Genomic DNA, 144,179 nt, shown 5'->3' on the forward strand with positions numbered 1-144,179 from the left:
AGTCCAAATTATATATTTTACAATTTAAATTGATTTAATATGATTTTATACAAATAGCTCTCACCCATAGGCCTAATTATCTCTGTGCAAAAGTGCAAGCCGTTGCAGAATTCCATTCATGTATCCACCAACCTATAAGTCACCAAATCCATAAAGAACTGGACACATAAAGTCATACTCTCTTTGTTTTGAACACATTTATTTTTTTCATGCACTTAAATATACTAATTTAATTTTTAATATCTCTAATCATGTATAATAAAAATTATAAAATTTTAAAATTAATAATCTTTACAGAATAAATTAAAATCTCACTTAATTATATTTTAATTTATAAATTAAAAACCAATTATAAATTAAAAATAATAAATAAATATTGCTATTTAGTAGTCCAAATTAGAGAGAAATAGACAGAATATCATAAAGTATCTTTTCAGTCAATTTTCAGTGATTGGGCTCTTTGCCCAGATCTTATTGTATGTTTGCCTCAGAGAATAAGGGAGTATAAATATGACATCCCATCCTCTCTTGTGCCACCTCCACAATCCCACTGCAATTGCTACGACCATTGCTTGGTGGAGAAACAATTCAAGATCATAACTTTTTCTTTGGCTTAAGGTTTCCTTTTTACCCACATACTTCTTTTGTCTTTTTACAACCTAATTTTGTGGCTCTCAATTGATTTTTTTGCCAATATATTGATATTGATAATTAGTTTTAATTTTTAAATGGGTTATTTTTTTATTAAAGTTCCCACCTTTTTAATATCTTTTCTTGCATCTTAATGGGTTTTTGATTTGATTCTCAAATGGTATTTCTCCATGTCTTTTTTTACTAATCTGTTTTTGATGTAATTTTTTTATTCAATATTAATGTGTTTTATGTTTTTTCTTATTAGATTCTGTATTTTGATTGAGTAATTGATCGACTGGTTTTGCTGGGATTTCCAATTTATTTGCCAGTGATTTTGGTTGTTGGAGAAGTTTTATTGGTAAGATTCAGATCTTTAACCTTTCATTGTTTTTTTTATCTTTGTTTATTGAGAAGTATATTATACTTCTATTTCAGACTGAAAAGTTCAAAACTTTGGAAATTTTTTAGCTTTTATATGATCTTGATTGTTGCAATTAATGCAATATGATATACTTTTGTTCAAATGAGGATGTCCTTATTCCTGACGTTTGCCATTTTGTTTTTGACTTTGTCATCAACTGCATCTAATATTGTCATTTTTCGTTGTTGATTTTCTTAGGGTTTCAAGTTTGTTAATACTAATTTAGTTAGTGTAAAGAAGTAAGAATTTAGAATGCTAAATTTGATTCATTTGATGAATGACTTTTTCTGAGTTGTTGCTCTATGTTTCTAGCTAGCTAGCTTCCATGGTTGTTTTCTTAAGCATTTCTATTGTATAGAGATGTTTTGCTTGTTTCGAAATTGGGCTGTAGCTTCTTCTTAAAGATGAATGACAATGTTGGATTCCGAGAACTGAGAACAAATCTTACCTTGTATAAGTCAAAAATCAGGGCTTCGGATAACTTGTAAAATCCAAGAACAGATAAGAAATTTTTTGCGAGTTGCTTCAAATGTGCTTTTTTGGGAAAGGGCGATTTCTTCAATCAAGCTCTTCTTTTCATCATTGCAAATCTATAGCAACTAAATTTTGTGTCGATTTAGTTGCAGTTCAAGAGGAAAGTAGTTACCTCTATCTTTAGGCATTAGAAAGGTTCTGAACTTTTTTCGACGAACTACTAAAACAATGTTTGATGTATGCTTGATCGATAGATCTATTATCACGAAATATAGGACTAGAAATGGAGGAAGAGGGTAGGATAAAGTGGGAAGCTGTGTACCTTTACTTGGAACTTGAAAACATCATGAATTAAAGGTAATGTTAGAGAATGCTTGTTTTTTTTATCGGATACAGGTTTTGTTGAGTTTTGAAGGATGATAACAGTGACTGAGGTTAGATATATGGGCTAAATAGCCCAATTAATACAAATTAAAGAGAAAATAAAAATGTAGACTTTTGTTTTGAGGTCGTCTTTTTGAGAGACAGTTTCTCACAAGAGTAGCTTTTGATGTTTTTTGTTAGCCTTTATTTGACTAGCAAGTGAATTATGAGCAAGTTCATCTTGTTTCTTATGTCTTGATGATTTTTATTTTTCTCTCTAACACTATGGGAATTAAGCCATGCATACGACCGATGTGGAATAAGCCCATATCTTTCAATGACCTTAAATCCATCATATTTGACCTCTCATAAGGCCCAACTTTCTCGTTGGTCACGACTAGCTGAAGCAGGCAATCACTCCGATTTGACTTTGAACTCATTTTGATAGATCAAACATGAGAGCTCATCCCAAAAACTAGTTTTAGTAGGTGGAGAACCATATAATCCCACATCATATGCCCATACAACCGTCGAGGGACAAGTCTTATACCTCTTAATGACCTCAAATCCATTACGTCTTACTACAAGAACTTTAGAAAAGTGTGGAATCGTCCTACTACTAGAAGTGTCTTCTGTAAAATCGTGTCAGATTATGGGGTGTTTATATTTTGTACAGTATTAAAACTACTCTTTCCGGGATCCATTACATGCAACACGGACACATCATTTTTCCTCATAAAATGGTGGGTCTGCATTGCAAGTAAATCTGTCCGAAGGCAACTTGTTTCATCTTTTTTTCATGAAGAAATATCTGGTGGAAAATCAAGAATTGAGGTGTATGTTGCTTGGAAAGTGAGTTGCTTAAATTACTGATGTAGTCATGTAGGATAGGCAAGATGACTGGTCACTGGAGATGTCTTACATGACAGTCATGACATTACAGAAACAGCATATGAGGAATAATCTTAGAAACACATTTTTCAGAAAGACAGGAATATAGTGAAAACTCAAGATAAAAGATATTTGTTTGCATAGAAATACAAAATTCTTCGTGTAATCAATAAATCTAGAACACGAGAGGAAATTCAGGAAATTAGTCATTAATTTGTGTTTAGTAAATGATTGGTGGTCATTCAAAGATGAGTCTTTTATCTACGTTCTGTGAGATGATCATTTATCGTTCTGATACATACTAATTTTCAATCGTTCTTTAGAAATGGGAGACGTAGCAAAGGACTTAACCGCAGGTACTGTTGGAGGGGCTGCTCAACTGATAGTTGGTCATCCATTTGACACCATCAAGGTGAAGCTCCAAAGCCAGCCGACTCCTTCTCCTGGCCAAGCTCCGAAATATACAGGCGCTATGGATGCTGTGAAGCAAACAATAGCTGCAGAAGGTCCTAGAGGTTTGTACAAAGGTATGGGGGCCCCACTTGCTACTGTTGCCGCTTTCAACGCCGTACTCTTCACAGTTAGAGGCCAAATGGAAGCCTTGTTGAAATCTGAACCTGGTGTACCCCTCTCGATTGGCCAACAAGTTGCTTGTGGTGCTGGGGCTGGACTTGCCGTCTCGTTTTTAGCTTGCCCCACAGAATTGATCAAGTGCAGGTATCACTAAAGTTCAATTTGCTTCTTTAACTTTTTCTCCTCTTTATATTCACACAACGCGTTGATTTAGCATCGCGTTTAAGTGGGTTGTGCTTGCTGAAGCCTTTTAATTGTATGAAAAATTCTAGAAAATAATCCTACGTTTTACTCATTTGCTGCGAATAATTCCACCTTTGAATTTTTATCTAATAATCCAACCTTTGTCATTTATATACTTCCAGCATACCTAGTGATCTGAACCACCACAACCCCACCTCCTAATTCCCCACAACCCCAACCCTTCCCTCCCACTCCAGGTAAGCTAGGAGAAAATACATATTGAGATTATTATAAAATAATCAATATGTGAGATTATTTATAGCTGATTTCACTGGAAAAATAGATATTGTCTAAGCACACCCTCCACTACAACAGTGATCAAAACAACTCTTGAGAAAATATTCTCATTTTTCTATCTACATTTTGCAACGGAAAAAAGGAATGACTGTTGGAAAAATAACCCACGTATGATCCAACATCGATGAATTAGAGAGAGGTTGACTAACATATAAGCTTGATGAGTTACTCCTCCTACCAATTGGTTTTGTGATGGAACCTCATCTGATTTATGTACAGTCAACTCTCCTCTTATACCAGTCTTGTTGTATACAAGCCTGTAAACAAATTTATCACTGTTTTCACTGTTCTAGAGTTCGTTCATATTGAACAAATAGCTGAATAATCATTCCTGGCAAGCAGGCTACAGGCCCAAAGTTCCCTAGCTGGAGCCGGGACAGCTGCAGTGGCCGTGAAGTATGGGGGACCAATTGATGTAGCAAAGCACGTTCTATCAGAAGCGGGTGCACGAGGTCTTTTTAAAGGCTTGGTTCCTACTTTAGCCCGTGAAGTCCCAGGTAACGCTGCAATGTTTGGTGTATATGAAGCTGTCAAACAATTCATAGCCGGTGGACACGATACTTCCAGCTTAGGGAGAGGCTCGTTAATATTAGCCGGAGGTATAGCCGGAGCTTCCTTTTGGTGTTTTGTGTACCCTACTGATGTGGTAAAAAGCGTAATCCAAATCGATGATCATAAAGCACCCAAATATTCTGGCTCAATCAACGCGTTCAAAAAGATACTATCTACCGAGGGTGTGAAAGGATTGTACAAGGGATTCGGTCCTGCGATGGCTCGAAGTGTACCAGCAAATGCCGCTTGTTTCTTGGCATATGAGGTTACTAGGTCTAGTCTAGGGTGATATTAATGTGTACGATAAATTTATAATTGGGCTTGTACATTACAAGACCCGCACAAGAGGAAAATTGATTGCACACAAGTCAGATGAGGTTCCATCCTAAAACTAATTGGTAATAAGATGAGAGTGATATTAATTCTTCGATATGGGATCACATGTGGGTTATTTTTCTAATAATATGCTGTCATTTTCGTATATTTTTTACTAATTTGCTCACTTGCTATGTTGATCATTCTTTCAAACATTTTCAGATCTCATTTTGATCCCTTTGATTGAAATTGTGGAAGGAAAAGTGATGGTTTACATGATTTCCAGAGACGTTGGAATTTATTGCATTGTAAACTCTAATTATCCTGTAAATATCTTGTTACCATATATAGGTTGGCTATTTATTTGTATTCCTACGCTTTTCTTATAATTTTTTTTTTATCGTAGTAAATGGTGAAAATGAAAATAATTTGTGCGAGTATTTATATATACATCAACTGGGTTCTCATTCTCGTCTAAATTTATTTATGGTCCGTTTGATTGATAGTACTTTATGGCGGAAATGAGAATGACTTAAGTTTAAGCTTTAATAAAATGTACCATATCAATCCTATGGTAATGAAACTTTAATCATGAAAATGAAATGGTCTTACAAAAACATTATTGATTTTTATTAGGCTGGTTCAATGTACACTTACACAATTTAGAAGTGACCACTTATATTCTTAATGTTATCACTTACAGTTTTAAATTTTTAATTATAATCTTAAAATGATCACTTATAATTTTATATTAATAAATTCTTATAGTCTTAAAATATTTTCTTATAACCTATAAGTGATCATTTAAGTGATTAATTATAACATTACAAGGTCACATACAGTTCTAAAGTGATCAATTTTTTTAGTAAAAAATTCCTAAATCTAAATAATATAGTCTATTATACTTATTTTGTAATACTTTTTAATTTTTACTATGTCTTATTATTCAGTTATATTTCCTAATCTATAATCTATAACTATTACTAAAATAAAACACTGCTAACATCATCACTACTTAAAATTGCTTACGTGTCACAATCTCAACAAAAATTTTCCCTCCAACACTTAATGATGATGTCATTATTTTTATGACTATTTTATTTTATCTTTGACTTTATTACTCACATCATTTAATGTATTATAATACCATATATATTATTTCTTTTTTTAATTATTTTTAAAAAAGCTTTTAATTTTATTTATTAAATGAGCATTATTTAGTGTATTGGATATTTTGAGATGGTTAAAATATAATATACTTTTATTAGGATTTTTTATTATTTATACAATTGGTTTCTTAAATGCAATGCTTAATTCTAATATGATTCAGGTTGTAACTATTTTTATGTAAGTCAATTATATTTTTCAAGACAAAAACTATTTTTTTCATTTAAACTTTTATAAAATAATTTTACATAATTTTGTGTTAAATTAGATTTTGAAATGTGTTATTAATAGTTGTAATACTTTATATAAATTAATGTAATTTATATCAAAAAATTTAATAAAATCGTGCATCGCACGGTCACTATCTAGTTAATAACTTTAATACTATTTACTAATCTTATTTATAAACTTACTTTATGGCTTCCTCATATGTACTGTCTAGTAAATATATATATATATATATATATATATATATATATATGTATATATATATATATATATGTATATATATATATATATATGTATATATATATATATATATGTATATATATATATATATATGTATATATATATATATATATGTATATATATATATATATATGTATATATATATATATATATGTATATATATATATATATGTATATATATATATATATATATATATATATATATATATATTTATATATATATATATATATATATATATATATATATATATATGAAGAGAATAATTTGCGAATTACTGTTTTAAAGTTTAGTATTTTTGCAAATTACAACCTTAATATTTTTTTTTGCGAATTACAGTCATTAAAGTATCAAAGTTTACAGATTCATACTAAAAACATAGAACTCCGATCATTTTGGCCTACACTTAATGGTCGGAATTCGGTGTTTTGGCTTATACTTGTAAATTTTGATACTTTGATGGTTGTAATTCGCAGAATAAACATTAAAGCTATTATTCGCAAAAGTGTTAAATTTTAAAATTATAATTTCCCAATCATAGAATTATTATAGGGTATGGTGTAAATTAATTGAACCACACCTAATAATTAGCAGCCACATATATTGGCAATATTGTGTAGCAGACTACTCCATAACACATGCCAGTTTGCCACCATTTTTTTAAGTCAACACTTAAATTACGCACATTATTCTGCTACTCTTGTGACTTATCTTACGAACTTACACATTCATGAGCTTTAAATAGTTTAATAAATTATTGTTTTTAGCCAAATAAATAAATTAACATTTTGTATATATTTCATTCATTTAGTGATTGAGCTACAAGAAAAAAAATGGATGGAAAACTCGAAAAATCTCTCCGTTCAAGCTCCATGCCTTTGATTTCTAGGCTTGATCACTTGGATTCTATGGTAATTAACTTTTTTCATGCTATAAGTACACTCGTTATTAAGTTTGTGTAATATATAATTTATTATTTTTTTAAATATTTATATACTGTACTGTTTTTTTTTTAAGAGATGACCTTTGATTCTGTCAGATTATAATATTTTATTTTAAAAGTTCTCATACGAAAAAGAAATATACTAATTAATTAAACAAATAGTACTTTATTGCAAGATTATAAAATAAAATAAATCCAAAAAAAGAATGGAGTGTGTAATTTTTATTCATTTATGAGTTGTTTGTATAATTTGTATGATAAAAAGGTGAATTTTGAATTTGTATTTCTAATTTTTTTAATGAAGATGTATGGTTTGGAGGGTAAGAAGTATTCATCAGCTAGATGGGGTTGTGAAGGTAGTGCACCAGTTTTTGGGGTTTGGACAAGATCAGAAAGTGTTCCATTGGACTTTGCTGTCAAAGAGGCCCAATCCAAAGGTTCAATTTTGGATCGAATTACGTCTCTTGAGGAACGATTAATCCAGGTATATTATTATCTTTTAACACTAATTTTTGTGAGAGACTATCTTTTTAAAAGATCATCTCTAATTAGGTAGGTCTATAAAGAAAAATATATAAGTTTCTCGGTAGGCGCGCATTAATAAGAATATTGTAAGTATGCATTTGGAATATTGTAAGTACTTAAGTACTTACTTGGTGGGCATTAAGTATATCGCAAATAAGCATTAAAGATATTGTAAGTAGACATTTTAAATACTTTATCGGTGGGGATTAAGTATACAGTAAGTAGGCGTTAAGGATAATGTAAGTAGGCATTAAAGATACAATAAGTAGCCATTAAGGTTTAATGGGTTAGGTCTAAAAGACGTCTCTCAAAGAAACGGTCTCTTAGGAGACCGACTGTAGGAGAAAAAATATTATGGTGATAGATTGCTTTAAGTAGTAAAGTAGTTATATACATGTATTTCAGCTACAAATATACTTGGAATCTAAGGTACAATCCCAATCAAAAAGCAATCAATTGGAGCAAAGTGAAACTTCTCCTAGTATATCAAGAAGGGGATTCTCCACCTCATTTTCAAGATTTAGGACATTACATCATAATTCTAGCCAAAAACAACCAATATCACAAATTTGCATAAACAGACTACTCGGTAAAAACAAATGACTTTTTAGCCGGTTTTGTAGCTAACTTTAAAATTTTGATTTCTTAGTTACTCAAAAAGTTAAAAAAAATGTTCGACAATGGTTTTTAGCCATCTATTTGTTTGATTTTTGGCTATTAACTTGTTAATTAGTCAAACAGTAAAAAAAAATATTTTAAAAAGATTTTTTAACTTGCTAAAAACTGGCTTGTAAAGCGAAAACTAAAAATTTGCTCTAAGTATATATTTTCATCGGCTTTTGGTTTTTAAGCCCTTTTATTTTTTAATAAAAAATCAATAATCAACAATTTTATTTACTAATCATCTTCTCTAACAAATAACACACACAGTTTACTTAACAACTAACAAATTAATCAATACTAGTAGCTAATCAAACAAACTAATTAAATCATCTAACAACTAATTCAATAATTAATTAATAAACACCCTATGGACATGATCACATATAAAATCAAATTATAATATTGATAAACACTCTTATCTCTTTAAGTTTGCAATAGTCATCTAGAAATTCTCACATAATTTCTGTTTTATACAGGTAATACAAGAGATCGAGCAAAATTCTATTCGTAAGACAGAACTAGAAGTTAGCGGCGAATTAGCTTCTCAAGAGAAGAAAATTAGTAGGAAGACTACTAATAAGTTTGAAAAAGGTTCTCCAAAACATAAGAAAATGTTCCCTACTAGATTGTTTCATTTAAGATCATTGTTAGGCTGCTAAAGTTGCATATCACGTTTGCTATTAAGATCAATCGAAAATAATTTTTTTTGTTCGTTTTATATTAATAAAAGTTATATTGAATACATCCCATCTTCCATTGTTACAATGGGTAGCATAGGTTACCCATGTTTTTTTTAAAAATAATTTTCTTTTTTGAAACCATGTAATTCCTCTGTTCTATTATATTGGCTACATTTGACTTTTTATGCAATATAATATGTTATTTTAATTATTTATATATATAAATATGCACATCTAAAAATTATAAAAAGCTAATTTTATGAAAGTATGCGACTAGACAATTCAAACAAGATCTCACTTGTCTATATTTTTTCTTACATATTAGCCGTAATATATAAAATAATCCTGAACGATGAATAATGTCAATAATCATAATGTAACGAGAATTTCAGAATGGAGGAAGTATTTCACTATGTCAAACTTTGATCTCGTTGTAACTTGTAACTTGTAACTTTGTACGATGCAGTGCAAATGACATTTATCGCCCCATTTTTAGTGGCAGTGAGATGATATTATTATTGCAATATTTTACTTATACAGGTCAATTTGATGTAATGAAATTTTTTGGGTTGTTCATTTTATAAACAAAACTCTGTCGTTTTTTTTATTAATTTATTTTATCACGTTGGTGTTACCCTTAGTTTTGAGTTCTAGATCCGCCATTGTTTCCAAATGTTTTAATAGGTGGGCGTCAATTAATGACTTTACGACCCGTTTGCTTAGTGGTATTAAATGGTGGTAATGAGAATGATTTATAGTATAAAATTTAATTTAAAGTTCCATATCATTCCCATGGTAATCAAAATTTGATCATAAAAAAATTTTTTTGTTTATAAATTTTCATTACCAATTAGGCAATTAATATCATCCCTCCCAATGATAATGCATTGGAATGAGTTTTATGAAGAAAATGAGATGATTGAACTTAGAAAAACATGACCATCAAGGTAGCCAAAAGTTTTTTCAATCAAAATTACACTAATTTTTCATTCTCATTACCGTCGTTTATTAGCACCTACCAAACGTGCCGTTAAGGTAATAAAATATTGTTGTTGTTAGGCCGCTAACCTTCGGTATATATTTTTTATTTTATTTTCTTTCTTAGTATGTATTAGCTTTCTCCTTAAATGATAAAATCCTCATGTTCCTTTGACAAATTTTCTTTTATTGGGTAAGCTATCATTTTTCGTATAAAAAAAGAAATTTTGAGAGTTATTTGTGTGTTGGGATGGAAGGCTTTTTTTTTTTTTTTAATTCTAATAAAGAATTTAAAAGAATTATTCTCTTATTTTCTATTTTTTTTACTTGGTTTGAAGGGAAGGCTTTTTAAATTTTGAAAAAGAATTTAAAATAAAAATTAGAATAGAAAAAAGCTTTAAATGATATAATTCTGACAATTTAGGGTCAGAGTCAACAACCTGGGTGTCTAAAAAGGATAGCAGGCAAATCATACTCGAGTGTACATGATCATTTCTTGGAGGAGGTAAGGAGAAATGCACGCATTTAATTATCTTTAAAAAAATAGATTTATGTAAAGAGAAAGGTGAATGACACAATACATCTGAAAAAACACCTACAATTTTACAACATAAATTAAAACTAAAACTATGTTATAAAATGGCAAAAGTGAAAAAAAAAAGGTAAAAAAAATTACATATATAATTAAAACTGTTATATAATGGTGTCTAAAAATGTAATTTTTTATAGTTTCTTCTAATTTTCGGATCAAGAACCACCCGGAATAGCTATAGATCGCTCCTTCCTTACGAAATACTCTTTTGAACGTGTTTTTTTTTTTTGATACGTATCCTAAAGACATACGTCATACAGGCATAATATACGGTCCAATAAGAAACAGACTTTGGATCAAAGTCTGTCTAACAATAATTATACCTGAGAGGCTGAGACAACTGGTTGTAAAGCATTTTTCATGAAATACAGAGATACAGATAACATTTTATATTCTTTATATACATCTACTATTACAATAACTATAATAATTGATTTGATACAATACGGTCAATAGCCATGACTACTCAGAAAAGATAATGGACGAATGAAGCACAGATTTTGTGAAATCATACTTAGGCCGTATTGGATGATGATAATTACTATCCCTTTATTATAGGTGCTCTATATATATATATATATATATATATATATATATATATTAAATTATGCATGATTAAAATTAATAAAAAATTTAATATTATTTATAAAAGAATGTGATTAACGATTCAAACAAGATTTAATTTGATTATATTTTTTCTGACATAATAACCATAATATGTATAAAATACTTGAAAAATAAACAGTACCCTAAAGCTAATGTAATAAGTATTTCAGAACGAATAATATATATTTGAGATTTTTTGTTATACCAAATGGCCAATAGTAATTTTTCTATTTTACAAATTTATATTTATGCGCAATAAAAGAAGTATTTATTGGCCATTATTGATTGTTTAGCAGATTTTTTTATTATACGGTAGGGAAAAGAGGTCTTAAATTGAGTTTAGCTTAATTTTAATATCAGAATATAATTGAAAAAAATACTAAATGTGCTTACTTTATAAGCTAAAAAGATGCCAATTTAATATTATATGATAATAGAATAAAAAATCCAATTTATAAAATATGTATACTATTTTTTATTTATAAATATAAGACAAATTATCTCAACAGACAAACTTGATAAAAATTAAACTCATTGTTAGAAAGGTCTGAAATCCCGGTCATGCGGCTTCTTAACATGCAAAAGTTCGGAAGGATAATAAATAAATGAAGATGACATAAAAAGTTAAAATTGAGGTGCTCACGCAAGTATTTTAAATTTTTAATGCTTTGAAAATGAATCAATATTCAGTTCAAATACAGAAGGTATTTATGTACTGAATGGACTACATCTACATTTATACAATTATTTATGTTTTTTTCTAATTATTTTGTTAAACTTTCCTATGAATTATTTTTTTTGTCTATCTTATTTTTGGAAAGTGATGATGTCAATGCTTACCATACATACTAGTCTCTTTGCCCTTTGGCTTATCTTTATCAATCTATGTATCTATTTATTATTCCTCCCTTTTCATCTGTTTTACTTATTTATTTTTGGCACCAAAAGGCTAAAAAGTTGTGTATAATGAGTTAAAGTAATAAGGTATTTAAAGATAACTAAATAAGTATGAGAATATAAACAATAAAAATAATCAAGTCATATTAAAAATAGAAATGAGATAAATTCATTGGAACAGACAAAAATAGAAAATTAAGCAAATAGAATGAGACAGAGGAATAGACGAGGCAATTCATGTTTTGAGGAGACTGATGGAGAAATATAGGGAGCGAAATAAAGATCTGCGTATGGTGTTCATTGACTTGGAGAAAACGTATGATAGCATGCCACAACGTGTCATCTGGGATAGCCTTAAGGTTAGAGGTAGTTCTTCGGTGTACATTGAGGCTATACGGGATATGTATGACAGTGTTTCGACTAACATTCTAAGCTCTTTCATTTTTACTGTCATTATGGAAGAGATTTCTAAATCTATTTGGGATACGGTACCGTGGTGCATGCTATTCGCTGACGACATAGTGCTGGTAGCAAAAATTAGAGAGGAGGTTAGAAATAAATCGAATGAGTGGAGGGAAGCTTTAGAAGGTAAAGGGTTGCGCATTAGTCGTACAAAGACCGAGCATTTGCACTGTGACTTTAGTGGGACAACACCGGTAGGTAAACCAAAGGTGTCCATTGATGAAGCAGTTGTTAAAAGTACGACCAAATACAAGTATTTGGGATCGATCATTCAAAGGGATGGAGTGATTGACAGAGATGTAAATCATCGTATACAAGCGGGTTGGCTCAAGTGGCGAGCAGCAACCACGGTGCTATGTGATAGAAAATTCCCAAGAAAGTTAAAAGGAAAATTCTACTGGGCGATAATCAGACCTGCTCTGATATATTGGACCGAATGTTGGCTTGTAAAGAAGATTTTTGAACATAAGATGAAAGTTACAGAAATGCGTATGCTGAGGTGGATGTGTGGGCACACAATGATGGATTGAATTATGAACCAAGAGTTTAGGGACAAACTAGAGGTAGCCCCTATTTTTGGAAAAATGCAAGAAAATAGATTGAGGTGGTTTGGACATGTGCAGAGAAAGACTTTCGCCGCCACTATGAGGAGGGTAGAAAGCATTATACTATAGGGTAAGAGGAGTCGAGGAAGACCCAAGATAACTTGGGATAAGCAAATAAAAATTGACTTAAATGAATTAAACCTCTTTGAGGGCCTGACTAGAGATAGGGGTAGTTGGAGGCGCTATATTCATGTTTTAGACTATTGATGTCCTCTTATATTACCTTTTGGTGTTCTTGTCATCTTGTTTCTCTCGTTCCTTTTATTATTTGTTTTTTGTTTTCTTTTGTAGTTGGTTCTACTTATTTATTTTATTTATATGCATTTAATTTATGAGCAATATAGATGATAAGAAGAAAAAAAAAAAGGGAAATTCCACGTGGTAACTCTGAGTTTTTGGGTTCTCTACGTGATAACAAAAATTTTAAAAAAATCCACACGGTAAACACGGTAACCCTGTTGTTTATCAAATTGTTCCACCGTGACCTTTTTGCACATAAAACATTAGTAAACATTAATTTCGAAACTTTAATGCTGTTGTACGCCTATTTATGCTGTTCACCATTTCAGATGTCATCAGTTTCAACTTTTTTTACACAAAACATAATCCTTACTCTACCATCTTTGAATTTGATGGAAGAATATGATTTGGATGAAAGATGGTAGAGTTAGGGTTTATGTTTTGGGAGAAAAGGTTGAAACTGATGGCATTTGAAATGGTGAGTCTCATAAACAGACGTATAGCAGCCTTAAAATTTCGAAATTAACGTTTGCTAACGTTTTATGTGCAAAAAGGTCACGGTGGAACAATTTGGTAAACCTCAGGATTACCACATGAATTTTTTAAAAGTTTTGGTTACCTAGTAACACCCCGAGATTTTAATAAATTTCTTTCATATATGAATTTAAATATTAACTTATATATATATATATATATATATATATATATATATATATATATATATATATATATATATATGTACATATATATATATATATATATATATATATATATATATATATATATATATATATATATATGTACATATATATATATATATATATATATATATATATATATATATGTACATATATATATATATATATATATATATATGTACATATATATATATATATATATATATATATATATATATATATATATATATATATATATATATATATATATATATATATATATATATATATATGTACATATATATATATATATGTACATATATATATATATATGTACATATATATATATATATATATATATATATATATATATATATATATATATATATATATATATATATATATATATATATATATATATATATATATTAAAAATTTAGTTACGATTTTCAAAATAAAGAGGTTCGAATCAAAATGATTATTTTATTGAAATGTGGGTGTAACGGTCCGGTTTATGTGACCCGGAAATCCAATGAAAATACAAATTCCGGTTCACTATTTGGACTCTAGAGAAAATTTTTCTCTAGGATCGTCAACGTTTTTTCGATGAAGAAATATAGCTAAAACAGAAAACAGTACGAGCATGAAAGAAAATAAGTCAGCGGAAGCTCTTACGTACAACTCGAGAGCCTAAAGGCCTCTAGACAAACTAATTGAATTAAGTGGAAGCGAAAAGAAAAATACATTATCTCCTGTTACATAAGTACAGAGTTTCTTTCTACTCATAATCCAATACAAAAAGGTAAAAGCATAGTCTTGATGATTACAGGTTCTAAGTCGAGACCTCACTCCAGACCTCACCTGCAATCAACCTACTAGTCGTCGTATGACAACACACAGTAGGTTCCAAAGAAACAAACCAATACACGTCAGAGACTTCATAAAAATATCAATCAGGTTGAATACAAGCAATATGTTTACCCTAGCATGCATAGGCTCTAATACATTCATTATTAGTTAATCCCAACTTGTAACGTTGCTCGTCCTGTTCGGGTCGTTCAAGTATAAATCATTCATTATTAGATAATTCGAACTTGTAACGTTGCCCGTCCTGTTCGGGTCGTTCAAGTATAAATCCAATCCTTTTGGAGGAATACACTTGGGAGAGCTAATCCCAAGGCAACCACCGACCTAAGACGTTGCCCGTCCTGTTCGGGTCGTCAAAGGCTAAAGTATGCATACCACTATGGTGACCGTAATGATCCAAAACTGTCATGGGAACAATAATTGTATAATCTAAACCAATATGTTAATCCCTTTGGGTAACATAATGTAACCAAACGTCAACCCCTTTGGGTGACAATACATAAATTCTCAATTTCCAATTAATTCCTTTCAAATTATTGAGGTGTCTAATCCTTATGTGATTTACAAAGCCTCAATTAAAAAAGAAACAACAGTACTTGCACAACCACATAAACAGTATGGTCTAAGCGTGTACCTTTAAGCGTTGCAACCAAACAATATTTAATCACGATAGAAATTTCGCCCTCTTATGAATCGAGGTCATAAATATCACACACACACAAAACAATCACGTATTAGAACGTGTGTACACATTTAATCCACTCCATACTACTAAGACATCACTATGATTTTATAATTTTAAATGTTTTCATCAAATTCCTAATAGTTCCAAATTGTAAACTTAAACCAGAAACTTAAATGATCGATTTGGACAATTTAGAAAATTCAAATGAAAAATCCGATTTCGTCGTTGCGTTAGGAACGCGTCAATTACCTTGGGTACCAAATTTCATAATTTCTAACATCCAACTACTATTTTTAATTAGTTTAAGCGTTTAACGAGTTTTTAACGCGTCGATACATAAAACAACGGAACACGACTAACGTTTCTGGATCAACACTATTACCGAGACAAGACTGCTGCTGCCCGGAATATATATATATATATATATATATATATATATATATATATATATATATATATATATATATATATATATATATATATATTATTATTATTTTACATATATTCATTATTTAAATTACTAACCCTTTTTATCTCATCACCAAAATAACTCTAGCAAGGTCACATTCACAAAATCCTTTAAAAGACTTACAATTTCATAAATTATGATAACTAAATTAAATACTTAATTCTCTTAACAAATTAAATCTTGTAGAGAATTACAAAACCAATTCACCCTTTTAAATCAAGACATATATATATATATATATATATATATATATATATATATATATATATATATATATATATATATATATATATATATATATATGTATATATATATATATATGTATATATGTATATATATATATATATGTATATATATATATATATATATATATATATATATATATATATATATATATATATATGTATATGTATATATATATATATATATATGTATATATATATATATATATATATATATATATATATATATATATATATATATATATATATATGTATATATATATATATATATATATATATATATATATATATATATATATATATATATGTATATATATATATATATATATATGTATATATATATATATATATATGTATATATATATATATATATATATGTATATATATATATATATGTATATATATATATATATATGTATATATATATATATATGTATATATATATATATATGTATATATATATATATATATATATATATATATATATATATATATATATATATATATATAAACACAATCCTTCAAACAAATTAAATTTTGCTAAAGGATTTATAAATTCTTGGATGACTACATTACTTGATCCTCACCATTTAAATTTCATCTAACAAATTGAAATTTTATTAGAGAAAAGTAAACCATAAGAAGTTTATTTAAATATCAATATAACTTTAAATTCTTAGTTCTTATAACAAATTTAAATTTTGTTAAAGAATATTGATCAATAAATTCTTTTCTTAATCCTTTTAACAAATTAAAGTTTATTAAAGGATTATTAGAGAAAATTTTCATATATAAAAGAAAAATATTCAATCCTCTTATAAGTCATAGGATATCATCATACATAAAATATAATTTATTTTAGAATTCTTTGTATATAAAATCTATAATTAACAATTCAATTAAACTTAACCTTTGATCAAAAGATTGGATTGAACAACAAGAATAATTTTTTTTTCTTTTGAATGTGCCGAAATCAAGGAGCAAAGGAAAATGATTTTTCAGAATTTTTGTGGCTCTTGAGACAATTGGAATGGTTATGAAAATCCAAGGAGACTTATGAATTAATAGGCAATTTAAAACAAAGATCATAATTGTGCTATAATACACAATTATGAGAGGAGTTACAAGACTCCTCCCATGCACACAACCGGCCATCCCTTTATTTTCCCCTATTTATTTTTTTTAATTAATTAATTAAGTAATTATTATATTATTGTTAAAATAAAAAAGAAACATCACGCGATAACATCGTACACGATAAAACTCGTTACCGTTAAAATTTAACTCACTTTATTTCTTGTAATTATCTATGTAAAATAATATAATTTAATAATACATATTTATTTTATTTTATTATATTATCTTCTTAAACCCGATAAATTATGGGGTGTTACAGTGGGAGCCCACGAAGGTGAGTCTCTTAGTTGGGTCTCGCAAGAAAATGAATCGAGATAAAAATAAATAAATAAATAAACATACTAATAATAATAATAATAATAATAATAATAATAATAATAATAATAATAATAACAACAAGAAGGATAAAACCCATGAAAAGGTCAGCCCTCCTTTACCTAGCAGCATGCAGCCGCCAACAATCCTCCTCGCGGCCAGCAGCAGCGGCCAGTTTCCTCCCTCCTGGCAGCAGCCACAGCTGCCTTTTTGTTCCCCAACAGCAGCGGGCTGCTGTAATGCCACACCACGCAGCTTTCCTCCACCATTTTGTGCTCCACACCACCACAACAACCACCTAATTTTCACTCCTTTTTTAAATTACCTCATTGTAAGCCTCTCAAGTTTACTCTAAGTAATCTTCCTAGTATCTAATTAGAATTTTACTAAGTTTATGAGTTTGGTGTTAATTTTGTACGATTGTCATTGAATCTTGTTATGGGTAAGAATTTGATTGATGATTTGAATGTACTTATAATGATTTGAATGTACTTATGAGTTGGGTTTTTGAAATATGAATGAAAAATGTTGAACCTTGTATTATTTTCATTGAACCTTTTTGTGGGTAAGAGTATGTTTGATGAATTTAACATATTTATGGCCTAGAGTTTGAAGTATGAATGAAAATAATGGTTGTGTAGTATTTTGATGGTGTCTTAGTACATGAGGAACTTTATTTGTGTTGAATGTGGGAGTTTTGTTAGGCATGGTAGTTTTAATTGACCTTGTTGAAGTAAAAGAAATTATTAATGTTGATTACAAGTACTCTTGTTAGGTTATCGAAGTTATAATTAAATGATATTAGTAAGGCTATGAACATAGTGTCAACTGTTGAGAATTATTAAAGTTGTTATGATGTCTTGACTTTAGTTCTTTCTAACCTTCGCGAATATAATAAATGATATTGCGATGTGATAACCTTAAGATTCGTCCTTGTCGTCATATTAGCACTACATCAATGTTAAGTGTGAATCGCCGTTTTATATTAAGATGATGTGAATCTTTATGACTCAAAGTTAGTTGATGTAAGGAAATAGTTGTCATAATCTTTTTATTCTTTGTTGATGGAAAGACTTGTATTATTGTTGAATTGACGATTATGTTTGGTGTTGAATGGGATGCGTATGTGCTAGAAGTAATTGAAAACTTGTCGTGAATGGATGATACTAGTTACTTTGGCTTTTAGCTGGTATGACAAAATAGTTAAGGGAACTTATTAGTTCTATTCATAACTTATATAGGTGCCCACTTCATAAGAGGAAAGTAGAACCTTAGTCGGGTAGTTTTTGTAACTTGTGGTCGTGCAGTGACGCTAGCTTGCAGGTACGTACACGCAGTAATTAATTATCATATTCATTGTTTCAAAGTATTATCCATATTTCTGATTATATGCATCATATTAGAATTATAGAATGCCAGCAAGTAAACCATACTAGTGAATAGTCATAATTGTGATATAGGAAAGTAGAATAAAAGCATTAGGAGACTATGAGAACAGATTTCTAAATAGTAGAGAACGCACCATGGTTGTGTGTGGTATCGAAGTGAGGTCCCCTAGGTTGATTTAGTAGTCCCCTAGGTGAGGTCCGACGGACCACCGTAAGGGGGGTATGAGCATGCTTGGGTCATTGGGCGCCGGGTGACCGATACCGCCCCTTAACTGAGGTGTTACCATGCGGGCCTTGCAAACCCCAATATGGTGGCCTCTTCATTGGTTTAGTACCCCAGTGTGTTACTTTTTCCCGAAGGTAGGACCTGAGAGGGTCAGCTGGAGGGGCCATGAGCTCATACTTTGCCATGGGCGCCGGGTGGCCGATAACGCCCTTGGTCGTGTCACTATGCCATGAATAGAGAAAAGATCCACTACCTTTGAATATATTTCGAGAGATTAGTAGTTTGAAAGAGAAATTATGAGTAAATAGAGGTGTTTGGACAAATGAGTAGACTCGTTATTGCATACTATATCATTATCTATAGTTTTGTTCAATGACTGTAATTGTTATAAGTTCATTAATTACTGACGTGTATGTGTTTGTTGTTTGTTCATGACTCTTTATGATGTTCCTGCTACGACACATCTGACTATGGTCATTATGTTGAGCAGCAGCAGGATCATAGCTTAACATGACAGGTATAGGAGCTTCTTTTGCTTTGCATTGGGGAAAAGAGCGGAGTAATTGGGGGAAAGAGCGGAGTCCGGTCGTAACATTTGTGTACAAGTTGCCTAATGCTTGTAGCTTCTATAGTACTTGTAAAGTTTTCTTTTGGGTTTGTATAATTTCTTTCGTATGGAGCCATGTGACTTCTTGTATGATTCATTGTTCCGCTGCGTAGTTTTTGGATGTATTGTAGTGAGAATACTCCTTTGGTGTCTGTCAAATCGATGCGTTAACACTGGAACCACGATCCTTGTTAGAGTTGATAATTTGAGAAGCCGACGATGATTCATTCCGTCGTGACGTATTTTGAAAGGTATTAAAAGCCTTAGATTAGTTTAGTTATGTTAATCATTTATATATCCTTGTCACACCCTCAGTTTTAACCACGATGTTGCCAAAATTTTCACTTACCCACCTTTTTAATTAATCTTTAGCGTTTATTTTAATTACCTTCCCTTTTCTTTTTATGTAACACCCAAACTTCCTCCCTTCCTTCACGATTTCTGGTTTCGTTTAAGGGGTTGAAAATTCAAAGGTGTTGCATTACTACGTGAAAAACTCAAAACTTTAGAATTGCCACATGAATTTAAAAAAAAAATTTTATGAATGCGATCAGGATAAAGGACGTGAAAAAGGAACCATAATAAATGATGAATTGATTTAGTGAGGATGAACGAAAACTAGAACTATAGGCCACTTAAAGGTAGAGTGGTAAAAATTTTACTTATTAGGTGATACCAATTTATCTTAATTTATATTGAACTAAACTAATTTAAACTGTTTTTATAATTTTGTGCACCAATTTTTATTTAAGTGAGCATATTTAATTTTTTTATAGCAAACATAGACTAATATTATTAAGGGTAAATATCCGAAAAACACTATTCATAATTTAATAAGGTCTTAAATCACATCGTACATTATCACAAAAATAAACTAGATGTTGTCCACGTCCACTTTACAGTCCAAACGCACCTTATTACATTCTCTATAACAAAAAGAGAAAGAAACATTCGAAATTTGTTAAGAGCTTAAATAATAAAAATCGGACACCATCCGACTTCCACTGCTATGTGTGTCCATCTTCGAGCTAATGCTTACTGAATTGCCCAATTTATGATTTTAACTTATTTTTTCATCTCATTTATATAATTCTCTTATTTTCCATAAAATGTTAGTTGATTTATACTCCTATATTTTAATTTTCTTATTGTTCCGATTTTTATGGAACATATTATAATTAATTTTCACACTTTATTGCTCTAATGTGAACAAAAAGGGTCATCTTGTTATTGGCCTAACCACTTATCTTAAGATTTTGTCATTTTCTTAAAGTTAACTAAGAATTAGTACTATTAGTTAGGATTCTTTTGTGATATTCCGTGTTATAATTTCCCCTTTTATTTTATATGATAGTTAAAGTGTTCTTTAGTTCACGAGAATTTATAAAATAAATTAATACTCCATATACTAAATTTCATAGTTATGGTAGCTTATTATTCATGGAAAAGGTAGTACTGTGTAATTTGTAGGATTTTGTGACACTTCAAGGTTATAGGTTTATTTAGATGTATGAAATAGTGATGATAAAATGAATTTTAGTGTTAATTTTAATATAAGCCATATGAAACTTTCACCTTTAAATTTGTGCTTAAATTTTAATTATCAGTTAATATGATTTTCTCAAGTGGTAAGAGATGAGAAATTAAAAAGAAAAAAATTTCTAGAAACAAATTAATTAGAGTTGGACATACATAATCATAAATCTATTACGTTCTCCCTCAATCTTCATATATTCTTTCCATTCACTTTTTACGTAATGCAAACTTAAAAGTCAAAAAACTTTAATTGTGAATTTTTAAAAAATTCTAATAAGTCGATATTTAGAAAATATATATTGAGACGAATCTATCAAGATCCCACATAGATTGATGAGAAATCATAACGAAAGTTTGACACTAAAAGTCGTAAATTCTATTTGAGAGAACATGTAAAAACAGAGAGAGTAATTTCTAGCTAAATTATACAATATTTTCATTGCCACCAACAACTAATCAACTCTTATATAATACTTTACCTTTCTTTTTCTCTCAAAGTCTTATCTAGAATGTTAGGCCGTAATAATTTGTCACATAATTATCTTGTGGGACACACCCACAAGATATCTGTCGGCTTTGGCCCACAAACTCACAAGTAATAAGTATTGACTTACATATATACTTGATGAGAATCATTCTTTTTTCAAAACATATTAAAAAAATTATCCACTATTATATGCAAATTCACAATCCAATATAGTAATGTAAAATTTTCGCCATAACTAATTCCTCTTTGTCTTGTTGATTTTGCTAGAGTTTTCACCTTAGCTTTGACTAAATTTGCTATAGTTTTTGTTTAAATTAGAAGATGTTATCACACTCTCAAATATTATCTTCTGCACATTTAATAACCTCACCTAAAATTATATTCCATCCGTACATTTCAAATGTTGTCTTAATTTCTCCATAATCAAACAAAAAATTTGAAAATAAATATCTTGTTATAAATTTTGTGAAAACGAGAAGTATATATAATAGTAAGTCAATTTACTTTCACTTAACTCTTTTAAAGATAAATCACGAATGTAGATGCAAAGTTATTTGAAATTCATCTCTAATATTTGTATATTTGCTAAATATAGTAAATTTCAGCAAACATATTTAAGTTTATAATGGAGAATCCAATTTTTATCCAAATTAAAGAGTAAATTATTACTTTTCAAAAAATGTCCTAAATTTGATTTTCATATAGCCATGCCCTTTCCTCAGCCTACGTAACCATGTAATCCAATGTTTTTATCAAATAATTTTTATAATTTTTTAATGCTTATTTAAAGACATTGAAAATAAAAAATTATTTTAAAAAGCATATAATATAAAATATCAATTATACCAATATATATATAGCCCTTGAAACTACATATTATTCCCTCGTTTTCCTATGAGGCTATGGATTCGCTCACTTTTTTATAGTGTAAAAATTAATTTATAGTTGAAGATGAGAGTTAAAAAAATAAATGATTAAAATAAAAAAAGAGAAAATTTTTGAATAAGATTAAAAAAAAAATAAGCAAAAAATTATAATTAAAAAAAATGTAAATTAAGAATTATAGTAAATTGAAGATGACTTAATAATTAAAGACTTCATGTTATACTACATCAACTGCCGATGCGATATAATTTCATTTTCGTATCGCCTACATTCTCCTCGCCTCTTCTTTTCTTCCTATAGATGTTATCATAAAAAATTAGAGAAAGTGATTTATAATTGAAAGTTGCTCAAAATAAGTTGGTTACTCTTTAAGTGTCTTGAATTGCCCCATTTTTTTTATTTGAATTGCTCTAAATTATTTTGTATTATTTTTATTTAAATTTATATCTTGTAATATTTTTTAATTCGATCAACATATTTTAATTCTTTTTTACTATTATCAACACAATTTATGGCAAATTGTCAACTTTTCGTTAAAAAAGTGTCATTATAAATCATAGTGTATAAATAACGCCGTATCAGAATGAATGTGTAGTAAATGTTTTTAAAATAAACGAATCGATATTTCCCGCGATGTAAAGGTGTAAAACAACCGCAACTTAAACCATATCAAGGAATATCTTATTGTTTCAACCAATATTTAAAACAATACCGCACCCCTATTACGTTTCATTATTACAGTCGTTATTGCATTTTTACAATATATTACAATTAAATGGACTAAGCAGTACATCTACCAAAGACCGTTCCATAGAAATCTCAAACCTCATAAACGCCCACAAATAACCCCAACAAATCCTTATCATCCCCCACCCTTTCTCTCTCCTTAACACCTCCTTCCTCTCCCTACTTTCTCTCTCCTCTCAGACCAACAAAAATGGCGGAAATACCAGACTCATCTTCCTCCTCTTCTTCAATGGCTGACACTCCTCATCAAGACACTATCCCTCAATCTCAATCTCAAAATGATGACGTACAATCATCCCAAGAAGACCCCGAAATAACCACTACTTCCCACCATCTTTTCCCTCCACCTGGGTTGACTCATGACGAGTTCACCTACCTAATACCTTCCATTAACGAGTTTCACACTTACCGACTCAAAAAAGGCCGGCAATGCTCATCCTTACTTGCTCAAAAAATTCACGCGCCACGCGCTGCTGTCTGGTCCGTCGTTCGACGCTTTGATAAACCACAAACCTACAAACACTTCATCAAAAGCTGCTCTGTACGTGACGGATTCACCTTAGCCGTTGGATGCACGCGTGATGTTAACGTTATCTCTGGATTACCTGCCGCTACAAGTACCGAGCGATTAGACATCTTAGATGAAAATCGCTGTGTTACAGGATTCACTATAATCGGCGGCGAACATCGGCTGAGAAATTATCGATCAGTTACTTCCCTACACGCGCCTCCAGGTGATACGGATGAACCAACAACGATCGTATTGGAATCGTATATTGTGGATGTTCCGGAAGGGAATACTGAGGAAGACACGCGCCTCTTCGCCGATACTGTGGTCAAATTAAATCTTCAGAAATTAGCTTCGGTTGCCGCGGGTGGGACGGCGCGTGAAGGTACTGCGAGTGGGGGTAATTCAGCTGTTGAAAACAGGTGATTATGCGTGGGGTCTACTTTTTTATTTTTGCAAATTGAGTGAAAAAGCGGGGGAATCTGAATCTGAGACGTAAAGAACATTTTTCCTTTTTTGTTTTTTGTTTTGATTTTATTTTCAATTTTCTTGTTTTTTTTTTCTTCATTTTTCCCTTCAAATTGTTTTTACTCAATTTGTAAATTTATATTTTTGCTGTAAGTTTGGAATTTCACCCCACTCAAAAATTAAGAAAAGGGGGAATATTGGAATTTGGTCAAAAGAACGCAAGTTGTTTATAGAATTTGATCATTTTTATGTTGACATGATGATGTTGATGGATTATTTTTAACAATTAAGGACAAAGAAAACAATATTTCTCACATCCAAATTTGTTTTTGAGTCATTTTTCATGGTCGATTGATTGTATTTGTTTGCATTGTCGTTTGCCCATATATAAACGTTGAAATAGGGTTCTATTTTAAGGTAGGACGAACGAGATGGTTTTTTAATGTATGCTTATGTATTTGTAAATATGACAATATTATGGAGAATTTAGTCTTATTTCAATTGGGAAGTAAATATTTATTTTAAAAAATTAGAAAATATAAATGTTTGATTCTAGTCATGTTCTTTCCTTTGAACCTTAATTATATTTTAAAAAAATGTAGAAATAAATATTTTAGTAAATTTTAAAATAAAACAAAATTTAATTAATAATCATCACACTTTCACATACTTTTAAAATTTTGAATATTACAATCTATTTTTATTAGGAGTATTTGTTATTAAGTGACATAAAATGTTAAATTTGCTCTAAAATCTGGTTTCTCATCAATGGTTTTATTATGATTAAATCAAGAATATTTTCAGAAAATAAAGCACAATTTATAGAATATTTAGAAATGTGTACATAATTTTATTTTATTTTATTGTTTTTTTGCTTTTAACTCATGTTTAAATAAATAGACTTGTTTCAATTATGCATTATTTTTGTGTGGCCACCTATACAGCTACATCATAGCTATTTTATGCAAATTTAGACATAGTTACATTTACACATTTTTACCATTCTTTTTAGACTGTTAATAAAAATAATACGTAGTGCAAGAAAAAAAGCCATAACTTTGTAAAAATAAATTTAATTTTGTGAAAATAAGTTTACTTGATTAAAAACAAATAGGAGAACTGGGTTTTTAATAATTTGTTGATGTTAGTTAGCTCAATTAGCAAAGTTATTCAACAATGGCTTTTTTTCAGCATTATTCAACAATGAATTTTAATAGATACTCACTTCTTACTTTTGATTTTGCCCTAAATAATAATTTAATTCCATTTCACTACTATTTTTAGACATGATGCCTAATAATATGCTCCTAAAACATAATTTTTCTTAAATTAAAATCTATAATTATCACATTGACGCTCATGGCTTTACCTAAAATACCTACATTTTTATTTCTTTAATCTGTGTCATCGCTGAGGCGTACATAGGAAATAAAAATGTATAATTCAAAACAAAGTCAAATGAAATATCATTTCAAGTATTAATGTATATGTAACACCCCATGACCGAAATTTGTATTTTCATATGGATTTTCGGGTCACTTAAACCGGACTGTTACAGTATAATTAAAGAAATTTAATTTATGATTGAATTGGTGCACTTGATAGAAAAAAAAAATTCTATTGATGCAAGTCCAAAGTCACCTCCTTGGTCCAAAATCACCCATACAAGGAGGTGACTTTAATCACTTAATCGCTTAATCCGCTTGAATTAATAAGGAAGATGATGAGGGTGGAAGGGAATGATAAGCATATGATGGCACAAAGAACCAAAGAGGAGGGCTAAGGGGCTGCTCAAACGAGTAAATAGTGCGTTCATTTAAACAACATATAATAGAGGTTGCAATATTTTTAGAAGCCTTTATTCGAACAAAAAGAATAGCGCTCGTTCGAGCAAGATGATTTAGACTTCAGAGTCTTTATTGCGATGCAAGTAAACTTGTTTCGTTTTGATGTTGAGTAGACTTATTGTATGATTTGCTTTGTCTATAAAAAGAGCTTTATTTTGTAAATAAGAACAAGATAGTTGAGAGTAGTATACAAGCAAGCTTAGGACTTGTTAAACTATAAAGGGAGAGACCCTTGTATTTTTTTTCTATAGTTGAGTCTTCTAAGATCGAGTGAGGGGCTACATTTGTAAGTGATTAATTTCTTATAATTTGTAGCATTATAGATCAATTAATAAATAATTTCACGTACATAATAGAATTAAGCATTACTTAAGGCTAAATTCATTCTTTATGATGGCTTAAATCTCTGAAAATAGTCAATGAGTATTAGTAAGTATTACTTTCTAATCTACATCTGAAAAAAGAATTATTTTCAAGCCACTAAAAACAATGTATGGATTCAAGAAATTGTTAGTCCTTTTCATACCTCATTTGACATTAATTAGTTTAACAATTCATAAAAAAGTTGCTTAGCTTGTTGACTTCCTTATGGAATATGGATAAGTTTTGATAATTCTTCCACATTATAATACCTTATAACTTTTTAAAAAAGAATTTATAATCTAATGATTATATACATAAAGCTAAAATTAAACTATTAAAATTAATAATATTAATTAAAGTATAATTTTGTTTTATGTTATTATTTATTATTACTCCCTCTATTTCTAAGATTCTAATATATTTTACTTTTTTACAATGCACTAATATAATCAGTAATATTTTTAATTATATATAATAAAAATATAAATTAAAAATTAATATTAATAAAATAAGGGTTAGAGTTTAAACACTAGACTATTAAGAACATTGGGTACTATTTATTAATGACTAATGAATGGAATGCAATCTATATAATAAAAACTTATGGTCTATAATTGAGGGTGGTGGGAAATTAATTATGAATTGTTGAAATACAAATATAATAATACAATATTCAATGTCGGCAAAAATGTCAACAGGGAGGTGAAGTTTAATTAAGGCGTAAGAAAATTAGATAGAAAGATGTTGGAGAAGAGTGTGAGTCTGTGATATATTTCAAATGAAAGTCTATATATAAAGCTAATGTTGACAAACGCTAAATGGATAAGAACCTTATAAATTAAAGTTATTAAAAATCTAGAAAAATTATATTTAACAAAAATAAAATATATATAGAAGTGCATATTATAAAGAGAGTTAACAAGTTTATAGATGAAATTAAGCGAGAAAATATAAATACAAAATCAAATTTAAAAGCATATTATTCATTCATAAGTTTGAGTCTTTGAGTGATTAAGTTATAATATTTCTATTTGTTTGAGCTTTTAATTATTTTGTTCATTTAATTTATAGATGTTAATTATTAGTAATCGATAAATAATTTTAAAATATATTTAAGATTAAAAATTGTCTCATTTACACTCTTGAGTGAAGCCACATGCACCTAATGAAGGGCTGATAAAAGTTTAACTCTTGTCATTTATAAAAATTTATCTCTGATCTATAGATCTTTTAATTATATAATAATAATATATTTATAATTTATATTTTTTATGCGTATTTTATATATTTTCCAATGGCCTCTAATTTTAATTTCTAGCTTTGTCTCTATGTACACTACTTTGTTGGTGACTCTTTAAATTAAAAAGATGTAGTTGGTTAACTTTAAAAAGTAGCTACGGCTAATACACAAGAAAGGAACAACCGAGAGAAACATACGATAAGTCCAGCAAGACAGATAATGTTCACGGATTTTATGTTTTCTATTCGTCACAAGACAAGTTGGCTTTCATGCTATTTACTAGTATCAATCAATTTCTACATACTCATCACTTTTTAGTTTTTATTAAAGGTAAGAAATTAAAATTAGAATCCTCTTATTTTTATCTTTATTTACAAAATTATTTAACTTGAAAGTATATCCATATAAATAAATATCTAATCTAAATTGTAAAATTACATTTTGCAAAAATTCTTAATCGGGATATCTTATAGGAGTATGTCAAATGTGTTGAAGACTTAAGAGTATGTAACAATTGAGTTGGTTGGTTGACAAATTTTGAGAATGACTTTTGTTTTGGCTAAAGAAGAATTTATTGACCGTCAAATTTAAGTTTTGAAAAATCGATTGGGGAAGGGATCGTGAAATGAGGGATACAGTTCAGTTTAAAGTCAATCAAGATTTTATAGTATAAACTAGACTGAGGAAAGGAGAGAGCTAGAGAGAAAAGCAGCGAGAATTAAACTCAAAAACTTACGTAAACAGTATTACATACTTTAACTGAAACAGCAAAATATAATTTTCAAGGTCAATATAGAAGTTCTAAAAGTCCGTTTGTTGAAGGAGAAAAAATGATTATAGATTATGGAGTGTTAAAAGTGAAATTTCAGATGATAGAATTATTTTTCTTCTTTATCTTTCAGTATCTTTAAAATTGCTATAATAAATATACAAAGTTCTCGCTTTTTCTATTGGACAAAATACTCTCATTTTAATTATTTATGTTTAGTAAATTCAAAGATACGGTGGGGAATAACTCCATAATTAAACAGTGAAAGAGACAATTGGGTTGGTGGTGAAATGAGTAATAATTTTTACTTGCATTCATAACGAAACACATTGACTTGAATTAGCAATCTGAAACTTCTTTTTGGAAATATGGAAAACCAATTGGTATGTCTGTTGGTGATTGGTAAAGAATATGACTTCAGTTGATTGCTCAACAACAATTGTAGATAAAATTTAAGAAATGGGTCTGATCAATTCAAACATAAAGTAGACGAGGTAATTCACTTAATTATATACAGTTTACAAGATGCTATCGATATGTTTTATTTGATTTGGGGATAACTCATAAGTAGAGCATTAATCCTTATTGTAGGTGGTTTTCATAAAGATGAAAGGAAAAACTTTCAAATATTAGGCCAACTTATGATTCTCATAAATGTCTAAGATAATAGATTAAAATTAGGTAGGTACAACTATTAATTAATCATTTCCATTTCCTAACATATCAAAATCCTATCAGGTTTGTGGTCTGCCCTACACACAACCCTATTTATAAGGTTTGGGTTTCAATTTTAAGACATCATAAGTTAGATTGATTTGGGTCTAGAGATCCAAAAAATGACATATATGTATCTTAACAAGGAACCGATTCAACCAAAAGTTTGAGTTGGTTCCTTAACATGATATCAGAGTTAATGTGATAAGAGGTCATATGATATATATTTTAACAAATCAGATCAAATGTTTTTAGGATTAAACTTTGTTTCATATTATCAGATATAAAAATTGTAAAATTAATGCGAAGTTTGTTTTATACTTTAAACCCAATCCGTCGACAATGAATATTATAATAAGTAAGTTTATTCAAAATGATTTAAGTTAAATTTAAATTAGGCTGAATTCAACCCATAATGCATGATCCTTAGACTCTTAACCTATAATAGTGTAGGCTACATGTTTGCCATACCTTAAAATAGAGAAAACATCCCACGTATAAACAGTCAAGTCTGTCTTTCAAATAAATTCCTAATGAGTCCTTTAAGCTGAAAAAAGGCAATAAAGGGAAAAGGCTTGTTTTGTAAAACTTTTACTGTCTATTTGGTAGGTGGTAATAAACGGTGGCAATGAGAATGAATAATTAGTGTAATTTTGATTGAAAAATCTCTTGGTTACCTTGATGGTCATGTTTGTCCAACTTCAATCATCTCATTTTTCTCATGAAATTCATTTCAATGTATTACCTTTAAAAGAGGTGGTATTAGGTGGTAATGGAAATTTGTAAACAAAAATATTTTTTGTGATCAAAATTTCATTACCATGGAATAATATGAAAGTTTTAATGAAATTTTACACTATAAATCAATCTTATCACCACTATTTAATACCACTAACCAAACGTGCCATTAGAGTTTTAAAGAAAAGTAAAATTGAGTGAACTTAATGAGAACTGTTGGTTGAAGTTCCATCACTATCCAACAATTCTGTTGGTTTGTATTTGCAACTTGGTGTCCCACTTTCCCTATTTGTTTGTATCAATCTTAAAAAAATTGATTTGCGCCAATGCATGATACATGATTGATCACATAATCATACTCATTTACATGATTATCATCATCCCACTCTTGTACACTCATATCTTTCTTTACCGAGTCTATTCAGGCGAACCTGATCTAAAATACAATATATTTGAACATATATATATTGAAAAATTGTGATCAGTTCTCTCGATAATTTTGAATTTGACATACTTCTTTTGAAAATTTAATTTTTAAATGAATATATTACTTCCTCCGTTTCAAAATAATTGCAACACTTGCTCTTCACACAGTTCAATTGCATTAATTCAATCCCTAATATTTATAATTATATACTTCCTCCGTTTCATAATATTCGCTACATTTTCTATTTTTGACAATTTCATATTACTTGCTACATTTTTAGTAATAAAACAATCATTTAAAGTTCTACCTACCCCTATTTTTATCCTACTCTATACTCTATACTCTATAATAAAATACTATACTATACTCTATAAAGTAACCTAACAATCTATTTTTCCTTTTTCTTTTTCAATTAACAATAATAAAATACTATACTCTATAAAATAAACAATTAACTACAGTGTAGGTCAATCTCTTTTCTTAATTCCCGTGCCCATGCAAATGTAGCGACTAAAACGAAACGGAGGAAGTATAATAAAAAATTATAAAAATTTAATATTAATAACCTTTGTATTGAGACGAATCAAATAAATCTCACTTGATTATATTTTAACTTATAAATTACAAATTAAACACAAATTAAAAAAGATAAATAAATAGTATAAATATTCAATATTGCAACTAAAAATTTGTCCAATCAATTGGCTTGGTTTTCCGTCTCTAGTATCTGTCATACTGAGTTTATAACCCACTCACCGAATTTGATTGATTGGGTTATTTAGAGTGGATATAAAAGTTGGTGTATTGAAACTTTATAAAAATTCTAACTAAGAACACTCCAGAAAATTTGATCTCATCGTATATAATAAATTATAAAAAAAATATATGACTCATGACTCAGCATGACTCATCATATTAGTGGAGAGGAAAGGGGGAATAGAATATTATAATATCATAGCCAATTGTATAAGCATGCTACTAGAGTGAAACTTTCATTTTTGTTTGTATTCTTTTTGATAAAAACAATATTTTGGGTATAATATACTTTTATTTAATAACAAAAAATATAATATTAAATATGATATAGTTATAATATTATATTGCAAGTTGTATGACCTATAAAACATAAATCCAAAGGTACAAATCTAAACTAGTCACTACCGAATTAGGAATAAAGTATTGATTCAAAATAATGCCATTATTAAGTAGTAAATTATTGTGATAAATATATATATATATATATATATATATATATATATATATATATATATATATATATATATATATATATATATATATTCGTCAACAAGCCACGTATTCTTAACCTTATTATAAGAAATTTAGAATTTTTTATTATTATCAAGGGAGGAGAGAATATACTTTGTAGTTATGACTTTTTATTAATATTTTTATAATAATGGATATATCTAATTTTAATTACATAGTTGTTGCTTGACTTTATTTTGTCAAAAGTTGGGTATATGTTTATGCTAATGTTCTTTTTAAATAAGGATTCGCTTTTTCTTTGTCAAGTATAGTATAAGTATTTATCTTGGAACAAGTCGAGAAGCAATAAATTTGCACGGATTTTACAGTGACACACCCTTTATATATAATTTAAATAGTTCAATTAATATAGATTATGAGAAATTTTTTTGAATTTGAGAATATAAATTATTTTTGTGTGTATTAACCTAATAATAGCAAGTAAATTTGATAATTATACTTGTCAAATAAAAATACTTAGGATTTTAATATTTTTTTAAGGTTAATACACACTCAGATAGTATGGACAAAGTTCATACAAGATTTTCTCTACTATCAAATGTCTTCAATTTTGTACTTATTTACCTATTTTTTAGTTTAAATTAATGACTTTGTTAGATATTTTTATGTTTGAATATAACTCATAATTTCTCGGCACATTTAATTTACAATTTAATATTTTTTATTTTATTGTCATTGTTTTTACTATTTTTTACTCTCAACAAGACTTAATAGTGTTTGGGTATATGAAATCAAGTTAATTACTTCCTTTGTTCCATTATATTTGCTACATTTGACTTTTTACGCAATTCGATGTGTTATTTGATCTTTTATATATTTAACTATACAGTTCTAAAAATTATAAAAACTTAATATTATAAATGTATGTAATTAGACGATATATTCACACAAGATTCCACTTAACTATATTTTTTCTTACACATTAACTACACTATATAAAATAAGTTTGAACGATCAATAGTATTAAAAATATTATCTAACAAGTATTTTAAAACGGAGGAAGTAACAAGTATTTCAAAACGAAGGAAGTAACAAGTATTTGAGAAAGTAAAAGGCATGACAATTGACAAATTACTAGAAGATATTATCGAAGACAGCTAGCCCAAGTTCAAGTTGCATTTTATTGTACTAATAAAATTATATGTCTTGGACAAAAAATGGCAACACAAATAATAATCTCCGATGATGAGACATGCAAGTTGACGATGAATGATGGTTGAAAGATCACCATCTTTTCAATTCTTTTTGAAATTCGGTGGTGAAAGTTATATACTCTATTTTTTTTTATAGTTGTAAAGAAAAAGCAAGTTATTTTAAAGAAAAAAGTAGATATTAAATAATAAATTAATAGAGAGAATTAATTGTGTTGATAAAATTAAAAGAGAGTTAGAATGTACAAATGATTATAAGAAAGTGGTGTATTATTATCCAAAAAAGATCAAAACATAAGTGACAATCTAAAATGAAAAATAATGCTAAATAAGAGGAACGAAAAGAATAGTACTCTATAGTTATTCCCTTTATTCCATTAAAAATACGACATTTACTTTTAAAAGTTCTCATATAAATTTACATAATATTACAATTTTAATGAGACTAAGAGTATAGTACCAACATTTTAATCACACTATATTACAGCACTAATTCTATTGGTTAGAATTTAGAAGTGGCCGGTATGTTTTATGTTCCTAGGTGGATTCCTAGCTAGCTTACTAGGGCATAGAATATAATCTTGTACGACATGTCTCCTCTTTTAAATGGAAGGTCAAGATTTTACAAAAAGTCTATTTATTATAAAGATGGGTTCCCTTTCATTAATTTTATACTACAATTTAGTTCAAAATGCATATTTCTTTTAGTTATTTATTTCCTTGTCTTGGTTATAGTATACTTTCTTTGTATTTTAATAGTTACTATAGTTTTTTAAAATATAATCAACTATTATTTATCAACTGATTTTATTCGGCATATATTTTCCTTTATATAATGTAAAACATAGTCAAGCGTAATCTTGTTTAATTCATCTTGATGCATATTTTCATAATATATTAACTTTTTAAAATTAAAATTAAAGATATTAAATATTAAAATTGTTCATTGGATAGAGTGAAAAATAGAAAATGTAACAACTATTAAAAACCGAAGGAAGTATGCTGGAACATTTGTTTTCATCTGTGTATGTCATTCAAAGCCACTGCAATGGTCTTAACTACTGTTTGCAATCTTTTTATCTTTTTTGATAAGAATATAGTTGATTTGCAGTCATTTAACTCTTTAGATATAATCTGGTGATATATATTTGTAACACCCCGAGATTTTAATAATGAAATTATTATTATTTTAATAGCTTTTAAAGATTTTTCAGTTATATAAAATTATTCCTTAATTAGTTTTAATAAATTTCTTTCATATACGGATTTAAATGTTAACTTATATATATATATATTAAAAATATAGTTACGATATCTTAAATAAAGAGGTTCGAATCAAAATGATTATTTCACTAAAATGTGTGAGCCCACAAAGGCTCTTAGTTGGATCTCGCAAGAAAAATAAACCGAGATAAAATAATAATAATAATAATAATAATAATAAATAAACAAATAAACCTAATAATAATAATAATAATTTAAAAAAAAAAAGGAACGGTATATAAAAACCCACGAAACCCTAAACGCTCACAAGACCTAGCCGTCACTTCTCCTCCTTTTTCTTTCTCTTCCTTCCCCCCTCACTCCCGCACCCTTCCCTTCCTGCACAGCAGCCCAGCCGCCCACGAAAACACCACCAAGCAGCACCGGAGCCTCGCCTCACTCCCACGGCAGCCCAGCAGCAGGCGGCTGCAAGCACGCCCAGTAGCAGGCGGCTGAAACACGCCCCAGTAGGCGGCTGCTCCTCTCTGGATCCGTGCAGCCTTCCCCCTCCACCACCGTGTCTTGAGCCACGCCATCACAACAAGAACCACCAACCTCTTGACCCATTTCCCAGTCTCACCCATTGTAAGCCTCTCAAGCTCACTCTAAGTAATTTTCCTAGTATATAATTAGAATTTTACTAAGTTTATGAGTTGGGTGTTAATTTGTATGATTGTCATTGAATCTTGTTGTGGGTGAGAATTTGATTGATGATTTGAATGTACTTATGAATTGGGTTTTTGAAATGTGGATGAAAAGTGTTGAATTTTGTGTTATTTTTCATTGAATTCTTTTGTGGTTAAGAGTTTAATTGATGAATTGAACATATTCATAATTTAAGGTTTGAAGTGTGATAGAAATTATGGGATTTGTGTTGATTGAATATTAGTTTGGTTTAATCCTATCATAGGTAATAGAAATAGTGTTATCTTTGAACATGAAATAATTAGAGTTTGATTTAGAAATGAGATTTCTAGTAGTGTGTGTGGTGTATGCTACTTTGGTGGTGTGGTGATTAATCGAATAGCCTTATAAATTATTTTAAGACTTGGTTGATTATCGTTGTGGTAATTAGTAATGATTTTGATTATAGTTGACTATAAAAATGGTCTTGGTTGTTAATTGAGAGTAGTAGTTGCTAATTATTAGTGACTTAATTGTTAGAATTACTAATACCTCATTGGGTTGTTCTTGGAATCATAAACACATAATTGTAATGAGCCATGAACATAGCGTCAACTATTAAGAATTATTGAAGTTACTTGTATGATGTCTTGATTTTAGCTCAACCTTGGAGAATATAATAAATGATATTGCTATGCGATAACCTTAAAAAGATTCGTTCTTGTCGTCATATTAGCACTACACTAACATTGTGAGACTTAATTCTGAATCGTCGTTTTATTTCAAGATAATGTGAATCGTTATAACTCAAAGTTAGCTGGTGTAATGAAACACTTGACATAATCCTTTTATTCTTTGTCGATGGAAAAACTTGTTATTGTCGAATTGACGATTATGCTTGGTGTTGAATGAGATGCGTACGTGTTAGAAGTAATTGAGATCTTGTCGTGAATGGATGATTGTGGTTACTTTGGCTTTTAGCTGGTATGACAAAGTAGTTAAGGGAACTTATTAGTTCTACTCATAACTTATATAGGTGCCCATTTCGTAAGAGGAAAGTAGAGCCTTAGTTGGGTGATTTTGTGACTTTTGATCGTGCAGTAACGCTACAGGTACGTATACGCAGTAACTAACCCTTATATGCAAATTGCTTTAAGATATTATTGTTTATTGTGATAATATACATCGCATTGAAACTATGAGATACTAGTGAGTACTCTTTACATAAAGAGCTATCGACTATGAAATCCTTGCGCTTAGAATAGTTTAGAGGATGAGAGTTAATAGAGAATGAGAATTATCCCTTATTTATTTAAGAATTAGATCATGCCTAATTGGAGTTAGAATGACTCCTTTATAGGTGAATTTCATATTCTATTGAGTGGCTCAGTGGGTTTTGGCGCGCTGCTATCCCAGGGCGCTCATTAATAGTTAAGAGTGGAAGTTATTCCCATCTGATAAGGTACTATATTATGATTAGCTGGCGTGACTTAACTGGATTATGTCCGGTTGTTTTATTAGTCCCCTAGGTGAGGTTCGACGGGACCACCGTAAGGGGGGTATGAGCATGCTTGGGTCACTGGGCGCCGGATGGCCGTTACCGCCCCTTAACCGAGGTGATACAATGCGGGCCTTGCAAACCCCAATATGGTGGCCTCTTCACTGGTTTAGTACCCCAGTGTGTTAGGTTTTTCCCGAAGGTAGGACCCGAGAGGGTCAGCTGGAGGGGGCATGAGCTCATACTTTGCCAATGGGCGCCGGATGGCCGATAACGCCCTTGGCCGTGTCACTATGCCAGGAAGTAGAGAAAAATCCACTGATAGAAAACTATTCAGTGATAGAAAGTTTATTCACTGATCGAAAGTTATTTAATGATAGAAGGTTCATTCTTTGGTAGAAAGCTTACGCATTGATAGAACGTTTACTTTTTGATAGAATATTTACTCTTTGATAGGATATCTACTTATCGATGGAATAGTTATGCTATTGAGAAATGTGCCTAAGTTAAGTCACCTCAAGGGTATTACGGTCTATGATCACACTTACCTTAAGATAGACAAGCTCTATAAGGTTATGTGTTAGGTATTCTGTTAATGCCTTGATCGAGTTGAACTATGCGTGTTTTGCAAGAGTTTATGTTTGAAACGAGGAGCGTGAAGACCTACATTCTACCCAAGAGGTTCGGGTTGGAAAGCACGTAATGAAATTAAGAAGTATAAGTGGCCGATAAACGGTTACTATCCGTGCTTGCGTTTTATGAAATCATCTTATTTTGTTTTATGATATAATGTTATCTAGTAGTTGGCCTTATTCTATTTGATGTTAGTTACTGACGTGTACGTGTTTGTGTTTATGTTTGATTGTTGATGACTTTCTACGATTGTCCTGCTATGACACATTGGCCTTTGGTCTAATGTCGAGCAGCAGGAGGATCATAGACAGGCGTAGCAGGTACTGGAGCTTCTTATGCATTGCATTGCATTTGGGGAAAGTGATGAGGGCGAAGCATAACTTGTGTCATTACCCCTATCTTTCGATTTTGTATCTCTTGTTATCTTTTGTAAATTTTGGTTGTATATGTTTTGTTATGAGGCCTTGTGTCCTCCCACGTGTATTTGTATTTCCGCTGCGTAGTCTATAACTCTGTATGGTTTTAAGGAGTTAAGTCTTTTGAAAACGCAAACGTCGACACTGGAACCACGATTCATGCTTGGCATGTTGATTTGAGAAGCCGGCGACGAATCATTCCGCCGTGACATAGTTTTGATAGGCCGTTGGTGCCTTTACTTTATTAGCTTCTAAATAACTTTTGTTTTTCTATAAAGACACACAGTTTTAAGGCAGATGCTGCCGAAATTTTCACTCACCTTTTTAAAATTAATATTTAACATTTATATAAATTCTTTTCCTTTTTCTTTTATGTAACACTCGAATTTCCAGTCGTCCCTTACGGTTTTGGTTTCGTTAAGGGGTCGGAAATTCAGGGGTGTTACAATATTATTTTATTTTAATAATCTTGTATTTCAATTTAATGTAATTTCTTTAATTTGAATCACTCTAGTTATGCAATTTTCAATCTCAAAAATGGCCGAGCTTTAACAAACTAGAGGAGATTAAGAGAGAAATAGAATATTAAAATAAATGTAGGAGGAAAAATCACCCCTATATGCTCAAAAAAATCAACTTTGTATTGACCAATCCACTCTAGCTCGTATAAATGTATACCCGTCAAAAATTCTTTTAATTATAGAATAGAATACATATCGCAAGTTAAAGAATTTTTGTTATTTAATTAATCAACTAATTTTATATGACATTGTCTCACCATGAAACAAGTCTATATAATAGCATATTTTTTCAATGGATTACTTTAAGATCATAAGTAATCGTTTTAAAGTTATGGGTAATCACTCTAAGATTATAATTCTAAGACTATAAAAAGTGATAATATTAAAATTATAAATAATTACTTTAACGTTATAAGTGATCATTTTAAGACAAAAAACTGTATATTGGGCCAATACAATAGAGATGGTCTCACCTAAGACCGTCTCATTTAAGAATTAGTGTTAATTAAACATGTTTGAATATTTAAAAACTCATACATATAATTAAAAAAAACTACAAAACAAATGATTATGTTTTACAAACCCTAATATTGAAAAGTTAGGATTCTCAACCACTTAATTTTACTTTGATTATTTTTTTTGAAAATAATTAACAAAAATGATTGATGATCACATTTTGGCGTCTGAGCGTTGAGGAAGTAGGACAGAGTTAATGTAACATCTATGGGTCACTTACACTAAAGTGGGCCAAGGCATTAGATCCTTCATTATGTAGAAAATCATAATAAGAAAATAACATTGATTTGGATTTTGAATATTTGATTTATATTAATAGTAATGAAAGGTACCACCTCTATTTATATAAGTAATAAGGATTAAAATAAGAAAACAAAATATTACGAAATATTAAATTTAGGGAAACTGAATCACAATAATATAAAATATAAAATATAAAATACAATATTATACTAATATTCCACTTTCCTACACTCCCCCTCAAGTTTGGTCTTGGGATCATCGAGATCGAACTTGCCAAAAAAATTCTTCAACGCTTTAGAGCCAATTGCTTTGAATAGAAAATCCACTAGTCGATCTTTTGATTTTACAAATGAAATTTTGATAATCTTTTCTGCGAATTTTTCATATTTGATTTTCAAGTTTTCGGATTGAGATAAAAGGTTCTAAAATAAAACGGGTTGGTTTATTTTATTATTTGGGTCAAAGACTTAGACTTTGGGTTTGTGGGTTTTGTAAGAAGGGATATTTAGTAAGATTTGGGAGGGAGATTTGAGGCATGGGTCATGAATGAGTAATTTGAGTAGTTTTCTTTTTGAATTTTTTGCTTTTGTCTGTTGTGTGTACAAAAGCAAGTATATGAAATGTTTTTTGTTGCCCTAAATACATCACATTCTTTCTCAATTACCACTTTTCTTACTTTCCCTGAGATTTGAAATTTGCTTTCCCAAATTAATTCTCTACTATTAATGGCTCTCCGAATTCGCTGTTTGAATTTCGGCCACTACTGTCTGAACTCCGGTGGTGGCTACTATTTTTGCCCGGTATTTTTTGCCCCTCATTTTTCTTGTTTCTTTCTCTGTTTCTCTCATTAGAATTAAGTCCCTGCTTCTCATTGTTTTTGACCTTCAGCTCAGCATGAATTGTGGTGGTAGTAGAATTAGTGACACCTAGCAAATTACATGTACCTTTGTTGAGAATTTTTGAGTTTTCTTTTAAATCTTGTTTTGGTTTGTTTTTTCTAGTTTTTTATTTTCTGAGAGATTAAATCCCGATGATGTCTTTTCTACCATACTTCTCCCCCTCGCGACCTCACGCTGAATGGTCTCATCAACGGGAGGTAGAACTTGTCCGAGAATGAAGTTGATTTTTGTCCATAAATCTCGAGCAAAGGTAGTGTAGTCAAGAAAATATTCTACAAGGTCTCGGTCAATTTGTTGATGATCCATGAGATCACCATACAATCATTCTGGACCCATTGTGGATTTGTGGTGGATAGTGAAATGACAGTGATATGGTTGAGCCTCCCCCGATCACCGATTTCTGTTTTCATTTGTGTACACCACGTGGTGCAATTTTGGTACTTTAGTTTTTCAATTTGAATTGGTTGTTCAAGGTTTTGGGTCATTTTTTGAAAAAGTTGGAACATTTGTTCCATTAGTACCATGGAAATCATGGTCCTGGTTTGGTTTTGTTTTTGATTTGGTTTGGTTTGATTTGATTGGTTTGTTTTGATTTGCTTTTTGTTTGGATCAATTTTGGTCGATTATGATCAATGATAAAATACCAATAGAGTTTTCCGTCCGGGAAAACCTTACGGCGCTGATACCATTTAGAAAATCATAATGCGGAAATAAGACTGATTTGGGTTTTGAATCCATGGTTTTTATTGAATAATAATGACAGGTACTACCTCTATTTATACAAGTAATAAGGACTAAAATAAGGAAACAAAATATTACGAAAATTTAAACTTAAGGAAACTAAATCACAATAATATAAAATATAAAATATAAAATATAAAATATAAAATATAATATTATACTAATATTCCACTTTCCTACACATCATACATTCTACTAAAACAATAAAAGAATATGACACATGTCACTTTTATACATCATTTTTTCCCTCCTAAATTTTAAGTAATTAAACATAGAAATTTTGAGCTTTAATTAAACTTTATTTCTTAATAAATAATAATAGTAAGAAGAAAGTCAATTCTAGAACCTTTAATTTTTTAAATACACTTTTTTAAGAAAAAAAATATTCTGGGTAACTTTGATTAATGACTAAACTATTAATTATACCTTATTTACGATACAAAAATAATTTGAATATAAAATAGTTGTTAACTATAAATAACCTTATAATTAAAAACTCTTAAATTATGTAACGTTAAAAAATATGTCAACTTAATTATTCAACTAACTTCAATACTTACAAAATAATAACTAAAATCTTATTTAGAATAATTTTACAATGATAATTATGACAAAGAAAATTGTAGAAACGTATATTTTGAGTATGCCATCAGTAAAGTGTTTGTGTATGAGTATACCGTAAATCATTTCATAGAAGGAAGTTTGATATATTGTTTGCACAATAATTTATCCTCCGTTTAGCAAATCTTAAATTTAATATATACTCAGATTAATCGATCCATTTAGGAAAGAAAAATTATCATAAGTAAAAATTATTTTTCATTAGTAAATATTATTTTAATCAGTGTAATAGAATTATTTTATTTATAATCGTTTTAGTTAGTAATATATAGTTATGATCAATATAATGATTTATTTTGAATATAAACAATTATATTCAATAAATTTTTTACATAACTTAATAAACTAACATATTCATGGATTGCACGAAACATATACTACTTATTTATTATCCAACTTGTCAAAAAGCCTCCTTTTATTATTTAAAAAATACTTCATTCTAAGATACTGCTCACTTTTTATTTCCGGATGAGTGCCCTATTTTTATTTAATCACAATAACTAATGTCTTCACACTATCACAGATCGTAATAAACACAAGTTTGTATAGATTTAGTATACACTATTTTAAAGTATACCAATTTAATAATAACAAATATTTTTTAATGATTATACTTAATTGTACTTGTCAAGTAAAAATACATACTGTTTTGATATCTTTTAAAATTTATACACATTAAAATAGTTTGAACCACGTCTATAAAAAACTTTTTCCATTAGATGCCCAACCAGCTATTGTATTGGCCATCATCTTACTATCTTTAAACACATAAAAAAGGAAATAGAACAAAAAAAATCAGATACAACAATGGCGTTAATATGTTATCAATCTCAAAGAAGTTAAGAGTCTGTAAATTTATTTGAAGTATTTTTTATTTTTTATTTTTTAGTAATAACTAATATATTAATTGTGTATATTGTAATAAAAAATATAATAGGACTAACCTTTTATGCTCTGGATGACACTTGAAAAAACTCTAAAGGGAAAATTATTATTTAGTAAGAATTAAAATTTTATTATAAGGTTGAAATCAAAAACATTCAAGCACTAAGTTTTCCAAATATATAATACTTACCCATTTTAAATAATTTTTTCTTAAAATCCATAAATTACCTTGCATCTATTATGTTCATAACTTGTTATCAAAAACTTTTAAGTTTAAAGACCATATATGAAATCCCATGTTGAAATAGTGGTGATCATATAGTATGTATCCTTTCTGTGTATATACTAAACTTTACAATAAAGTTTTTCAAGCTTTATTGTAAGCTTTATTTTTTATCTTATTAAAATTAATAGTGTATGTTTCTTATTTTTTTTATTTTAAAGATATTTCTTATCATATCTCACCTCTCTTTATATATACTTTTTCCATCCTATTGAATTTGTATCATTTTCTATTTTAGTCTGTTCTATATAATTTGTATTATTTTTATTTTTGGGCAATGATCCACCACTTTTTTTTAATTTCATCTACGAGAAAAATTAATGGTTAGCCTAAAATAGCTCGTGAAAGGCCCTAATATTTGGCAGACAAGTCGAAGGTAACAGCACCTAACTTTCTATATATGAAATCCTTAAATAAAGTTGATATATATGGTATATTAAGTTATGATGATCAAACCATGTTGTGGATTGGTTCCAACAAGTCTTGCAAGTTGCCAACTTGCTTTTATTTTTTGTTCTTTTTTCTGGCATTCCGATAACGAGAAAAGGAATACGTGAGACTCTTAATTTGAGAGGGACTAAAGCAAGAAAGACTAGTACATTCAAATTCATTCCTTTTTTGCCACACACTACCTACAAATTCTTGCTTTTGTCTGATGCTTGCATGCGCCGGTTTTAACTGTATTTTGACATTTTTCAATCACTTATTGGTTACCATAAGCTCAACATGCAAGGTGAACGATGAATTAATCATTTTTGCAGATAGTAAGAATCAACTTTAAATTATAATGAGGGAGAAAAAGTCATCAACTACAGACGAATCTATGATTCTTATCTTTTTAAGTTATTTGTTATCTATGATCATAGGGATCTGAGTTAGGGAGTATATTGATTATTTGTATGTTACTTCACCTTGCTTGTTCAGGTCGTTGTCTATGTATATACTTCCTCTGTATTTTAATACACTACAACAAATTTAAATTTTTGCGACATTGGATTTAGTGGCAATAAAAAAAGCCACTGATTTATATTTTTGACGTATTAATTATTGATTTTTATTTTAAGTTTCAATATAAAGTGATTTAGCGACTTTATTTGGTCTTTAGTGACATATGCAATTAATACTATAGTCTATAGTGACATTTATGAGAAATGTCACTAGATCCCACGTCGCAAAAAGTGCTTTAGTGTTATTTTTTATTATGTTGCTAAAGGGTCTAATAAATGTCACTAAACTCTCCATATATACTATTAGAAATTTGAAGTAGTGACATCTAAATTAAATGTCGCTAAATATATCCCACTAAAAGTAAATTATGTTGTAGTGATAGTTGCTATAATTCCTATAGCAATTATTGTTCATTAACTGATCTTATTTGGTATATATTTCCCCATGTATAATGTAAAACATAGTCAAGTAGAATCTTATTTGATTCAACTTAATGCATATTTTCATAATATTAACTTTTTAGAAACTTTTATCATATCAAATTAAAAGATTAAAATTATGCATTGAATAGTGTGAAGTACAGAACTATAGCAACTATTAAAAACCAGATGAATTAAAAATTAACTTAAGAAAACAATTTATGCTAAGTTTTATCATTAAGTCAATAACATAAAATTACCGAACTTTGAATAACTAGTTAAATTATTTACGATTTTGTTGTTTTCTTTTTAATATTGTTCAAATTTCTACCATCTCTAATCATAATGGTCATATGACTCTCACTAATTAAGTTGTTTTTCTAATTTTTTTATTTATGCTTAGACCGTTTTGGATAATTATTTTTAAAAAAATAATTTGTGAGTTTATTTGTTAATAGATTATTAATAAATTATATGTTCTTAGTATAAAATACTATTGGTTGAAAGAAATGAGTAATTATGATAAAAAGAGAAAATATATCTGTGATTGAGATAAATGAAAAAGATAAAACTAATAAAAAAACACGGTGCAAAATAATTGAGATGCACTAAACTAAAAAAGAAAATAATGTATTTTTATACAGATACAAATACTATAAGTTAAGGTTTGTCGTTCATATCCATAGATTCTTTACCTTAATATACTATATGATGTATATATATACTAGTACATGTGACTTGTGAGTTGTGAGTTGTGACTTGTGACTTGTGACTTGTTACTATGTAAGCTAAAATAAACAGTCACCAACATAAAAAAATGGTAAAAATATCATTAGGTCAATAATGTTTAACAATATCTTAATTTTCAAAAAAAATAAAAGTTAAATATGCGTACAAATATCCTAGTTGTATGATGCTCTCATTTATTCCTGTGTTTTAAAAATTTAACTTTTAACTAATGAAGTTGAAGGCGAAATGGAATTGATATTGTCTCAATTAGAGCAAGTATCATTTTTCAGTAAGATTCTGAAAAACTTCATCGAGCTCTTTTATCCCTTCAACCTACTGTGTATTCCAAAAAAAATTATACTTTCTCCATTCTTTGATATAAAAATTCTCACTGTTTTAATTAACGTGTAATCAACAAATTGAAATAGAGTAATAATAAAAATTAAACTTACTACAAGGTCTACAAGTATGCTACTAAAAACACTGAGAAATACTTCTTTTGTTTTTTAATAGTTGCTACACTTCTATTTTTCATGCTATCCAATGTACGACTTAGATCTTTAATATCTTTAATTTCATATGATAAAAAATTCTAAAAAGTTAATATTATGAAAATATGAATTAAGACGAATCAAATAAGATCTCTCTCGACTATGTTTTACATTATATATGGAGAAATATATACCAAATAAGATCAGTTGATGAACAGTAATTGCTAAAGAAACTGTAGCAACTATTAAAAATCGATGGAATTAAGTAATATTATACCCTAATGGGGAAGCTAAGAAAAGACATGGTTGATGGTTAGTTATTAATAGAAGAATGATTGCCACAAAGTAGGATCTTTCTTTCCATAATTGTTTTAATTACTCCTAAAATCCTAATTAATGTTTCTTTTTCAATAACTGAGTTAGTGGCATAGCTGGAAATACCGAAATATATCACATTGCATGACATGAGCAAGTGAGTTTAAAATAAAGATGATCCGCACTTCACAACTTTGTTAGTTGTATTTAGAGTGGGTCGTTTATGGGCCAAACTATTAAATATTTTCTAGTTGACCCAATGGGCCTTATACTCTTCAATATCCTTGATTGCAGTAGATCTGTCTTGCTTATTAATTTATTTAAATTTTTTACAAACTAAATTTAAGTCTTTAAACACCTATTTGAAGCCTTAAAATGCTAATTTTAAAGCTTAAAACTCTTACTTTAAGCTTTAATTTTTTAATTATTTTAACCTTTAAAATTTATGTTAATGCTTAAATTTCTTACACCAAAACTTAAAGTCCTTACTCAGTGTCATCACCTTTCTTTATTAAAGGTTAAATGACCACTTTAAGAGTTAAAATGTCTATTCAAAGGATTTTAAGTTGTCAGTTTTAAAACTTAAAATGTCATTAAAAGATCTAAAATGCTCATTTCCAGCTTTAAAATGGTAACTAATTTTATTAAAAAAAACAAGTTAAAATAAATTGCAAATTTATTTTGAAAAATGGGCTAGAAATTTTACATAATTGCAGTCGTCGCATTCAAGAATTGGTTCCTTGAGTTTATAATCACTTATTCTAATGGTTAAATTATTGGCTTAGAAAGTGAGGCTTTAATGGAGTTAAGAGCAATTAGTGAAGAATATAATTGAGGAGTGATAGACAATAAAAATATTTAAATTCATTTGTTTACCTACCAAACTAGAAATATCTAAAATCTTACCTACTACAATCCATCAACCCTAGTTTAAGTATTTAATTAATATTATAATTTTTAAATATGAACTTAGTTATTATACTCCAATATTTTATTCTAATGACACAACAATTTCTTATATAAACTTTATCTACGCTATTTTAAGATGAACCAACTGTAAAAAACATCAAAATATTTCTAGTAAATATTTTTATTTGACAAATGCAATTATCAGAAAATACTTGTTTTTATTAGGTCGGTCCACACACAAAAAAAATTATAAACCAAGTATATACAAGACTTTTACTTAATCTTAACTTTCCTCCCGACCTTATGATCCAAAAAATAATCAAAAATGATACTAGAATGTTATAACCATTTGAGATGAATAGAGAAAAATTGAATTTTATTTTAGTTAGAGCCTGTATTATTATTATTTTTTTCGCTTCCTCCTCCCTAGCCTTCCCTTTTCCCCACCTACCTTTTACTCAAAAAAAAAAGAAATAAATAGTAAAAGTTGTTTAATTTATAGACTTCATCCACACTAAAATAGTGCACTTTTCTATTTAAAAAGTATAATCAAGTAATTTATTAGAAAATATGAAAATATCAATGTTAAGGCATATACTACTTTAACTTTAGTACGGACTAAAATCATACTAAGACTTACTCATTCAAGTTATGGTTACTTTTTTACTTTTATTACTAATGTTGTTCAGGGGATGAAATTGCATAAATATTATTAAGCAATATATATATATATATATATTTATGAATATTAGAATATAAAAATGTAATTAAATTAAAATAAAATTAATATAAAAAAATTAAACCATACTACTCTGTTGAGGCACTCTATAAACGGTCTCGCTATTGTCAAAATTATACTTCGTGAGATAAATTTGTACGCTATCCACTATCAAGTCAAACAAGTGCGTACAAGCTGCCATTTAGAAAACAATACTACACGCAAAATTTCCCACCTGAAGAAAACTACGTGTGCTATTTGGAAATATTTATATGTAGTACATCTTAACATTTACTATCTTTAACTACACCCAAATCGTTTTGGATTCTAAATGATAATATTGAGGTTTTTGAACTTTTTTTTTTAAAAAATTCATATGGTAACTATGAAGTTTATCAATTAAAAAATTTCGTAATTTTTTCTTGACAAAAAATGTCTATCACCTGTTAATTGAGAATATTATGGATTTTCAGAAATTGTGAGAAAAGGATATGATTGACATTTTATAATAAATGGGCGATAAACATTTTGTTCAAATGGGTCATAGAGATTTTAATTAATAAACTTTTTGGTTATCACAAGAATTTAGAAAAAGTTTATTCTACCACATGAAATATTTATATAAGTTTTAATAATGATTTCTCATGAATATTTATATAAGCTATAATGTATACATTTGGAATATCTTCATAAATTGGTCTCGATATATAAAACTTTAATATATATTTTAAAAAAAAATTATATGAAAAATAAAATATTTCAAAATATCTCTTATTTTAAGTAATAAAGAGGATTCTAACCTGTATTGAACAAGACTACCTATACTCTAGGGAATATGTTGTGGTTGTGGATGGTTTGAATGATATGTATTAATGACATCGAACATAAACTTCAATGAGGTTCTTTAATAGTTTTGTAGTTAACACTACCCATAAAATGGTCAATAGATAAGTTAGATTCTTCTATTATGATATGGATTGAAGAAAATATTAAGTAAAGGGGATAAGATTTGTGACTCAATGAGTACCTAACTTGCATTCAGTGTTACTTTTTTTTCTTAATCCAAAACAACTGTCAACGATAATCAACTTCAACTGATAACTACCACTCAATGCATTTTTTTTCCCTATATGCTCTCTAAACCACATATTTCCTCATACCCTTTAAATTTAAATCATATGATAAATATCATTTGTAATTTTACATAAATAAGAAGAATATTTGATTTAAGAGAGAACTATTTTGCACCAAAAGAAGTTGAATCGAACTCCTTGAACAAGATAACATATGATGTCATTATTCATTGTTAGATACCTTTTGTTATGAAGTTTGGCGAGGTTGAATATACAGCGAATGTTGGATGACCGGATCACACCAAGACCCTAGTTAGACAACTCGCATGTTTGTTTGCTTGTAGCCTTGTAGTAATGCATGTATGTCTTGGTGCATAGTTTTCCTCGTTTTTGAGCTTCTTGTACACATAGGGTTGCCTTGCTTAAGATCCTAGCCTAGGGGGTTCGAGCACCAACACAAAGAATTCTAAATCGTCCGTGACACTAAGCTTTGAAAAGATGATCTCACAATGTCGGTGATACTATCTATCTATGGTCTATCTATCCTTGAAAGTTAAAAACACATACTCTAAACATGTCATGACATACACAAACATAACAAATCAGTACATGGATCAACTCTTGTGAAAATAAACTCCATCCTTATCTAGCTAGCAAGTAGCAACCATAGATGGCTTAGATGCATCTTTACTTCACATAAAACCGGGCTAGAATGGAAACTTTTCTTATCAGTCATCACGGATCCTTCTATAAAATCAATAGCCATAAAAGTTAACTTTGAATAGGACGGTATTCAATGGCATGAGCACAACTCACTTGTACTAACTGAAATATATGGAGCACCGATTACGCACGAATATAAAGAACATCATGTGATCTACCAAATTAAAACCGAAGAAGCAATCAAGGAATAGAATTCGGTTATATCCAATTTTAAACATATTGATCCCCCAAAAAAACAAACACAAAAGCATTCATAGAATCATAATAGATTCTATAAAGCCATAGAATAGCTTGACAAAAGCAGAGACACCATTATGCCTATGCAACAAGTAAAAAAAAGAGATTCATTTATTATTTTCTACATGACCTAAAAGAAACGAAACAACATTGAAGGTATGCTAACTGTTGACTAAATTGCTTACATAATATAATCATGAGTGGCTGAAATGTCTGCTTGTTTTGGTGCTAATCTTTGATCTTGCACTTCATATTAGAACTCTGCCAATATTTGCTGATATTTTTTGGTTATATCAGAGCGTCAAATCCAGCCAAAAAACACCAACTTGCAGTTGATAACAATCCTCTCATGTTCATAATAATCAGTGTGGAAAAAGAGCAATGAAAAAACTATAATTTTCCCGGAACAACTAAGATCAGATTGTACAGAACATCTCAACGTAAAATATACAAACGAATCCTAAAATGAAGGATATGTACTACATCCTAGAGATTCATGCTGCAACCAACTAACCAGTCACTCACAATATCTAAAAGCTAGGATCCCTCCATCTTGGGCTTGAAATGGGGAAAAGGCCAGAAGGTGATAAAGGAAATGCAGATCCTGGAGACAGTGGTGACTGATGATTAGGACCCAAGATCCCAGATTGACCAAAAGGTGAAAATGCAAAATTTGGACTCAATGGTGGTGGAAACTGACTTCCCAGTGACAGAAGAGGATACGGAGACCTGGATATTGGAGACAACATGTTAAAGAAACCAGTTGGCGAAGGTAAAAAGAACTGAGAAGTTGGAGATGGCAAAGGAGCAGGACCATTTGTTCTAGGTGAGGGTAATGGTGGCATATTTGGGTTGGGAAGCAAGCCCAAATATGGTGGTTGCGGATGTGTCTGAGGTTGAGGTTGTGTGTGGGCTTGTTCAGGCCCTAGTGGGTACATAGGAGGTTGACCTTGAGCTTGAATATGAACAGGAGGTTGAGAATGAGGCTGTGGTTGCATCTGAGGTTGACCTTGCATATGCCTTGGACCTTGTGAGTGCATCTGAGGTTGAGCTTGAAACTGTTCAGGCATACGTGGTTGCTGTAAAAACTGACTAGGTCTAGGACTCCCATCACCGAGACAATTTTGCAGTTGCTGCACATAGGCGGATAAAGGAGACAAAGCAGGAACTGTCCAACCCCCATCTCCAAGAGAAAAAGGTTGCATCCCTCGAGGGGAAAGCTGGTTAAAAGGAGGTTGAGGTCTATGATTGAAACCAACCTGCGGTGGCCCCATAGCCGAGCCACCTTGTAGTGGAGGCTGCATTGGCATAGGAACCGAAGCAGCCACCACTGGAGGAATAGGACCTCGATTAATAGGATTTAACGGGGGTGGTCTAATGCGTTGAAGACGCATACTAGGGTGCTTAGGGGGATTATTAGGTGGTCTTGGCAAAGGATCTTGCCTCGAAGGCGAACCTGTTAACTGCTGAACAATGCTCCTGAAATCACTCTTGCTAATATTATACACCTGAGGTTGTGGTTGTTGCCTTGCAGGATTATTGTTATTAACATTACCATTAACACTAACATTACTATTAACAAAATTAGGTTGGAGCAATGGACTTTTCCTTATATTTTTCCCAATTTTATTCACACCCAAATAATCATTCTGCCTATTTTTTGAATTATCCATCTAAAACTATAATACTTCAATCCAGATTTCTCAAATACAATACAAACCACAACTTTTCTCTTTCACACTGTCTGTTCACATACAGTCAATTGTTCCAAAATTTCCTAAAATGGGTATTCAATTCTCAAAATCTCACATACAACTCTAAACAGGTAAACAATACAAATAAGGTAAAATTAAGGTTTGAAGAGCCGAAATCATACCCTTTTTCTATAATAACATGAAATTGCAGCACCAGATCTCTTCTGACGCAAATTCCTGAAATGGGTGATTGTGAAAGAACACTAATAGTACAAAAGTAACGAACTTTGGCCCAGTAAGAAGGATAAAATAAACCCGGAAACTGAATATTGGAAGTTAAGGGCTATTTGCATAAGAGGAGAATAAGAAAGACTAAAATATTGATCTTTTGTCCTCTTTATTGAAAATACCTAGAAATTTATTTTGTTTTCTTGTTCTTCGTCAAAAATCAAAATGATTGCTTTCACACGAGATGTAGGAATCTCTTGGAGAATGGAAATAATTGAATGGCTTGAATACTGACAAAAACCCTAAAAAAAAGAATATTTTAGGCAAGAAGAGGAAAGTTAAATAAATAATAGGGAAATTTGCAAATAAACACCTTTTAAAACCATTTTTTTTAAAGAAACACCTTTTATAATTTTTTTTGTAAAAAAACACCTTTTAAGAGACTTTTTTTTAAAGAAACACCTTAAATCAGTTTCCGGTGACTTTTGTCAACTTTCCGGCGTTGACTATGCCAGTCAACGCCGGAACGTTGACCAAAGTCACCGGAAACTGATTTAAGGTGTTTTTTTTAAAAAAAAGTCTCTTAAAAGGATTTTTTTTACAAAAAAAATTATAAAAGGTGTTTCTTTAGAAAAAAGGGTTTTAAAAGATGTTTCTTTGCAAATTTCCCTAATTATTATTATTATTAATTTTTTAAAAATTTTTTTTTTTAATTTTTTTTTATATAATAATAAAAATAAATTTTTTTTAAAAAAAATAATATTAATAATAAAAATAAAAATAAAAATAAAAACAAAAATTTTAAAAAAAGTTAAAAAAAATTTTAAAAAATTAATAATAATAATAATAATAATAAATATTATTATTCTTATTTTTTTTAAAAAAATATTTTTTTAATTTAATTTTTATTTTTAATTTTATTATTATTATTATATTTTTTAATTATTATTATTGTTATTTTATATTTTTTTATACTTTTTATTTTTTTTATTATTATTAAATTTTTTAAATTTTTTTAACTTTTTTTTAAATTTTTGTTTTTATTTTTATTTTTATTTTTATTATTAATATTATTTTCTTAAAAAAAATTTATTTTTATTATTATATAAAAAAAATAAAAAAAATTTAAAAAAAATTAATAATAATAATAATAAGGGAAATTTGCAAAGAAACACCTTTTAAAACCCTTTTTTGTAAAGAAACACCTTTTATAATTTTTTTGTAAAAAAACACCTTTTAATAGACTTTTTTTAACAAAAAAACACCGTAAATCAGTTTCCGGTGACTTTTGTCAACTTTCCGGCGTTGACTGGCATAGTCAACGCCGGAAAGTTGACAAAAGTCACCGAAAACTGATTTAAGGTGTCTTTTTTTAAAAAAAGTCTCTTAAAAGGTGTTTTTTTTACAAAAAAAAATTATAAAAGGTGTTTCTTTGCAAAAAAGGGGTTTTAAAAGGTGTTTTTTTGCAAATTTCCCTAAATAAGAGGGTTGTACGAAGTGGGTTAATCATAAGGAAATGAAAATGATTGGATTTTTCTATTATTATTATTATTATTATTTATTATTATTGTTTTCCTTGTGTTTCTTTCGAGTGTATTATTTATTTTTGGTTACTATTTATCAATTATTTTCATTTTATATTTTATTTTTAATTTATGCTTTAAAACATAGTCAAAGGAAATGATGTGTGATTTGTCTTTAATATAAAGTTTATTAATATCTAATTTTTATAATTTTTAATTATATATAATTATAATTATTAAGTACTGATTAGTGCATTGACAAAGCAAAAAGCAAAAAGCAAAAGAGACATTTAAAATAAAACATAAGGAGTATTTAGTAGTAAGTAGTAAGTGGTCAATTGGCAACAAGGGGGTGTTTGGTTCGTGGTTTTATGCCTATATTTTTTTTTTTTTTTTGACTTTTAGCTTTTGACCTGTTGGTTGGACAAACAACCAAAAAAATGTTTGATAAATGACGTTTAAAGCAGCTGAAAAGCTGAGTTTTAAACTAAAATGAAAAAGTTATTTCAGTTAATTTTTTTTTGTTGGCTTTTGGCTTGTTGGCCAACTTTTTTATAATAAACATCCAATGACATTCCAATTTGCCAAACATATTTACAAACAACTGACCTTTTCAACTAGCTTAAAAGCCAATAAAAATAACTAATATTTTTAACTGGTCAAACAAGCCAACTAAAAATGTCTACAGCCAACGGCCAATTGCCACATACCCAAGAAGTCAAAAATAACTTTAATTTTTTGGTTTTTAGGTGAAATTAGAACTTCTGTCATGCAAAAAAATGACCGGGAGATTTTTATATACCAACAAAAAAAATTGATACTAGAAGATAAACTAATAAAAAAATATTTTAATCAATAAATGATATAAAGGTGAGATTTTATATATCAATAAATAAACTGAATTCATTGTTATGAAATTGCCGCAGAGGTCTTTATTCGGATTATCAGATCTGTTTTCGAATTAAGTATTTTGAGTCAGTTTAAAATCGAGTTTTGTGTTCATATTGATTTCTATATTATTTTAAATTCATTTTGAAATCGGATAAAATCGATCCAATTTCAAGATCAGACTAATATCGACTCAGAACACCTCTAGAATGCTTTAAAATTGGGGTTTTAATCTAATCCATTTACACTTTTTTTTTTGGTTTATTAAGGTAGTACAAGTTAATAAACCCTACACAAATTAATAATGATTCCACGAAACATTCACCAAAGTTTCATCTTTCATCTTTCATTGCGTAATTGTGGTGGTCGGAGTTCAGAACTACCCAAAAATCTGCGACTGGTGAGTGTAATCTCTGTTTGTTATCCTTAAAGCTATGTTTTTTGTTTTTTTTTTTACTAGTTTCCTTTGCTATAATCCATTCCTGTTTTTATGATAATTTTTCCATTACTATTTAATAGTACACTTTTGCTTCCTTCCATTTCTGCTCAACCAGAACCAATTGATTCTAGGATACCCAAGTTTATTTCCAAATTAGTTCGTCATTTCATGATATGATTTATGTTTCAAGTGATCTTCCAATTCCCCCATATCAGATTCTCACTTGTAGATTTTGTATTTGAAAATCGGAGGCATTTTAAATGAATAAAGAATTAAAAAGATTAAAAAAAAAAAAAGCAAATTCAAGATCTTTGTAGTGTTCTGCAATATGGGTATTGTTGATTAGGTTAAAACTTTTGGGGTTCTTTTATTAGATGTTGATTTATCAAACTTGAGTCGTCGACTTGTGATAATTGGTTTTGAGTGTGGACATGATTGGTATTCAAAGAAAAATCATTAGATTGTTTGAGATATCCAATTCAATGTAACAATTTTTGGATATTTAATAAGAATTAGATTGTTTGAGGTAATTGGGTATGAAATTAAATATAACAGATTTTGGGTTATTTTGACAAGTTACCAAAAGTATGGATGCTTAAGAAGAATGGAGCACAAGTTTGTGGATTCAGCCACTTGTGATTGTTTGAATTGATGATGGTTTTATTTCAATTGGTGTTGTGGTGTGACATTTTTTTGATGCAAGGTTAACTTATAGAAGTACTTTTCTACTTGTAAATCAATCTTTTATCCTATTATCATTCCCAAAAATTTGATTAAAAGGATGATGTCATGCTTGGCTTTTGTTTAAAATTGCTAGGAAGTGATTGGAGGTTTCAGTGAAACATAATTCGCTACTTAGTTCGCCTTTTGAATTCGCGATTTGCCAAAAATAGTTCAAAAATAACCTAGAACTGACCATAATTCGCTTTTTTGATTTTCGATTCGCGAGGTAATTAGTGAATCATGTAACACTTGGAGGTTTTAATATTTGTCCTGAAATTCTCTGAGCTTACTTAGAATATGCTACAGGATAGTGTATATGTGGAACTGGAACAAAGCTTTAGCTTTGATACCTGTTACAAGAAATTCCATATCTATTATTTCCCCATTCTAGTTTTTCTAATTAAATTTGTTCTAGATTAGTATGTTACCTTTGTTGACAAAAGCTATTTCTTGGTTTTTGATGTTTTGTATTGTGTGTGGCTGTTTGCTTGAAGATTAAACTGTTTGTTCTTCAATAAGTTGGACTGATGACTCGTATAAAGAGATCTTTATTTTTTTCATTTGATCTTCCCTATCAATTTTCTATTTTGCACCATTTTTGCATCTACATATTTTCTCTTAGATCTTCATAACAAAGAGACTAAAGGGGTACATTAGTATATTATGATCTAAGAAAAATTAAGGTAGATTCAGAACTAGTCCCACTACGAGTCCTTTCCCTCCACCTTGTTTTCTTCTTTTTTGGTGTTGGTGTTCATTGGTTTGAGTGAACTGAGAATGTATTGGATACTCAAGATCCAAAATATTTACAAGAGGCCTGTTAATCACCTTTTTGAGAGCTCACTTTTGGCTATCGTCACCTATCATACTCTCTTTAGCCTTGAACTACACTTGAGTACCATTAGTACACCTTCATTAGTTTTATCTAGGCCTGGATTTACAAGGTGGCAGGAGTTGGTTTCGTAGGAGAAATTACATGAAACATAATAATTAAGAAATGGGGATGGGGCTAAAGGGAATTTCATCCTAAAAAAAGATACTGCTATAAATAATAATAATGCTCTCTTTGCATTCTCATCTGTTTTTCTTCTTTTTCTTTCTTTTCCTCTTTCCTTTTCTTGCTGTTCTTTTCTATAACTTCATTCTGTTACATCTGGTATCATATAAGTTCATTCCAAATCTGATAGCACCTAACATTTCTCAATGCATTGAAGCTATTGAATATGAGGTAGTGATAATGATAGTCAATAGACCCAAGGGCACAAAGTAACTAAGGCAAGTGAGGAACAGAAGGTTTAACAGAGGGCAGAAAAACTCTAAGCGAGGAAGCTGTGGAAATATCATTAAACTCAATGATTGGTATAAGTATTCACAAGATTATGAAGATGGTGGGGAAGATACTAACCTAGGTAGCGAGGTAGTGATAATGATAGTCGATGGACCCAAGGGCTACACATTTTCATTTCCATTACCACAGTGGAGAAATTTGGAACTCCTTTATTTCCATATAAAAAACTTTGGGGTGACTTTAGGAACTGGACTAGAGGTTCATGGAAGGGGAAATGTAGGGGAATAATGTTGAGTGTTCCAGGCTTGGAAATCTGAGCGGATATTCTTCCGTTAGGTTTGGATGGTTTTTCTTTTTTAATGGCTCAAAACATTGGGGGTGACAGCTACCAATTGGAATGAACACTCGACAAAGTTCTAATTGGAAAGGATGAGTTGGCAAGGGGTTCATGCTCTAGGATGCTTCTTAGTATCACTTAAGTCCACGATTAAAACAATCTAGATGGAGAAGCAAGGCCTTCTGTTAGAATTGATGCCAGAGGTATGATCAAGGGGTGGAGTCTGATTCCCAGAAGTTAGACAAGGCTCTTGAATGTTTTTGTGGAGTACTTACTACTTAATTAGAATGATGTAGTGATCAGAATGCCAAGATAGTTACCAGGACAGTGTAATTGAAAGGACACTCAGTGACCTTATAAGAAAAGTAGCAACTGTTGACTGTTCGTCCCTATAGATATACACTCTTGAAAAAGATGATATAGTGTTTGATCAAATACATTCTCCCAGCTGGAATCATCGACTATTCCAACAGTGCCTTTTCTTTTCCAATATGGTTGGTCAAGAAAAAGGATGGCTCATGGCATTTTAGTGTCGATTATTGAGCACTCAACAAGGAAACCATCCCCGGCAAAAAATTATATTTCAGTTATGGACTATTTACTTGATGAGCTTATGAGGTGAAGGATTTTTCTAAACAGATTGACCATCAGAGCACTATGAGTTTCTGGTGCTTCCTTTTAAGCTCATCAAGGCTCCGGAAATATTTACTCTTCAAGCCTTTCTTTCCAAATTTGGGCTCGATTTCTGTAGTGATAGTTTAATATACATTAAAACTGAGGTAGGCAATTTCTTGTTGTTGCGAGTTTGGGAGGCGAGTATGGCAATAACTTCATAGTGAACCAAACAACTCATCATATAAAGGCACAGTAAGGGCAAAAATGAAATATTAGAATTATGTTGGAAGACGTTACAGGCAGCAACAGTAGGTTTTGGTGCATTCAACATTATTTTGGCTGATCTATGGTTCATGTACCCAACTCAAGTCTTTTGGTATTAAGGTTTTGGCATTGTGGTGTTAAGAGTCTTTAGATGTATTCAGTGTAGACTGAATTTGTTATTGTAATTCAGAGTGTAAAAAGAAAAGATTAGGGCTTTATAAGCAGGATGTCTCTCCGTGCTTTCTTTGGTGGCTGTGGATGTCGTTGGAAATTCGGAATAAGATTGGTGCATGTTGGTCCTTCTTCGTAGCTTATAATCTGGTGTTAATGATATTTCTCTAATTAGGGTACACTGAACCTCTAATTTTCATTATTGCCTTTCTTTGTGAATGTCTTCAATTTTAGATGACCAGCTTCGGCAGTTTATTGTGAATGTTTCCTAGCGAAACCACAATTTTTCTTGTCTAAAATACTTCAATTATCTCTGGCTCTCTGCTTTTGAACAGTTACCTGTGTGCATTCTGCAGATTTGATGCTTTCTTAGCATTGGGAATGATTACAGGATGATCGCATTATGCAGAGTTTATGGTTGAGAAAGCAAGGAAGCCTAAATGTGTAACCGAAAATTGTTGATAAATGAAAGAGATCAGTGGATTCTGATGTTGTCACTGAATGATTAATCTCGAAATCAGTCTCTACAAGTGTCATATACTGGGAAAGAAGAAGTTACAGGCAGGCAAACCTTATGGAAATTAAGACAGTAGTGACACGAATGGAGTTTGATCATTAGTTAACTTGTTATCAGCCTCTTCAAATTTCACATTTAGGGATACCGAGCTGGGACGTGGACAACAGCGCCTTGTTATACACAAATAGTCTCCTAGTGGGTTCACAATGGAACTTTCTGATCTAAGTAATGGTAGCAAAATTCTAGATGATGTCCTGCATCGTCGGCTGAAAAACAGAGAACGACAACGTAGATACAGGGAACGTAAACGTTTAAAAGTTGATTCTACCCATGCTCATGTAACTAACCAGGAATCCAATATGCAACTTATACCACTGCTAACAAATGTGACCGTGGAACAAGTTGTAACACGAATCCATTGCAGACGAGATTGGAAAAAGGATGCAAGGAGGGCACATGCTACCAATGAACCCATATGCAATGTGCAACCTTCTAGTGGTCAGTCGTTGGCCAGTGAAGATCACACGCCCCATGTTCCTTCAGGAACTCAGGAAGCTGAACAGACTTGGAAAAGTGAAGCTTCGTTTGTAAGTAACGTTTACCTAAATGAAGGCGAGAAGGTTAGAATTAAACGCGGGAGAAGAGACTGGAAGGCAGAGGCTAGAAACAAGAAATAGGTAGCTCACTTGCAAATTGTGACTTTACTTTTTGCTTGTTACCTTCGTATCCCTTTTACCGTTTTTCTTCACACATTTGATGTTATATGCAGATTTATTTCTGCAGTGAGTCTATTTTTCCACCTGCTTGGTAATGTCTACTTGGAATTGGAGCTGTGCAAATCAGGTTAGCATTGGTTAATTGGAAATACTTGTTGAAATTGAACTGGAAAAGTTTACATCGATGAAAGACAAGATCTCTTTTTTATATGTAGGAGACACGTATAAACATTTTACCAGAATTAGTTTAATGACATGTGGTTTTGTACCGGTGTTTATATGTATTGTAGACTAAATTCATTTTCTGAGGATTTTAACCTGAGGTCACTTTGACATTTATACGTATGATGAATATGTAAAAGTTCATTGATGCCTTGGAGGGAATATTGTGTTCGTGTCTGAATTTTTGGAGGTTGATGGTGAAGAAGAGTGGTAAAGAACTTTTATTCTGGTGTGGAAATATGAAACCCTAGAAGATTTCTGAAAGAGCTGTAAAGTTACCTATATTCTAGGAGGAGTGCTGAAAGAATAGAAATTTTGATTATTAGAATATATGGAATAGAATATATTCTAGGAGGTTGATAGTGAATTTTTGTTCAAGAATGAAATCTTAGCGGAATTGTCCATATCCGATTCATCCTTCGGAACTATATCACATTCCGGATTTGATGAAGTAGGATGAATTGAGACGGTACTTTGTAAATATTACTAGTCAACAATTTGAACTACATATAGCAAGCTCCCATGGCTGCTCTAGCTTGAAGTGGGAGATGCACAACTCTTACCAAAGAGAATACATTAGTCTTATTGATCATCAAGTGATGTTCTTTAGCATGCCCTTTTACCTCTCAAGTTTGAATTTGATGATTTCCTCGCTTCCTATCTCTATAAACAACCTATGGTATAAAAAGTTTAGAGACTGATGTCATTTTGAGTGGCCCGCATGAACGACTTGTACTCGTCATCTGGCAAACTCGAAAGATTGAAGATCTTATTAGCAGCTCACTTTACAACATCCTTGCAGAGTAATGTATGCATAATTGCTGGCTCGGTAAGAGTGTGAGACACTACCATCATTTTCTCTCATCTTGAAACCAACCCGAACCAACTTTTTCAAATATGTCGAGCTATTGCTCCCAGCGGAGAGTCTTGTAAATCCGATGGTTGTGCCTTGGTGCTAGCATGATCTTATATCTGTCACCTTCGACCTGCTTCTCATATTTTATGTTATGGCCTGTTGTAGTTTTAGTGCTTACGATAAGAAACCATGAAAGATGGGGGTGTTTGTTAAACTGCTTTTGGGTTGGTTTTTTTTGGTGGGATTTTGGCCTTTTGCTTTTGGGTTGGTCAAAAAACTATGCTTGGTAATTGATTTTTCAATTAGTTAAAAAACTCACTTTCATACCAAAATGTAAAAACTAACAAAGTTAGCTTTTTTCAATAGTTTTTGGCTTCTTGGCTCACTTTTCTCTAATAAAATAACAACCAATATTTAATTTTACCAAATATCTCTTTAATCAATTGGCTTCTTCAACTAGCTTAAATATTAATATTTTCAGTCAACACTCTCTGTTAGTCAAACAAGTCAACTATAAAAGCCAATAGCTAATTCAGCCAACACTCTCATTTGCCAAACACCCAAAAAGTTCACACTAATTCTTAAATGAGACGGTTTCACGGTAAGACCATTTCTATTGGGCTGGTCCAATATATACCTTTTGTCTTAAAGTGATCACTTATAATGTTAAAATGATCACTTACAATCAAAATATTCACTTTTTATAGTCTTTGAGTGGTCATTTATAACCTTAAAACGACCACTTACGATCTTAAAATAATCAATTAAAGAAATAGGCTAATTATATGGGCCCGTCTCATGATGAGATGGTCTCATATAAGACGAACTGAAAAGTTCATTATGCAATACTTGGCAATACGAGAAAGAAAATGCCAAGAGATTGCAATCACCACATAATAGTTTTCATAAATTGGTATCACTATGAGACGCCCTTTATGGGTTAAGCCCAACTAATACCAATTCTGAGAATATAAGGAAAATTTGAAATCCGTAGGCTAAAAAAAATTAATTAAATAAACTAAGACTCAAACTATTTCCAAAAGTAAGCGTGAAAATCTCAAATCTATGGTTTGGAGCTGTTTGCAGTTACTAACTGCGAACAGCCATAAAAGACAAAATAGTTGTTCGCAGTTACTAACTGTGAACAGCTGTTTTGTCTTTTATGGCTATTCGCAGTTACTAATTGCGAACAGCTAATTAATATATTTTTTTTCCTTTATTTTTGAGTTGTTTGTTGTATTTGCACTAGAGACATTAGAATAGGTAATTACAAGTCGATGTATCTTTAAGGCGGCATGATTCATCGCCATAAGTCAAAGCTTGGAGGCTATGATAAAGTAATTAAACATATATATACAACAAAATATATACAAATGTTTGAAATATACAACTCAATTAAAATATATGTATATATGTACATAGTCGATCCAAATACACAAAAGTTAAACGTTAACGCTCACGACCCTCATCTACCCTATCCAACTGAGTTGGTCTCCTTCGCCTCCTATGATAAGCATTAGATGGTTGCCACTCCAGCTTTTCCATGGTTGCTAAAATACCAGTGTGTCTATCAGAAATAACGCATAAACCCATCCTCTGTGTGACATGCTTACGAATACAAGGCATGAACCAGGACCATGCACTTATATTCTCCTTCTCTACTAGAGCAAAGGCCAATGGAAAGATTCCCTTATCACCATCTTGGGCAATGGCAGTCAATAAAGTATGACGATATTTACCATACAAGTGTGTGCTGTCAATGGCGATAAGAGGTTTACAATAATTGAATCCTTCAATGCAAGGTTTAAAGGCCCAAAAGACACGTTGGAAGGTCCTAATATTAGGTCTCACGTATACACCCGTGTCATTGTCCTCCTTAAAATACCACTCAAGTACTAACCCCGGGTTGGAAATTTGCAAAGCTTCTAAAAAGCGTGGAAGGAGTGAGTAAGAACCTTCTCAGGTCTCGTAAATGGACAACAACGCTTGTTGCTTTGCACACCACGCTCTCTTATAATTGGCACATCCACACCAAAACGATCTTTAACCATCTGCCGTACGACAGATACCTTAATGGATGGGTCTTTAGTAACACAATTTCCAATAACATTGTTAATGACAGAAGATGTCAGGTGAATGTGTCCAGCCGTAACAGTGTCACTACCCAATACACAAGAACCATGCTTACCCTTATAGGAAACAATACGCCATGAAGACAAATAAGAATCAAACGTAGCCCTAAGTTTCCACGTACAACCCCGCTTGCACTTCAAGGTAAGGAAAGTTTGGTTCGAGGTCTCCGTTCTGTACTCCACATTTCTGCGAATATGATACACTCTGATAGCTTCCAACAATGATTCATTGCTATCAAACATCATACCCTTCTCAAACTCTCCCTCTTCGGTGTATGTGGTATCACAACCCCAAGTCCTCCAGGAGTTGTCCTCCTCATACTGGTCTAAAGGTGGACAGAGGACATAAGGTGTAGGAAGAATGATTGTAGGAATGTTGCCTAGGGTCAGGTCATTTGCTAGCGCTTCTTCATCGACATCCACATCGTCCTCAGAATGATCGTTAATGAGCTCATTACTCTCATTTTCATCATCCCAAGGTCCTGTCTCAGCAATTTCTCCTAAGTTAACCATTGAATCAATTGGAACTTGATTCGTAGGGAGTTGAGAAAAAACACAAGATGCGGAAGAAATGGCGGGATTTTTAGATTTCTGAGTTAATATAAGCATAGGGGTAGGAGTAGGATTAGAAGCAACTACATTCCCTAATGGTACTTCTTCTACGTATAACTCCAAATATGGAATTTGGGTGAACTTTGAATGCTCCCACATCGTATCTATAGCCTCATCATCCTCAACAGGAAAGGCAAACACTTCTCTACTCATGGCATATTTAAAGCTTATATTACGGTACTTCTAGTAGGGTACAATCCAATCTTAGAACATATAAAACGTCTAAAGTGGTTCAAATCCATGTTCGAATTGCAAGCAACAACTTACGTCTTCCCCCAACATAATGAACTTTGCCACTATTTTTTCGAATACTACCATTCCAAAAACATACTATAATCACGCGAAATGATGCCATTTTCTACATTAATACAAAGAAAATCAACATCAACATCAACTCATGCCCATACAAGTACATTATATTCATTTGATTATAATCTTTTTTGGTGTAAAAATTATTCAAATTCTTAATGTAACTAAGTTTATACATATATAATACACATAAAATCCAAATAATAAACCAATTCATAAGTTCATAAATAATATTTCTAATACCAACATCAACATCAACATTGCTAATAATATTATCAACATTGAATTCAACTAATTCAACAACATTACTTCAAAATCCAACATAAAGCTATAAAAACAATTAAAAATTACCTTCAATGCTTATGAATGATTCAGAATAGTCTTGATTTAACAAGTAGAAACCTACATTTGAAAAAATAAACAAATTTGGTTAAAACCCTAAAAAACTACATATACACCTAAAAAACACAAAAAAAATTATCTTTGAGCAAGCTAGAGTATTCCACACTAATTTTGAAGTGCCAAATTGAAAGAGGAATGCAAGAATTGATGGAATGAATCAATGCTTTTAGAGGGAGAATGTCGAATGAAGTTAGGGTTTTGAGAAAATGGATAAAAATGCGAAAAAATGAAACTGACCTGTGTTTTTATAGAACAGGTCTGTTCGCAGTTAGTAATTGCGAACAGCAAATAAGACAAAATAGCTGTTCGCAGTTACTAACTGCGAACAACTATTTTGTCTTATTTGTTGTTCGCAGTTACTAACTGCGAACAGCTTCAAACCATAGGTTTGGGATTTTCACGCTCGTTTTTGGAAATTTTTTAAAACTTAGTTTATTTAATTAATTTTTTTTAAGCTTAGGTATTTCAAAAATTCCAATATAAGTAGCTTGTTTTTAGATCGTTTCTTGGGCATCTCATTGTCCATATTTAAGTGCATGGCCCAACATGAGCCCATTACATCGAGCTTGATAGATGTGAATGAGGCTACACCTTTTCTGAATTTATTGTAACCTACTTTTCTTATGTTTATCAATGCATAGCTTGGATGATTAATATTCTAAATTATTTATCAATAATTACTATAGACAATTGTTTCAAAAAAATAAATTAAGACAATTGATCTATTAAAAATATATAGTGAAACATACAAAGATAATAGTATATGTAATAGTATACTCCTTCCATCCATTTGATTTGTACCTAATTTTTATTTAGGGTTAACACATTACTTTACACCCTTTCTTGTTAATGATTCTTACAATTTTCTTTCAATATTATTATAAGTTCATGCTCTTCTCTAATTGCATCCAATTATTTATTCATCCCATTGTTATTTGTCTCATTCGCCAACTATAAATTACTCCCTTATATTCATTATTATTATCTCATTTACTTTTTTATATTATTTACTAATCACTCTTAATTTGCATTTAATTTTAATTACTAGTTAGAATATAGTCAAAATTGATCTTATTTGATCGTCTCAAAGTAAATTCTATTAATATTAACTTTTTATAATTTTTAGGATTTAATATTTGCATTGACAAATATGTGATAACTAATTAAAACATTATCAGCAAATGAGAGAGAGAATATATTTTCGTAATTTTATAGGAGTATAAAGTATATTAGTAGATGTTATAAAAGCTCTGAATTATACTTGATAACTAAACATAAATACAAATGTTATTCAATAAATCATATGAAAGTGATAACTCAAATTAAAAATTACAATTTATCTATTTTTTTACTTTTTATCGCAAATAAATTCCTCTCCATTTAACTTTGAAATAAACGTATATAAAAAATTTAAAGTCGAGTAGTGTTTGAGCGAGATTGAAATATTTTGTGTATTTTTGTCACCACCTTACATCATTTATCTTTAGTTAAATAATTTGAATGAATATTCATCTGTCATACATAATTTTTTTTTATTTTAATTTATTTTAATAAATTTATATCATTTCTATTTATTTAGAGGATTGAATCTTGTGGGATGTGACAATTGTAGCTCTAAATCATGAAAGCATCACAATTCACACCTAATTACTGGCTAGTGGTTACACATAGAGAAACCAAGTGAGAGGTGAAATGGGTATCCAATGGGTTTCCTGAATGACCATTAAAACTCAAAAGTTGTTTATCTGCAGGCTGCATTTGCAACACTACATTACATACACATTCAATAATGAAATTTCACCATCCAATCATTAACGTTTCATGCTCCATGGACCACCATGTATGTATGATTGTACAGCTGGTCTTGGACAAGACGACCTTATAATGAGACCATCAATTTGGGCCGACATAATTTGCACATGTAACAATCTGGGTTTTTTTTTTTTGCATTTTTCAATTTTGATGTTAAAGGTATCAATTTTGACCTTCAAAAATATCAATTTTCAAAATTATACCTTTAAGGTCAAATTGATAAATGCCCGGAAAATTGAAATATTGCACGCACAAATTGGGCAACCCCAAATTGACGGTCTCATGATGAGACCGTCTCGTCCAAGTCTTTGTGATGATTTTAACAGACACGTTCTTGTTATTTACTTTATCTTTTTCCTTTCTCCCTTTTTTACTTAATACATCTACGTGAGAATCAAGTTTTGTTTTGATTGAACTATATATTTTTTGCATATAAAATTTTGGTTCTATTTTACTAGTCCCTTTTCTTCCTTTAATTTATCCTATACTCAAAAAAAAAACTCCCTTCATTTCAAAAATAACTCATGACTATTATTTCATTATTATTTTGAGACAATTCAATAACGAGTTCTCTTTTTCATTAAGTATTTTTTTATCATTCGAGTCAATTCACCACGCAGGAGGCTTACTATTTATGTGATCGATTGCGACACTTTCCTCCTAAGTCCTAACTAACTCTGTCAAAACCCAAGAGGGTTACTATTCATGTAATCTGCTCACTTTCCTTAAAAAACATGCAAAATCAAAAATTTATTATTAAGATCGTCTTATCGTGGGATAATTTGATATATGCTGACCCAATTCTAATTTATTAAAAAATAGTTTAGATTTAGTTAATTTTTTTAATATATATAATTTAAGTTGTTTGTATAAACCTATCTCACTATGAGATGGTCTCAAACAAGACTTATACAGTGGCAGACCTAAGATTTAAGAAATGAAGTTGCGAGCTTAATAAAAGCGTCTTGATTTTCATTAATAAGTAAATAAAATTGAAATCATAATTTAAACAAATTAAAATTCTAATTCATAAACAATTAAAACAAATATTACCTAAATCATACACAAAAAAAATGATTTTATCATTATTGAAAGCAATATAAAATTGAAACCAAATCAAAAATACTCATAAATTGCAATTTACACATATAAAATTGATAGTATCTTAAAATTATACCCAAAGCAGATAATTGACGTGTAGATGTAATGGACTGGCGGTTCATGGACGTTCATCTCGACAGGCGGCAGCAGCGGTCAGCGAGTGTGGCGCGGGGAGGCAATGGGAAATAGAGAGGAGGTCGGGGGAGGAAGAATCGAAGAAGCAAGATCGAAATATCAAATATTATAGGGAAACTAAATAGTCAATAATTTTCTTCCTTGAATAGTGATTAATTGTAATTGCTCTCATAAAGTATTAGTAGTAATAAGGTTAAAATAAAAAATTTCTAAATATAAGTGATGTAGCCCAGTGATACTAAAATATCCATATTTACCAACGGGTCTTAGGTTTGAGACCTAAGTATTACTTGGTGATGAAATGAAGTGAGCAATAAGGTCCAATTAAAATTCATTTTCGATCCGCTTCATTTATAGTTTTATACAAATAAACGGCCTTATCAGAGCCTAAGTCAGCCCATTTATAGCCTAATTCGGCCCATTTTAGACCTTTCAAGATGCCAATTGCCGAGGGAGGACCATCATACACTTTGTTACAATATTGGAGTAGAATGGCTATATGAATTTGTACACTTTCTCAAATCTACAGATATTAATGAACTGAAATTAGTCTAATTAATGGAAATTACTGATGTATTGAGTCCAATATTAAATTGAATAGTTGAATCAAACTTTACGATATCTTTTTTCGAAAGAAAAAAAGATATCTTTTATACATAAAAGCATCCAAATTAAGTTATATTAAGGTTTGAAATTTGAATTTATGTCGAGTCAAATACAAAATAATTAAGTTATATCAATTACTAACAAGTAATAAGCCAAATTTAACGGTTTATTCAATCCAAGTTACATATAAAAACAAACCTAAAAATAAATCTTACCCAATTTAATATTTAATCAATACGTACAAACTTTAACTATAAGCGACTACCAATCAATCAATGTTATTTTGTTTTCCGGCTTGTATAAAAAAAGCATTAGTCTAATCCACCAAAAGTGCAATCATGATTTTCTACTATTAGAGTATAGAAGGCGTCTAAATTCATTCAAGGAAAAAAGGAAAAGACGGAAAAGTTCCTAAAATTTTCAACCACTCCTCACTACTTTGTTGAATCATGGACAATGACGAGAAACAAAGCCGACTTGACGGCCGAGCCATTGAATCTCGACACATGATCCGCCCGAATTTGTACCATTCAAGTTACAACCATTAGGTGCGTTCCTACTTATTTGATTATCCATTGCATACAGATTAAAAAATAGTACACAAATTATTATATGAAATGGGTCTTATTGATGTACCTTATATATAGGTTAGATAGTCCATTTAATATTTATTATGCGAATATAGGCTCATTGTTTGATGTCATCTCATCGAGGTGGTCTCTTTTAAGAGTAACTCTATTAATTGAGAATTAAAATATATGGACGAGAATAAAAAAAAGTAGGGCGGACATTTCTATCAAAGAAAATTGTAACAAAGTAAAAGGGACGAAATTAAAAGGAAAGTGATCTCTTGAAAACATGAGAGTTGTATATTTTGGAGCTTTCAAACAAGTTAATGCAGTTCCTTTAAATAATAATCAGGCAAAAACAGTGTAACATAATTTATTAATTGATAATTAACTTATAAGTTCTTGATTAGCTAATATAGGCAAACAATCTTTTCAATCTGACTGAAATTTAATTTTTTATTTATAATCCATCTTAAGGCTGCTAGCAAATAATATAAAGTTGTGACACTTAAAAAAGTTATCTAGAGTTGTCTTTTGTTGTAGACTTGTAGCATACTACACATTCACTATAAAACAATTTGTAGCAAGATGGGGATTGAAACAACCAAAATCACGTTGGATTCGTTGAATCCTCTACGATCGCGTTTTTTATTAGAATGAGATGAATAAAATTGTGCTATTTGATTACAAAAATGGGTGAAGATTGTTTTAGTTAAAAAAACAAGTTGGAGTCGATATGAGCTGGTTATATTTTGTGTATGTATGAATATAATTAGGTGGAATTGTTTGGAATGTTGATATTGATTATGTTTGAAATCTTATACGATAATTAAAAATAAAAGTTATAATGAAATGTTTAATTTATGTTTTCTACTGGAATTAGTATAGAATTACGTATAATGTAAAATATGATTATTTCTAACTATTTCAAAGTGAATACATATGATTGAATAGATTTTTTTACAAGAATAAAATTTTGTAATTGAATAAGTATAGAAAATTGAATGTGCTAATATAGAATAAAAGCATAATTACTTATTGAAAATAGGTTAAATGATATTTTATTTCAGTATGAAGAGTCAATTATTCAAAATCATTTTGGAAATAGTTTTTAAATAAAATAATTAATTTGAAAATAATAAATACCACATGAAAGAATGACAATATGATGCACTACTGATTATATGAAGAAAAAAAAAAGCAATTTTCCCTGTTACATATATTATGATTACTTTTTTTTATATAAAGTTTTTCAACTAGGGTAATAATTACTTTTTAAGGCGATTATAATACAATTTTGTATTTATGTAATCAATCATTTTCATAAACTTTACATAAATTTCAAATAAGATCTTTAATAAAAGTAATAAGGTTTTTTTAATTGTGCAGATTATAAAATGTCTTATGTAAAAGAGAATACCACACAACCATCTCAGAGCCTGTAATATTGCGTCACTTGGTAAAGCATTGTAAAAATGAAATTTGTTATGTAACAAATCATTTATTATATTGTATTATTTTGTATTATTGTATGATATGATATAATGATTAGAAATTAGATATTGATTTTGATATGTGGTTTATTAATTTTGATCTTGTTTGAGTAAGTAACAATTAACTAAGGGACTATTAACATTCTTATTGTCCTTCATTTAACTTATAAATTAATTAACCAATGAAATTTTTTTATTCATTACCTCAACAAAATTAAAAAAAAAATCCATAAAAGAAAAGATTTCAAATGTAACCAAAAAAAAAAACTCAAAGGAATAATACCATGAAGTAAAAGTTTTGTATAGACTTAATCTACATTATTTTAGTGTTCCTCAAGCATTGGTGGAATGAGCATTTTAGACTTTAAATTGGGCGTGAATTGACCACTTAAAACTTTTGGAATCATTTTAACCATTGGTAGTGGAAAAAGGCTTGTAGTCGGGACTTTAGACCTTGAAGTAGAGATTCAAGTCTTATAATGGGCATTTTAACGATTAAAGTAGGTGGAGAAGGGAAACTAAGACTTAGATTAGTGGTTTTAAGAGTTGAAAATAGCAATAAATTTGAAAATAAGTGTTTAGATGGTTGGAATAAATAGTTAACATATAAATTTAAGCCTCTTGAGAAGGTAGATTAAAACTTAAAGTGAAATTTTAAATTTAAATTTGAAACCTTATAATAGATAAGAATGTGACCGTGTATAAGATTTTATGTTATTTTTTTCTGTTTGTTTTTGGTTGAGGGACACTCTCTAGTCAAGGTGTAGGTCTTGTGGGTCATATTTATTCAAGTCCTGCGTCATCACATTCAACAAGAATATACTCCATGAATGTGCTTCATATAAGATGTCAAAAATATGGTTTGATCACTTAGCTTTCTAAAATTAAGTGGAAAATTTTGCCTTTTGAATTGTTACACTAATTACACTTTGTGTTTGATTAAAAGGGTTGTGTGAAATTACTAAATAATTAAACTATTATTTTGTAGACATCATTTAACTAGAAATTACTAAATAATCATAATTTTATTTTGTTGATCCATTTAAATTAATAATATCTTAATACACATAATGACAAATAATAATTAGAGAAACTGTAATTTTGAATTTTCTAAAAGAAAAAAATTTTGTAGACACATAGCATTATAGATATAATATATATTTTTTGGAGACAATAAAATTAGGGTTAATTTCTAAAATAAAAAAATATTATAAGTGTAAAAGTGGTAACTTTCTAATAAATTAAAAGATTCTTAGGCTTACTCAATAATTAAAGGTTATTGAAATGATACTACATAACATTATTTATAATAGACTTTAGTACATCAACTTATGTCATCATTTTAAATAAGACGTTTTTAAGACAAATATATTCATAGAAAAACAGAATTCAAGATAGGGATTGAGATGACAAAATTCACGTTGAATCCTCTACGATCGCAAACTCCTTATTAAAATGAGATGAGTAAACTTAAAAATTGTGCTCTTCAATTCTCCAACGCAAATGTGGGTAAAGATGATATGTTTGTAATTATGGAAAATGATAATTGACAAAACACACTGTATACACTGTATACAGCAATTAAATGAGAAATTACTTAATATTTATCCGATCTTGTTAAAGAATTCGATTGTAACACAATTTTAAAATCAATTTAAACTATGCAAAAATCAATATGTATATAAAAATTCGATTTAAAACCGACTCAAACCGCTTCATTAAAACGAGCACCTTTAGTTTCACCTTCTTCTTGGGAACCTAATTAATGATATGCCTCAGAGGAGAATATATTATGGGATCATTATACAGTATGCAGCTGTTTTTTTGGTACCATTATTGCTTTTTCTAGAGAGGAATTTCTTTTCTTAATTTAGTAGGTTTAGAAAACTTCAACAAAATACAAAAATGTTCAAAGCGAATTTGTAATAAAAAAAATTATCTTAATTCGTCTGAAATATTTACTACAAAACAATTTTGTTACTGTTTATAATTCAAGCTAACTTTATATACTGCCGATAACGTATAAGAAAAATATAATCTAATACAATTTTATATTCACATATTAGTATCATCATCATCATACTCAGTGTATTCCGCTCACAGAAAAACTATGGACAGCGTCTGGAGAGGTAAGGCCAGCGGCAACTCATACCCATAAAGGAGAGCGCGACTAAAGAAGTCCCCAGCTCGAGAAAGATAATAAGACGTAGCTACACGGAAAGGATAAAAGGAATGCATATAAATAAAATAAATAAGTAGAACCAACTACAGAAGAAAACAAATGAAAACAAAACTAATAATAGAAAAAACGAGGGAAGCAAGATGGCAAAAAACCCCAAAGGTAACCTAAGAGGACATCAGTAGTCTAAAACATGAATATGGCGCCTCCAATTACCCCTATCCCTAGTCAGGCTCTCAGAGAGGTTTAACTCATGTAAGTCAACTCTTATTTGCTTATCCCAAGTTCTCTTGGATCTTCCTCGACGCCTCTTACCCTCTACTATGTCTATAATGCTTTCTACCCTCCTCACCAGGGCGGCGAAAGTCATTCTCTGCACATGTCCAAACCACCTCAATCTATTAGTATATTACTGAAATTTATAAATTTTTAGTTATTGAATTGCACAGAGATGTGAAATGTTAACAAGTATTAATTATAGAATGGAGAAAGGACAAAATATTTGAAGATAATTTCATCAAAATGCAAAAAAAAAAAAAAAAAAAAAAAAAAAAAAAAACTTCTTTTTCGTTGAGATAATTTCTGTCATTTCTTTTGTTTTAATAAAATAAAGATAATAATGTTTCATATGTTTTTTCTTAATGCTTTTTAAAAAGCAATGGACTATTTTTTAAAATTATACTCCCTCTATTTTTTTTTGGATTTTCTTATTTTTTTTTTTTAATTATTGATTACTCTTAGTTTGTATTTTATATTTGCTATGTAAATTAAAACATATATAGACAAGTGGATTAAGCTTAGTCTCAATATTATAAGATACTAATCAACTTTTTATATTTTTAGTTTCGTAAAAGTAGAGTAATTAACAATTGATTTAGTAAATTCAATAGTTTGTAGAAATAAATAAGACACTCAAAAAGAAATACAGTGATTTTTGACACGTAAAAAATTAATAGCTACAAATCATATTTTTGGAGGTAAAATATAATATTTTTAGAAAAACAAAAAGAAACGTGTGGTGATTCATAATAAAATAAGTAGTGGTAAGTTTTCAATACAACAAAAAGATTTTTTTTTCGAACCCTTGGTTAAAGGTTGTTGTAGAGATTTTATATAGACTTTAATACCTCAGTTTTTGTGGTTGTATAATATGAGACGTTTTTTACTGACATATCTATTGAATAAAGTAGTTTATCTTTTGCTACAGTATAATACATACAACTAGTTATCTCAAACTCACTTCATTAAAGATTAATATCTACTTACCGTACTCTTAATGCACACTTACATTATCTTTAATGCTTAATTACTGTATCTTTAATGCCTACTTTCAATATCTTAGCTTAAATGTTCACTTACATCATTGTAATGCCTATTTACAATATTTTAAAAAATATATAATGGGTCGGTCCAACTAAAAGTAGTCTTTCAAAAAGACTGTCTCTCACGAAAATTTGCTTAATACATATTGTGAGGGGCCATAAAATGACCCTTTTGTACTATCTAACTAGCAACACAATAAGAAATTGTTGCTTGATGGTGATATAAACAACCAAATTCATGTTGAAAATGTTAACATCCCAGAGAGGGAAATAATGAAGTACATGCTTGTATCTAGAGCTAATATATAATATAACAAAATCATGAATCTTACTTATCAAAGCTGATATCTAAGGGTTCTCACATAATAAATTGATCAAAATTAAATAAGACAAAAAAAGATATTGTATCATTTGATATTTATGAAAATGTAGTTTATACATTTTACAAATTCTTGTATGAGACAGTTTCACCGTTGAAACATACATCATAGTCGGATTAAATAACCCAATAATAAAAACTTTTAGCTTATGTGCTTGTTGTTTTGAGGTCGTCTCACCGTGATCTCACCGTGAGACATTCTCATACAAGACGGACTGTCTCCCTTTAGGATTTATTTATATAAAATCTAAAAAGGGAAATTATGTAGTATATATTGAAATAAAATTAAGGATAATAAGCATACATAATCCTTAGGACTATATATAAGAAGCTACTTGTAAAAATATTTGGTGAAAAATAAATATTAACATTTTTGTTATTAGAGTAATTTGTCTTCAAATCATAATATAATTTTATTTTATGAAATAAATTGAATGCTTATTAAAACATTAAAAACTCATGATTAACATTAAATTTGTTAAAAAAAATGTTAAAACGCCAAGAATAAAGAGAAATATAGGACCCTAATAATACTAATCATTTATATGATTACATGCTTGTTTATAACCCTGATTTTAATACTCAATGATTGGAAAAAGAAATATAATCACCAGAGCTTTTTTAAGGATTATAGAGTTGATTAGGAAAATAAAAGATTAGCTGGAAATCGAATTTCAAAACTTATCTGAAAAAATGGTGTTTATGCTCCAATTGAGTCAACCTCCATTCTCAATAATCACCAAAGGTATATAAAAAATTTTATTTATAACACTAAATATACAACTCATTTATTCATTTATTTTATAAAAAGAGTAATTTGTGGCCCATGTGGCCATGTCTCATATACTCTCTTTGTCCATCGTGTTTTTTACAAGTTCTAAAATAAGTGAAATTTGGTAAAATATGAATTAGGTTGAAGAAATAGAGAATAAACAAATAGATAATGGGAAAAGAGCAAATTAAAAGAAACATAATGAGTAATTAACACGATATATTGTTATTATTAATTAAAAAATAAAGGTTGCATAATACATCTATTGTATATCAAGGATTAGACCATGAACATTGTAGAGGATTTACCTTCCTCTTAATATTCTCTTTTCTCCTTTAAGCTATCCTCTTGAATGTGTAGACGAAATAACAATCCTCTTGGTCAAGAGGATTGGTCTTGATCCTCTTCATGAAGAGGATGGAGATGGGAGGAAGAGGATTGAGTAGTACACATGTCACAATCTCATTGGTTGTATTTAACTTTTATTTTTGTACAACAGTATTATTTAAAACGGTTATTAAAAAAGGGTAAAGTAAAATTTCGAAATAATTTCACCAACGGCTTTATTTTTTTCTCTATAAAATGAACCTAACTTTGCCTATATTTCACATACTTCAATTTTTTGTGTGGGCTGAATTTTTACGACTAGTAATTCGCTAATTAATTAATTATGCAAATTAGTTGGCTAAACAATATTTATTTTTCAATAACTAAACAAATTACAATTATTGATTTTGGTGATAGGAAAAAGAACATGTAGTGGGTTATATGTGAGTAAGAGAGAAAAAGTGAAAATAGAATGAAAGAGTATCCCTTTGGATGTTGGACAAATTAAAGGAATAGAATGAGGAAGATAATGTAAATAGTGAAAAATAAAGTGGAGGAAAGAGAAAATGATGTGTCAAACAGAGAAAAAAAGATAGAATTGTGAAGAGGATATATTTGTCTTCTACATTGTTCATGCTCTTAAACTGCATGATTTCGATTAATTAAAGCAAATCCACTAATCAGTTTGAGTTTAATTTAAGTTTGAAAAACTTTAAAGTCTAACCTACGTCGTTTAACTGTAGACTGTAGTATTAAATTATTGGTAGCAAATACAAAAATCGTACTTTTATAATCTTGTAGATGGACTTTTAAGCTACGATTATACTTTCTCTGTTTTATTACACTTGTTATATTTTCTTTTTATATAATTAAATTTGTTAGTTTGATCATTTATATATTGAATTATGCTTAACTATATATTATAAAAAGTGAATATCATGAAATCATGCGATTAAACGATTCAAACAAAATTCTATTTAACTATATTTTTTCTTACACATTAACTGTAACATATAAAATAATTTTAAACAATAAATAGTATGTACCAATAACCGTAATGTAATAAGTATTTCATCACGGCGAAAGTATTTGTTAAAGTGTTTCGATTGTGCTAAAACATATAAAGGTCCAACACAAGAGCGCCATGGCACGTGGGCATGGGTGTGCATTGGCGTTTCTTTAGCGCCTACTTCTCTTCTATTGGTAGCTTATGTCCATAAATTATTGGGTATCAGAATAGCTCTTTAAGCCATCGCAGAACTCGTATAGGGAGAAGGTGGGGTGGTACGACTCTAGTTCCTCCTCCAACTGTATACCTAGATGCTCTCTTTCCTGTTCCTTCAATTTCTCTCTCTCTCGTCTTAAGCTTGTTCGTTGTGTCCCTGTATTACTGTGAGTACCGAACAATGAACATACCAAATCTCGTAGATATCCTTGTCAATTCAAAAATCCCACTTGTAACATTTCTATAAGTAAATTAAACAATAATAACTAGTTATCATAATTAATATCAAATAAATAAACTAAAATTTAACTAAAAAATATACATTAAACTTGTCCCAATAAAATAAATAAAGAATTGTATTTACATATATATATATATATGAAAACGATCGCCAAATACTTACGATGTTAAGAACAAACAACAATGAGCAAAATTAAGTTTGACAAAGTAACAAACAAGGACACAAAGATTTAAGGAGGTTCACCCAATGATGGCTACGTCCTCCGTGGTGTGTAGTTTATGTTTATATTATATCAAATGAATACAAACAACACTTCAATATGAAGAATTACAATTGAGATAGAGATAACAACAATAGGCTCTGTGTTTGGCTTAAGGGTTGTGTTTGATGTGTTTTGCATGCTTGAAGTGTGGATATGAGAGCCCTATTTATAGTGCTAGGTACTTGAAGATGAATGGCTCACATAAATACATAGTTAATTTAGGGTAATGAGTACTATGAAATAACTCTAAGAACTTGAAAAGGCATTATCTCAAGAGTCACACACATGAGACTCTTCACCTTAATCTTCATTAACACCAATAATTCCCATGAATACTCTTCACCTTATTACACCCTTTTGGATTCCACAACTCAAGAGTCACACATATGAATTCAACCCTTTAATGTGCACTCAAGTCACACATTAGTATAGTATCATTTATAATCACATTAGTATACTACCATTCATAACAATATATATGAAGAAGTTCAAGTGAGAACCATTCTTATATAAAAATTGTGAAAATCAATCTACGTGACAAAAAAATATAACTTCTATTAAAAAGATATTACTTTCTTTAGAGGTGCACATGACAAATGATAATTGAGTAACAATCCATTTGTAGCACTAGAGTTTAACTCAAATTGTCTAAGAGTTATATTTTACTAATGACTAATTAAAAGAAGTCAATATAATTTTACTAATGTATAATATAGTATGTTTAGATAACTTATAAATATATATTTATTCAACCTTATCACTAGTCAGAGAAAAATATAAAATTGTGGTAGAAATAAGGTATAAGTCTGTACAGCCTTATCACTAATAAATAATATAGTTGTAACTATACAATAAATGAGGTGGACGTAGATGCAACCACAAATGAATAGTAAGTCCATGCAAACCTTATCATTTGTAAGTGAACGCAATCAAATTAAATTAAAAATGTAAGGTGTAAGCTTGTACAATCTGAATAAAGAAGCGCAAATAACATTATAGATGTATATGAGAGATGTATATGAGGGCAAACTTGTGCCTAATCATCACTAATAAGTGAAGAGACTAAAGTCGTATCTAACACTAAAAATGAGATGTCAATTCGTACAACCCTATCATTTATGATTTAAACAAATGAAAACCACCACTTTTACTCCATCATAGTAGCTTTGTGAGCACTTATGCACTCCAAGAAGGATTGCAATTCAATGCTTTAAACAAAAAGATTTTACATACATAGAAGTACACAAAGATCAAAGACCAAATTTAAACAACTGAATAAGATCAAAACTTGAAAGATTGGAGCTAAGTTCTTATTCCCATTTACATAAATTAGGGCACATGATTATTCATGATAAATTACAAAACCCAGCTCTTATTTCCCTCTAAATTACATAAATAGAATCTTAAAACTAAATTCACATCATACTAAACTATGATTACTTCGTACAATACCAGTCATCATCATATTCGGTGTATTCCGCTGATAAAAGCTATGATCAAGGTCTGGATGGAGAGAAAAGGAAAACGGCAACACATACCTGTAAACGAGGATGCACTAATATGGACAAAATTAAACTTGAGCTTAAGATAATTTAGAAGCTAAAGTAATTCTTAACTGATCTTGACTGTAATACCTATTACCCATTTTCACAGTAGCTTGTTGGATCATCAATTCATTAACAACTGAAACACTAGCATGAGAAACATCCAAATCTAAATCCTTTAAAGCAGCCATTAATCTTGCAGCAGGATGGTTTTTCTTGTTACAATTAACTCTAATCATGGCTTCCCATCCAATTATCTTCACATCAACCTCTAAATCAATTAGCGGTTTTCCGGTTAATACATTCTGTCCCTTCTCAATGTTTGGTGGCGATGGCGGAAGTGTCACTAATTCCTTCTTTAACGTTTCCATTTGCGTCACTAACTCTTCTTTCTCCGACTCGAAGTTTTGAAGCTTTGATTTGAGTTCATTAATGTAGGAAATAGCGTCGCCTAAAAGCGACGCTTTATCCATTTTTGAAACATTAGGAACGACAGCTCGTAAAGCGTAGAATCTCTGGTTTAGCTTCTCACGACGTTGTCTTTCCGCTTCAACATGATTTAATGGCTCTTCTCTTCCATTAGCTGGTTTTCGACCTCGTTTTCTAGGACGTTTTTCGGGTTCAGGAATTACTCTACAACTGTCAACTTCTTTTATTGACGCTTCTAAATCTGAATGTTCTGAATCAATTCCGCCATTGTTGCTTGATTTTACTGCTGATGATGCTAATATAACCCCAGATGTAAATGACATCATTCCTTCTTCATTACTTCCTCTGGAATTCGGGGATCGTTTCTTCTTGTCGGTGGTATCCTCCATAACAAATTTCGATTCGGGTTTTACACTTCCATTACCACCAAAACTTAAAATCTCACCGGATTTTGGTTTTACACCGTTGGGTTTAGACCCATTTCCAGTAAACCCAGCATACTCTGAAAAATTCAACTCTTTGGAAAAAAACCCAGATTTCTGCTGGGTATTTTGAATCTCACCCGGGTTGTCATTCTTAATTGGAGTATCCAAATTAATCAGTTTGGGTTGCGGTAGCGGAGGGGGCGGCGGCGTTGGAGTTTTCCTTATTTCCTTCACAACTTCCGGAGGATTCGGGTCATTGATCCACATCGCGGTCGGGTCACTTTCCGAAGATGGAACCGGCGTCTGAATAGGAACCGGTATGGGTACAGACCAAGCACTCGGGTCACCAGCTCCGGACCCAGACCCGAAACAGAATAAAATCCGAACTTTATTCATCAATTCAGGGGTCTGAAAAATCACCTCTGTAGACCCCAATTCAAGAACACCATTCAACACGGGTATGGACACCATAGTTTGAAGCCCGAAACACGACCCTTGTTTGGCCCGATTACAAGGAGAAGAAGAAAGCCGCTCCATACCCGCAGCCCAGATAGGGGTAGAACTAAAATGGGCTTGACCCGGAAGATCCTCACCACTAGCAAAAGTATTAGTCATAGAAATGAGGAAGAACCATTCAGTATCAGTAACTTCTTCCTCAACTGCCGAATCTTCCGGTGCCGGAGCTCCGGAGATGAGTGAATTCAACTCACGGAGAACACGTTTTCTATGTTCTTGCTCTGCCAAATCATGGGAAATTCGATTACTAGCAGGTTTATTACTATCTTTCCGGCTTTTATTCTCCTCCCCTCTGTAATACCCATCGCCCCACCCGAGTAAAGCTTGACCCGAATAATCAAAACTGTACTGCCAAAAAATGGCGTAAGTCCAGGTTTCACCCCGGAAGGTAACCGGGTTATCGATCAAAGCTTGAAGACGGGTATGAAGTGTGTCTTGTGCAGAATTAGAAGAAGGTGGGAAAGAATCCATAAGTAAAGGAGAAGAAGATGATGATAATGATCCATTAATATCATTTGAACACCAAAAATTCATCATTTTGAAAATAAATTAATACTATTCAGGTGGGTATTGAGAAAGAAATGAAACACGTGAAGTGAGAGTGGCGGCTGGGAGGAATTAATGAGTAAACAGCGTGAAATGCGTGGGAAGATAAAATGAGAGGAAAGAGAAAAGGAGGAAATGGATTGGAAAGAAAAAAGAGGGGATGAGAGGAAGTGTGTGGGAAACTAGGAATGGTTTTGACGGTAGAAATATGAGAGTGAGGAGGGCGTGGGATTATTATATACTCCTAAATATGTAGGCTTATTACATTGTGGACCCACTTTTGATTGTTTGAAGTAGAGACTTTTGCTCTACTTTAGCTTCCTCTCTATTCCCCTAATCCAAATCCCTTTCTTCTTCTTCATCATTTGGTACTGATTCCACCTGTTAATTCAATCTGAATTTAACATGCAATAAATGAATTTGATTTAGATTTTTTGATCCTGTTAATTAATAAGTCGAACCCAATTAATCATCTTATTATTTGGCTACGTTTAGGTCAAAATTTAAAATCTTAAACAAACTTATATAACATATTTAACTAATCGAGTTAATTCAGAGTTAAATCAATAAGTATAATCTAAACTTATTTAATTTAATATTTTTCTATTTTTCATACTAAATGCAAAATAAACAACACATAATTCATAAACAAAAAACCTTAAAATTAAAGCCTAAAAAATTAGATGTAGTGAATGTTAAAATCCTAAAATAAAAACAAAAACTCTAAACGGATTAAGTGGGTTGAAATCAAATCGACCTGATTTTTTACAGGTCAAGTCAAGGTTGTGTTTTTGACCCAATTAGTTACACGGGCTAGGTTTGGATCAAGAGGTTTATGACTTGTTTATATATGACCCGAGCCGAACCCAACCCAATCTAATTTGTTTAATAGGTCTATTTGCTACAAATGTTTTATCCCCATTTTTTTTATTTGGGTAAGATCACATAATTTCGAAGGTGAAAATTAAACACATGTATTAAAGGGGAAAGAAAAATTATTCAACTAGCAAGTAGTTTACAAATGATGATTCTCAATAATTCATCTCCTTTTATTATCTAGGAGTACTATTCACTGCCATACTAATTCTATTCATTATTTAATGATTTAAGTTTTAACTGACTTTTTGATCTACCTTGCGATTAGTTTTTTATTTTTGGTTTGTTAATCGGTTAAATTGCAAAAAGTTTATTGATAAATCAAATCATTTTTAGCCAAAATGAGATAATCAAATCTTGTTTATTTCTGTGGATTGTACTCCTATATCACTTTTTTCAGGTATGATTTGATCTCTTTTAACTTTTTATTTCCTCATCGTACTATGTTCCAAAAAAGCCAAATTGAAAAATCACTATTTTTGTTGGTATTTATTTGTTGATTTACTTTTTTTTAATATTATATATTAAATAGTTAACAGTTTATATTTAATTTTACCAAATATCTTTTTAAACAACTAGATATTTTAATTAGCTTAAAAGACAATAAAACAATCATTCTTATGACTAATCAAACAAGTTACGTGAAACAATAATTAATATCATACAGTCATTATTTATTTTTATTTGTACTACATCTGCTTTTTATTAAACACGATTTATTAAATTTTTCATATAATAGACATAAAAAGATATTAAACACGATTTATTATGGATATAAAGAAATTAAAATACACTTCTATCAAGTAGGATCATATCAAATTCGTCCACTTCTATATAATTTTTGTTAAAAATACTTTCATTTTAAAAAAAGAGTATATTTTTTATGTTTATAGTAGGAAATAAAAATCAAACTTATATTTTCTCTGAGAATGTGATGCTCCCTCTATTCTTTTTTGTTCTTTCTTTGTTTACTTTTTGCTTAATTTTCAAAGTAAATTTTAAGCTTTAATATGATATCTAAATACGCATCATAAAAAATTATAAGAAATATATAATTAAAAAGTTTATATTAAAACGAATCTAATAAGATCTCACATGGATATATTTTGTCATCTATATATGTCTTAAAAATTTTAATCAAATTTCTCTTTTCAAAATCAAATATTCTAAACGAGAAAACATTAAGAAATGGAAGAAGTATGTGATAATATCCAATTTTCCAAATTAACTTTTCAAATCAAAATTTTTTTTGGCCCTCAATTAACCCTTCAAATTATGCTGCTAGAAGGATGAGTGGCAGATAACTTGTGGAGTTTGTTGTACTATAGAATAATACTTTGTTCTTTTAATTTGCTATAAAAATAATATCCTACACTTTTTTTGTTTTCTTTTATTTGTCCATTTTAAATTAATTTAAGATTAACTAAACTAATAAATAAAATAAAAAATATACAATTTACAGTTTGGCATAGATTGAAATTAAGATTTAAAAATCCCAAATTATAAAACCATTTAGCTTTAAAAAAAATAAATCAATGCATAATTTAGAACATGAATTTGAACCAAATAGATTATTATAAAAACTACAATTTCACCCGTTTGATTTATCGTTTAGGGTATATTTATTCCTAATTTTGAAGAGAATCTTATTGGAGACAGTCTTAAAACAAAACAAACATAATTAACAATGTATAGTTTTAAATGGAGTCCTGAAATAAACTAGTTGTCAATTAATTATACATTTTACACCTCTATATAAAAAAAAAATTCCTCCATTTCAAATTAACCGGAATGTTTGATTTTACACGTAATTTAATGTACTAATTTAATTAATTCTAATAATGTATAATAAAAAATTATAAAAAGTTGATATTAATAATCGTTGCATTAAAACAAATTAAGAATTCACATGATTATATTTTAACTTATAAATTTAAGAGTAATTTGCAAAGAAACACCTTATAAAACCAGTTTTTTTTGTAAAAAAACACATTTTAAAATTTTTTTTGTAAAAAAACACCTTTTAAGAGACTTTTTATTAAAAAAACACCTTAAATCAGTTTCCGGTGACTTTTGTCAACTTTCAGGCGTTGACTATGCCATTTGTCAACTTTCAGGCGTTGACTTTTGAGCTCAAATGGCATAGTCAACGCCTGAAAGTTGACAAAAGTCACCGGAAACTGATTTAAGGTGTTTTTTATTAATAAAAAGTCTCTTAAAAGTGTTTTTTTACAAAAAAATTTTTTAAAGGTGTTTTTTTACAAAAAACTGGTTTTATAAGGTGTTTCTTTGCAAATTTTCCTAAATTAAAAAACTAATTACAAATTAAGAATGATGAATACTTCCTATGTTCTGAAATACTCGCTACATTACATTTTTTGACACTATTCATTATTCAAGTTTGTTTTATACTTCCTCCTTCCTGAAATAGTCGCTACAATATGGTACTATTCATCTTTTAAGCTTATTTTATATAGTGAGACTAATGTGTTAGAAAAAATATAGTCAAGTGAGATATTGTTTGAATCGTCTTATCGAATACTTTCATAATATCAAATTTTTAATTAAGCATAACATAAGATATGAATGATCAAAATTACGCATTGGATTGCGTAAAAAGTGAAATATAGCAAGTATAATGGTACATTGGTACGGATGAAGTATATAACAACTAATGTGTAAGAAAAAATATAGTCAAGTGGAATCTTGTTTGAATCATGTAATCGCATACTTTTATAATACTAACTTTTAGTAATTTTTAGACGTGCATAATTCAATATATAAATAATCAAAATAATAAATTAAATTATGTAAAAAATCAAATGTAGCCAGTATAGTGGAACGGAGAAAATGTCTAGTGTAATATTTCAAATATTGCAAGTGATATGGAAATGAAAAAGTAATTTATTTAAAGTAATTTTTTTAGAAAATAGCATCTAATTTGTGAAGTTAGAAGGAAGGTGATGACGAGTGGGCCACCCGTGATCAAACATCAGTATAAAAAGCTAGGGACCCACTTCTCTTCTGGTCTTACTCGGAAATGAGTAAACTACGGTCAATCGAGTAAGCATCACGCGATCCTCACGTGAGGGATCTTTTCTTACAAATACTTTTTTATCCTTTTGTTTTTTAATAAATTCATGATTATTTGGGTTTGGATAATTGATAAAGCCTAAAGTTTAAAGGGTTCGTATTATCATCATCATCTTATCCAGTATATCCCGCTCATGTAAACTAAGGTCAGGGTCTGGGGAAGAAAAAACGGCGGCAACTCATACCCATAAAGGAGAGCACAACCAAAGGAGTCTCCCGGCTCGAAGAAGATAAAGACGTGATTACACGTGATAGATAACTTAAAGGCCTATAAAAATAAAAGTAGAACCACTACAAAAGAAAACAAATAACTGATAGAAAGGAAACGATAAAAGCAAGAGGTTAAGGACATTAAAAGGTAAACTAAGAGGACATCAGTAATCTAAGACATGGATATGGCGTCTCCAACTGCTCCTATCTCTAGTGAGGTCCGTAGAGAGGTTTAACTCATGCAAGTCAAGTCTTATTTGCTCACCCCAAGTTCTCTTGGGTCTTCCTCGACGCCTCTTACCCTCTACTATAATGCTTTCTACCCTCCTCACAGGGGCGACGAAAGTCTTTCTCTACACATGACCAAACCACCTCAATCTATTTTCGCGCATTTTTCCAGATATAGGAGCTACTCTTAGTTTGTCCATAAACTCTTGATTCTTAATTCGATCATATTTTTATGATTTTAGATATTATACGTGAGCCTAGTTTACACTCCCACATTCCTTAAATAAGTTCATATTGACCATTTTAGAGTCTTTTATTTGTTGTTTCTATAAAAAGTATTTCTATTTAAATAATAAATTTTAGACAAAAACAACTAAATATATACTCATTTTAATATTTAATAATGCTTATGATCCCCACATATTGTCCACTAACTTTATTTTAATATTTTTATATTCCTTATGGTTTCCACATGGTTTCACTAATTTTATAAAAACATTTTTATAAGTTGTGATCCCTATATTTTTTTTCTCTTTCTTTTAATTTTTTTAATGTTTATGGTCCCATTTTTCTTCCATCAAATGTATTATTCAATTAAATAATATATCCACTATTTAAAATATTTTATTTCTCTTAATTTTCGTGAACATTTCTTGTGGAAACTTCATTAGGGACGGAGGGAGGGAGTATTATACTTGATGTCATATGAAGTATTATGTGTTGGAAATTATATAACGTAGGATAATAATCATAACATTGTTCTTTTATTATTTACTCAATCAATCTAATTATTCTTATAAAAAAGGCGTACTTACGTAATATGTACTCTTATTTTATAAATAAAAGTATTAGATATTATGTTTAGTTTATAGAGAATAGTGGTATTCATCATATTTTTTAACAATTGTGTACCTTTAATAGAAGACAAAATGTCAACAATAAAAGAAAAAATTATTTAACAAAGTATTCAAATACTAGGAGAGTAGGAGTAATACTTCCTCCATTTCAAAATACTTGCAACATTTGTTTTTTCACGCAGTCTAATGCACTAATTTAATTTTTGATATCTATAATTATGTATAATAAAAAATTATAAAAATTTAATAATATTAATAAACATTGTATCGAGAGAAATCAAACAAGATCCACTTGACTATTTTTTAACTTATAGAATACAAATTAATCACAAATTATGATAGATAAATAAATAGTACTTATGTTATATTTTCAAGGTTATGAGTATATTGAAACGGAGGAAGTATGTACTAGTACATCTACTAGTTTTTATGTTCCCTATGCCCTATTGTGAGTTTGTAACACTTCCATGTTATAAGTAAAAATTACATATATTCCTACATAATATAATAATAAATACTTCTTGTCCATTTCTTGTTTTAAATAATTATTTACAGCAGAAAGTTTTAAAGGAAAAAAGAAAAGATAAAATGGATAAGCTAGCATACGATTCTCACAACTCAAGGGTTATGTATTCTCACACCAGATTCCCCATCTGCACTTTTTCCTTTGATGTAGGAATATATTACAGACTATTATTGAGAATGTTTGATGCAATATTTTCTTTACTTTTAATTTCTTAGTTTATTTGGGTTGATAGTTAATAGTTAGTAGTTAATTAAAATAATTAATTGGATTAGTTAAATTATCAAATGGTTGGACTAATTAATTTTGAACATATTATCATGAGTAGATATTCAAAATAGTTTATTTATGTAATAAATTATTTTAACCAGCTAATTTACTAAATATTACTTTAAGATGGTAATTTAACAACACAAATATTTCTTTTTATCAATATAAAATAAAATTATCCAATAAACTATTTTATCATATATTCTATTGAGTGTTGGATTGGATTTTTTAGGTGTACGTGTACTAAAGCCTAATAAATTATTTAAATAAATGGAAAAAATTAAATTAAAAGGATAATATATATTCTAGTGGAATCAAACCATTGAAAATGCATATATAGTCAAAATTCATATGATTTTTAGAAAATAGGAGTACAATTTATTTATATGTATTTAATTTTTCACTATTCTCTTTTAATTTCTAGTAAAGATGAAGATGATTTAACGCTCTGGAAAATAATGTTGAATGTTATTTTATCTTGACAACTTATTAAGTAAATTTATTGAGTATTACTTTTACTGAAATTATAATGAAGGATTAAATTGAATAGTTATATTTTCATGATAAAATCATAATTTTTAAAAATAGTTAAATTTGACTATAAAAATCAACTTTACATAAATAAAAAAAAGTAAATCTTTTTAAATATTATCATTTTCAAATATGAGATAACAATAGTAGAATGCTTTTCAATGCGGCTCAAAATTAAAGTTGGAATTAAATTCAAATTTAAAGAAAAAATTTCACTGGCCTTTGAATTTTTGACTTTCCTCTAATAAACAATCAATAATTAAAAAATAAAATTTTATCAAACATTATCTTAAAAATTGAGTTGTATTGTTGGCCAATAGCTAATAAAATTAGCAATGCTACTACGTGATCAAACACGTATACATAACAGTTAACAACCAATTGTTAACTGAGTATTATACTTAATTTACTCCCCAAGGCGTAAATACAATGTTAAGATACTAATTAAAATTTAAAAATTATGATTATTATTTGTAAAATTTAATTAAAAAAATCAAAACATAAAAGAAAAATGGAGTAGGAAGTTTTGCGTTGTCTTTAAGAGAGTTGATCACCATTTTATGATATGGTCGTGGGCCTATGCAAGATATTGTCTCCAATAAAATATTATTATCATCATATAATAATAATAATAATAATAATAATAATAATAATAATAATAATAATAATAATAATATGCTTCTACTATCTTGACTAATTGTATTCTAATATAAGATTCTAAAATAACGCTAATAAAGTTGAAATTAAAATAAATTATTCTTACGTGATTTTATATAATTAATTAGTAAAATAATAAAAAAGGCACGTTTTGCTGGATGAGTATTTTGAAGATAATAATATTTTTTACTATCATGAGCCATGATTGCGTTTCCATTTCCCACTTTCTTATTGTTTGGTCACGTTTCATACATAATTTGATATAAAGTTGTTCTTTTACTTTTAAATGTCTCTACTACTCAGAGTCAGACTTATTTAATTAAGGGACAAAAATTGATCACGATCCATCCTTAAAATTAATGACAATAATTATTGGTCTCAACATAATGAAAGTTGTTAAAAATATTCTTTAATCCTCACTATTTTTGACTCCTAATCTAGTTTATATTTATATAAAAAATTTTAACCCTTCTTTGCCTAAAATTCTAAATTTACTTTTACTATTATTTTAAAAAAAATTATCAATAATAAATCAACATTTTCTTGATCTACTGAAATTAAACAAATATATTATTTGTTTTTAAATAAATCCACATATTAAGTATATTTGATAAAAGTAAATTCACTTATTATTTAACCATCTCCGAAACTTCTTTGTAAGTCAAGCAAATAGGAATAAACAATATAAATAAGAAAATTTTTAGCAACTATATCAAATATGTGGATTTATTTGAAAATAAACAATAATTGGATTTTTTTTTAACTGATAAAGCAAATGTTGATTTATTTTTGTCAATTTTTACTTAATTTTAATATTGTAGTACATAATCATTGTTTTCGGAAATAAATGGGATTATAATTTGAATGGATATACTTTGCTTTTTATTAAAAAAAAATTCTTATTTAGTGCTATGGCTTTATTGTGATTTATTTGTGATGTACAGAACAATTATTTCTAAAATTGATGTAGATTTTTTGTATAAATTATACTTCGCTTATAGCTAGGCAACAAAACTAAGATGTGGTTTGGTCCACTTACATGCACAAAATAATTAATAAGCAATTAGATGAATGTTTTAAAATTGATAAAGTAATTAGTATTATCTTTGACAAATAAAATTAAAGTGAAAGAGGTAAAATTGGCAAGCCTTTGTAAATAATAAAATCATTATACAAATATTATCAATTTTTTACTTAGTTTTTCTATTCAATGCAGGTAAAAATATACACTTTTTATAAAAGTCTAAACACAAATTAAATATAATTACTTTCTTGTATGAACATGGTCGACACTATTTTAGTGTGAATCATTCTTAGAAGATATTAAAGTAGTAAGTATTTTTACTTGACAAGTACAATCAATTACAATTATTTAAAAATACTAAATATTATAAGGTTAATCCACACTAAAATAATGTAATTCAAGTCTGCAGAAGACTTTTACCACTTTATCACCTTGACAATGTAACAACTCTCAATTGCACAAATATTAAGAAAACAATAGGCACAATTAACTTATGTGGATGGATGTAAGAAAAATAACAAAAAATGTATAAAAAAAATAAAGAAAATACCTAATTTTGTTATGAATTTTTTTCCAATAAAATGTGAATGATCATGTAATTAATGTCATAATAATCATTATTGTTATTATCATCTTATTTTGTATCTTCATTAAATATATATCCTATAATTATTAACTTAAACGAGTTTACTGTTATACTTCGTTTTTTATTTACTTGAGCTTCACAAGTATTTAGAAAGAATTTATTACCGAGTCGCTCGTTTTGGCGACAAACTGGTGGGCTTTGTTTAGCTAGCATTCACTTATACGGCGACACGATAAATAAAGATTGTCATCCTGACTATTTAGCGTCTAAAGCGTGATGTCATATACCGTCGAATAAATAGATTATTATTGTTACAATATATCACACGGTTACTAACCTAAATTTTATTATCGTATATGATATGGGTACTAACCTTAAAGAAGTAATAACAAATAAAAATCATATCATATTCAACTCAATACATACATTTAAAGAGTGAAGCACATGCAAGCACTTGTTAATTAACGTATACCGCTCAATAAAAAATAAAAATATAAAAAAAAAATGAACAAAAGATGAGTAGAAGAACCTAGATTTTGTTATTTGATGTCTTAATTGAAATGAAATGGGGACAAATAGTGAAAAAGACTGGCTCCACATGAATTGTGCAAAAATAGTCAGCTCAAGCATAGCAGTGACATCTCCCTGCCAACAAACCAGCTAGCCAACTGCGATTCGTATTACTCCTTATTTGATCTTTCATTTATGGCTATAACTATGGAGGACCCAACCTTAGCTTATTATATGTGGTCCGTTTTCTTTTGTCAAGTTCTATTTGTAAAATCAACAATCTTATTGTACCGGAACCTTGTAGAGCTAGATTAAATAATATATTCCTCTTTAATGTTGAATTTATCTCCTTGCTTATAGCTCTTTGGAGGGGTACGAATATAATTTGTCCGCTTTTCTTTTCCCCGGGACCCTGCCTTGTGCGGGAACTGACCAGGTTGCTAACTCTGACTTTGAGTGGTGCATGGAACTTGAAGTGAAATTTTGAGTAAGTCAGATCGGTTATGATTTTAAATTGTTAGAGCAAGTGTCAATTATCCTAGCGTAGGAACTGAATTTGATCATCTCTCATAGTCCTTGTCATGCCTTGTATTTTGGAGAAAGATGATGTGTCATGTGTGTGCAATGGGATATGAGGACTTACGATTTGGATCACTCCATGAGGTGATCAAAAGAGTGGAAATTAAGCGCCTTGACCAAGACAAGAAGGTGCACAACAAGTGCCTTGGTTCGTGCCTTGAACGAGGCAGGGATGGGAAAGGAAGGTTCCTTGTACGAGGCACAGGTGATTGGAGAATTCAGAGAATTAATGATTTAAACATAGTGCTCGGTCGAGCACATATATGGTGGTCGTCCAAGCACCTTGATATGGGACGGAGTCAAATACGACTTTATGTTTTGATCTATGCTTGGAGGGCAATGGCTTGTACTTGTAGATCATCATCATCATACCCAATATCCCGTTCGAAAGTAGGGTCTGAATGAGGAAAGGTGACGATAATCTATACCCGTACTCCCTTTCTAAATCTTAAAATAAAATTCAACATGCACGCAAATAAGAAAATACACCATGTTAATTAAAATAGCACTATCATCCCTTTTAAAGCTCAAATTAAAATTGTTGAGTCAAGTGCCAATTTCCATGCTTTTGATCACTTGGTTGCCCATACTCTATCTTGCACTCTTGAGAGTGAAGATGAGAGTGTCATGTGTTATAAAAGTATATGCTTTGGATCACTTGATGAAGTGAGTGTTGGTGATGATTTGGGGTGTCTTAAGGAAGCCAAGGCTCGAAGATCAAGTGGGTGTGAAGCTCGCTCGAACAGCCGAGCGTATGGGGCTCGATCGAGCCAACAAGCACCAGCATTCTAGTGACTACTGGACTCACGCTCGACCAGGCGAGCGGTGGAGCTCGACCCGAGCGACCAGCAGGCAAAATCAGACGTGGGTTTCTGTTTTGCATCCGGTTTTTTATGGGCTTTTAAGCCTTTTGTGCTAGGTTTATCTAATATGTTTTAGGGCTATATAAGGAGTCTTAGAACATCATTTGGGCATTGAAAGAGACATATACAAGATTGAGAGCTAAGGTTCACACCATAAGAGTTCTTCATCCTTGTTTATGCATGTTTGTGTGAGATTGAGTTAAAGGTTCAATCTTTGCTTTGAGAGACTGTTCTTAAAGCTTAGAAAGTGAGTCATTAATGTATTGTTGATTATATTGTGTGTTTTGCTTCTTCCATTATTGTGCTCTGTTTTAGTTGTTTTCTTTGCACTTGGTTTTGTTATTGTTTGTTCACTATTGCCATAGCCATTTACAATAAAAATATTATTAAAAAACTCAATTTAATGAGTACTACGACTAAACAAAACTGCTTAAGAGACGTTTAGTTGTATTGAAAATGATTTAATTTGCAGTGAAATTTTTTGTAAAAGTGTTATGATTCTTATGGTGATGAAATTTTGATTTTTATATATAATTTTCTATCACTACCTAATACCATGCACTTTTTTATATGGTAATGCATTAAATTAAATGTTGTAAAAAATATGCAATGATTCAAACCGACAAAGTATGACTATTAAAGTTATTAAGAAATTTTCCAATCAAAATTATAGTAACTTTCTATTATTTTTTTCACCTTTTAATACCTACAGGGCACAGGCTAGTAGTCTACAACCAAACCAAAGGACTTATTAGATTTTTATTTGTTGCACTTTCTTCCGAACAATTTGTCTATATCTGTTGGGTATTGTATGAATACAATTAGAGTCAGGAAATATGTATCAGTTATTACTAGGTGGGGTCTGGTTCGATCCGGTTCACTCATCACTAGAATTAGGATAATGACTAGACATTTGGCTTTGAGCATACATAATCCTGTACCAAAAATAAGTAGTTCATAATAAACTCTCGGTATTCAGGATTAGATATATTTATTACATTCCCTTAGCTTGTCAAACCATATACACGTTATTGTTTTTGCAAATTGTAAATGAAGAGACATTATTCATACATACATATATATATATATATATATATATATATATATATATATATATATATATATATATATATATATATATATATATATATATATATATATATATATATATATATATATATATTGCTAATAAAATAGAAGTAAATTATATTAATGTTGTTACAACTAACAAGTGTATCAAATTTGTATCAATGTTTTTTTACTGTTAGGGTTCTAGATAAAATTTAAATTAAAGATCCCATTAATATAAAATTACAAAATATAAATTATTAAAAAACATATGATATTAATTTTAATTAAATACAAAGTTACCGAGTCACAGAGATTTTTAAACATATGTTTAAGTTTTAGTCGATAAGAAATCATTCTTGTGAAGAACGATTTCACTTCAATCGCGTGCCCGCATAGTTAGAAAATGAAACTCAAAACTTCATTTGAATGTTGATCTGTACATGAATTGATCAACTTAGATCAGCACTTAAGTTAATGTCCTTTTTCAGCTCTCAATCAATGGTGTCATAAATTGGTTTGTGTTTAAAAACACTATGAACTCACGCTCTAGCTTTGCAAACTTTTACTTTCAATCTCTATTACGTCATATTGTGCATCTGGGCGTATATAAGACACCGTAATCCTTGCTAGGTCAAGCTATAACTCTAGTTTACGAGTAACACAAGAATTATAAATGAACACAATACCTTGAAGACTTGCGTGATTTTTGTTGTTATTCGCTTCCCAAGCTCTACTCCTATTTCTTGCTAGTTCTCTAACTTAAGTAGCAAAGCATATACTAAACAACTATGAACTATATCTATCAACCGAACTAACATCAAGTCAGTCGATCATTTATTGATTCAAACACAATAATTAAAGTACCTACAAATTTATAATGACCACTTGTTGCCCAAGGCTTAAGGCTTCATAAGTTGAGTCTCTAGTTAGTGCAATGTCTCTTTCATTCAAATAATTTGACCCCAAATTCCGATGATTATCATCAAAGCAGGGTTTTGAACGAAGAAATCACATTAGGGTTCTCAATGAGCAACATTTGATACCAATTGTCACTTGATTGCTCCATCAGTTGAAAGAACCTTGAAATCTCTCCGCCATTCGTAGTTGCTATATATTTTGAATAATTGCCCTTTTGATAATCAAACAAACCAAACTCTCCATGCCTTTGAACCAGCTATGTCATAGTATCTTTTGCCTAACATTGGTAGCTTTCTTGACCAGCTTGCTCATATGCCATATATTTAATAACCACCATGTTTTTCTTATGTATTGTCCTTAAATATTGTATATCACTTGGCTTCAATGGTAGCAAATTGCTCATCTTTCCTCCGAACAAATTGCACTTCTTTCCTTCGGACTTCAAAGAATCTATACTCTTTTTCTCATTGTGCTTCACCTTGTGATCAAATTGTGACACTGTCTCCAAAATAGAGTATAGACACGCAGTCATAGGAACTACGTCACAATTGATTGTATCAATATGACCCCAAGTCCTCAACTAAGAAAGTAACCATATCTGTTGAAAAAGAGTGACTCGAACAAGTTGCCAGGCAGAGAGACCTCCGCGGGGCGCGGAGTTGGTTCTGCTCCTTTTCACGGCTCGCGTAATGACGGTTTCTTGGCACGTTTTTGGCCGGTTATTTTTAGTTTTTGACGTTTTTTTGTATTTCTTAACCTGATTCCTTTTTATTATGAGGTATACTATATAAAGGCCCCATGTAATTAGAATTAATACGAGATGCAATGCAAAACACAAAGTGAGGAAAACTAAGAGAGAAAAAGCTTGGAGAGCCATTGTTGTGGTTTCTCGTGTTCATCTTGTAATCTCCCGGTTTATAGTGAAAAGTTTATTCTCGGTGCCGGTGGATGTAGCTATCACGTTGATAGTGAACCACGTTAATTTCTCGGTGTGATTTTCTTTATTGTTTGTTTGAATTTTTATTGTTTCATTTTTGATTTTCGATCTTTGCTTCCGCTGTAGCACAACAATTGGCATCAAGAGCTCAGGTTTAATCCTAGGAAGAGTTTTTTGAAGGAAACAATGGTAGGAGATTCTACAATAAGGATTGATAAATTTAACGGAAATAATAGCTTTGGGTTATGGCAGATTAAGATGAAGGCGTTATTAAAGCAGTTGCAGATTTGGCGTCCGTTGATCCCAAAGAGTGCGACATCTACGTCGGGATCTAGAGACGGATGGACTGATGAATAGTTAGTAATGATGGAAGAGAAGGCTCATTCTACCATCTTACTAAGTCTTGATGATCATATCATCACGGAGGTTGCTGATCAGGAGACAGCCGCAGAATTATGAGTAAAATTGGAGTTACTATACATGACAAAATCTTTAACCAACAAATTACTATTGAAACAGCGGTTGCTTAGCCTCAAGATGCAGTCAGGTACGCCATTAAGGGATCATCTAGAAAATCTTAATTCTATTTTACTAGAATTGCGTAATTTAGAAGTTAAGACAGATGGTGAGGATGCAGCGTTAATATTGCTTGTTTCTCTACCGAATAGTTATGAGAACTTTGTGAAGTCTTTTGTGGTTGGCAAAGACTCGTTGACCCTAGAAGAAGTGAAGGCAGCACTTTATACTAGGGAGTTGCGTCAAATGGCGACAGGTGATAATGAGAATTATGGCAGTGGGTTAGTTGTTAGGTCGGGTAGAAATTCTAGAAAGAATAAGGGGTCTAACAATAGTAACGGTGCTAGGTTGGATACTTGTAATAGTAGAGATGGGTCTAGCAACACTAAGACTATGATATGTTATCACTGTTAGGAATCAAGGCATTTTAGGTCTAAATGTCCAGAATTAAAGAATAAATCTCAGGCCACAGTAGTCGAAAGTAAACAGAACAACAGCTATGATTCGGAGGAAGATTTAGCATTGGTTAGTTGTGTTGAGTCTAGTGATTTGGTTGATAGCTGGATTCTTGATTCTAGTAGTTCGTTCCATATGAGTCCTCGTCGGGATTGGTTTGATACTTATGAGTCTTGTTTTAGGGCTTCAGTTACGATTGCTAACGGTACTCCATGTGAAGTAGTAGGTTGGTTCCACGAGACTTCGGACTAGTGATGGGAGAAGGGTTACTTTGACTAAGGTGAGGCATGTTCCTGCATTGGAGAAGAACTTGATATCGCTTGGGACCTCAGATGATTTGGGGCTCAAGGGTGAGTTTAGCAATGGGGAAGTGAGTGTCTTTAAGGGTTCGGTTTTGATACTTAAGGGTGTCAAGGTGAAATCCCTGTATGTCTTTCAGGGTGTTACGCTGCTTAGTTCTACAGTTAGTGCTTCTACTTGTCACCAGGAGATGACAATTTATGATAGGCATGGTCATATGGGTGAAAGTAGAGGGCTGGAATTGTCCATTGAGAATCGTCTTACAAGTGTCAAGGATGCCTACCTTGAGGAAGACAAGCATTGGGTGTTTGGGTTTAAACACGGGTGTGAGCTTAGCATTGAAGCTCATGATCACTTGTATGATAAGATGGTTAGTTGGCTACATTTGGATAGTTCGTTTTGTGGGTTTGTTATGTTCTGTGTTTTAGGTATTTTGTGGCATCATACCTATGGGATAACACCATTGCAAAACGGTGTTACAGGAATAGCAAATTGGACCTTGTTAGGGAGAGTCTTATGCATGCTCTTTGGTACTTAGTTGTTGAGTAGATACTGGATTAGTTTGTTCGATCGGGGTTTACACACGGGATTAGAGGTGCCCAGAATGTGTGTGGTGTGGCTCAGTAAGGTATCGTGCTATCTCATATTTGGAGTCTTGTTAGGGCTTTGGTGTGTTGTTGTGTATTTTGCAGCAGCTAGTTATGGTGATAGTGGTACCGAGTTTGAGGTGGAGTATGAGGTTAACTCCTCATCCATTTCTATTCGACCCCAGATTGATGTTGTTGATGCTACCCCAGGTATCTCTCTGACTGTGATTTTTGGTGCTATCTTTATCTCTGTGGATAGTTTAAAGGAGTCAGTACAGGGAACATTCCGCCGATCTAAAGGGTTTTAAGAAAAGCCTATATGTGTTATCGAGAAGTCTAATAGGTTGGCTATAGGGAGTGTTGTTTTGGTTGCTATAAGTGTGGAAGGTTATGCATTGAACCTTGTGGGATTGACAAGGTTGGTAGCCATTTTTGTGGAGTCACTTGGACCTCCAACTTATGAGCACATTGTAGAGTATAGTGAGCGGGCGCAGTGGCTTGCTATGACTTTACGTATGAGCAGAGTGTGGGAACTGTTGTATGGACTGGTAGTGTTATTTAGCTCAATTACATCACCTCATTCTGAGACTAAGTCGGTCTACATGTCTAGAGTAATGGTTCGGTGTTTGAAGTATGCTGTGATGTGTACTTGTTTTGCGCATGCCAGAAGTGTCATTTGTAGGTTTGTGACTCAACCTGGGTGGGGGCACTAGCAAGTAGAGATTTGTTCTCTCTACGGTTTGCTTGGATCAGCTGTTGTGTTATGTACGGGAATGATATTAAGTACTTTGTTACATCGGTTGAAGCTTGGGTTGTGTTCGCTGAGTTTAATTATGTCTTGATCTCGGTGATGGTTCTTTGTGATCAACCTTGGTTGGCTTTTGTGTACTACGATTGTGTGTTTAGTGATCAGGTACTTGATGTTCGGGAAAAGCACAGTGTGGTTCAGATTTCATTCGGAATGCACGTACATGAAGATAGAGGTAAAGAAGGTAGGATGGTCTGACAGTCCTAGTAGATTCTTTACTATGCTGGATTCATTAGCATAGGCCCTTAGGGGCGGTGTGAGGGAGCTCACAGGTGGAGGTGTGCACAACCTCAAGGTGGAGCTTGCCTCGTGTACTCGTGATGCAGATGGAGCATTATGAGTGAACTTGTGATGCTAGTTGAGCGTTATGAGCTGTTATACTTGGAAACGAGTATGTGATGGGTCTTAGTTGAAGACTTATCGGGATGGGTCTTGGTTGGAGACTTGTCGGGATGTATGGCTTATGCTTGAGCTTTGCATCGGGTTTTGGCTTGAGAATAGTTTTGCTTAACTATGGTTTGATGAGGTAGTGGTTGACTACATGTTCTCGTCAAGGTGGAGATTGTTGAAAAAGAGTGACTCGAACAAGTTGTCAGGCAGAGAGACCTCCGCGGGGCGCGGAGGACATGCTGTCCCAGTCCGCGGGGCGCGGAGTTGGTTCTGCTCCTTTTCACGGCTCGCGTAATGACGGTTTCTTGGCACGTTTTTGGCCGGTTATTCTTAGTTTTTGACGGTTTTTTGTATTTCTTAACCTAATTCCTTTTTATTATGAGGTATACTATATAAAGGCCCCATGTAATTAGAATTAAAACGAGATGCAATGCAAAACACAAAGTGAGGAAAACTAAGAGAGAAAAAGCTTGGAGAGCCATTGTTGTGGTTTCTCGTGTTCATCTTGTAATCTCCCGGTTTATAGTGAAAAGTTTATTCTCGATGCCGGTGGATGTAGCTATCACGTTGATGGTGAACTATGTTAATTTCTCGGTGTGATTTTCTTTATTGTTTGTTTGAATCTTTATTGTTTCATTTTTGTTTTTCGATCTTTGCTTCCGCTGTCGCACAACAATAGCTCTCATACGCACCTCAACCCCATTCTTATCATCAAGCCAATGCAATCGATTAGGTCTTGGATGCTTATGCCTTCAAAGCAAACTTCTGAGTCATTTCATATAAAGCCACATTCACACAACTTCCTGTCTTCCTCCATCTCTAGTTAATGCACAAAGCTTCTTCCTTTGTTATACCTAGAATAGAAGATAGTTTCTTGATCCTCATCTAGCACTTTTACAATCTTGGAATGTAAAATTATTCGACAATCCAAGTTTTTTATGTGTGGATACTAGGGTTTATGATCATCAACGCTTGAAGTTTCTTCACTAGATTGCATCCTATTACGTGATACAATGTACCATCTCTTTCCCGACACAACAAGCCATTTTATGTCTGCCAGTATGCTTTTTCTTATCGTTTAGCGGAATTACAAAAGTCTTATAGCATTCAAATTAAGATTAGCAACAAGCGACTGAGTTTTCATCTTCATTTATACTTATTTCATAGCCTAACTTGGAAGCAAAATCATATGTAATTGTCCAATGATTCTTGACTCACAGAAGCCAAAAACCTCTTGGCTCTTTTTCATACTAAATAGCCTGCTTCTCAAACTTTTCATGTATTCTTCCACAACTTTGAATCTTGCTCAAGAGTGCTCCACTTGTGTATGTTAATAGTTTGCTGGAAACAAACCTCCTTCACAAATGTATCTTAAGCATGGCTAAGAACCAATCTTCTCTTTAGCCTTAGGCAACCTTTACGCTAATTAGAATCATGCTTGATGAGATTCCATTTTGTACTACTTGTCATCCGATGTGTCTTTGTCCTCTAATAACTTCTCAACGTTGTTGTTTCCATGCAAGTAGTTTTTTGTCCAATGGACCATTTAAATTATCTACATCAATTTTTAGCCCATGAGCACCACTAAACCATGTTTAAGGCATTAACGGACAATGTTTCCATCATTTGTTGTAACATTGCAAGTTTGTGTTGTATTGTATTTCCCTAGACAACCGTCTTTATACTATGCACGATTGTAATCTCATGCACCCATTAAAAATGTGATGTACATCAGGCCTTTAGCCAAAATAGCAACTTATGAGACAACTTGAACTTTTGATACTGGCCTTGAGCAACATCGTTTTAGAACTAGGGTATATGATGTCTTCTTACTATTATAACTAGGGAATATAATGTTGGCCTTAATCAACATCAAAACTTCTCTCTTAACTATTTTTTTCATGGTTGGGTTAAGCCTCCTTTGAGAATGCATATCCACACTTATGTGCTAAAACCTTTATAGTTCATCAATGATACTTGGAATGACACCTCTATGTTTTCTCATACTATTTTTTGGATCATCAAGTTAGTACTATTAAGTGCACATTCATACAAGGGTTTGCCATTTTACCTTGAGAGGGGCTAGACGTGTCATTCCTTTATTTATCCTCAATGTAAACAATTTTAATTTTGTGTTGAAACTCCTTAAACTTGTTGTGATCACACTCCATTGTTGGAACCTCATTTGATACTCTTGCATAAACTCCAATTGATACATTGACCGATGTTTCAAACTTTTCTCAAGAGATATCAATCTATTTCAAGAACTTTCAAGTGGCAAAATTGCTTTTTAGAGGCTTCTTCATAGTCTTTCACTTAGATATTTTGCTTGAAATTGAAGGGAAATTCTACAAGACTACCATTAGATTCACCATTAGATTATATGGATGAGATTGTTTGCATTTAAGGAGTAAAGAAAAATAACGGGAGTTGAAAATTTGTGTTATTTAGATGGTTGTGTGGGTATATGTTTATTAATGATTTTAAAATGAAGATAACTGAAGGAATTTAGGTGTAGCAGTTATTGCCATGAGTTAAGGAGGTGATAGAAAGATGCTCCTCTTATGGTAATTGAGGGAAGGCTAAGGATAAAGACTATACAAGAAGTTGAGAGAGACCAAGAATGACTTCCGTCGGATGGAAGGAGTGAGCAAGTCTATGTAGTGATTGAGAGATGAGTCTCTTAGACCAAATAACCTTGTTTAGGAATAAATGATATTTGCACATTGCTACAGACAATCTCATATCTTGGGATTTGGGAATGAGGATGGCTTTGTTTTGATTTATGTAGTCATTCCCATATCTTGGTAATATGGCTTTGGCATTGTTGTAACGTGTTATATTTCCCTTATTTTCTGCCCCTTTTATTTTCCGTCACTTCCTTTATTATTTAAAATTTGGAAACACCGCCCTTTATGTCCCTTTTTTCTTTCTGTCATTTTCGGATTATGCACTATTTAAGAGGGGTATTTGTGAATTTATAAAATTCAAGCAGGTGTCAGCACTTTAGCATCTTAAATGAACAAATGATTTTGCCTAAATATTTCATATTGTGAAAGGAAACGATATGAAATGGAAAAAGTTTAGTCAAGTTGTTGGATTATATGGAACAACTTCTATTTCCATAGATAAGGTGAGCCAGCAACTTTCTCCGCAGATAGGATTAATCATTAAATTCAATGGTATATGTACAATTTTTGGTAGGAAAACTCATACATAACATATTTTTGTGAGAAGACTGCAACGTCAAAGTATTAACAAAAAGAGAAATCAGTTTGGCTAATCAACAATACTGTGTGCATAATTATTTGTGTTCCTGTGATAGCTGTGATTTAGTTTTGAGAGGTTCCCCATTTTGAAGCAGACTATGGTAAGATTTCTGTGAAATTTTCTCGATAGCCTAGGTGCGTCATCCATAGCCAGATAATACTAGCTAGCTCACCCCCATGACTTAGTCCATGAATATGGCTGATTGCATTACACCGAATAGAGGCATGGGCCAGCATTTCCACCCACACTTTGGCTATGATACTCCACCTCTGATCTTCATCTGGAAATGTTGACTCCAGTTTTTTAGCCAGGATACATGCTTCCTGTAGCACAGATTTTATCTGACCCTGCCCAGTGAATTGGACTTTGCATATCTCTTCACAAATTCTTTTGAGCTGCATATTTTGCGTTGAATAGCCATGTATTCCACCATTCTGGGTGAGCTCATCAATGGTGGGCCTTATGCCTAGGCATTTTTCAATCATAGCCCCTCTCTGCTTGGACATTATCCATGGCTGCACTATCAGAAGGTACCCCACGTAATCTGATAAAAGCATACTCATGTAACTATTGCCAAGGCTTTGATGATCATCTTGAGCCTTGGTACTGCGGGTATGGTACAAGATTCCTGTGGCAATGTGCCACAAGAAAATTCTTTCTTCAAATGTAGCCTCGAAGTCTACCATGTTTTGATAGTTGCCATTTTTGAGAACCCATAGTCCCTCAGCAACAATGATCTGCCTGGCTGCATGAAGATTACCTCCAGCCTCATCTAGTATTTTGATTATTATATCCCTTAGCTCGCTGAAAATGAATTCTCCCATCTCATTTTTATATCTTTCCTGCCCAGAAAGACGCCATGTATTTAATATGTATTCTACAGAGGCTGACAACTTAGATGGTTTTCGAAGGCTGTATTCTAACAAGTTAAATCGGGGGATAGTCCTAGACCAACTAGGCAGTTGGTGATGCTTGCTGTGGTAACGATGAGGAAAACAATGCCTTAGCATGATGGGGTACACTACAAGTTGATGCGTGATGGGTAATATATGAACAGGTATGTCTGAAAAGTGAGTATGCACCTTTAGAAAGGGTAAAAGGCTGTAGACAAGAGCCAATAAACTTGTTGGAATAAGAGAATATTTGGATGTAGTCCTGATAGTTGAAAGGCCATAGAGAAATACATAATAATTTAGAATCATTGTAACAATATATGTTGGTGTGAAAGGAAATTGTGTGCTTAGAAGAAGTAAGGTTGTGATAATAAGCTCAAATATTGAAGGAACAACCCCGCTGTAAAATTTGTGATAGACGAGTTTGAGCTCAGCTTCAACTATCCTACAGGCATTTTTGGGACTTAACCAGAGGTAAGAGGATTTGCTGATATCATGATCGACATATTTTAAGTGATGACCCAAAATGAAACTCAAGGAAGCTCGAAATAGGTAATTAGCATGAAGTATTACATCCTTTTCTCTTAATTCTGGGATCTTGACTTGAAGTGGCCGCAATTGCTTTTTTGTTTCACTCAATCCTTGATTGATCTCATTGCTTCTGTCTTGTAAATGCTTTAGTTTGCCGTAAGTCCTCATGTATGCTAACAACACAAAGGTAAGTGTGACTGGCATTGTCTCTTCATTCCAGACTTCAAACAAGAAAATGAAGGCAATTAGAAATATTATATTGTAGATCAAAAACTCAACTATTATTTGATATGATTCCTTAGCTATCTGTCCCAGATGAAGCGAGTGTGGAGTTTCCCTCTCTTGCCCATGGCCTGCAATGTGAAGCAACATAAGTGATGCCCATGCTAGCAGAGGGGGTTCGTCGCCGGTGCTATCACGTTCTTGACTGAAGACAGCACAACTACAAATAATTATGAGGGTGAAGGCAGGTATCCAGTTGCTTAACGAAAAGACAATGGAAATCAGCCCAAGCGTGGAACGGTTTACACTTCTCTTTCTCGAGGGTGCTATGAGGTAAAGAAGTATTTGTAGTACTAGGCTAGAGGCAACTAACACTTCAATACACCATTTATTGTCTGATTTGGTATTGTTCCTGTCGACATAACCCATTATGCAGTTGTAAAATGGGTATGGGAGATGGAGCAACCAACCTTCTCTGGTTTTGTTTTTATAATGATATACTTCTGCAAACCATTTTGATTCAGCTTCACACCCTAATTCCCTTCTTGTCTCTTGTGTTTAGAACCTGACGTAGGGGTAAGGCTACGCGGAATTATTGTGTTTATTTCTTACCCATCATTTTCTTTGGCAAAGTATTCAACCACGGGGCTGCTTGTCTATTTTAAATATTATACCGTCCGACTTAAAAAAGCAGGTGCAGCTTTCTGATCAGAAGTCTTCCTTATTTCCTATGTACGTGTCCATTTGGTAGGTGGTATTAAATGGTAGAAATGAAAAAGAAATCTAATGTATTTTTAGTTGAAAAATCTCTTGTTTACGTTGATGGTTATGCTTGTCCAACTTCAATCATTTTATTTTCTTCATAAATTTCATTTCAATGTATTACCATTGGGAGAGGTGGTATTAGGTGGTAATGGAAATTTATATACAAAAAAACTTCTTTGTGATCAAAGTTCCATTACCATGGCAATGACATGCAACTTTTGATGAAATTTTACACTATAAATCATTCCCATTACCGTCATTTAATACCACTAACCAAACGGGCCGTAAAACTGAACTTAAAGGCAATAAATACGTGTCGTCGTTCATTTAGAGGGGGTTTGGAGGAACTGTTTTGGAAAATGATTTTCATTATTTTTCTCATATATATATATATATATATATATATATATATATATATATATATATATATATGTATATATATATATATGTATATATATATATATATATGTATATATATTTCTTCTTTCATAGTTTAATAATTTCCATTCAACAAAACCAAAATTTTTAATGCATTTACATTCTTCATCAAAAAATGTTTTTATTGTAAATTGCTTTCACACGAATTTTTTTCCTGAAAATCAAACGCAATCATGGTTACATCTTTGTAGATCATCTTTTAGTTCGGTCATGCCAATTTATTATTTAAATATGTAATTTTTTTATTGCCAAATTGTACCCATTAGTTGATTGTCAATTTTTTTTATTGATAGTTGTTGGAAGTTGCCTTCTTTATTAGTAGAATGACCAATAGTATTTAGTAATAACAACAAGTGGCCTATGCCAATGCTAAACAGTGCACACCGACGATGACTACATCATTTTTCTTTTTGATGGTGGGTTGGTGGCAATGTGAGTTTTTTGAAGATGGGTAGTTTTAATATATCTTAGGTTATCGTTAGACTTATTATATGTGTGTTAGATGAGAATACTCACAAAAGTTTTTTTGTCTATTGTCGTACATAGCTTGGGGGAAGGTGAAAGGTCACATTAATAATGAAACAATAAGAAATTCAATACAAATAATAAGAAAATGACACAAGAGATTTAACGTGGTTCACTATCAATGTGATAGCTACGTCCACCGGCACCGAAATCAAATAATTTCACTATAATCGCAAAGAATTTACAAGATGAATTACATTCACACTCACAAATTATAAAGGCTCTTTTGTGATCTCTCTCAATTTGTGAATCATCATGTATTAACCCTAAGATGGAAGTTTATATAATAATGCCCAATAAAAAAGGAAGTTATTACATAATAAACACAAAGTAACCGTCCCAAAAGACACCTCCCGTGAAAGAAACCGCTGTTTCGCGAGCCGTGTACAACTACGCGAGCCGCGAAATGGAGACATAACGCACTCCGCGCCCCGCGGACTGAGGCAGCAGCTTTTCAGCGTCCCGGGGAGTTCTCCGCGACCCGCGGACCTCCTCTTTGACCCATACTCATCTTCTTCAATGGTGCTTGCTAGTTTGAGTCACCATTAACAACAATTGGTATAATAAGAAGTTTATTGAAATGCTGGAGTATGTACTTGGACCACACATGAACAGCCTTAGCATGCTTGGCTCGGACCAGGCGTGGCAATTTGAGTTGAGTTGATCCTGTTACAGAATTTTTTATCTATGATCCGATTGCATACTTAGTAGATTGTAGCGTTCAAAATTAAGGATTCATTACTCCCTTAAATAATGCCCTTAATTTGTGTGTATGTTACACCTCTTCAGTAGTCTCTATCGCCTGTAAAAGACACTGACACTCCTACTGCTCTGAAGATACACCTCCAATCCACCGTTCCTGAACAAACACAACTCTTCTCTTCTCCTTTCCTATTTTTTGGGTTAGTGTGCATAATCTCAAGTTTTGGGTACTAACAAACTGGTACTCGTTACTTTTGCATCAATCCTTGGAGACAAATCGACTAGTGAGATAACCATATTCGTTTAGTTGTTATTTTACCTACAATGCTATGAATCTCTTGAGATGAAGAAATAATTGATTAGCTTTGAGATCAGGTTATTTAGATTATTGACATTGGACTCTACTCTTTGTCATTTATTTTATTGCTTTTTCAGATTGTTATATTTCTGATATTGGCAATGAGATCACCTTTTCTCTTAGCATCTTATCAATAAATTCTCCCTACACTTTTTATCATTTTTAAGCCTTATTTTCCCTATTTACTCAATAAAACTAATTATAGCAAATCTTTAGATGTTAATAAATAAAAACTATATGAATGAGGAACATAAAATAAAACGGTGCAAGTATTTAAATCTCTTAGCAAACTATGCATGGTCAATGATTTGCCATTACGATCTCTAAAAGGCCATGTTGTAATATTCAGGGATACCGAAGAGGTAAGATGTCTCTAATGTTTGAGATATTATTAATACATTAGGTTAATAACAACTAGAAGATGTTATAATATGTAAGTTGATGATAGTGGATGATTTTTATATTATAAATAATTTTTTCTAATTGAAATAGTTGGAAGATTATTTTGATTAATGGGTTTTTAAAAATCCTAATTTAGGAATTATGGTTGATATGGATTTTCATTTATTGTTGCAAGTATTTTTTTTTTTTTTTTTTTTTATGAAAACAAGCTCACAAATGAAAATTGAAATTCACATATCCAATTGAATCATGTACACATATATCAGATGAAATAAGTAATGCATTTAATTCAAAAATTATGAATATTATGCATACGTAATATGTTTTTTTCTATTGCTTGATACACAATTGAATCAGTCGGGATAATTAAATAATGATATATCCTGTTACAGATTTAAGATATGTTTTCTTTGAACGAATTGGATTGAACCATTTTATTAGAGCCAAATTGAGGTACATCTACTAAATTGAAGAGTGAATTCAAGTACTGGAATCAAGTACCTAATTTTGAACAGAACTTAGGCCTGTTCTCATTTACTAGTTTTTGTTGAATTGATCCTATTTTGATCCATTAGAGATCATTAATTATTTGCAGGAGGTCCAATAAACTACAGTAGATCTTGTGCGGACCAGGGTTTGGGTTGGGTTCGGTTGGTTGTACCTTGTTGATCCGCATTGTTACTTATCAAGAGATAATTGAGACGTATATGTTCCATGTTCCACGCGCTCCCTGGATTTGTTTTGATGTCAAGAACACATAATGGAATACCTGCTCAATGTAAATTCTAATTAGACAATAGTTGACTGACCTATCCATGTAAGATTATAAGAGCTTTTTGACCCACCAACCGCCATTTACTGAAGTCTACGCTTGCACCAAAATAAAATTTCTTAATAATGTAAACCAAACACTATTTATCAATATGAACAGAAGTATATGTAACAACTTGTATATTATCATTGATTCGCAGTTTCAATTAAAACAAATTTGAAGGTTTTGATCTATCAGAATCTGGCCCTGCCCCTGTAACATGATCAGCAAAGACTTGAAAGTGTTATGGCAGGAATGGCACGTCAAACTAGCAGTATTATTCAGCCTATTACTGCAGGCACTACTTCTTTTATTGGCTACATTTAGAAAAAGAACAGCCAGCACTTTCATGAGGTACTTTATTTATGCAATTTACTTGTTGAGAACCAACGTAGCATATGCTACTTTTTACCTTATAGTTGGAGCTCGCCTTTTTGGTATGAGTGATATGCCCTCTGGTCTCTGGGCTGCGGTCATGTTGCTCCATTTGTCTGGCCAAGAGCGGCTCACTGCCTACTCAATAGATGACAGCAACCTCTGGCGTAGCTCGAGCCTCAGCATCTTCTGGCAATTATTAATTCATCTTGGCCTATTTTTGCCCCAGAGAGACTTACCACTTCCTACCCATGTCATTTTTTGTCTTGCGTTGTCAAGGCTTGTTTTAAGAGCCTTTCGATTAAGGATGGGAACACAGGAAACTACGGTTCCTGGGGTAGTTCCATTTGGTGACCTTGAGGTTGCGCAGAACCAGCAGTTGATGATGTCGATGGTCAACACAGATAATGGTGATTATTCACTGATAGTGTGGCGAGCTCATTGTTTGCTCAAGACATCTTTGCGCCTCATTGCAGACGCCAAGTGTTGCCATGATGTAGTGCATCAGGTACGCGATTTCTTCCTACACATTACAGATCCAAACTATGCTATTAGAATAACAGAGATTGAGCTTAACTTTATTTATGAATCGTTTCACACTGATGGAACTATCCGTAAGCATCTGAACAACAACTGGAATATCATATATGCTTCTGTACGGAGTATTGAATCTCTTTTTTGTGTCCTGGCTCTTATCTCTTTCATGTTAAAGTCTTCGGACTTATCACGTATTGATTACTTTATCACTAACCTGTTGCTCTGGGGGACTGTCACCCTGGAGCTCATCTCCTTCATCTTCACGGTTTTTTCCGATTGGACTATAGCTGCCTTAAGATCAGGTAATGATAGTCAAATCATTGTTGCTGAGAAGTTATTTCAGGTTGTTCCTCAGAGACGGGGCTGGTGGTCTGATTACCCAATCTATAAAACTGCTCCAAGGTGGGTAAAGCTTGCCCGAAACCTTTTCCGAAGGTGGTCTGAGACCCTTTTCGGATTCAATTTCGTAAGCTACTGTATACAAACACGTTCTCTAGGACAAAAATCAAAAGAGTGCATGCGACAATTGGATGAACTTACAGGTACACAGAATCTAATTACAAGCTTCAGGTTTGTATCTAATGATTGGTATTCTGACGAACTAGGTAAATTCGTTTTCAAAGAGTTGCAAAAGAGACCAAGGGAAATACTCTTTTCATTGAAAAACAATGTTTGGTTAACAGACGAGTCTTACAACACTAGTGTGCTAGCTTGGCACATTACTACAGAAGTCTTGTACAATTTGACTGCAGATCATCAACAACAGGATGGTTCAGAACATTGCAGATATAGTAAAATTCTTTCAGATTACATGGCTTATCTTCTCTATATGAAGCCACACTTTCTCGCCAAAACACGGTCGTGCAATAATCCTTTGCGAAAAAGTGAATCAGCTGAAATATACATCCAAAAATTAGCTGAACCCGAACAAGGCGAAAAATTTGAGGATTACCTTAAAAGATGTTGTCTGGGTATTTTACACTTAAATCTTCCTGATGTGTTGCACGATAACTATTACGTGCAAAGTCTGTGTCTCGCTATTTCTAAAGTTTCTGAGCTCGGGGATTTTCGTTTGGGTGAGAAGAATTCACAACTTTGGTGCAAAATTAGTGAAGAGTGGGTAGATATTTTGCTGTATGCTGCAAGTAAATATGATGAGCTTGAACATGTACGAGGTCTTTGTCATGGGGGTGAGTTTATAAGCATTGTTTGGCTGTTGGCATTTCATTTGGGATTGTTTCAAAAGGAGATGGCTTCTTCATCAACAACTTGAAGTCATTTATGTCAATTAGTTGATGTATGGATTGATTTTTGTCCACCCCTCATTTTATAGAAGTATATAGCTTATAGGGTGGCCTTTTGTTTTATTAAATATAAAAATGATATGTATTTTGATACTTTTGTTTGATTTGTGTTTCAAATAGTTGTAAATTATAATCCCTTCTTCTCAATTTTTACGTTTGTCATTTTGGTTGGTTTAAATTAATTTGCTATATTTGTTTTTTGTTCAATAGATCTTCTCAATAGTTTTAAGTTTTTTTTATTTTTTTATGTGGTAGACAAAGCTTTATTTAATTAATATGGTGATCCAGAATTTTCAACTTTTCCATGTGATAGACAAAATAAATATGAACTTTTTTATTAAATTAAGTACTTATTTTCGACCAAATTTTCAAAAAAGTACTTAAAAGGTGTTAGGATGTTTATTTTTAAGAAAAAAAGGTCATTATGATGAATAATAATAATAGCGTTAATTTCACAAAAATCTAAATCTTTTGCTAGGGAAAAGATAGAAGCTTTAGATAATTTTTTTAATTATATTTTTTGAGTAATATTAATTACAAATATCATAAACAAAATTATAATAGTCTTTTTTCAAGATAATAAATTGCTCCTATAATGATCTTAGAGACACATGTGTTAGCAATGTTTTCGAACTTCCAAGCGGTCAAACAAAACATAACACTAATTGAAGACAAATAGATAATACCACCACAATCGCACAATTTAGTGGCATTTGCAGGCCGCTAATGTAGAGGTCAAAAGTACTCGACAATTATTCTTTGTATGATTCTTTCATAGTTAGAATTTTAGGTCGTCCTTTAAACATTATTCTTCCTTCTCAAAAGCAAATTTTGAGATAATTTGGTAAATAGAAATGAGAATTATAGATATTATTAGTATCGGTTGTATAGCATATTGCTCGAATTAAGGGCATAGTAGATGAGAAAACCCTTAAAGCAAATCTAACCCGTTCAGTTAATCATATGTCGGTTTGATCTTGACTCATTTCAGCTGTTATAAAATTTTGTTTTTATTTTAGGGTTTTTAACATTAACCATATCTTATTTTTAAGCCTTAATTTTTTATTTTTTATAAGTTATTTAATCTTTATAAAGCATGAAAAATAGATAAATATCATATAAAATAAATTCAAATTATACTTATTATTTTAACTCAAAATTAACTCATTTAATTTAATGAGCAATACATATTTATTTTAGTTTTATATTGACCGGTGAGCTTTTGTAGTCTTACTAAGACCCCATAATATCAGTCACCAGTCAGCTCCCCGTCTTCCTGAACAAACACCCGTTCTCAAATTGATTCCCCCATATTTACGCGTAATCGTAAAATCCTCTTCAGAAATCATTCTTTCTCCCAAAATTCCCTGAGAAGGAGAAATCTTCGTAGGTTCTCTCTCTTCCTCAAGGAAAAATTCTCTTGATTTTCCGTTCATTCCCTAGATTTTCCGTCTCAAATGGCATTCGAAAATTACACCGACAAAAATGCCGTTTTTCGAAAGCTCAAAGCTAAATCAGAGAATAAGGTTCGTATTCACTTCAACTCTCTGTTTTTATTGCTTGATTTGAACTTTTACAGCTAGGATCTTGTTCAGATCGGACTTCAATTGCTTGAAATTTGTTCGGATTTGAGGTTATTTCCTCGACAATTCTGAGATTTTGAATGAAGTTGATAAGGTGTTGTTTAATTTTGATTTTAGATGTGCTTCGATTGCAATGCCAAGAACCCTACGTGGGCGTCGGTGACGTACGGGATCTTTCTTTGTATTGATTGCTCTGCGGCACACCGTAGCCTTGGTGTTCATATCAGTTTCGTCAGGTAAACTTTCTTATGTTGTTCGATCGTGGTTATGTTACAAGTTTTTTTTTAGTCTGATCATTAGTTAATTCGAATGATTTGGTTGATTTAATGGTTGAATGTTACTTGTATGCGAAATCCTGTTTTCTTACTATTTTAAAGGCAGAATTTGGAACTTGTGGACTGTTTATTTAGTGTGAGCCTGTTACTAAAATTGGACGCGAACTAGAAGACTGATGGACTGGAGTATACTAGAATTTAAGATGTGCATCCTTTTACTGAAGTATGATGGAAATGTGAGAGTGAGGATCAAACCAAGCAACCCTATTGTTGATTTTTTCTTTTTTTTTTGTTGATTTTTCTAAGTGAATGGCTCGTTGAATCATTTGCACTACTTATTCATGTGACGCCAGCCTGCACGTATGTTTGCTTTAAAGTTTTAAGGGTCAATCAGTCTGTTTTCAAAAGGATAAATCTGTTTAGGTACAACACTCAAACCCCACGTAAGAGTCACTTGATGGTATTGGGGTGTTATTGTATCAGTTGAAACAATTTTCTGTGCGTTGGAGTTTCTGGAATTTGAATTCTTCAGCTGGATGGTTTAGTTTTTGGGTGGATTTATTAAGTCATTGATTCTCTATTAATGGATGGAGGATTTAGGTTACAAAGTAATGGATCATAGTTTATTTGCTGAGATCTAGGGGTTCTATACTTCTATCACTGTTAACATAGTTGAGTTGTGGACTAGTAAATGTAGATCAGGATAGCTATGATATTCTCCCAAAGCTAGATGAATTGTCGCTGTACTTTGATTGTGGGCTGTTAGCTTAAGGTCTTTTAGAATTCCGTGATTTTATTCAGTTTCATGATACTCAGTACTAAGAATACTTTGTGCGGGAAATTACATTAGCAAAGGGAAGGTTTGAATCAATTCATGTGTAATGATCTAAAGGCATGTTTATAGTGGAGAGTAGTTCACACGAGATAATGTCAGCGTTGGAAGGGCACAGCTTTGTATCATTTAAGGTGGTAAAAAGGAGTTATTGAGTCTCCTATCAACATTTTTTGAAGGGTCATTGACATATGGAGTAAATCATTCTGTTGTTTTGATGACAGCCTGTCTCTTTGAGCTTTTAATCAATATATTAGTTATTTGGGAAGAGCCACAAAGGCTGATGTAGGTTATTTGTAATCTTTATATTCTTGTACAAGAACCTGTCGCGTTCTGCTGCTATACTACCATTGGAGTGTCCTTGACTCCCGTGGTAGCTGTTTATACACCTTGAAGAGTCATTTGTCAGACATTGTTTTGATGGTTTACTGAGTCAGTGTTAACTATGTGGTGTATATTTCTTGATCATTTTGATGATGATGAACAAAAATGTTAAGCTCCCCCTGAACTACGAAACTATTTGGTCATTTTAGACAGCTTTTGAGCACAGTTTGTTTCAACAATTGACAATTAGCATTTTGATGTTTGAAGACTATTTTTAGTTACATTATTCGTACTAATTGTTTGACTTCAAATACTTTTTCTTAATGATCAAATATGATTTAAGAAACTTTTACTCTTTTTTTGGGTCATTAAAGTTTTACAAACGTCGTAATTTAATACTTGAAAGAGTTTTTAAGATCCAAATACTTCTCTCATTTTAATTTTCAACTCTCGAATTCGAAAGGTTTAAAGATTTAGTTGAGATGAGAGGATGTTGTTTTAATTCTGGGGTTAACATTTTATTGAAAGTGTGTCCGCAAAGGGGGGACGCGATCATCGAAAAGAAAATTTCTGTATGCAAATGCGAAAACGATTGCGATGTCACGGAAACTAGACATAGTAATAACGCGAATCGCAGCCAATATGTGAATTTTTGAAAAAAAAAAATCACATAAGAGGAGTTTTGAACTTATTATTGCATTTTTGTTGTTAAAGTACTATTGAATTACTATTATTATATAATAATATGCCCATAGCCATTATAGTTGCTCTATATGGAATACTTTGTGTATAAGTGCATCGCTATTCAGTTACAAGGCTGGCTTGAAGAAGGAGGCAAATTTATGTGTCAGAGAAAAGGTAATCTTAGCCTATCATGCATAGGGGTATATGGAGAGTAATACTAATCAGATAGCAAAAGTGAATTTGTAATTTTTTTTTTTTGGAAACTTGTGAAAGACATTTTTTGGTAGACTTATGAAAGATATTTTTTGGTTGATAAATGTGTGAAGAATTCACCAAAAAGGAGTTTTGGTGGAAGTTGCATTATTGTATAACTATTTTGTTAGAAGGGTGACTTATAGAAGGTGGCAAATTTATGTGTCAAAGAAAAGGTAATTTGAGCCTATCATGCATAGGGGCATATGGAAAAGTTTATGTGTAAAATATTTTTTGCGTTTGGGAATTGAGATTGTGTCAAATTACTTTACAATCTATTTCTGGATTTATTAGTTAATATCACAATTTTTCTCGTCTATATATCCTGTTTATGACAAAATGTATCATGGCTTGTAAAACCAATTGATGTTGCTAGTGTTGTTTCCTAATCGAAGATGGTTTCTAATTAAACTCATTTATGAAGCAAATTCTGTTTCTTTCTTATGCTACATTCTGATGGGTTAGTGACATGATATAAGATTAAGTTGATATTGATACTTGTCTTACATGAATTTCAAACTGAAATTGGATTAGAAAATGGGGGGATGGTGCTTTGTCTGTTCACTGCAATCTCTATTTGTTTGTGAACTTTCGGCTTTGACATTTTAGTAGGGATTTTAAGAGGATTATTTTGTTATGTCTGGACTATACTATGCAAGTATGTATTGTTCCGAATCAGAATTTCAAAAATTTGGACTTTTGGTGTATTGTATCTCTACATTTTGACATATAATAATTTGATCTGGCTGGTTTGCACCTTCCTGATACTTGGAGTCATGACTTGAACTTCAAAGTTCAAACGCCTTATAGATTTGATGCGGTACTTTCTCTTTCTTAAAGGTCTACGAACTTGGATTCATGGTCACCTGAACAGTTAAAGATGATGTATTTTGGTGGAAACAACCGTGCTCATACCTTTTTTAAGCAGCATGGCTGGACTGATGGAGGCAAGATTGAAGCTAAATATACATCAAGAGCTGCTGATTTATACAAGCAGATTTTGGCAAAAGAAGTTGCTAAAAGTGCCGGAGAAGATTCTGGCTTACCTTCTTCACCGATGGCTTCACAGTCAGCACAAACACCTAATGGTTTCTCTGATGCCATCCTTGATGAAGTTCCCAAGGAAACTTTAATAGAAAAGAAGGAAACTCCTGAATTACCAACTTCTCCTAGAGCTCATTCTGTTATTTCTACTGTCAAGAAACCTCTTGGAGCAAAGAAAGTTGGAAAGAGTGGAGGACTTGGTGCTAGGAAGCTTACAAAAAAGGTTAATAGTTTTCTCGTTGATATTTGTTCAGCATCTGTCTTTATGTGTTATTAACAGTTATAATATATAGATTTGTACTGACCCAAACATGACAATTCTTGGCAGCCAAATGAAGACCTTTATGAACAGAAACCTGAGGAGCCCCCTGCTCCTGTTGCTGCCCCAAGTAGTAATACTCTACCGATTGGAGCATCTTTTCCTTCTCGCTTTGAATATGTTGAAAACAGTAATGCATCAGTTAAAAGTTCCGAAGGTTCTCATGTAATTAGCCATGTTGCACCACCCAAGGCATCAAACTTCTTTGCAGACTTTGGTATGGACGGCGGTTTTCAGAAGAAAGGAAGCTCAAACTCTTCAAAAGCACCGGTAAGACAGTTAAGTCTTATTTTGGTATCACAGAAGCTTAAGTTCTTTTCAGTCTGGATTTATATCTCACATCTCAATTTTTCAATGTTTAAACAGTTTATGTTATAGTGAAGTAAATTACATTCTCTATTTTCATCCTAGTGCTTAATAATGTCAAAATTTCTAGTTATGGGGGCTCTCATGTTTGAGGTTGTTTGATTATGTCTTATTATGCACAAAACACACTAGCTCAATATTTTTGTAAGTAGTAACATGCACTCATGGGGAAGTGATGAGATGAAATGGTTTCTATTAGGATGATAAATGAGCTATTATTCTTCTTTCAAAATAAAACATAGCTCACGAAAGTTGTATGTGTAAAGACGGGGTATTAGCAAATTGGTAATAAGAGCTCGGGAGACATAAAAGAGGGCGAGGAAGACCGAATATGACTTTGAGGACATGAATGAAAAATATATGAATGACCTAGACTTACATTGAGATGGTAGAAAATCGGAATGAATAGAGAAGAAGAATCTATGTGCACGACTATTAGAACTGTTATATTAGTTCATGTAAGTATGTAATTGACCCCAATCTTATGGGTTAAGGCTCTGGCATTGTTCTTATTGTTGTTCACTATAGTTATTTTCTCTCTCTAAAATTTGAGCTTGTAAAATGAATGGTGACCTTTCCTCCTTAGCTGTTTGTAGGACTGACTCTTCTCTGATCCACTGGTCTCTTACTCCCCCCTTCAATCTTAAAACTCGTGAGGCCACTTCATTGTCATATAGTGTACTATACTGATTTCCGCCCTTGTTAAGGGGTCAGGGTGGTACCTGAAGCTTTGACAGCACAATGCCTCAAGTAGTAGGAAATGTAGCTTAGCAGTATGTTTCCCTAAAAAACAAGAATATATTATAATATGCAGCTGTGTAAATAAACCTGACTTTTGATTTCATACCATGCCCTCTTTACATTGTAATTGAGCCTTTTTTTGTTGCTTTTAGTTATGCCCGGAGGACTAAAAAAAAAACACCATTAAACTCTCACTCTTCCTGTCAGAACTTCCATAATAGCCACTTAGAATGTGAGTCACCTACTATTTCATAACAATCAAAAAGTTAAGGGAGCTTCTTGTGGAATAAATCATATTTATTAATTGGTGCAGTTGCTTCTCTGATTGTGACTTTTGGCTCTTATTCATGTGCTCAATGAGTCAATTACTTATCTGTTCTGTGGCACATTATCGTATGAAGTTAAGTAAGTTTGAATTTATATGCTAGCAGATTGCTGACCCTTTATTTACTTGCTTGCATAATAACAGGTGGAAGAAACTGACGAGGCCAGGAAAAAGTTCTCAAATGCTAAATCAATTTCCTCTGCTCAATACTTTGGTGATCAGAGTAGAGCTGGTGACATGGATGCCCCAGCTTCCTTGTCAAAATTTTCTGTAAGTGCATATTTTTTTGGGTGAATTTTTTGTTGGGTGATTGCTTGACAGCTATAATAAAGTTATAATATGGCTTTCCTCATTCTTTGCTTCTGTATGGTGTTAATCTGTCTATATTTAGTTTTAAAAATCATCTCAATTGTGGTATTTACTTCTGCTGGCATGCTTTAAAATTCTCTAAGCAGGAAGGATTTTGGTTTCTTTATTTTATGGGTAAAACTGCTTTATTTGTATGTTACATAATACCAGTTGCAATTTGCGATTGTTGTATTGATGCTTAAAATTATAATTTGGTATTATTTGTTGTTTTTGTGCCTTACGGTGATTTCTTTGAGTATGTTAAAAGTCAGTGACATAAGTTGAGTCTTTTGGTTCCTTGCCTTTGGAAACGGAAATGATATTAACCTCATTGCTTTCCTTTGTTGCTCTTAAGTTTGATTTCTTTTTTCTTCCCCTTGACGGTTTAGGAGAATTCTTTTTCTAATTCTTTGTTTGAGTTAGCCCATAAAACTTCCAGCTAAGTTTGTTTTGTGAAGAAAACTCACTGACAGCGGTATATATTACCTTATTCTACTTTGAAGGTGTTTGTAGGTATCAGCTTAGTCGCTGTATCTTTCAATAGATCTAGTGACCAAAGATTGAGATTGGATTGGCTTGGCTTGATGTTTGACCCCATGGGGGTGACAAGTGGGAAGTGGCATTAAGAGTTGTAAAGGCAACAACTGCGAGTTGGTATTTTCGATGGCTGTAAATGTGAGGGAGACTGGAGTTGATAAAGAGTGCTACTTCCACAAGCGCTGAAGTAGATTTAAAATAAAGTGGCCAGTGAGGTTTGCGATGTAGCGTGAGATTGTGCAGGTAAGACCATAGGATGAAGTTGCAGTGGCATGATAGAGGAGGGGATGATCGTGAAGGAACTGAAGAGAAAATTGTTTTTTTAACCTGGGAGGAAATTGCCTTGCTATTTTCCTGATTTATTATCTTGTAAATCATTTTACTTTTCTGGAAATGCATTGAAACAGATTCTACTTTGTTTCCTTTTCTAAAACATTTTGCAACAGGAAACAGACTCGAGTTCGTATTGTGCATATTATATGTGCTTGAAAGTCTTAAGTCTTGGCTTTTACTTTATATATACATGAAGACATCACGGTGGATAGAGAGAGAGAGAGAGAAAGGAAAAATAGAAAGGGAAGGGAGGGTTGGGTTTGGTAAGGGATCCTATCTGGTGTTCAAATGCTAAAATAGAATGAAAGAATGCTCCATCAATGCTGATTCGCCTATAATCTCAATGCTGACAATTCATTATGTTGATATGTGTGACTCGAGTACATTGATAGAGATGAGTATGTTGTCCAGCAGCCATAGCCGAGTCGGCTATGGTGTGTCTCGGAGTTGAGATAAGTTGTTGTTGGGTGCAGACAAGGGGTCTCCTTCCAGAAGCCGAAGACGAGTCGACGAGAGGAGGGGGCTGGTGCACCGCCGAGTCGGCGGCCATGGTTGGTGAGTCAAAAGCCGACTCGGCTTGGATTGCAAATTATGCGGGAAGTGGTTTTTCCACGTTTCTGATTGCAAATAATGCAGGAAGTGGTTTTTCCACGTTTCTTGCAGGTTACTCTTAGTTTATTCATGGTTGCTTTTATTTTTCTTAACCTAATTTTCTTTTAGTAAATGGTATACTATATAAAGCCCTCTTGTTATTAGAATTAGGGTATGTAATAAAAAACACAAAAAGTGAGAAACTAAGAGAGAAAAGTTTGGAGAGCCATTGTTGTGTCTCGTGTTCATCTTGTAATCTCCCAGTTTATAGTGAAAGTTTATTCTCGGTGCCGGTGGATGTAGCTATCACATTGATAGTGAACCACATTAAATTTCTCGGTGTGATTTTCATTATTGTTTGTTTGAATCTTTATTGTTTTCGTTATTGTTCATCGATCTTTCTTCCGCTGTCGCACAACACATTATAAATTGGATGAAAAGATTTTTGGGCACTGCTTTGTTACAAAATACAATTATTCATAATCCTTATGGTCCTGTTGACCTTTTTCCGACACTGCTATATTTTCCTGATAATGGTCGCAATAATATGAATGTGAAATGTCTATTCATCAATGTCACGATTCTCTTTTATCATCTTGAAATAGTATTTGTCAAGTATGTTCTAGGTTATTTGCATCCTTTGAGAAAATCAGCACCGTGTAGTTTCCAATGTTGGATTCTCCAAATTTGATAAAAAGTCGTGTTGCTCTTATAATTTTACCTTGTGTTGTTGGAATACCAGTTCATTTTTCACCTGATCATTTCCAAGGCAATTGCCATAAGCATTATTGTTTTTTACCCTAATGGCAGATTCCAGGCATCTTGTACTAAAATTCACTCTCTGTGTCTACTTTGCTTCTCAGGGATCAAGTGCCATCTCTAGTGCCGATCTTTTTGGACATGATTCTGATGCTAATCTTGATATTTCTGCAAGTGATCTTATCAACCGCTTATCATTTCAGGTACTGTCTACTTATATTCAACATGTTGCATATTTACTTTGATCTCAATATTGTATTAATTTCTTCTTTTCCTTTTTCATAATTCTATGTTGTACATAAAACATCTTATCACTTGCGACCCCTACAAACCCCACTTAGAGGGGAGCCAGTTGTGTCGGGGTAATGGCATGTTGTGGTGCAATATAGGATTAGATTTTCATGCTTATTTTGGAAAAGTGCTATAATCTTGTTGCAATCTTTGACAGGCACAACAAGATTTATCTTCTTTGAAGAATATTGCGGGCGAAACAGGGAAGAAGCTTGGTACCTTTGCATCATCATTGATAACTGATCTTCAGGATAGAATCCTTTAATCATATCTGTAATCATATAAAAACTGTGGGAATACAATCAGAAATTTCTTTAGTGCATGTAAAATGAGTTTTTTATTTTCTTTTGCAATTCTTTGGAACACCGAATTAGATTTTGGCACTTTTTTCAGTGTTTGCTCGCTTAATGTAATTGTGTAGTGAGGAACCAAGTGTTTCATTTTTACAAATTATTTTGTCACTTCTTTAAGTTAGTTATATACAAGAACTTTGTGCCATTGGGGGCGTGCTGGTCTGCTGGAGTGGAATATGCTCGTGGCGGGTCTTGCCTTGGATATAAACTTATTGGGCCGGACATATCAGGTTGTGTTGTGGCGCACATCACAATTTTGTCCGGTTTCTTCTATGTTCTAAAATAGTGGTTTGTGTTAGAGGGCTGTACCTAGAACCCACATATAGTGCCGTGTTTCACCCACCCTGTAGTCCACTGTGACGGTTGGCGGGCGATCGCCTTCGATCATGAACTGGTCAGACTATGCTGTAATTCCTAATTAAAATATGGTTTCATCTCTTGCTTGGCAAAGTACGAAGATTTTGTGGCGTTTGAGGGAAGTAGTCAAGTTTATGTTTTTTCATTATTTAAAAAAAGCAAATGATTAGTTACTGAACAATACACAAATGTGTTTTTTCAGTTAAAGGGAATTAATGTTTTTTGCTATAAAAAATATTATTTACTTTATAGTAAATGGTTCAACTAATAATAGCATTCTTAATAACTAAATAAAGAAAAATACAATAATAGGAGTATATAAATTTACTAGTGAAAATATCCCAAAACATTGAAAAATAATGTTCTACAATTAAAGGTAATATAAAATAAATTTAAGTTTGTATTTCAATATTTTTCCAACGGTAGTAGAACGAGATGATGATTTGCCCTTTTCCATTATTAATACCTTATCTTTTTTCAATGACTCAAAAACTTGATAGAGTTATTCATAATATTCTAAGGTTTTGGAGAGAATTTTGGGTATAAGATTGTTTAATAATTGATGGTTAAAGCTGATTTGTTTGACCAATTAAAAGTGTTGATTATTTATGCTGACTTCTAAGTTGATTGTATAGGTTACCTGATTCGAAAAAACGTTGGGTAAAATTAAGCATGAAATGTCGATCGTTTATTTGAATAAAAAATGAATCAAAAAGCAAAAATCATTGAAAAAACTAACAAAGCTAGCACTTTCATTTAGGTTTTAAAGTCAGTTTTTTAGCTAGTTAAAAAGACATTTGATAAACATTTTATTGACTAATCAAAAAGCAAAAAGCAAAAACTAATTTAAAAATATGTACAAACATTTTTGGTTTTTTTGACTAATCAAAACCCAAAAACCAAAAAAAAAATATATATATAAATTCAAATACTCTCTTTTTCCTGTTGTTCTTCTCATTTACTTTTTACATAATTTTCAATATAAATTTAAATCTCAATATCTCTAAATACACATAATAAATAAATTATAAAAAATATTCCCTCTATTTCTTTTTGTTTTTCTCATTTACTTTTTGCAAAGTTTTCATTGCAAATTTTAAAGTTCAACATCTCTAAATACACATAATAAAAATTTATAAAAAATACATAATAAAAAAGGTATACATTAAGACTAACGAGATCTCACATATATATATTTTAACTTCTAAATATGTGTCAAAAACATTATTAAAATTTTTCTATTCTTAAAATGAAATATTCCAAATAGAAAGAACATTAGAGAACAGGGGGAGTACATAATAAAAAATATATATTAAATTTCAAAAACATAAATTAAATTTTTCTCCCCTTAAAGTAGAATATTCCAAATAAAAAGAATATAGTATTTAATAAGGAAGAATGAGTTTTTGATATGGTGAAAAACTGAAAATTATCTCGCTTTCGTTTTCTCATCAAAATTAATTTTCTTTTCCCTTTAAATCTCAACTTTCTTGTACTATTGCCACAATTTTCAACTCAACTTGGATTGCTGATTTCGACCTTTAATGGCGGCTATCCAATTAATCTAAACCCCCGAATTTCCCTCCTATTTCAAATTCTTAAAATAACCTAAACCCTTACTTCTTTCTGCGCAGTTTTCCCTCCAAAATTTTCGGACAAATATCAACTTTCAATCCCTAAATTAGTAAATTTCATCTTTCCCTCCGTTTCTTTATAGATCTAGTTTACAAAGCCCCTCTATTATTCTCTATCTCTTTCTGAAAAAGTACAACTCGAAACCCTAATTTTATTCAATTTCAATAAATTCAATCAATCAAGAAAACCCACCATCGGAAACTTATAATCAAAGATTCTCCTGTTGATTTCCATCCAATTGTAGAATTATTTCGTTGGTCGAGTTAAGTTACATGGATTTAAGAAAATCCATTGGCGGTTGAAATCGAAAAATTCCAGTTCTGATTTCATTTAGTTGAGTGAAATTGAAGTAAACACATCTGTATTTTCGATGGAATCTGAAAGCCCTTCTTCAGATTTACCCAATTCTGAAAAGAACCTAATTGGGTGTTGTGGAGATTCTGTGTATGATAAAACTCTAGTTGAACTATCTCAAGATCAAGGGAATATTTTTGATGTTTCCCAAACCACAGATATGGGAAATTCTTGTTTTGATCTCCCTGATGAAAATCTGGATTTCCAAGATTCTGAAAAAATTGACGGTTCACAAAAATTGGAGGATACCCAATTTACCAAAGCAGCGAGTAAATTATCTTTAATCGACATGAAAGATGACGGTATTACAAACATTACAGTGGATCACTTTCGGAAGCATTCATGGAAAAGAGATTATTCCAGTGAACTTGAAAAATGTTCGGTGGTATGATTTTTCTTGAACTTTAGTAAAGTTGATTATGTTTAAGACAAGATTAATGGATAATTAATTTTGTATATTGCCATATCTTGTTGGTTTTGTTTTGGCAGGGGGCAGGTCTATATAACCTTGGGAATACATGCTTTTTGAATGCTGTTATGCAGTGTTTTACACATACTGTTGTTTTAGTCCAAGGAGTCATGTCACTCAAACATGAGGCTTCAAGTCATGGTAAGCTTAGTTTTATACTCTTTTCAGTGTCTTACTCACCAATTCTACCAAATCTATATGAAAAAACGTATTCGTGTTGCGTGGGACATTGGAATTTTGTGTTAATTTATCAGTTGTTTGTTAAATTTTGGCAAATATTTGTGTATATCGGTGAAAAAGTGAATGGGAATAACAAAAAAATAGTGGGATTGATTAGAAAGAGAAGTTTGTTTGGTGTTCTTAGTAATGTTTTGGCAGTGATGTTTGTTCTTTCTGTTATGAATTGTTTGCATATGCTGTAGGTGTTGGTGAATTTTGTGTGCTTTGTGCGGTACGTGACCAGATCGAGCATGCGATTCTGAATTCAGGGCGAGTAATTTCACCATCCTACCTTGTGGATAACCTGAGCAGTATCCTTTACAGTGGTGATTAGTTTAAACTTAAGATTAATGTTTGATTCATGTCGGAAGATCTTTGGAAAAATATGGATTTGTTGACTAAGAATCAGTTTTACATTAATCCATTATATCCTTATTATGAAAAACTTTCATCCAATTGATACATCTTTGACACCAATTTTCTAGATATTTCATCTTCTTTTCAGAGATACGAGCAAGAAGATGCCCATGAATTTTTACAATGTTTATTGGATAAGCTTGACAGTAATTGGTTGAAGTATGAGGCAGTTGCAATTGATGCCTCAACCTCTGATAATTCATCATTTTCTGATCATACATTGGTGAAGCAGATTTTTGGTGGTCGTCTTGTAAGCCAGGTAGCTACGAGTCTTTGCCCTTTGAATGTTTCTGATAGTCTTCTAACTTTGTGTATGAGTAACAGTAAAATTATTATTTTTTTAAAATTCAGGTTCATTGCTGTAAATGTGGTCATAATTCTGATACTTTAGAACCTCTAATTGACTTGAGTTTGGAGATTGAGGATGTAGATAGTCTTGAAAGTGCGTTAGAATCCTTCACGAAAGTGGAATGTCTTGAAACTTATACATGTGCCAGTTGTAAGGAGCAAGTTCAGGCTGAGAAGCAGCTGCTATTGGATCAGGCTCCGTCTGTTGCTGCCCTTCATTTGAAAAGGTTTAAGAGTGATGGTGCATATGTTGAGAAAATTGACAAGATGGTTGATTATCCATTGGAGCTAGACTTGGCCCCCTACACCAAGGGATCTAATGATGGAAATGTATGTTATATCTTTTGCTTAAGGTTAAAATTGATTGTTTGATCATCTTTTCTTTCAACATTGACTTCTGCTTGATAGATTTATATGTTCTTAAATTTTTTCTTTTTGCACCATCGCTTTGAAAAAGCTCACACTTTTGGGAGAAATGCTGAAATAATATAGGATGAAGTGTTTGTATGTGCACTTTAAAATTTGCAATACTGAGTTGGTACTTTGACCTTTTATGAGAATTTAGAAATAATTGTTTTTGATGTTGACTTTTGAATTGATTGATAAATCATTTGTGATTGAGTTACTTGTTGGCTGATTTGTTTGATGCTAACTTGTTGGCCTATCAATGCTCAACTTTCACCTCTGCCTGTTCTTTTGTCTCTTGTAAGGTCTGGCCTCTACCTCTTACCTTTAAGTTATCAATTTTAAATGGTTTTTTAAGAATAATTGTGACTAATACGGTGGTTATTTGAAGGAGTTTACATGACAATTCTGGCGAGTATAGTTTTTGTTTCAAATGTTGTTTTCTATCATCTTTGTGACCAAATTTAACGACTAAAATTTGATTTTCCATACAAGTGCTTGATGCTAGATGTCAGGGTACTTTGCTTCCTAGGGTTGTTTGATTGAATTTTGCTTGTGCATTTATAGATATATCAAGAATTTAAGATACAAGGTCTTGAGGTTCTGCCTTCTGGTTAGTGAATCGAGGGAAGACAAGGAAAGAACTGTTTTTCACGTTTCTTGAGGTTTTGTATTGTTCCTAGAACAGTTGATCCTCATTGAAGTTGATATGTCTGTCACTATCCCTCCTCCCCCACAAGCCCACCCCCCAGAAATTGAAGGTTTGTGTACGACCGTATCTGTTTGTATTGACTATATTCTTTACTTCTCTGCAGGAATATAAGTATGAATTATTTGCAGTAGTTGTACATGTTGGATATTCATCCAATTCAGGGCACTACTTCAGTTATATCCGTTCATCTCCTGACGAATGGTATCGGTTTGATGACTCAAAGGTATTCTTGGATATACCATATAATTTGTTTTCAAGATTTCTTTGCCCGTGGTTCATTTATACAGCTGATCTGTCATTGATGTTGAATATGTGCTCTTAAGGTCTCTAGGGTTGATGGAGAACAAGCTTTACGTGAAGACGCCTACATTCTTTTGTATGCTATGAAAGGGACACCATGGTTCAGTAGTATGATTGAGCAGTGGAAAGAAATTTCTCGTGAGAAGATTCTGAGCACTTCTCCAACGTCTGTTCTGTACACGGACCTTCCATCTACTTCATACCCTATTGAGACACGTCTCTGTGGTTTTGAGCCACACATAAATTTCAATGCTCTCTGTGACCCTTCTACTGCACCCGCCACTGAAAGTGGTCTAAAACAAGGTGGGGATACTTGTATTGGGGCTGCAACCAAGCTAATTGAAAACTCTGATGTAACCAAAGCTGATGATGGTACTTGGGAATTTTCAGTAACTAATCAAATCCCTGCTTCGTTTTCGAGTGTGTCTACCGATAATACGGTGAAGGAAGATAAAGCTGAGCTTGAATATCCATCGATGGAAGATAATGGTTGCTCTATGACAGTTGGTGATACTGAGCAAACTAGGGTCGGAATGTGCACTCCTTCACAAGTACCGAACAATTTTGATGTTGAGCACAAAAATGATGTAGGCACAATCACACCTTCAACTCCTGTAAGATCTATAAGTCCGGATATATACTCTGATGAGGAGCCTGCAGGTAAATGTTTTTTGAAGTTTTGAATTGATGAGTAGCCTTAACCTTGTTTCCTATTCCCGTTTGTGATTAACTAACTGTACATACCTTTAATTAAACTTTCAGAAACAGCGTATGATATTCCAGTCGATCATCTGAAAATAAAACCCAAGTCGTCGTCAGCTAAGTCAGTCAAGAACAGTAAACAGGATCACAAAAGGAAGGAAGCTATCAAATATCTTTCGAAGTCTGCATATGGTGTTGGTAGGCGTCATTGCCTTATGTCTGCTATTCATACGCAGAGTTCAAGTTCGTCTAGCAAGAAAAGAAGAAAACAAGCTTCACTTTACAACAGTAAACCGTCTCCCAAGAAGCGGGTTAAAATCAGTCCAAAGCACGTCCAGCAGCCGTTGACAGTTTAGAACAGTAGGCGATGGGTTTTGGTGTGCATGATTAGTTGTGGTAAATTGCCTCTTAGCATAGGCTGATATGCTAACATTCTGCATACTCTAAGATTGGTTATATAGTAACTTTCTGTATATGGCCCTCTTTCCTGGGCATGTTGAAGTGGATCTTGCAGCATACTTATATTTTGAAAGGATGGCATTCATCTTCTTATAGGCGGAAGAATGTTGGATATGCATTACGTGTCGAAGTTCATGCCATTAGAAAGGTGAAAGGTCTGCAATAAGCGAATAACCTTGAAATGTTGAGCATCCCATGGCTTAAGCATGCTACGTTTACATTTGAGAACATGTATTTATTCTAAGTACTGAATCATCCCATGGCCAATGCTCACATAATTGTTCATACTTAAGGTGTGTTATTCTTATTTAGCTAGCTTGGCAAAAACTCGGTTTGGTTCGAAGGATAAGGCTTAAGGGGTGCTCCACAATATCAACACTGCAACGGTTGGTGTATAATGTATTCATGTGAGCAATTTCTGTCTTTTTGAGTTTGCTACTAAAAAGGAAAATTTTTTTCTTAACATGTCAGTTTTAGTAGCAAGGTGAAAGGAAAATTTTGATATGAACAAACATAAGAGCAATGACGGGCTTAAATTTCAAAGTACACCCAAGAAGGGTTGATTTTCCACAAAATTTTATTACATATTTAAAAGAACCTTTTTGACAAAGAATTATTAACCAAATGGTAATATTAGTTCATTCCACATCATTCCCCAATCAAAAAACCTAATTCTGATGATTGTATTTGCATAATCAATCTTTATTCACTTTAAATGATTTGTTAATCTATCTAATCATAATTTTTTTTATATACACTCAACATATTAGAATTTATTAAGTGATTATTACTAATTATTTTAACAGTATAAGTGTTAAAGTGATAAACCTATATGTAAGTTATTTTATATCGAAAAAGGAGATACAACACTCTAGTTAAGGTTGAGGTGTATGTATTTCCAATGCTTACTAATTACCAATTGATTTTAGTAGCAATTAATGTGTTATCTTTTCTTATCTATGTATGGGTTGTTCATCATCTTCAAAATCAATCAATAAGTTATGTCATCTAGCTAGTGCATAATGAAGCGACTAACTCTAAAAACAACAAAAATTCTCAAACGAATGTAACATTTGAATGAACTATCATAAACCATGTCAAGTAGTTTTTTTTCTTAATTCATATGAAATTTTTTATTATCATTTCATCCCCTCAGTTCAAATTTGTTTTTCTTATTTAGAATATTATAAATTTTAGAGTAAGTTTAAATTGTAAATTATTCATGATTCATGTTAAAAAATATAATCATATAATTTTGATTATTTATTTGTAATTTTCCCAAATTGGATTTTTGAAGCGCGTTAGTTGCACTAGGAGTAGGAAGTAAGAACAAGGAGTGGTTGAGGCACATGGAAAAGAGAAGCTCCGACGATCCAAGTCCCTACTGTTTATGTTGCCTTTCTCCAGTTCTCTTTTCATTAGTAATTGGTATTTTGGTCTACTTTAATGAAGTGTCTCCAACTTTGACTGATATTATCAGTCCACCTACTACTTTATTGATTATCCTTTTCTTTTTTATTAGTTACATTCTCAGTTCATCATACTACTCATTTTATTTTCATTTTTTCTTTTTCTGCATATGAATTTGAAAGTTAAATAATTTTAATTTTGAATTTAAAAAAGTTAATATTTAATATATATCATGACTACTCTATCAAAATTTTATATGAATATGTTTTTTTATATAAATCGCTAAAAAATCATAATCAAAGTTTAACACTAAGATTCGTAAAAGTTATTTGAGGAATATATGAAAACGGAGAGAGTATTATATTTGCTATATTTTTCTTTTTTATTTGTTTCACAATACTTACTATATTACTATGTCATAAAATAACTTACAAATTATACTATTTACCCGTGATTCATAACTACTTCAAACATCATCTACTCTTACAATTTTATCGTTAATTAAGGACAATAATAGTATTCTGCTATCGACCAATCATTTTCTTAATATTTGTACCAAGCCAAAATGGTGAGAGTATTATGAAAAAAGGTAGTATATGTTTTTAAATTGCTCTATTAAGATATAATGTATTATTTTCTAGAAGGAATTTATGAACAGCTAGTCTCTTGAGAGAGGTTCTCTTTGAGAGACATATCTCAAGTCCAACCCATTAGAGAGTAATGCCTACTTACTATATTTTTAATGTTTACTTATACTATCTTTAATGTTTACATACCGTATCCTTAATGCCTACTTTCAATATCTTAATTTTCTACTTACATCATTCTTAATGTCTACTTATAATATTTTAAAAAATATATAATGAGTCGCCCAATTAGTCACAAAAATTTGTGATTTATGAATATAATTTGAATAAATTTAAACTACTTTTTGTAATATGATTATTATAGCATTACATAGAATAAGAGAGGGAGAAAGCCTACTTTCGGTGCCTTTGGTTATTAATATTAAATGGTAGTAACAAAAATAATTAGTGATGTAAATTTTTATAAAATGTACTATGTTATTACTTTGGTAATAAAAAGTTATCTTTAAATTTTTTTTATTTACTATTTAGCATTATCATTTCTTTAAATAGTTATACATTGGAATGAATTTTATAAAAATAAATTGAAATAAAATAAGCATAATGATTATTAAACTTGTCAAGAGATTTCCTATCAAAATTACACCAAAATTTCAGTGAAGTAATTATGAGTATATATATATATATATATATATATATATATATATATATATATATATATATATATATATATATATATATATATATATATATATATATATATATATTTGGTTTTTAGCAATTAGGTGAGTAACAGTGAAGTAATTTGATAGTCTAAGTAATTAAGCTTTAGCTGAAGTAAATTTAATTATAATCATACCGATGACTAATGGTAGTCATATAATTTAAAATCTATTTTGTTTCATTTATCAATTTAGTTTAATTAGTACTTTATTATATTGAATTGCATAAATGGTAACTTTTTATTTTTATTATTTTATGTGGATTATCAATTAGTTTATAATTTAATCAACATGAGTAATTAATCAACAAATAATTCCAAAAAATATATGGGGGAGGATATTTAAAAAATCTGTTAATATTAGCTAGTTAGTTTCAAGAAAGAAAAGTAAAAAAAATAGCAACAAAAATTATAAAAAAAAGATATTAGTGTATATGATGATTGATGAGTAGAGGTACACTTAATTATTGTATTGTTTTGAGTGTATTTTAAAAATGGTAATGATGGCTTATGGGATGATCACCCATGCAAAAGCATTGTACGTGTGTATTTATACTTCAAAAGCATATAATTTGTACAGTGATTGTTGACAAAGCAAGATAACATTTTAATTGAAGAAACACTTAATTGATCCAAATTCCAAATTACAAATACAAATACAAATACAAATACAAATACAAATTGGTGCACCACACATTGTAAGCACCAAACATATAGACATATATTATTAGTTACAGTTCATGCAAAGTACAACTATTATCACAAGCCTTATTGTTAAGGAAAGCAAATACTAAGAAAAACAGTATTGAATAATTAAAGAAGACATAGCTAGGTTTCCAATATGCATGGTTAATTGATTGCATGCATGCATGCACTTAAAGTAACTTGTTTTCAAGGCATGTATCCTCCTGCATGACCACCTCCTTCACCGCCACCAGCACCATATCCACCAGCATGGGCGCCACTACCACCGGCATAAGCACCTCCACCACCAGATCCACCTCCTCCTCCAGATACAGATGTATGGCCTCCTTCACTAGCACCACCTCCATATCCACCACCTGCTCCGCCGCCACTACCATACGCACCTCCGCCAGCTCCACCGCTATAAGCCGATCCACCTCCACTTCCACTTCCTCCCCCACCGCCACTAACATGACCACCAGCACCATAAGCACCTCCGTGACCTCCACCTTCGCCACCTCCGTATCCTCCAGCGTGCTCTCCTCCTGCACCGTAAGCTCCACCACCACCACTACCACCACCGCCACCACCACCATAGGCTGCACCACCGCTAGCTGCTCCGCCTCCATGGCCACCACCTTCACCACCACCATAAGCACCTGAATGTTCACCACCGGCTCCATATGCTGCACCACCACCACTTCCTCCACCCGCACCACCTCCATATGCAGCCCCACCAGCTGCCGATCCACTTCCATGGCCTCCACCTTCACCGCCACCGTAAGCACCAGCATGCTCACCTCCGGCTCCGTAAGCTGCACCACCACCACTTCCTCCACCTGCACCACCACCATATGCTGCTCCACCACCAGCAACACCACCACCTCCACCACTTCCACTACCACCGCCTCCTGCATATCCACCTACACCAACACCGACACCAACATGTCCTCCAAGTTCATAAGTGAGGAGGGCTCTGGTGGCGGTGCATATGCCTATGCCCAACACCAAGAAAAAAACAAGAGTAGAGATTTTATGATAAGCCATATTGAGAAATAATGTTAGTTATGGTTTTGAATGTTTAGGAATAACATGGTATTTATAGGCATTGGATTAGTCGATTAGGATTTAAAATAGCGCGTTACATGCATCCAATTTGGCAAAAGTGAAAAATTACTTATTGCTTCCACTAAAAGTCTGTACAAACCATATGCCGCAATTTTTCAAGTTGTATGATGTTTTGTCTCGCTTAATGTTATTTTCACGAGTAACATTTATGAAAATTAAGAAAAATAAAAATATACTAGCTCGTATTTATCTAAAATGAGATATTTACTTTATGCATTATATTCAATGTACTTATTCGATTCTTAATATATCGAGTTATGTATAATTAAAAATTATAAAAAGTTGGTATTAACAATCTTTACATTAAAACGAATCAAATAAGATCCCACATGACTATGTTTTAATTTATAGATTAATAATAAAATGCAATTTAAGAGTGATGATGAATAGTGTCCGAAAAGGAAATGTCCCATTATAGATGAATAGGAGGTAGTATTATTTTATCAAACAATAAATTTAATAGAAATAAAGTAAGAATTATATAAAATTAAAGAATATTAAAATATAAAATCAGTGAAAAAATATGTAACAACTATCAATATTTTTTAAAATAAAATTAATAGAATACAGTATCATAAAATAAGATTAACTATATTCAAAATTTATGATATATATAAAACAATTATTTAAGAAAACAACCCATAGACTAATTGAAAATAACATATTAAAAACAGCTTTAAGAAACACGAGAGAGCAAGTATTAATTAAAAAAACAAAAACTCTCACATAACACATTTATACTCTAATATAAAGCAAAATAAATGAAATGGAAAAGTACCTACTACTACTACTATTATTATTATTATTATTATTATTATTATTATTATTATTTCCCTTATGACGACTAAGGAGTAAGACTGACACAGTAGTGTATCTCTACTGTTTTCCACATTTGAACTTTAATGTACTTTAATCATAATAATTGATCAATTTATATTTTGTAAATAAATAAGAATATAATTAGTTTTCTCCACCTCATACCCCAATGAGAAAAATTCAAGTAAGTTTGATTAGTTAAGTTTATCATGTTCCTGGTTTCCTGTTGGGTAGACCTCATTTTAATTCACCATTATCTTAAATAAAACAAACTACGTAACCATATATACTTATCAAAAATAATTGTTCTCTCTTTTCACCCTTATATCACCTTATCTAAACTTATTTATTGGATTTCAATCCTACTTAATCAGCTCACTAAACTAATACTATGTTTGGATGGAGAGAATTGGAGGAAAAGAGAAAGAAGGAATTTGGAGAAAAATGAGTTCCTTTATTTGGATAATAATTTTAGAGAAGAGATTTGAAAGAAAAAAAATAGGAATGCAGGCGGGGCGGGGATGGGTACCGATTTGATGGGTCATGGGGCGGGTACGGGTATAAAATTCATACCCACCGCGGGGATGGGGATGGGGATGGGTTTTAGGTGATACCCGCCCCATCCCCGCCCCGCCCCGTCTCACGAAATGTACAAATTTTGAGAATTGGAATAACCCTAAATTATTTTTCAAATTTCTGAATTTTTTAAACCTTGAATTATTTTCAAATTTTTTCAAAAACTTTGGGTTGGGCCTTTGAAAACTTTTAAAAATTATTTTCACTGCTTCACTGCTTCAAAAATCAAAAACCCTAAATTATTTCTTTCAAAACCTTGAATGCTGGCCGTCATTTCTCATTTGCTTCACTCATTCACTGCTTCATTTGCTTCACTGTTGGTCTGCTGCCGTCACTTCACTGCTGCACTCCCATCTTCTTCTTCTTCTTGAAACACTCCCATCTTCTTCAATCTTGCTGCATATCGTCATCTTCTTCAATCGTCTCTGTCTTTTCTCCAGTCAATCGTCATCTTCTTCAATCTTGAAACTATCAATAGGTAAGTTTCTGATTTTCTCCAATCATCATCTTCTTCAATCATCTTGAAACCATCAATGTGAAATGAAGAAATAAAAAAAGAAATTCTTGAATAAAGTGTGCTTGTCGGTGTTTGTATTTGCTTGTTGGTGTCTGTATTTGTTTACCATGCCAGATGATTTTCATATTTTTTCTTGAATGGCATGAAACGAATGAGCTGGAGTTACCTTGGGTTTGTCGTATGTATGTTTTTTTCCCTTTCCTTTTGCCGAGGGAGGGGCTTTGGAACTAAATGGTGTTCATTGATGGAAAGAATATTGTTATACAGATGGCTATTCAATAACACTGAATATTCAATCTGTATAAATTTGGAGGTTCTTATAATTTAGATGACTATTCCAACTTTTTGAAATGCCTTAAATTTTTCGAATGGTATTTTTTTTACATTGAAAAATGTATTCTGATGAATATGTGAAAATTTCAAATCCAATCAAAAGATGGAGATGGACTCCTTAAAATTGTGAGGGTTTAGTTTAAGTCCCCATTCATAATTTTGAAAAACACAAATTTAGAAAAAAAGAAAAACAACAAATTACTCAACATTCACAACACGTTAAAACTCAACATGTTTATCACATTTGACTCATCTTATTTTGCATAGTATTATTAATTTTCCCTTTCCTGCGATGTATAACTCATACCATTACATATAAGAAGACAAGCTCCTCTTCAATTAGTCAATCTGAATCATATAAGTTTCATATCTCATAATGCTTATATTCTTGGTAATGACAAATATGGCTTTTCATACTCATTAATCATTCTTACTTGTTAGATAAATATGGCTTCAAACCCATCAACTACTGCAAGTTGTACTCCTATTAGCGTCGATGAGTATGAAAGTCCAGCACATGTTGTTTCCGATCCTAACGTGTTACCTATAACAAGTAAGCACACTTCGGCGGTTTGGAATGATTTCAAGAGAAAGAGAGTTGGTGGGGTAGTGAAGGCTAAGTGCAATCATTGTAATAAGCTACTTTCCGCCTGTGCAAAGGCGGGAACTTCTCATTTGAAGGACCACATTCAAAGTTGTCGAAAGCGAATATGTCAAGATCTTCGGAAAACAAGATTATTCGGTACACAACATAATGTGAATGATAATAGTGATTCTTTGACTTTGGCTCCTTATGAATTCCGTCAAGAAGAGGGAAGAAAGAACTTGGCCGAGATGATTATATTGCATGAGTACCCCATTAGCATGGTTGAACACTATGGCTTCAATAAGTACTCTAAGACTTTACAACCTGGTTTTAAAGTACCGTGTCGTACCACTACTAGGAAGGATATAATGAAGAGATATGAGGATGAGAAGGACAATATTCTAGCTTTGTTGAGGAAAGTCAAAAGTCGAATTTCATTAACTACGGACATGTGGACTGCAAGTAATCAAAGGAAAGGCTATATGACAGTCACTTCACATTTCATTGATAATGCGTGGAAGTTGCAAAGTCGAATCATAAAGTATTACTATCAACTAATAATTGTACTTGTGCTAACATACTTTACTTACCTATTTACTTCTGATGCAATTATTTTTTTTGACTAGGTTTCTTTATGTCCCTGCCCCACATAATGTCGAGGTTCTTGCCGATTCATTAAAACAGTGCATTCAATCATGGAACTTGGATTTGAGATTGGCATCTATCACAGTAGATAATTGTACGACTAATGATGCTATGATGAACATCATAAAGGACTCTTTCCCATATGGTTCTCTACTTTTGGATGGTGAGTTCTTACATATGCGTTGCTGTGCACATATACTTAATCTAATTGTTCAAGATGGATTAAATGTTGTAGTGTATGATGGAGTTAATCGAATAAGGGAAAGTGTTGTGTTATGGACTGGTTCTGATAAGAGAGTGCAAAAGTTTGAAGGTGTAGCTAATCAATTAGCCTCCGGTTACAAAAGGAAATTAACCCTTGATTGTAAAATTCGTCGGAATTCAACATATGAAATGCTTTGTGTTGCTATTAATTATAAGGAAGTGTTTGCTGTTTTAAGTGGTTGAGAAAAACTATACAACAACCCACCAACTCCTGAAGATTGGGAAAAAGTTGGGAAAATATGTGAGTTATTGGAAGTATTTGCTAAACTTACCCTTGATTTCTCTGCCTCAAAAACTCCTACGGCTAATATTTACTTTTCTAAAATTTGCAAACTTAGAATTACTCTATCTACTTGGCTTTCATCTCCATATGATTATGTTGTGAAGATGGCGAAAGTAATGTTAGAGAAATATAAGAAATATTGGGATAGTATGAATGGTTTGATGGGAGTTGCAACTATACTTGATCCTAGGTATAAAATGGCTCTTATTCGATTTTATTTTGCAAAGTTATTTGATAAATATGAGTATGATAGAGAGGTTAGTAGAATTAGCAATCTATTAAGGAGATTAGTTGATGAATATGAGTCTAAGAGTGAGAATAATCAAAGTAAGAGGCAACTACCTTCCAATTTAGCAAGTGGTGGGAGTTCTTGTGATGATGTTGATATGGAAGAGTTTGTACAATTTCTAGAGCGAGACAAAAATCAAACTTATGAAAAATCTGATTTGGACAAGTATTTGGAATATGCTAACATACCACTTGAAGATAATTTTGATATTTTAAATTGGTGGAAAACAAATGGAAGCACATATCCCGTTTTTCAACAAGTAGCACAGGATATTTTGAGTATTCCTATTTCTACAGTTCCATCCGAATCAGCTTTTAGCACAAGTGGTAGAGTTCTTGATCCTTATCGTAGTCGACTACTACCTCAAGCCGTTGAAGCTTTAATGTGTTCTCAAAATTGGATTTGGGCTGCCCTCAAAAGTAAGCATTAATCCTATCAATATTGTGTAATTTTTATGCATTGATAAATTTCGGTTATAAAAACATTTGTGTTTGCAGATTGTGGAGAATTCAAGGACAAGGATTTTGCTAAAATTGTTGGAGAGTTGGAAGAAAAATGCGAAATGAAATTTGATAGTGATGAAATTATTCTGGATTGATTTACTTTAGATGATTTTGAATTGATGTTGAAACTTGAAATACTTTTGTTTTAGACATGTATATTTGTTTGAAACTTTGATTATGTGTTCGTTTGGGACTTCAGATATATGTTTGTTTGAATAGAGACTTTGGATATGTGTTTTTCTTTGAGACTTTGGAGTTTGGATATGTATTATGGGTTTTAAGGCCCAAATAATTGAAAATAAATATATGACACAGATGGGTATTAAGCGGGGATTTGACGGGTGGTGGGGCGGGTAAAATGGGTATTAAACGGGGATGGATACCCAGATGGGGATGGGGATGGTATTAGGTACAAACCCATCGGGGCGGGGACGGGGAAAAAAATTATACCCGCCGCGGGGATGGGGATGGGGATGGTAACGCCAATACCCGCCCCGCCCCGCCCCGTTTGCATCCCTAAAAAAAATGAAGGGACTAATATTTCTAATTTTGTTAACAATCAAATCCTTCCAAGAGGAAAAAAATTTGGAAGGAAAATCAACTTGTTTAGTAGACAATTATTTATTTTAAAACTTTTTTTAAGCTTTCATTAATATTTAGCTATAGTGTGTATTATTATTGATAGTATTTAATTTATTTAGAATTTGTATACTCTATTTTCTTTTCACTTCCCCTCAATTTCCTCCTTATCCAAACAATGCAAATTTTTGATCACTAATTCCTCTCTTTTCTTTCCCTTTTTTTCTTTTCCTTTCCCTTTCTTTCTTTTCCCTCCCAAAATCTTATCCATACATAGTGTAAAAAAAAAAAGGGTTCAAAGACCAGGAATACTAGTGTGTACCTATTATTGAACGGGCAACGACCAGGGAACGCCCTAGCAACATTTTGGTGAAATTAGTGACCACACAATGATAGTTCTCTTTTCGTTGTTAATGCTCAAACTTTTTTATTTTAATATTTTTACAGTTAGTCTCTTGAGAGACCATCTCTTTGAGAGATATATCTAAAGTCCAGCCCACTAAAGAATAATGGCTACTTACCGTATTCTTAATGCCTACTTATATTATCCTAAATGCTTAATTACGTATCCATAATGCCTACTTTCAATATTTTAAATGTCTACTTGCATTATTCTTAGTGTTTACTTATAATATTTTTAAAAATATATAATGGGCCGCCCAATTAGAGATGGTCTCTCAAAGAGACCGTCTCTCACAAGAATTTGTGTATTTTTTAATTGTTTTGTAACTGGCAAAGGTAATGATTTTAAAAGAAATAAGACGGTATTTGTATGCAATATGATTATTAGTATGGTGAAAAAGGAATCAAGTCTACTTAGTGTTTGAAGAGAAAAATCAAAACTGAAAAAAGAATTTAATGAGTTAATATACACTGTGTTGGTTATAATTTATACGGTTGGAGTATAGAAAATAAAGTTAAATCTTTATTTGGAAAAGAAGGTTAAAACTTGAAGTTGAAATTTTAAGTTTTAAAATAGTTATTTTAAATCTTAAAATGAGTATTTTAAGGCTTTATATAAAGTTGTATGTAAAATTTTTATTGGGTTAGGTTGTACGATTGTACACATGTAACATTCTCATCGGAAATTTTGTGATTAGTGTATGTGATGTGTAGAGGTGCACTTAGCTCTTTTCTTGATCATGCATGCAAAACCATTTTACGTACATTTACGACGAAGGCATATAAATTGGTACAATGATTGTTGACCAAGTAAAATAACATTTATACTGCAGATCAAGCACTTAATTACAAATTAGTACAAATTAAAAATTACAAATTGGTGACTTGGTGTAACATTTTGCAAGCACCGTACAAAGACAAACCTTATTTTATGGACGGACCAATCTGGAATAGAAGACATAGGTTTTAGTATGATTAATTACTGGCATGGACGGACCAAGTAATTAACTAGTTTCTCAAGGCATGTATCCTCCTGCATGACCAACTCCTTCACCAGCACCATATCCACTTGCATGGGCGCCACTAGCACCGGCATAAGCACCTCCACCGCCTCCTCTAGTTACAGATGTATGGCCTGCTTCACTAGCATCACCTCCGTATCCACCACCTGCTCCACTGCCACTACTATATGCTCCTCCGGAAGCTCCACCGCTATAAGCCGATCCACCTCCACTTCCACTTCCTCCCCCACCGCCACTAACATGACCACCAGCACCATAAGCACCTCCGTGACCTCCACCTTCGCCACCTCCGTATCCTCCAGCGTGCTCTCCTCCTGCAACATAAGCGCTACCACCACCACTACCATAAGAAGCCCCACCAGCTGATGATGCACCTCCATGGCCTCCACCTTCGCCGCACCATAGGCTCCAACATGCTCACCTTCGGCTCCATAAGCTGCACCACCACCACTTCCTCCACCAGCACCACCACCAGCTGCACCACCTCCTTCACCACCACCACTACCATATCCACCAGCATGCTCGCTACCTCCACCATGAACTGCTCCACCACCTCCACCGCTTTCGCTACCACCACCACCATTACCATATCCACCAACATGCTCACTACCTCCACCATGAACTGCCCCACCACCTCCACCACTTCCGCTACCACCACCACCTGCATATCCTCCTACACCAACACCATGTTCTCCAAGCTCATAAGTAAGGAGGGCTCTGGTGGCGGTGCATATTATGGTTTTTAATGTCTAAGAAGTTGGTATTTATAGGCATGGATTTAGCCAATTAGGATAATGAATAACACGTTACATGCATTCGATATGCAAAAGCGAACGATCACTCATTGCTTCTACTAAAAAGTCTATACAAAGCACAAGCCGCAATGTTTCAAGTTGTATCATGTATAGTATTAGTATATATACGACGTACTTCATTATTCTTCATAACTATCATAAGGATTAAGAGTAAACACCGTAGATACCCAGGACTCAAATGATCAATTAAGTATCATAAGTATTTTTGATTAATTAAGTATTATTAAGTTTCAAATGATCACACTACCCAGGACTCAGGAGATACCGAATGTAGAAGCCATGAAGATCCGCATCACAAGTTCACAACTACATGATCACCTCTAGCATATGGCATTGGTAGGAAAAGGATCGGATGAAAAGATGAAATTCAAAAAGCAAATTAGAGTTTTTTACTGTCTAAAAAAATAAAAATATAACAAATCTAGTATTACAACCAAAATGAATGCAGCAAAATAAAAGGGGAAGAAATGTATAGGAATGACATTTACGTAATTGCATAGCATAAGGAAAGGGCAGAGAAGGGATTTAAAAGAGATAATAACTCATTTTAAATTTTGTACTATAAATAAATCATTCTAACAAATAAGACAACACCGATATAACGTTATCCAAATAAAGAGTTAAAAGGGCACGCGATTTGTGACAGTCTAGATTGTTATACAATCAACTCAAATAAAAATTTGAGTTTATGATTTATATAAAAAAAATGTTGTATACTCTATTGCTCTCTTCGTTTCTTAAAGAAGTTCTTATTTATTATTTTGGGATGTTTTATTTGTTGTTCTCACAAATAATAAATCAAATTATATTATAAATTTTGGACAAAAATGACTTTTTTTTATCATCATTTTAATAATGTTTTTGGCCTACGTATCTTCCACTAACTTTATTTTAACATTTTTATATTCCTTATAGTCCCCATATATTTTTCACTAACTTAAAGTATTTTTATATTAGTTGCGATCTCAATATTTTTTCCACTAACCTTTTAATATTTTTATATTGTTTATGGTTTCCACTTTTTTTTATTAAATTTAATATTTAATAAAATAATATTCCATTATCTAAAAGATTGTATTTTTATTAATTTCCGTGAACATTCCTTGTTGGAACATCATTTAAGAGCAAGGGAGTACATGTTCTACCCAGTTCTCATACATATAATGCAATCTAAATATCAGATGTTAGAGTACCATGTCACTTAATGTATCCTATTATATATAGGATCGAGCTTAATTCCATCGATCGCTTAGTTCCATAATTCTAAGACACCACAAAAAACACACATATCGGTGTCTTTTAGGTAACACATTCTTGTCTACAGGAGAGGTTAAACTTTCTAAATTAATTATATCCTCGCACTTGAATGATTCTTTTCTATAAATTAGGCCTTTTATTTTAAGCACAGGTTAAACTTAGGAAAGGAGAGAAAGCAATAAAAATTAAATTTAAGATCTTATTTGAAGAAAGTGATACATGTTATAATTGAGAAACTTCTTCTATGAAGTAGTTTTTTTTTTTTTTTGTTAATTTCTTTTTCTTTGATTAGTAGGCTAAGAGAATGAAAATGCTAAATCAAAATCAAACTCATAATCATACCTAAAAAAGTAGTATTCAGTACTTTAACTAAGACAATACCCGAAAACTTGCTAAAACGTGTAAAAATACTCCAAATACCTCAAATCAAATCACACATAATTAGCTCTTCTAAATCAGCTTTTATTCGAATACATGCACGCAATTATGGCGTTTTCTAGTCACCTATCACATAACTCACAGTAACTATAATATAGTTCAGCTTGTGGCTTGTTAAGAGCAAGACAAAATCCTAGAAAATTAATTGCTTGCTTTTCTATATCCATTCATAACAATATTGTATCATCTTTAAATATGTTTGCGTCGAATTTTAGATTTTTAAATAATTGTTCAATAATTTGATTGCTGGGTTCATGTATGAAGTTATGAAAGTATAAATTATAAAAATAAACAAATTTATAATGAAAAACATTATTTTAAAGGGATCAAGCTAAGTCAGAAAATAAAAGCTAAGGGGTTGAAAATATATAAACTAAAGTTACTATGGACAAACTTATTTAGTGTCTCTTTTGATGTATATTGAGCATAATTAAGTTTCGGGTTTCATTTATACCAGGGGCGGACCTAATAGGCTCTGGCGCCCGCAAGTGACCTTACTGACATTTTATATACCATCAAACCAGCAACATACTATATTCTTGTAACAATATTAACAATATATAAACAAAAAACCTGTAGGAGTCGAAAAAAAAAAATAAGCCGCTAGAATTAACGACGAGAATGAGCCACGGGGCCGACCCCGGCCCTGCCATCCCCTCATGAAGCTTGGCTACTGCATGATATTTTAGATGGTTATCTGATGTTTAATTTGTTTTACTGCATATTGATTTTCATTATAAACAAAGCCAAACAGGTAAATTTGTAAAAGCAATTGGGCACTATTGAAAGTTTATGAAAACATCAGATCAGGGGGTTTACTTTTACATGTTTTTTAAGTCCATTATTAATAAAAAAATCATGAAGTGGGTGTCATGGGGAGAGCTCATGATTATCATATTACATATATATATACCTTTGTGGAGTGAAGAAGGAAGAAAGTAACATGATTACAGCTTTATATGAATCAAAAGGAAACACCAAATCATTCATTACATTATACTATGAAGAAATTAAACTATGGAATGGTAAATTGCATGACTACATATAGTTGCTTCTTTTAGGATTATCAATTACATTACTACTATATGTAGTTTTCAGGTTTTACTTCTCATTATTACTTCTTGGGCAAATGCCCATGCTTGTGAGGTTTGGTATGAGGAAATGAATTCAAGGAATATACCCTCCATGGGCACCTCCTTCACCACCTCCAGCACCACCACCGTATCCACCTGCATGTGCACCGCCTGCATAGGCACCTCCACCCCCTGAGCCACCACCGCCACCAATTCCATAAGCATGTCCCCCTTCTGCACCAGCACCACCAGCTCCTCCTCCGCTACCATATCCTCCGCCTAAAGCTTCACCACCACCACCGTAAGCACCTGCACCGCCGCCACCACTTCCACCTCCACCGCCGTATGCACCTGCACCACCTCCACCATATGCTCCTCCATGGCCACCACCTTCACCACCTCCATATCCTCCAGCATGTCCTCCAGCACCTCCATATGCACCAGCACCACCTCCGCCTGATCCACCACCTCCACCATATGCCCCAGCACCACCTCCACCATAAGCTCCTCCATGGCCACCGCCTTCACCACCTCCATAGCCTCCAGCATGTCCACCAGCGCCTCCATATGCACCAGCACCGCCTCCGCCAGATCCACCTCCTCCACCATATGCTCCAGCACCACCTCCACCATAAGCTCCTCCATGGCCACCGCCTTCACCGCCTCCGTAGCCTCCGGCATGCTCTCCTCCACCTCCATATGCACCAGCACCACCGCCACCAGAACCACTACCGCCTCCACCAGCATAAGCACCACCACCACCTGCATGACCTCCACCGGCTCCTTCACCACCTCCATAGCCGCCGGCGTGCTCTACTCCTCCATATGCACCAGCACCACCACCTCCAGACCCACTACCGCCTCCACCAGCATAAGCACCACCTCCCCCTGCATGACCTCCACCGGCTCCTTCACCGCCTCCATAGCCACCTGCATGTTCTACCCCACCATATGCACCCGCACCACCTCCTCCACTTCCGCCACCACCACCACCTGCATAACCACCTCCATATGTTCCAGCACCACCATGACCACCACCTTCACCACCCCCATAAGCACCAGCATGTCCTCCACCACTGTATGCACCGCCACCACCACTACCGCCACCACCTCCGCCTGCATATCCACCACCAGTTGCTATACCACCTCCTTCACCACCCCCACCACCATATCCACCAGCATGCCCACCATAAGCACCTGCCCCACCACCACCACTACCGCCACCGCCACCAGAAGCATATCCATCTCCACCGTAGCCTCCTAGGTCATAAGTGAGGAGAGACCTAGCGGCTGAGGAAAGGCCCAACCCAAGTATCAAGAAGAAAACAACACCAGAGATTTTGTAGGCAGCCATGGGAATGTTTTTGAATCCCACAACAATTTGATTACCCAAATGACAAGAAAGATGGGTATTTATAGGGATTGGTTGGGGGTCCCAAAGCGTGTCACTCGCACCTGTAGTGGTTAGGACACATTGAGAAAAGAGCAACTAATTGTCCCTATTGTTTGGACCATTTTATTTCATTAAGTAGGAGTATGTAGTTGTTTTAGTGTAATTTGTGCTGGCTTCACATTTTCATTCTTAGTGCCTTGTTTTCTTTTTACTCATTGGGGGTCCCAAAGCTTAGAATTGATATGCATCATTTTAATAGTACAAACAAATTTTATTGGTTCAATAATACAATTCACGCATATATATATATATATATATATATATATATATATATAGAGAGAGAGGGGGAGGGAAGGGATTCATTGAGAAGGGGTTGAAAATGAAAAGGGTAAGAAGAACTCTACATTCTTGATTTCACTAAAATAAAAAAAATTTATGGTCACGATTGAACCAAAAACTCATAATTGTAAAAGTAATTATGTTACACAGAAAGGTAACTATGAAATAATTTTTAAAATGTTCTTAATTTATAACATAGTATCATTTTTTGTATATATAGTAATCAAACAAAAATTCTTCTCACCCTTCTCATTTTAAAATCTTTCTTATTTGATCCTGTGTGTATATATATATATATATATATATATATATATATATATATATATATATATATATATATATATATATATATATATATATATATATATATATATATATATATATATATATATATATATATATATAATTTCAAGTTTTATATATGTGCTTCTACTTCATTTAAAAAGACTAGCTAGGAAATATGAACTATGTTTTAATCAAAACTAGTATTGCCGTGAGATAGTTTAGAAGCTCTTGCAAATATTAGTGTAAAGAACAATCAAGCCGCTCTTGGTTCCAAAGCAATTACATGCCAACATTCAAGATACCTTCACACTCTGAAAATTCAAAATTTTTACGCTTAGGTATATTTGTATTCAAACATTTAACACTTCATTTTAGAGGGAAATAACGGTTTTTTTCACAAAATAATAGATTTTATTAAGAAACGTGAACATGTAAACAAGTTCAAGCTACATAACGGAGCTTGTTTAGTATTTTTGCAAAAGTTGTTTTCCAGTGATACAAATTTTGCAGTATTTTTCATTATTTCTTTGTGATATTCTATTTCTCCTTCTCCCTTACTCATGCGAAGTTGCATTATGATCATATAGAAAAGCATATCCCATTATGCTAAATAAAAAGTCATAAAGAACTTTCTAAATTTGGCTACAAGAATTGCATCGTCCTTCAGTGACAATGATAAGAAACGATTATCGATAGATAAGGATATCAGTTATCGCAGCTCAAACAAAAATTTAATTTAACTAACGTATTCTTTCTTATTTTATCTAAAATTTCCACTATAAACCTATTCTCGTTATTACTTTTTGATACCTTACCTTAAAAGCTAAGCTATTAGCGGCCCAAGATCAACCACGATTGAAATTAACTCTAAAGATTGAAATCAACCACGTACTTTGGCTACATATTGAATTAACTCTAAAAAAATTATATGTTGATCTTACTATCAACATACAACTATTCAAACACGATAAGATGAAGGATCTTATAATACAAAATCTAGCAAAGATCACATTTATTCAACTTTACACCACCTAAAAACCATATTGATAGATCAAAAGCTAAATAATTGCTCCATAAAATATATTTCTAATAACCCAGTTTTCAAAATACAAATTTATTGTAAACCATTTTAAGAAATTCATCATCGCAATGAAAGAAATTGTGTCTCGTTTAGTTAATGGTATATGCGACTGAACTTTAGCATTGAATTTAATAAAATGTATCATATTATTCTAACGGAAAATGAAACTCTCATCTTCAAATATATTTTTCATCACAAATTCAAATTACCACACGGTCGAATTTCTTTTTCTAATACAAAATTTTAAAGTATCACATAATATCGCCTTTTAAGGTGATAATAGATGAAATATATTTAATATATCAAAAGAAACATAATTTCAAACCTCATCGAGTAATTTCTTTAACTTAATTAGTATGATAGTTTCCTAATTATTTTTAGTATTTAATAACAATAACCAAACTGATTTGCAGAAATAAGCCAAGAATGAGTGTTATCAAAGTCAGCATGCGCAGAATGTGCTGCCGCCTTCGTCTCTAACTCGGTCCCAAAGTGGAGTACTACTACTATGTCTACTAGCTAGTGATAATTTAAAGTAAATTGGGTGCTATCCAACCAAGCAATATAATGTAATTCTCTATCCGTTACTCCCTTGTTTTTTTTTATTTATTTTACTTTTTACACGTATTTTTTTTTAGTAAATTTTAAGTTTTAATATTTCTAAGTATATATCATAAAAAAATATAAAAATTATATATTAAAAAACTTTACATCAAAACAATTCTAACAAGATCTCATATAAATATATTTTATCTTTAATATATACTTTAAAAATCTAATTTAATTTCTCTTTTTTAAAGTGGATAAACTTAAAGTGTACAAACAAAAAAAATCGGAGCGAGTATTTAATATTCTTTCCATTCAGAATATTCCATTTTAAAGAGTGAGAAATTTAATTAAGGTTTTTGAGATATATATAGAAAATAAAATATATTCATGTGAGATTTCGTTAGATTTGTCTCGATGTAAACTTTTTTATTATATATTTTTTATAATTGTTTATGATCGTATTTAGAGATATTACAGCTTAAAATTTGCTTTGAAAATTATGAAAAAAAACAAACGACAAGAAAGAAAATAGAGGAAGTAGTAGTTTTAATCTTTTTCAACTCACATACCAAACATTTTGTACATTTCATTTATTTTTTTCCCTCTTTTTATAACGTCAACAAAATCTTCTACTAACTCTATCTTTAGGTTATATATAAAAAAAGACATGAGTCAATATAAATTAAGTTTTAGGAAAAGTGTTTGTCTAATTTGTGGTAAAATATTTTGCATAATGGAGACAAAAACCTAATTTGCTATCTAATTTTGTCAAAACAAATTTAAAAGATGTATATACTTAAAGAATTGATAAAAGAATACTTAATTAGCTTTTGTTATGTTAGAGTATACAACATATCTTGAGACTTTAACCATCAATTTAACCTTGTTTTGATATTAGATGAAAAAATTAACTCAAACAAAAACTTAAGCTAGTAGTTGAGACCCATGATATGTTATTTATTCTAACATGCCCCCTCACATGAGAACTATTTGGGATAGAAGTGTGGATGCAGTACAAGCCCTCCTCATACCTGACACTGAATATTTCATTTTAAATGAGAGGTTATTGAAATTCGAACCAGTTAAAGCTGTTCAAAAGTGACCCGAACCGAAACCGAAAGTAAATCGACTCGAAAATGTGTTTCTTGTTTAGGTTTATTGAACCGACATTACCCGACCCGAAGTTATACCCGAATCGATTGACAACCAAAATTGGGAAAATTGAACCCGAGATGTAACCAATTTTTGTAACCGACACATAACCGTTAACCGAGATTACCTGAACCTAATAATGATCAACCCGAGTCATATCTGACTCAAATCATGCTCGAAACCGAACTCAATTCGGCTAAAACCAACTCAACCCGAACGAAGTTTAAATAGAACTGCAGTAAACCTAAACCAATTTTTAACATAGAAGTATGATTGACTTATATTCAATCATCTTATTAGTTATTCTAATAAAGTGATAAATATTTTAATAAAATAAATTTTATAAATAGATAGTTTCATATATTTAGATTTAATAATCAATGGTCAATGTTTATTTAACTACTTTTAATTAAATTAGATGAAAATTGATAGAACTTTATAATTTTAATTTCCGGTCAAACAAGTAAAAGTAACAATGTTATAATGGTCAATAATTAATTTGTATTTTAACTATTTTGCTTTAAGTAAAGGGAACCTTATCATTAATAAAAAATGACTAACAACTTAATTAGTAATTTGTAGCCGAATTCTACTTGAAAAATACCCAAACCCGATCTATACCCGGTAAAACCAAATCAATTATTTACCGATGACAATCTGAGACCGATTGAAACCCGACACGAACTTCAACCGACATCAAACTAATGCTAACCCGATAGGTCGAATAACCGATCTTCAACCGAACCATGACTAACTAACCCGACTCGAGTGTGACCCGTCGTAACACGCACCCGAAATATAACGGATCCGAAATACAACCGAACCGAATGACACCAGTCTGAAACCGACCCGATCACTCGAATGAACACCTCTAGAACCAGTTACCTCTTATTACGCTCGCTCTAATACCATATCAATAAATCCATTTAAGAAAATACTTAAGCAGATGGTTAAAGCCCCACGATTTATTACACTCTAGCATGTAATAAAATCATCTTCACCAATAATATTAAACAATTTTAAATCGGTACGATTAGACACATAAAATGAGACATGATCAAAGCTCACAACCGACTCGTAGACACGACTCACGTAAAAAATTCAAGATCAATGAAATCGATCGTAGTAACAACACCTTTAATACGTTAATATCAATCTGATTAAGACACTCTAATTGAGTCTAAGTAACATAATCTCGTATATATGCTTTAACATTTAGTCCCAACTAATAGCAATAAGAAAAATAGTATCATCAGAATTCCAAAACCAATGCGATATCTTAAGATATGAATCCAGAAGTTTAGG

At 31.7% G+C, this 144,179-nt stretch overlaps 12 protein-coding genes across 14 annotated transcripts; 7 read left to right on the forward strand and 5 right to left on the reverse strand.

The window, feature by feature from the left end:
* The first annotated feature begins 430 nt into the window (after positions 1-430).
* Positions 431-4,930, forward strand: LOC130801586 (mitochondrial carnitine/acylcarnitine carrier-like protein). 2 transcript variants are annotated; one of them, XM_057665463.1, is made up of 4 exons: positions 431-618; positions 899-991; positions 3,106-3,499; positions 4,238-4,930. In XM_057665463.1, exons 3-4 carry the CDS (start codon positions 3,108-3,110, stop codon positions 4,734-4,736), a joined length of 891 nt encoding a protein of 296 aa, XP_057521446.1. In that variant the 5' UTR covers positions 431-618; positions 899-991; positions 3,106-3,107; the 3' UTR covers positions 4,737-4,930. The 2 variants fall into 2 exon arrangements, with proteins under 2 accessions (XP_057521446.1, XP_057521447.1); XM_057665464.1 differs by lacking the exon at positions 431-618 and adding an exon at positions 668-811.
* Positions 4,931-7,057: 2,127 nt separating this feature from the next.
* LOC130801428 (uncharacterized) lies at positions 7,058-9,403 on the forward strand. Its single transcript, XM_057665286.1, has 3 exons — positions 7,058-7,306; positions 7,643-7,822; positions 9,003-9,403. The coding sequence occupies exons 1-3, from the start codon at positions 7,229-7,231 to the stop codon at positions 9,183-9,185; spliced, it is 441 nt and encodes a 146-aa protein (XP_057521269.1). The 5' UTR covers positions 7,058-7,228; the 3' UTR covers positions 9,186-9,403.
* A 14,499-nt stretch (positions 9,404-23,902) lies between these two features.
* On the forward strand, positions 23,903-25,349 carry LOC130801682 (abscisic acid receptor PYR1). The gene has a single exon (XM_057665566.1). The coding sequence runs from the start codon at positions 24,045-24,047 to the stop codon at positions 24,786-24,788; it is 744 nt and encodes a 247-aa protein (XP_057521549.1). The 5' UTR covers positions 23,903-24,044; the 3' UTR covers positions 24,789-25,349.
* Positions 25,350-47,015: 21,666 nt separating this feature from the next.
* LOC130801620 (protein HAIKU1-like) lies at positions 47,016-51,288 on the reverse strand. Its single transcript, XM_057665496.1, has one exon. The coding sequence runs from the start codon at positions 50,742-50,744 to the stop codon at positions 49,602-49,604; it is 1,143 nt and encodes a 380-aa protein (XP_057521479.1). The 5' UTR covers positions 50,745-51,288; the 3' UTR covers positions 47,016-49,601.
* A 2,303-nt stretch (positions 51,289-53,591) lies between these two features.
* Positions 53,592-59,292, forward strand: LOC130801432 (uncharacterized). 2 transcript variants are annotated; one of them, XM_057665289.1, is made up of 3 exons: positions 53,592-53,804; positions 57,598-58,435; positions 58,528-59,292. In XM_057665289.1, the coding sequence occupies exon 2, from the start codon at positions 57,965-57,967 to the stop codon at positions 58,433-58,435; it is 471 nt and encodes a 156-aa protein (XP_057521272.1). In that variant the 5' UTR covers positions 53,592-53,804; positions 57,598-57,964; the 3' UTR covers positions 58,528-59,292. The 2 variants fall into 2 exon arrangements, with proteins under 2 accessions (XP_057521272.1, XP_057521273.1); XM_057665290.1 differs by having other exon boundaries at positions 53,701-53,804; positions 57,577-58,435.
* A 17,423-nt stretch (positions 59,293-76,715) lies between these two features.
* On the reverse strand, positions 76,716-79,104 carry LOC130801518 (transcription factor MYC2-like). The gene has a single exon (XM_057665386.1). It carries the CDS (start codon positions 78,879-78,881, stop codon positions 77,013-77,015), a length of 1,869 nt encoding a protein of 622 aa, XP_057521369.1. The 5' UTR covers positions 78,882-79,104; the 3' UTR covers positions 76,716-77,012.
* Positions 79,105-104,580: 25,476 nt separating this feature from the next.
* On the forward strand, positions 104,581-106,991 carry LOC130801669 (uncharacterized). The gene has a single exon (XM_057665552.1). The coding sequence runs from the start codon at positions 104,818-104,820 to the stop codon at positions 106,780-106,782; it is 1,965 nt and encodes a 654-aa protein (XP_057521535.1). The 5' UTR covers positions 104,581-104,817; the 3' UTR covers positions 106,783-106,991.
* Positions 106,992-108,036: 1,045 nt separating this feature from the next.
* On the forward strand, positions 108,037-116,915 carry LOC130801272 (probable ADP-ribosylation factor GTPase-activating protein AGD9). The gene is made up of 7 exons (XM_057665078.1): positions 108,037-108,339; positions 108,514-108,632; positions 111,604-112,030; positions 112,136-112,396; positions 113,703-113,828; positions 116,231-116,329; positions 116,575-116,915. The coding sequence occupies exons 1-7, from the start codon at positions 108,271-108,273 to the stop codon at positions 116,680-116,682; spliced, it is 1,209 nt and encodes a 402-aa protein (XP_057521061.1). The 5' UTR covers positions 108,037-108,270; the 3' UTR covers positions 116,683-116,915.
* Positions 116,916-118,649: 1,734 nt separating this feature from the next.
* LOC130801577 (ubiquitin carboxyl-terminal hydrolase 18-like) lies at positions 118,650-123,612 on the forward strand. The gene is made up of 8 exons (XM_057665451.1): positions 118,650-119,501; positions 119,606-119,726; positions 120,008-120,115; positions 120,290-120,480; positions 120,573-120,899; positions 121,790-121,909; positions 122,010-122,646; positions 122,749-123,612. Exons 1-8 carry the CDS (start codon positions 119,133-119,135, stop codon positions 123,042-123,044), a joined length of 2,169 nt encoding a protein of 722 aa, XP_057521434.1. The 5' UTR covers positions 118,650-119,132; the 3' UTR covers positions 123,045-123,612.
* Positions 123,613-126,458: 2,846 nt separating this feature from the next.
* On the reverse strand, positions 126,459-127,612 carry LOC130801542 (glycine-rich cell wall structural protein 1.8). The gene has a single exon (XM_057665412.1). The coding sequence runs from the start codon at positions 127,594-127,596 to the stop codon at positions 126,757-126,759; it is 840 nt and encodes a 279-aa protein (XP_057521395.1). The 5' UTR covers positions 127,597-127,612; the 3' UTR covers positions 126,459-126,756.
* Positions 127,613-134,486: 6,874 nt separating this feature from the next.
* LOC130800947 (glycine-rich cell wall structural protein 1.0-like) lies at positions 134,487-135,394 on the reverse strand. The gene is made up of 3 exons (XM_057664693.1): positions 135,303-135,394; positions 134,914-135,209; positions 134,487-134,881 (listed from the first exon to the last, which is right to left on the reverse strand). Exons 1-3 carry the CDS (start codon positions 135,392-135,394, stop codon positions 134,487-134,489), a joined length of 783 nt encoding a protein of 260 aa, XP_057520676.1.
* A 2,539-nt stretch (positions 135,395-137,933) lies between these two features.
* Positions 137,934-139,469, reverse strand: LOC130801541 (glycine-rich cell wall structural protein 1.0-like). The gene has a single exon (XM_057665411.1). The coding sequence runs from the start codon at positions 139,427-139,429 to the stop codon at positions 138,170-138,172; it is 1,260 nt and encodes a 419-aa protein (XP_057521394.1). The 5' UTR covers positions 139,430-139,469; the 3' UTR covers positions 137,934-138,169.
* Positions 139,470-144,179: the final 4,710 nt, after the last annotated feature.

Source organism: Amaranthus tricolor, chromosome 15, assembly GCF_026212465.1.
Source record: "Amaranthus tricolor cultivar Red isolate AtriRed21 chromosome 15, ASM2621246v1, whole genome shotgun sequence".
NCBI classification, from domain to species: domain Eukaryota; kingdom Viridiplantae; phylum Streptophyta; class Magnoliopsida; order Caryophyllales; family Amaranthaceae; genus Amaranthus; species Amaranthus tricolor.

What these genes read in the sequence shown, in the direction of transcription:
- LOC130801432 (XM_057665289.1), top strand. Translation starts at nt 57,965, where the DNA reads ATGGAACTTTCTGATCTAAGTAATGGTAGCAAAATTCTAGATGATGTC.
- LOC130801428 (XM_057665286.1), top strand. Translation starts at nt 7,229, where the DNA reads ATGGATGGAAAACTCGAAAAATCTCTCCGTTCAAGCTCCATGCCTTTG. An exon ending in TTGATCACTTGGATTCTATG is followed by an intron (nt 7,307 to 7,642) that starts GTAATTAACTTT and finishes TTTTTAATGAAG; the next exon opens with ATGTATGGTTTGGAGGGTAA. An exon ending in TTGAGGAACGATTAATCCAG is followed by an intron (nt 7,823 to 9,002) that starts GTATATTATTAT and finishes TGTTTTATACAG; the next exon opens with GTAATACAAGAGATCGAGCA.
- LOC130801669 (XM_057665552.1), top strand. Translation starts at nt 104,818, where the DNA reads ATGATCAGCAAAGACTTGAAAGTGTTATGGCAGGAATGGCACGTCAAA.
- LOC130801542 (XM_057665412.1), bottom strand. Translation starts at nt 127,596, where the DNA reads ATGGCTTATCATAAAATCTCTACTCTTGTTTTTTTCTTGGTGTTGGGC.
- LOC130801541 (XM_057665411.1), bottom strand. Translation starts at nt 139,429, where the DNA reads ATGGCTGCCTACAAAATCTCTGGTGTTGTTTTCTTCTTGATACTTGGG.
- LOC130800947 (XM_057664693.1), bottom strand. Translation starts at nt 135,394, where the DNA reads ATGATACAACTTGAAACATTGCGGCTTGTGCTTTGTATAGACTTTTTA. An exon ending in CTTTTGCATATCGAATGCAT is followed by an intron (nt 135,210 to 135,302) that starts GTAACGTGTTAT and finishes CACCGCCACCAG; the next exon opens with AGCCCTCCTTACTTATGAGC. An exon ending in TGCAGCTTATGGAGCCGAAG is followed by an intron (nt 134,882 to 134,913) that starts GTGAGCATGTTG and finishes GGTGCGGCGAAG; the next exon opens with GTGGAGGCCATGGAGGTGCA.
- LOC130801682 (XM_057665566.1), top strand. Translation starts at nt 24,045, where the DNA reads ATGGCGGAAATACCAGACTCATCTTCCTCCTCTTCTTCAATGGCTGAC.
- LOC130801586 (XM_057665463.1), top strand. Translation starts at nt 3,108, where the DNA reads ATGGGAGACGTAGCAAAGGACTTAACCGCAGGTACTGTTGGAGGGGCT. An exon ending in ACAGAATTGATCAAGTGCAG is followed by an intron (nt 3,500 to 4,237) that starts GTATCACTAAAG and finishes CCTGGCAAGCAG; the next exon opens with GCTACAGGCCCAAAGTTCCC.
- LOC130801577 (XM_057665451.1), top strand. Translation starts at nt 119,133, where the DNA reads ATGGAATCTGAAAGCCCTTCTTCAGATTTACCCAATTCTGAAAAGAAC. An exon ending in CCTTGTGGATAACCTGAGCA is followed by an intron (nt 120,116 to 120,289) that starts GTATCCTTTACA and finishes CCAATTTTCTAG; the next exon opens with ATATTTCATCTTCTTTTCAG. An exon ending in ATCGGTTTGATGACTCAAAG is followed by an intron (nt 121,910 to 122,009) that starts GTATTCTTGGAT and finishes TGTGCTCTTAAG; the next exon opens with GTCTCTAGGGTTGATGGAGA.
- LOC130801272 (XM_057665078.1), top strand. Translation starts at nt 108,271, where the DNA reads ATGGCATTCGAAAATTACACCGACAAAAATGCCGTTTTTCGAAAGCTC. An exon ending in GTTCATATCAGTTTCGTCAG is followed by an intron (nt 108,633 to 111,603) that starts GTAAACTTTCTT and finishes TCTTTCTTAAAG; the next exon opens with GTCTACGAACTTGGATTCAT. An exon ending in CTTCCTTGTCAAAATTTTCT is followed by an intron (nt 113,829 to 116,230) that starts GTAAGTGCATAT and finishes TTTGCTTCTCAG; the next exon opens with GGATCAAGTGCCATCTCTAG.
- LOC130801620 (XM_057665496.1), bottom strand. Translation starts at nt 50,744, where the DNA reads ATGGATAATTCAAAAAATAGGCAGAATGATTATTTGGGTGTGAATAAA.
- LOC130801518 (XM_057665386.1), bottom strand. Translation starts at nt 78,881, where the DNA reads ATGATGAATTTTTGGTGTTCAAATGATATTAATGGATCATTATCATCA.